Consider the following 143,060-nt stretch of genomic DNA (forward strand, 5'->3'; position numbering starts at 1 on the left):
ATTCCTGTCTTGCAGGAAATCATGCACAGAACGAGCAGTATGGCTGGTAGCATTGTCATGCTGGAAGGTCATGTCAGGATGAGCTTGCAGGAAGGGTACCACATGAGGGAGGAGGATGTCTTCCCTGTAACGCACAGCGTTGAGATTGCCTGCAATGACAACAAGCACAGTCCGATGATGCTGTGACACACCGCCCCAGACCACGACGGGCCCTCCACCTCCAAATCGATCCCGCTCCAGAGTACAGGCCTCGGTGTAACGCTCATTCCTTCAACGATAAACGCGAATCCAACCATCACTCCTGGTGAGACAAACCTGCGCCTCGTCAGTGAAGAGCACTTTTTGCCAGTCCTGTCTGGTCCAGCGACGGTGGGTTTGTGCCCATAGGTGACGTTGTTGCCGGTGATGTCTGGTGAGGACCTGGCTTACAGCAGGCCTACAAGCCCTCAGTCCAGCCTCTCTCAGCCTATTGCGGACAGTCTGAGCACTGATGGAGGGATTGTGTCTTCATGGTGTAACTCGGGCAGTTGTTGTTGCCATCCTCTACCTGTCCAGCAGGTGTGATGTTAGGATGTACTGATCCTGTGCAGGTGTTGTTACACGTGATCTGCCTCTGCGAGGACGATCAGCTGTCCGTCCTGTCTCCCTGTAGCGCTGTCTTAGGCGTCTCACAGTATGGACATTGCAATTTATTGCCCTGGCCACATCTGCAGTCCTCATGCCTCCTTGCAGCATGCCTAAGGCATGATCACGCAGATGAGCAGGGACACTGGGCATCTTTCTTTTGGTGTTTTTCAGAGTCAGTAGAAAGGCCTCTTTAGTGTCCTAAGTTCTCGTAACTGTGACCTTAATTGCCTACCTTCTGTAAGCTGTTAGTGTCTTAACGACCGTTCCACAGGTGTGTTGGGTGGTCCTTTGCATGGGGTGATGTAAGTTTCCTTCAACAATCAGTCTTCCAGATAGATGACACAGACACAGGATCCTTGGTATAAAACTCTTTAGTAATAAAATGCAATTGCAGACAGAGATTCACATACAGAATACCTCAGTAGTCTATAGTAAAGATCTGTGTGGCAAAACAAGAGACAACGCTCTTTATACTTAGTTGGTGTGGACAACCTACCGTCAATCATATCTTAATATTGTTGCATTTGATTAGATACAAAGTATCTAAAATGAGAAAAACATGTCTAGACTGTGGTTTCCTACTCTACTATTTCGACCTTGAGGCTGCGTGACTATCAGCAGGTGCAGGCAATTCTCAGCCTGAGAACTAAAGCAGTACATCTCCATTTACCCGGTACTTTTCCTTCAATTGCGCATTGCAAGCATACAAAGGTTATCATATATATACAGTAATCATGGCATTGGTGTAGCCCCCCACCTGACCCCCAGGGTAACCCCCAACAGGTGCATGTTCATTAATTGTTTATGGTTCCGTCACACCCTGATCTGTTTCACCTGTCTTGTGATTGTTTCCATCCCCTCCAGGTGTTGCTTATTTTCCCTGGTGTTTCCTGTCTCTCTGTGCCAGTTTGTGTTGTATGTTTTTCAAGTCAACCAGCATTTTTCCCGTACTCCTGCTTCTATTCTCTTTCGCTAGTCCTCCCGGTTTTTGACCCTTGCCTGTTTTCTGGACTCTGTGCCTGCCTGACCATTCTGCCTGCCCTGACCTCAAGCCTGCCTGCCACTCTGTACCTCCTGGACTCTGAACTGGTTTTGACCTTTTGCCTGTCCACGACCATTCTCTTGCCTTCCCCTTTTGGATTGTTTAATAAATATCAAGACTCAAACCATCTGCCTCCAGTGTCTGCATCTGGGACTCGCCTTGTGCCCTTATAGGTTCATTGAACAAGCATGGGAAACAGTGTTTAAACCCTTTACAATTAAGATCTGTGTAGTTATTTGGACTTTTACAAATTATCTTTGAGAGACAGGGTCCTGAAAGGGACGTTTGTTTTTTTTGCTGAGTTTAGTTATTCTGGTAAAAAAAAGAGCTCTGACTAGGAAATACGTTTTGAACAGTCATCCAAGTTGGGAACTCTGGCCTCTTTCTAGAGCTTCTACCTGAAGATCCCTGACGTCATTATGATTCCACCTTGTTTTTTCCAGAGTTCCCAGTTGACTTGAAGACACCATAAATCCAGAGAATGCCAGACTTTGATAAAAGTTTGATGACAAAATTTGCCCACAAAAGACCACAGCACCACCTTCTTGTTCAAGTGAGCACAACAAGGTGAGTCCAAAAATGTATTGTATGCTGCTACATAAAGGATGTAATATGCCAGGGAGATATGTGTACTGTAGCTAAGAAAGTAATACTAAGTGTATGTTGTGTAGTAAGCTGTTAGCATGTGCCTCACCCTAATAATTTGGTCCTTTTCCCCTCATAATTTTGCCTACTGTTCTGACTTGGTGGTGCACATGTAGCCTATAACCTGTTTTTGAGAAATGTAATCATTGAAAACTGTAAGAGCTTTCATTGTCTGCTTATATGCCCCCTTGATTTAACCTACGGTTGACTTGGTATTACAGGGAGAATACTGTAAGAATGGCCCATGTTCTGAATTCTGTCACTGTACATTTCAAAAGTGCTGAACAAATAGTTATATTGACTATGTCCGTCCTAGCTCGCTCATTAATGTCTTAATCGAAATTACGGATTGTCTCTTATCCACTTGTCGTTCCCCTTATGCCATAGTTTGTACATCTCAATTGTCAGTAGAAACCACATTTGTTTAAGCAAGTCAGCCATATCAGCTATGTTTTTTTAAAAGGCAGTAAATGAGGCTGAATGAACTATTTTGCTGCCAGACGAGGCTCCGCTGATAGCCAGGTGTAGCGGTGGTAAGGTGTTGGGACTGATGTTGAGACTCTGCTGTTGGGACAGTTTTATGTAGGCCCTAACAGTTTGTGGGCACTGTTTGTCACTGTTATTGTGCAATTACTGTGTTGTGTAGTGGCTTTACTGGCGTGCATGAAATGTATAAAAACAAATTGCCCCACCAAGATTTACATGCTAAAATCGCCAATGATCCTGTATTTTTTTCTGACAGGATAAAGTTTGAAAACCAGCTCCAGCAGCAGATAGAAGCGCATAAGCACATTTGTGAGTTTGTTTGCTTATACCTGTTTGAAATCTATAAATCCAATAGAACTGAATAGCTGTTAAAGTAAATGGCAATGACTCTACCTATCCTGCCAATAGCCTTAGAGAGCATCCACCATATTGCTTTTATTTATCCACTCTTTCCAGATCTCTGAATACTAAATGTTATGTCTCTTTGCTCCAGAGCCCAGACAGACTGTCTGCTGAAATATAGAGGATAGAAAACACCAAGTCTCAGCTGTTGAAGGCTGGTTTGAACCTCTACACATGATGACTGTAGTGTACTGTAGACTTTACATGGGGCTAGTGCACCATCAGGTGTGCAACTGTGATGTATATGTGCTTGTTATGAGTGTGTGCATGCGTGTGTTTTTATAGAACAGCTGAAGTTGTCTCAGCTCTGCTATCTAGAGGAGGAGCTGGATGAGGCCAAGAGACAGACTCAGACAGAGACAACAGACACACACACAGACTAAACCCTGGAACTACACACTATAATAGTGGCCACTGTGTATATCAAAGTTACAGATAGTCCAATGCTCAGCAAACTGGTGAACGTTTTGGGATTGTTCTTATTTATTTAAATTAAATGATTTAACTAGGCAATTGTTCTTCTGCCCTTGATATTGTGTATTGTATTCCTTTGTTTGGAATTGTGGTTCTGGATGGTTTGTACATATAATTCGATTTTTTTATTTTATTCAGGCTTTATTTAAAGGAAGCGGATATTCGACTGGCAGAAGAAAAATGCAAGATTAGGCATAGGGGTCAAAATGAAGGAAGGCTAGGTGGAGTTTCAGTGAGGTTAGAAGTAGTTTCAGTGAGGTTAGTTGTAGTTTCAGTGAGGTTAGTTGTAGTTTCAGTGAGGTTGGGTGTAGTTTTAGTGAGGTTAGGGTTAGGGAAAGGCATAAAAGCCGTTAAAATGGAGTTACCACAGGCTTCTACCGGTCAAATATACAGTATACTGTATATACACTGCCAATGGCTGGGATGAGAACAACTACGTCCCTCATAAAGAGCTCCAGGATCTTTCCTGGTTAAAAGGTTAAATAAATACCACTGTGTGTGTGTGTCCTCTGGCTTGTGAGCAACCTTTATGAGCATTATACTGTAACAATCTGTAATTATGTTAATTATAGCATCAGCACCATTCCACCTGACAAGTTGTATGTACTAATGCTGTAGAACCTGTTGATGGGTGGGAGGGAGCTGAGAGACACACACACAAAGCTGAGGCCATGGCTGCATGCTCCTCTCTGAGGTCTGCTGAACCTGAGAACTTGTTGACAGTCTCTTTCTCAAGGTTCACTTTTCATCCCTCTAGTATTCTGTCACATATTGGTGGAGTCATACCTACAGTAACTGATTTTTCTGGATCCTTCATTCTGGTGTGTGTGTCATATAATATATTATCATGAAGGTACGCACCACAACTCTACAGGGACGGTAATCTAAGGCCAACACAGAGGTACTTAACTCAGTATGTCATGTGTTAGTGAGGTGCGTATGTCATTTATGATTACAGGTACTCAAACAACCACAGACACACACAGAAAACCACACACACACTGCTGACATGACATGTTACTGCGTACCTTTACTCACCACAGAGGGATGACCTTCCAGCATTTCAGCTCCAGTTTGTGTGACCTCAGTGCGTTTTGGCTGCAGTGAGTCACCTGAAACGCAGGTGTGACATTATTTGAGGGTAGGTAGCAACACATCTGCCACGCTGATCCTCAACACTGGAGCCCCCCGGGGGTGCGTGCTCAGTCCCCTCCTGTGCTCCCTGTTCACCCACGACTGCATGGCCAGGCACGACTCCAACACCATCATTAAGTTTGCAGACGACACAAAAGTGGTAGGCCTGATCACCGACAATGACGAGACAGCCTATAGGGAGGAGGTCAGAGACCTGGCCGGGTGGTGCCAGAATAACAACCTATCCCTCAATGTAACCAAGACTAAGGAGATGATTGTGGACTACAGGAAAAGGAGGACCGAGTACGCCCCCATTCTCATCGACGGGGCTGTAGTGGAGCAGGTTGAGAGCTTCAAGTTCCTTGGTGTCCACATCACCAACAAACGAGAAGGGTCCAAAGACACCAAGACAGTCGTGAAGAGGGCACAACAAAGCCTATTCCCCCTCAGGAAACTAAAAGGATTTGGCATTGGTCCTGAGATCCTCAAAAGGTTCTACAGCTGCAACATCGAGAGCATCCTGACTGGTTGCATCACTGCCTGGTATGGCAATTGCTCAGCCTCTGACTGCAAGGCATTACAGAAGGTAGTGCATACGGCCCAGTACATCACTGGGGCTAAACTGCCTGCCATCCAGGACCTCTATACCAGGCGGTGTCAGAGGAAGGCCCAAAAAATTGTCAAAGACCCCAGCCACCCCAGTCATAGACTGTTCTCTCTACTACCACAAGGCAAGCGGTACCGGAGTGCCAAGTCTAGGACAAAAAGGCTTCTCAACAGTTTTTACCCCCAAGCCATAAGACTCCTGAACAGGTAATCAAATGGCTACCCAGACTATTTGCATTGTGTGCCACCCCCAACCCATCTTTTACACTGCTGCTACTCTCTGTTTATCATATATGCACAGTCACTTTAACTATACATTCATGTACATATGTACATACTACCTCAATAGGCCCGACCAACCAGTGCTCCCGCACATTGGCTAACCGGGCTATCTGCATTGTGTCCCACCACCCACCAACCCCTCTTTACGCTACTGCTACTCTCTGTTCATCATATATGCAAAGTCACTTTAACCATTTGTACATACTACCTCAATCAGCCTGATTAACCAGTGTCTGTATGTAGCCTCGCTACTGTATATAGCCTCGCTACTGTTTTTCAGTCTTTTTACTGTTGTTTTATTTCTTTACATACCTATTGTTCACCTAATATATTTTTTGCACTATTGGTTAGAGCCTGTAAGGAAGCATTTCACTGTAAGGTACACCTGTTGTATTCGGTGCACGTGACAAATAAACTTTGATTTGATTTACAGCATGGAAAAAGCATTCTGGGAAAGCTTACTAGACATTTTCATGCGTGTCATTTTCTCAGTGTGTGTAGGTGGATGTGAGTGTACTCTGTGTCTGTGTTCATTGGAGGAGGATCTAAACCAACACCTAACCTCCCCTTCCAAACCCCAGTGTCTCTAGAGTTGAGACTTGAGGTTGAGAGAGAAAGCAATAGGCTAATGCAGCTGCCGACAGGATTTCTCTGACTCCTGATCCATTCTCTCTGAGTCCCGGCTTACTGTCCAGTTCCAAGTGTCTTGGTCCATGCCAGGTTTTCTCTGCTGTCCAGAGTCAGGCCCAGACCTGTGGTTCTGCTCTATGGCTAGGAGGTGAGTCAGAGAGAGGGGTGAAGATGGGGGAGGGAGAGAGGAGCTGGGTGCAGTCCTGAAGCCCGTGGCACATTCCTAGAAGAGACCACACCCTCAATCGCACCTCACACACACACATACATTTCCAGCTGCTAACTTAGCTAAAAAATACTCAGGTGAGCAGCATACACACACTAAGTCTAAGACACTCACTCATACACACGTATGGTTATACACTGTATGCAAATTAACTTTCATGGAGTGTTGTTATCACAGCCAGGTCACCTGTGATACAAGTCAGTATTTGACGTCCATCCATGTCTGAGGATGTCGGGAGAATACGTGGAAACTGGCCACTAGGGGCAACAGTGAGCGCTGTTACCTTCAAGTAGGTTTTGGCATTGTGGATGGCATCTGCCTCTGATTCCAAAGGTTGCCAGTTTGAATCCAGCGATAGGACGTTGTTTTTGAGATTTTTGTTTTAAGCCTATCCCAAACCTTAACACTTACCTTAACCAATAGGAGTTAATGCCTAACCATAAGATTTCGGAGTTAATGCCTAAACTTAACGTTAAACACTTCAGAATTTGATGCTTGGAACAACTTAGAAATTTGACGTTTCAGAAACATAGATGAACGTGAGACTAGTTGTGTTATCATACACACCAGGGAGAAGTAGATTTGCTTATCTCGGTCTAGATCGTGTAACACAGGGCAGGGTGCACCAAGGTACGTGGGCAGAGATCCACAACCGTGAGACACACCCTGCGCTGACCAAGCACGTCTGTGTGTGTGTGTGTGTGTGTGTGTGTGTGTGTGTGTGTGTGCTGCAGGATATCAGGGGAGCAGGGTGGAGCTGATCTGACAGAACAAAAGACAGCCCACGTCAAGCACACACACACTCAGAGACACAGTAAGAAAACTCCGTGCCCCTTAGTGTAGATATGGGAAACATGAATTAACATTTAGTTGAGTTGTCAACTAACCTGAATTAAACCTCTAATCAACAAAAAATGTCACCATGTCATTGGATTTAGGTAAAAAGTTGGATGAAAAAAAATACGAAGTTCCCTTATGTTGATGAAGTTTTAAAAAATTCAATCAGTTTTCCACTTTGATTCAACATCATCACTTTGCTTTTCTTTGTTGAAATGATGTGGAAACAACGTTGACTCAACCAGTTTTGCCCAGTGGGATTGTACTGGGCAGGACAAACAGAACAAGTGCAACTCCAAAATGTTTGATGGATTAGAGTGACCTACTGGTAGACATGGACAACTTTGTGGCTCAGTTGGTAGAGCATGGTGTGTGCAACGCCAGGGTTGTGGGTTTGATTCCCACGGGGGGCCAGTACAACTTTTTTTAATGAAATGTATGCATTCATTACTGTAAGTCGCTCTGGATAAGAGCATCTGCTAAATGACTAAAATGCTATGTTAACACTATGAAGCTGAATCAACATGAAGGATGGTAAAGTCATGATAAACAAGAGCTCTATCTCTCAGACTTCCCTGTCCGCAGTTAAAAAGAGAGGGAGAGGAGTGGGACATAAAGAAAAGGAGAGAATGTGGGAGAGAGGAAAGACAAAAAATAAAGGGAGAAAGAGAAGAGAGAGGGGTGCACACTGGGTAGTAGCACACTCAACTGTCTGAAGCACAAACCATGCTACAGCTCACTGGTGAATGGAGAGAGAGACAGAACAAGAGAGAGCGAGAGGGGAGGTGGTAATAGCAAAGACAGTATAGTATTAAGATAGGCAGAAACTGCTTCTCCAATGGAAATTCCCAAAAACGCTTGTAGGCGATGTCATGGCGACGTTGGCTAGCTATGCTCATGTGCAGAAATACGTCATCGCGTGTCGCCTCGCCGAACTGCGCACGTGCATGCCGTCAAATCAATATAAAGTTGTTTTCAACGTGTCAGTGTCACTTTAAGAACATGTTCAACGACTTAAGACATTGGCTCGAATATAGGTTGTGCCTTTAGATTTCGAGAAAATTAAGAACTGAGGAAGACATTTTCGACTTCTAAAAACCCAAACCTGTGCCTGGTCTGCTTGGTCTGTTTAGCACGCGTTCCCGGAAGTCTCGCGATGTTGTGGCTCTGGGTTTAGAAACTCTGTGGTAACAGTTTTTGAAATATGCCACTAGTCAACTTCCAATAGTTTTCAACTGTCAGCTTTAACAACAGTGAGAATAGGAGGAGTTAGGAGGGAGGAAAGGGATTGAGTTTCTCAACTTCTTCCCTGTTTTATCTCCCCGCGGTGTGGAAGAGCGCGGGCAAAGACGTAGGTTTAGCAGACGCAGAGGCAGACAGGTCGGGCCTGAGTAGTGTGGAGCTCCTGGGCGTTTTGATCGAATAGGGTGGAGTCCCAACGGGAGAAAGGAATGTAATACACAGACGAGCCGAGGACACTAGTGGAAGTACCGCGGAAGGGATATACGGCCATACACAGCGGTTCAAGCAAAAAAGACAAGGTAGTCTACAGGTTGTTGCCCACTTGAGGGTAAGATACTGAATCATTATGTCCATAACAACTCTCTCTGAAACAGGTACATCTATCCAAGTGATAATCTATCCAGGTGATCTCTCCGTGCCTTATATAAATTAGCATATTGCAATAATCTCTATGTAACTCTGTGTATGTAGCCCATACTATAACAAGAGAATGAAATAGCACTTTGAAACTTGAAGCAGTCAAATGTTACCAGTAGTTCTTTAGCCGACAGTATGTATTACGATCACTGTTGGATTAGGCAACTCTAATAATAACTCTGCAATAACGTCTGGTTTCATTGAAAGCTGCCAACCAATAGAAACTCTGCAAGACTTGCTTGGCAGTCTTCAATTCATTTATATAAATTCACATACACACAAAGAAACTTCTGTATTACAGTAGCCCTCTATTATAGCCTATATATTGTCATGCATAAACAAGACAATATGTTGTATGTCATGTTATCTAATAATGTAGACTACATAGTTGGACTAAAGTCGATTGATAATCACAGTCCTATGTCTTGTAAATTACCATACAGAAGTTGTTTGTGTGTGTGTGCTGAGTACAGATGTTCTGCTTTGTATCTGACTGAGACTTTGGTCCATGTCAGATAATAGGCCTACTTTAGCCTTCCTGTATGTCAGCCTACAACTTTCTCTCTGTGTGTGTGTGTCTGTGTGTGTCTGTGTGTGTCTGTGTGTGTTTGTGTGCGTGTTTACTACTGCCTCAGCTTTTGCCCAAGGGGCCGACCTTTTAGGGCGCAGGTGGTAGTGTACAAGTTAACAAACAGATCACCGACCATTTCGAATCCCACCGTACCTTCTCCGCTATGCAATCTGGGTTCCGAGCTGGCCATGGGTGCACCTCAGCCATGCTCAAGGTCCTAAACGATATCATAACCGCCATCGACAATACTGTGCTGCTGTATTCATCAACATGGCCAAGGCTTTCGACTCTGTCAATCACCACATTCTTATCGGCAGACTCAACAGCCTTGGTTTCTCAAATGACTGCCTCGCCTGGTTCACCAACTACTTCTCAGACAGAGTTCAGTGTGTCAAATCAGAGGGCCTGTTGTCCGGACCTCTGGCAGTCTCTATGGGGGTGCCACAGGGTTCAATCCTCGGGCCCACTCTTTTCTCTGTATACATCAATGATGTCGCTCTTGCTGCTGGTGATTCTCTGATCCACCTCTACGCAGACAACACCATTCTGTATACTTCTGGCCCTTCTTTGGACACTGTGTTAACCAACCTCCAGACGAGCTTCAATGCCATACAACTCTCCTTCCGTGGCCTCCAACTGCTCTTAAATGCAAGTAAAACTAAATGCATGCTCTTCAACCGATCGCTGCCCACACCTGCCTGCCCGCCTGGCATCACTACTCTGGATGGTTCTGACTTAGAATATGTGGACAACTACAAATATCTAGGTGTCTGATTAGACTGTAAACTCTCCTTCCAGACTCACATTAAGCATCTCCAATCCAAAATTAAATCTAGAATCGGCTTCATATTTCGCAACAAAGCATCCTTCCATCATGCTGCCAAACACCCTCGTAAAACTGACTATCCTACCGATCCTTGAATTTGGCGATGTCATTTACAAAATAGCCTCCAACACTACTCAGCAAATTGGATGCAGTCTATCAGCTTTGTCACCAAAGCCCCACATACTACCCACCACTGTGACCTGTATGCTCTCGTTGGCTGGCCCTCACTTCATATTCATCGCCAAGCCCACTGGCTCCAGGTCATCTATAAGTCTTTGCTAGGTAAAGCCCCGCCTTATCTCAGCTCACTGGTCACCATAGCAGCACCCACCAGTAACACGCGCTCCAGCAGGTATATTTTACTGGTCACCCCCAAAGCCAATTCCTCCTTCGGCCGCCTTTCCTTTCAGTTCTCTGCTGCCAATGACTGGAACGAACTGCAAAAATCACTGAAGCTGGAGACTCATATCTCCCTCACTAGCTTTAAGCACCAGCTGTTAGAGCAGCTCACAGATCACCACCTGTACATAGCCCATCTGTAAATAGCCCATCCATCTACCTCATCCCCATACTGTTATTTATTTTGCTCCTTTGCACCCCAGTATCTCTACTTGCATACTCATCTTCTGCACATCTATCACTCTAGTGTTTAATTGCTATATTGTAATTATTTCGCCACTATGGCCTATTTATTGCCTTACCTCCTTTATCCTAACTCATTTGCACACACTGTATATAGACTTTTTCTATTGTATTATTTACTGTATGTTTGTTTATTCCACGTGTAACTCTATGTTGTTGTTTGTGTCGCACTGCTTTGCTTTATCTTGGCCAGGTCGCAGTTGTAAATGAGAACTTGTTCTCAACTAGCCTATCTGGTTAAAAAATTGTGAAATATATATATTTTTTAAAACTTGCCCCACAAGCATAGCTGGTTCAAACCTCGCTTCAGCAGACTGCTCCCCCTCAGTCGCTACAATATATGTATCTGTAACTTATGTAGTCTGCTTCGGCCTCTGAATCATAACGTCTATACCATACAACATTAACTCTAGAATATGTACAACCTACACACTTGTAAACTTAATGACCAACCTTCACAACTAAGTTTTCAGTCTTTATATTACAAAATAGTGGATTTGCAGATTAGAATAGCACATTTGTTTGTGCATGTGTGTGTTCATGTTCCTCCTGTTAGACCATTATGCTGTCAAGGCTGCACCCTTTGTTTGCATTGTCTTAAGGGTCAATGTCTATCCGTGTGTGTTCTTGTGCTTACGAGAATTCAATCTATCCCTTTGTGTACTTGTAGTATCTGACCTTGAGTCATTGTACTGTATGTGGTGCTGTTGTCTTTTCAGTCAGACAGTGATGATATCCTGATGATACAGGACAGGTAGATGTACTTCTGTCTGTGTCTGCGCCTCAAATTACACTCTAATTCCCTATGAAGGGCACTACTTTTGGACAGAGCCCTATGGGAATTACGATGGGAATAGGGTGTCATTTCAGATCTGCCCGTGTGAGTGCCAGTGATGATATACATTTACATTTACATTTAAGTCATTTAGCAGACGCTCTTATCCAGAGCGACTTACAAATTGGATATAGAGAAGAACAGGTACCCCCTCCCCCCTTCTCTCTCTCTCGCCCTGTACTATTCTCACTGACCTATTTAAACGACTAACTGTAGAATCCACCTGAATCGGTATGCAGGATCAATCTGTGTGTTTGTTTTAGTGAGGCGTGTTCAGGTGTGTGTATGGTGTGTGTGTGTGTGTGTAGTTGTACAGGTTCTGCCTCCTCACGCTGTGTTCACCCAATTCAAATATTTTTTTCTACTAAATTGTCTTTTGAACAATCACATCAGATATTTTTCATAGCGTATATATATTATTTTCTGTACCAATTGGTCTTTTAACCGATCACATCAGATATTTTCATGTCAGATCTTTTGCAGAGGTGATCTGATTCGTCATAAGAACAATTAGTGCAGAAAATATCAGAATTGGGCTGCCTGTGTAAACACAGCCTCCGATACTTATTCACGTGTTGAGACAGAGACAAATGTTCCCTCTGCCACTCTCTTTAATTCCCTCTCTATCCCTCGCTCCCTATCATGCTCTCTCCCTCTATCTCCATCAATCCTCCTCTCTCTTTTTCTTTTCTCCCTTGCCCCCTCTATCATTCCCTCTCCCTCCCCCTCTTGCTCTCTCTATTTTCCTCTGTCCCCCTCTTTCCCAACGTTCACACAGGAATGCAGAGAATGACTGGTCAGAACGTTGAATGAACAAGCATGGGTTCGGCAACTCTGAGTCAGACAGTGATGATAGATATAACTATATAGCCTGGAGTGGAGGTTTGGTTCTTAAATCCTCCTGAAGTGGTGTACGGCTTCAAACCCATTCTGTTTGCTGCCTTTAAAACAGTCCTGCCCTTTTCTGAGAAACACATAACAAACACACACGCGCATGCACACGCAGACACATACACACACAATCACAAACACTTCCTGTCATTATTCCTGTGTCACCACTTGAGGTAAAAAGTTGTTGTTGCCACAACAAACCAAACAAATAGATGTCCCGTGTGTGAATGTGTCTTGTTAGACAGGTACATCAGACACTGTCAGCACTGGATGTTGTCATTCATCTGTCTGTAAACCAATCAGTGTGCCCCTTGTTCTCTTACAGCCAGTAAAACAGCGTGTGATTGGCTTAACCCAATCTCAACCCAATGAGCACACACGTACGCACAAACACACACACACGCACAGCTTGTGGAAGATATCTCAGGTGTACAGTGTTTGTTGTGTAATTTCTACCTGCCTTCAGGTCAGGGTGAGTAACCCCACTTGTACAGTTACGCTCTCACTCCGACCTACCAACTTACCTCAGAGGATAGGTTAGTGCAGGCCTGAATCAAATATGACAAAGACATCCTGTGATTTGAGAGTAGGACTGTGTAATGCCTTGAGGTAATGTTATCCTTGGAGCACAGACTCATGCAGGCTAGGCCTGTGGGTACCGTTAGCCAACAGACAGTCACTGTGCAGGATGTAGCATGTTAGCCGTAGGCTAGCAGTCTTGACTAGCTGGCTGCAGGTGAGCCACAGTGCTGCTGCTGAGTAAACTACAGCCAGCCTTTGATCCAGTGGGCAGGGCTATAACATAACTGGTTATTATGGTTACCTATAGCTCTAGGTGTGTGTGGAAGTTTACAAAACACATGCACACTCATCAGACAGCCAATCACCACACTATAGGCTACAAAACAACCCATCCACTCACCCACCCACCTGGATGCACACCCTCGCATCTTCTTTGGAGGACAAAGGTTTTTTGTTACATAAACATTTTACACACATTTTACATACAGTGCCAGTCAAAGGTTTGGACACACCTACTCATTCAAGGGTTTTTCTCTATTTTTTACTATTTTCAACATTGTAGAATAATAGTGAAGACATCAAAACCATGAAATAACACATATGGAATCATGTAGTAACCAAAAAAGTGTTCAACAAATCCAAATATATTTTAGATGTTAGATTATTGAAATAGCTACCCTTTGCCTTGATGACAGCTTTGCACACTCTTGGCATTCTTTCAACCAGCTTCAGGAGGAATGCGTTTCCAATAGGCTTGAAGGAGTTCCCACATATGCTGAGCACTTGTTGGCTGCTTTTCCTTCACTCTGCGATCCGACTCATCTCAAAACATCTCAATTGGGTTGAGGACGGGTGATTGTGGAGGTCAGGTCATCTGATGCAGCACTCCATCACTCTCCTTCTTGGTCAAATAGCCCTTACACAGCCTGGAGGTGTGTTGGGTCATTGTCCTGTTGAAAAATAAATTATAGTCTCACAAAGTGCAAACCAAATGGGATGGCGTATCGCTGCAGAATGCTGTGGTAGTGATGCTGGTTAAGTGTGCCTTCAATTCTAAATAAGTCACAGACAGTTTCACCAGATTTGGACTCATCAGACAAAAGGACATATTTCCACCGGTCTAATGTCCATTGCTCGTGTTTCTTGGCCCAAGCAAGTCTCTTCTTATTATTGGTGTCCATTAGTAGTGGTTTCTTTGCAGGTCAGGGCGCTGTGATGGCCACTCCAATACCTTGACTTTGTTGTCCTTAAGCCATTTTGCCACAACTTTGGAAGTATGCTTGGGGTCATTGTCCATTTGGAAGACCCATTTGCGACCAAGCTTTAACTTCCTGACTGATGTCTTGAGATGTTGCTTCAATATATCCACATAATTTTTCTTCCTCATGATGCCATCTATTTTGTGAAGTGCACCAGTCCCTCCTGTAGCAAAGCACCCCCACAACATGATGCTGCCACCCCCGTGCTTCAAGGTTGGGATGGTTTTCTTCGGCTTGCAAGCTTCCCCCTTTTTCCTTCAAACATAACGATGGTCATTATGGCCAAACAGTTCTATTTCTTTTTTCATCAGACCAGAGGACATTTCTCCAAAAAGTACGATCTTTGTCCCCATGTGCAGTTGCAAACCGTAGTCTGTCTTTTTTTAATGGCGGTTTTGGAGCAGTGGCTTCTTCCTTGCTGAGAGGCCTTTCAGGTTATGTCAATATAGGACTCGTTTTACTGTGGATATAGATACTTTTGTACTTGTTTCCTCCTGTATATAATCGATCAAACAGCCATGCAATCTCCATAGACAAACATTGGCAGTAGAGTGGCCTTACTGAAGTGCTCAGTGACGTCAACGTGACACCGTCAAAGGATGCCACCTTTCCAACAAGTCAGTTCTGCCTAGCTTGAGCTGCCCCGGTCAAATGTAAGTGATGTTATTGTGAAGTGGAAACGTCTAGGAGCAACAACGGCTCAGCCACAAAGTGGTAGGCCGCACAAGCTTTTAGAACAGGACCGGCGAGTGCTGAAGAACGTAGCGTGTAAAAATCGCCTGTCCTGGGTTGTAACACTCACTACCTAGTTCCAAACTGCCTCTGGAAGGAATGTCAGCACAAGAACTGTTCGTCGGGAACGTCATGAAATGGGTTTCCATGGCCAAGCAGCTGCACACAAGCCTATGCGCAATGCCAAGTGTCGGCTGAAGTGGGATGAATTTGAACATCAACTGTGAGCCAGGCCTAATCGCACAACATCAATGCCTGACCTCACTTATGGTCTTGTGGCTGAATGGAAGCAAGTCCCTACAGGAATGTTCCAACATCTAGTGGAAAGCCGTCCCAGAAGTGTGGAGGCAGTTATACGATCAAAGGTAGGACCAACTTCATATTAATGCCCTTGATTTTGGAATGAGATATGCGATGAGGCGGTGTCCACATACTTTTGGTCATGTAGTGTATATACAATATATACACACACAACCTTTTGGGTAGTTAGTACTTGGACATCTATATAGTGTTTTCAGTAATAACTATTACCGATAATAAGCATTTTAAACCCAGCCCTCTGCTTCCCTCCGGCCATCCCACCTATCTCTGTAGACCACCCCCTTTTGATTTCCACGCACCATATATTTTTCAACTGTGCTGTCTCACATGAACTTTGAACTTCTTTAATTGCATAGTATCCACAGATTGTACGTTAAAGATAAATATTTTTCCTAAGAGTATTACGTCATTTAGCAGACGCTCTTATCCAGAGCCACTTACAAATTGGTGCATTCACCTTATGATATCCAGTGGAACAACCACTTTACAATAGTACATCTATATATTTGGGGGGGTTAGAAGGATTACTTAATCCTATCCCAGGTATTCCTTAAAGAGGTGGGGTTTCAGGTGTCTCCGGAAGGTGGTGATTGACTCCGCTGTCCTGGCATCGTGAGGGAGCTTGTTCCACCATTGGGGTGCCAGAGCAGCGAACAGTTTTGACTGGGCTGAGCGGGAACTGTGCTTCCGCAGGGGTAGGGAGGCGAGCAGGCCAGAGGTGGATAAACGCAGTGCCCTTCTTTGGGTGTAGGGACTGATCAGAGCCTGAAGGTGCGGAGGTGCCGTTCCCCTCACAGTTCCGTAGGCAAGCACCATGGTCTTGTAGCAGATCACCCAACACTGCTATTTGTAGGGTTAACACACATTCACACCCACATATTTTACACTCTTATCCAGAGCAACTTACAGTAGTGAGTGCATCATTTTTTTTGTATTGGTTCCCCATGGGAATCGAACCCACAACCCTGGCGTTGCAAGTGCCATGTTCTACCAACTGAGCAACACAGTCAGTCTGTGAAGCCTGCAGGCTAAGTCAGTCACAGGCTGCAGGTTTTCATGGTGATGTGAGCAAACAGGTAAAAACACTTCCCGTCTAGTTGACATGTTCAGACTCGTGTTCAGAGCATGCCCAGTAAATGCCGCCCTATATAGTGTGCAGTATAAGGAATATGGTGTAAGTTCAGATATGCCCAGTCTCCATATACCATGTACTGTGCCAGCATGTGGAACACTCTTAGCAGTGTTTTCAGTTGGTTGATGTGAACAAACAAACTCGTTCTGACATGCAATTGCACTGTAATATGTAACAGCACATGTATTTACCCCAGACAGGCACTGTAAAAAAAAAAACATCTAGTTGATTCAACAAATTATTATTTAGTAACTGGTTCCACAGCCTTTTTTAGTTTACTTAACTTTTCAGTCAAGTGTTACTTGAACTTTCTAGTTGGCCCAAACTTGAGAGAACTTAGGTCAGGGACACCCACAAATTCAAGTAGCGCTTTGAACATACAATGTTTTCTGCCATTACGAAAACGAGCTCAAATTAAGATCCTACATCTGTACCTACAGCCTGACACACCTATAAAACATGTTTACTCAACACAACTATGGATGAACCTGTCTACACAGATCTCTCTCTCTCTTTCCTTCTTTCTCTCTTAATCTCTCTCTCTGTATCTCTTTCTGTCTGTCTCTCTTTTTTTTAATCCCGACCTGATTTAATATTCGATGAATCATCTGTATCATAATGGCATTGGCATTGCCATGCTAAATATGAGTGTTTACGGTCATAATAACTAAATACTGTTGTTATCTGTAATTTCTGTTCAATCTTGTGCAGATGTGTTACAGTAAACAGGTGTGTGTTTGTTGATGTAAAGTATGTACTCATTACACCAGTTGTCAATGACTCAACAACAATACCTTAATTATGTAGATCGTCTTGATCTAGTCAGCATGTCTACCTGAGTGCACTGTCACTAAGAGTTCTCTCTCTCTCTCTCTCTCTCTCTCTCTCTCTCTCTCTCACTCTCTCACTCTCTTGCCCTCACTCTCTCGCCCTCACTCTATCCTATGACACATTGCTCTCTTTATAATCTCTCTTTCGCCCTCTCTCTTTTTCTCTTGCCCTTTCTCTTGCGCTCTCTCTCTCGCCCTCTCTCTCTCGCCCTCTTTCGTATTTCGTATCAGCCTAATTCTGCTCTGCATGCATTATTTGGTGTTTTACGTTATAAACAGAGGATATTTTAGCAGAAATCTGCATGCAGAGACTCAATTTGGTGTTTGTCCAATTTTGTGAATTCTTGGTTGGTGAGCGGACCCCAGACCTCACAACCATCAAGGGCAACGGGGTCTATAACTGATTCAAGTATTTTTAGCCAGATCCTAATTGGTATGTCAAATTTTATGTTCCTTTTAATGGCATAGAAGGCCCTTCTTGCCTTGTCTCTCAGCTCGTTCACAGCTTGGTGGCACTGATATTTAGGCCGAGCTATGTATAGTTTTTGTGTGTGCTCTAAGGCAACGATATCTAGATGGAATTTGTATTTGTGGTCCTGGCGACTGGACTTTTTTTGGAACACCATTATTTTTGTGTTACTGAGATTTACTGTCAGGGCCCAGGTCTGACAGAATCTGCACAGAAGATCTAAGTGCTGCTGTACGCCCTCCTTGGTTGGTGACAGAAGCACCAGATCATCAGTCAACAGTAGACATTTGACTTCAGATTCTAGTAGGGTGTGGCCGGGTGCTGCAGATTGTTCTAGTGCCCTCGCAAATTCATTGATATATACAGTTGAAGTCGGAAGTTTACATACACCTTAGCCAAATACATTTAAACTCAGTTTTTCACAATTCCTGACATTTAATCCTAGTAAAAATTCCCTGTTTTAGATCAGTTAAGAATGTGAAATGTCAGAATAATAGTAGAGATAATGATTTATTTTAGCTTTTATTCCTTTCATCACATTCCCAGTTGGTCAGAAGTTAACATACACACAATTAGTGTTTGGTAGCATTGCCTTTAAATTGTTTAACTTGGGTCAAAAGTTTGGGGTAACCTTCCACAAGCTCCCCAGAATACGTTGGGTGAATTTTGGCCCATTCCTCCTGACAGAGCTGATGTAACTGAGTCAGGTTTGTAGGCCTCCTTGCTCGCACACGCTTTTTCAGTTCTGCCCACAAATTTTCTATAGGTTTTAGGTCAGGGCTTTGTGATGGCCACTCCAATACCTTGACTTTGTTGTCCTCAAGCCATTTTGCCACAACTTTGGAAGAATGCTTGGGGTCATTGTCCATTTGGAAGACCCATTTGCGACCAAGCTTTAGCTTCCTGACTGATATCTTGAGATGTTGCTTCAATATATCCACATCATTTTCTTTCCTCATGATGCTATCTATTTTGTGTAGTGCACCAGTCCCTCCTGCAGCAAAGCACCCCCACAACATGATGCTGCCACCCCCGTGCTTCACGGTCAGGATGGTGTTCTTCAGCTTGCAAGCTTCCCCCATTTTTCCTTCAAACATAACGATGGTCATTATGGCCAAACAGTTCTATTTCTTTTTTCATCAGACCAGAGGACATTTCTCCAAAAAGTACGATCTTTGTCCCCATGTGCAGTTGCAAACCATAGTCTGTCTTTTTAATGGCGGTTTTGGAGCAGTGGGTTCTTCCTTGCTGAGAGGCCTTTCAGGTTATGTCGATATAGGACTCGTTTTACTGTGGATATAGATACTTTTGTACCTGTTTCCTCCAGCATCTTCACAAGGTCCTTTGCTGTTGTTCTGGGATTGATTTGCACTTTTCGCACAAAGTACGTTCATCTCTAGGAGACAGAACGCGTCTCCTTCCTGAGCGGTAAGACAGCTGCGTGGTCCCATGGTGTTTATACTTGCGTACTATTGTTGGTACAGATGACCATGGTACCTTCAAGCATTTGGAAATTGCTCCCAAAGATGAACCAGACTTGTGGAGGTCTACAATTTTTTGTTGTTGAGGTCTTGGCTGATTTCTTTTGATTTTTCCATGATGTCAAGCAACAAGGCACTGAGTTTGAAGGTAGGCCTTGAAATACATCCACAGGTAAACCTCCAATTGACTCAAATGATGTCAATTAGCCAATCAGAAGCTTCTAAAGCCTGACATAATTTTCTGGAATTTTCCATGCTGTTTAAAGGCACAGTCAACTTAATGTATGTAAACTTCTGACCCAAAGGAATTGTGATAGAGTGAGTTATAAGTGAAATAATCTATCTGTAAACAATTGTTGGACAAATTACTTGTGTCATGCACAAAGACAGATGTCCTAACCTACTTGCCAAAACAATAGTTTTTTAACAAGAAATTTGTGGAGTGGTTGAAAAATGTGTTTTAATGACTCCAACCTAAGTGTATGTAAACTTCTGACTTCAACTGTATGTATATATTTAATGTACATACGCTATATATACAAAAGTATGAGGACCCTTTTAAATTTGTGGATTCGGCTATTTCAGCCACACCCGTTGCTGACAGGTGTATATAATCGATCAAACAGCCATGCAATCTCCATAGACAAACATTGGCAGTAGAGTGGCCTTACTGAAGTGCTCAGTGACGTCAACGTGACACCGTCATAGGATGCCACCTTTCCAACAAGTCAGTTCTGCCTAGCTTGAGCTGCCCCGGTCAAATGTAAGTGATGTTATTGTGAAGTGGAAACGTCTAGGAGCAACAATGGCTCAGCCACAAAGTGGTAGGCCGCACAAGCTTTTAGAACGGGACCGGCGAGTGCTGAAGAACGTAGCGTGTAAAAATCGCCTGTCCTGGGTTGTAACACTCACTACCTAGTTCCAAACTGCCTCTGGAAGGAATGTCAGCACAAGAACTGTTCGTCGGGAACGTCATGAAATGGGTTTCCATGGCCAAGCAGCCGCACACAAGCCTAAGATCACCATGCGCAATGCCAAGTGTCGGCTGAAGTGGTGTAAAGCTTGCCACCATTGGACTCTAGAGCAGTGGAAAGGCATTAGGTGGAGTGATGAATCACGCTTCATCATCTGGCAGTCCGAAGGACGAATCTGGGTTTGGCAGATGCCAGGAGAACGCTACCTGCCAACTGTAAAGTTTTGTGGAGGGGGAATAATGGTCTGGGGCTGTTTTTCATGGTTTGGGCTTGGCCCCTTAGTTCTAGTGAAGGGGAATCTTAACACTACAGCATAAAATGCCATTCTAGATGATTCTGTGCATCCAACTTTGTGGCAACAGTTTGGGTAAGGCCCTTGCTATTTCAACATGACAATGCCCTTGTGCACAAAGCGAGGTCCATACAGAAATGTTTTTTGAAGAACTTGACTGGCCTGCACACAGCCCTGACCTCAACCCCATCAATCCCTTTTGGGATGTATTTGAATATCGACTACGAGCCAGGCCTAATCGCCCAACATCAGTGCCCGACCTCACTAATGGTCTTGTGGCTGAATGGAAGCAAGTCCCTGCAGCAATGTTCCAACATCTAGTGGAAAGCCTTCCCAGAAGAGTGGAGGGTGTTATAGCAGCAAAGGTAGGACCAACTTCATATTAATGCCCTTGGTTTTGGAATGAGATGTGCGACAAGCAGGTGTCCACATACTGTTGGTCATGTAGTGTATATACACACACAACCTTTTGGATAGTTAGTACTTGGACATCTATATAGTGTTTTCAGTAATAACTATTACCGATAATAAGCATTTTAAACCCAGCTCTCTGCTTCCCTCCGGCCATCCCACCTATCTCTGTAGACCACCCCCTTTTGATTTCCACGCACCATATATTTTTCAAATGTGCTGTCTCACATGAACTTTGAACTTCTCTAATTGCATAGTATCCACAGATTGTATGTTAAAGATACATCTTTTTCCTAAGAGTATTATTATAATGTTGATTGATTGACTATTGCTTTCCAAATCACCCAACACTGCTATTTGTAGGGTTAACACACATTCACACCCACATATTTTACACTCTTATCCAGAGCAACTTACAGTATTGAGTTCACATTTTTTGTATTGGTTCCCTGTGGGAATCGAACCCACAACCCTGGCGTTGCAAGTGCCATGTTCTACCAACTGAGCAACACAGTCAGTCTGTGAAGCCTGCAGGCTAAGTCAGTCACAGGCTGCAGGTTTTCATGGTGATGTGAGCAAACAGGTAAAAACACTTCCCGTCTAGTTGACATGTTCAGACTCGTGTTCAGAGCATGCCCAGTAAATGCCGCCCTATATAGTGTGCAGTATAAGGAATATGGTGTAAGTTCAGATATGCCCAGTCTCCATATACCATGTACTGTGCCAGCATGTGGAACACTCTTAGCAGTGTTTTCAGTTGGTTGATGTGAACAAACAAACTCGTTCTGACATGCAATTGCACTGTAATATGTAACAGCACATGTATTTACCCCAGACAGGCACTGTAAAAAAAAAACATCTAGTTGATTCAACAAATTATTATTTAGTAACTGGTTCCACAGCCTTTTTTAGTTTACTTAACTTTTCAGTCAAGTGTTACTTGAACTTTCTAGTTGGCCCAAACTTGAGAGAACTTAGGTCAGGGACACCCACAAATTCAAGTAGCGCTTTGAACATACAATGTTTTCTGCCATTACAAAAACAGGCTCAAATTAAGATCCTACATCTGTACCTACAGCCTGACACACCTATAAAACATGTTTACTCAACACAACTATGGATGAACCTGTCTACACAGATCTCTCTCTCTCTTTCCTTCTTTCTCTCTTAATCTCTCTCTCTGTATCTCTTTCTGTCTGTCTCTCTTTTTTAATCCCGACCTGATTTAATATTCGATGAATCATCTGTATCATATTGGCATTGCCATGCTAAATATGAGTAGTTACTGTCATATTAATAACTAAGTCCTGTTGTTGTCTGTAATTTCTGTTCAATCTTGTGCAGATGTGTTACAGTAAACAGGTGTGTGTTTGTTGATGTAAAGTATGTACTCGTTACACCAGTTGTCAATGACTCAACAACAATACCTTAATTATGTAGATCGTCTTGATCTAGTCAGCATGTCTACCTGAGTGCACTGTCACTAAGAGTTCTCTCTCTCTCTCTCTCTCTCTCTTACCCTCACTCTATCCTATGACGCATTTCTTTCTTTATAATTTCTCTCTCACCCTCTCTCTCTTTTGCCCTCTCTCTTTTTCTCTTGCCCTCTCTCTCTCTGTCTCATGCTCTCGCTCGCTCTCTCTCTCTCGCCCTCTTTCGTATTTCATATCAGCCTAATTCTGCTCTGCATGCATTATTTGGTGTTTTACGTTGTACCCAGAGGATATTTTTGCAGAAATCTGCATGCAGAGTCTCAATTTGGTGTTTGTCCAATTTTGTGAATTCTTGGTTGGTGAGTGGACCCCAGACCTCACAACCATCAAGGGCAACGGGGTCTATAACTGATTCAAGTATTTTTAGCCAGATCCTAATTGGTATGTCAAATTTGATGTTCCTTTTGATGGCATAGAAGGCCCTTCTTGCCTTGTCTCTCAGCTCGTTCACAGCTTTGTGGAAGTTACCTGTGGCACTGATATTTAGGCCGAGCTATGTATAGTTTTTGTGTGTGCTCTAAGGCAACGATATCTAGATGGAATTTGTATTTGTGGTCCTGGCGACTGGACTTTTTTTGGAACACCATTATTTTTGTCTTACTGAGATTTACTGTCAGGGCCCAGGTCTGACAGAATCTGCACAGAAGATCTAAGTGCTGCTGTAGGCCTTCCTTGGTTGGTGACAGAAGGACCAGATCATCAGTCAACAGTAGACATTTAACTTCAGATTCTAGTAGGATGTGGCCGGGTGCTGCAGATTGTTCTAGTGCCCTCGCAAATTCATTGATATATATACAGTTGAAGTCGGAAGTTTACATACACCTTAGCCAAATACATTTAAACTCAGTTTTTCACAATTCCTGACATTTAATCCTATTAAAAATTTCCTTTTTTAGGTCAGTTAGGATCACCACTTATAAGAATGTGTAATGTCAGAATAATAGTGGAGAGAATGATTTATTTCAGCTTTTATTTCTTTCATCACATTCCCAGTGGGTCAGAAGTTTACGTATACTCAATTAGTATTTGGTAGCATTGCCTTTAAATTGTTTAACTTAGGTCAAACGTTTTGGGTAGCCTTCCACAAGCTTCCCACAATAAGTTGGGGAATTTTGGCCCATTCCTCCTGACAGAGCTGATGTAGCTTAGTCAGGTTTGTAGGCCTCCTTGCTCACACATGCTTTTTCAGTTCTGCCCACAAATTTTCTATAGGATTGAGGTCAGGGCTTTGTGATGGCCACTCCAATACCTTGACTTTGTTGTCCTTAAGCCATTTTGCCACAACTTTGGAAGTATGCTTGGGGTCATTGTCCATTTGGAAGACCCATTTACAACCAAGCTTTAACTTCCTGACTGATGTCTTGAGATGTTGCTTCAATATATCCACATCATTTTCTTTCCTCATGATGCCATCTATTTTGTGAAGTGCACCAGTCCCTCCTGCAGCAAAGTAACCCCACAACATGATGCTGCCACTCCTGTGCTTCACAGTCGGGATGGTGTTCTTTGGCTTGCAAGCCTCCCCCTTTTTCCTTCAAACATAACGATGGTCATTATGGCCAAACAGTTCTATTTGTTTTTCATCAGACCAGAGGACATGTGCCGTGGCAAACCGTAGTCTGTCTTTTTAATGGCGGTTTTGGAGCAGTGGTTTCTTCCTTGCTGAGAGGCCTTTCGGGTTATGTCGATATAGGACTCATTTTACTGTGGATATAGATACTTTTGTACCCGTTTCCTCCAGCATCTTCACAAGGTCCTTTGCTGTTGTTCTGGGATTGATTTGCACTTTTCGCACAAAGTACGTTCATCTCTAGGAGACAGAACGCGTCTCCTTCCTGAGTGGTATGACGGCTGCGTGGTCCTATGGTGTTTATACTTGCACACTATTGTTTGTACAGATGAACGTGGTACCTTCAGGCATTTGGAAATTGCTCCCAAGGATGAACCAGACATGTGGAGGTCTACAAAGCATTTCCTGGGCTCTTGGCTGATTTTTTGTTGTTGTTGATTTTCCCATGATGTCAAGCAAAGAGGCACAGATTTTGAAGTTAGGCCTTGAAATACATCCACAGGTACACCTCTGACTCATATGATGTCAATTAGCCTATCAGAAGCTTCTAAAGCCATGACATCATTTTCTGGAATTTCCCATGCTGTTTAAAGGCACAGTTAACTTAGCGTATGTAAACCTTTGACCCACTGGAATTGTGATACATTGAATTATACGTGAAATAATCTCTCTGTCAACAATTGTTGGAAAAATTACTCATGCACAAAGTAGATGTCCTAACCAACTTGCCAAAACTATAGTTTGCATTTTACATTTACATTTTAGTCATTTAGCAGACGCTCTTATCCAGAGAGACTTACAGTAGTGAATGCATACATTTCATACATTTAATTTAATTTCATGCATTTTTTTTGTACTGTTTGTTAACAAGAATTTTGTGGAGTGGTTGAGAAACTAGTTTTAATGACTCCAACCTAAGTGTATGTAAATCTCCGAATTCAACTGTATGTTGAAAAGGGTGGGGCTCAAGCTGCATCCCTGTCTCACCCCACGGCCCTTTGGAAAGAAATTTGTGTTTTTTGCCAATTTGAACCACACACTTGTTGTTTGTGTACCTTTATTTTATAATGTTGTATGTTTTTTCCCCAACACCACTTTCCATCAATTTGTATAGCAGACCCTCATGCCAAATTGAGTCAAAGGCTATTTTGAAATCAACAAAGCATGAGAAGACTTTGCCTTTGTTTTGGTTTGTTTGTTTGTCAATTAGGGTGTGCAGGGTGAATACTTGGTCTGTCGTACGGTCATTTGGTAAAAAGCCAATTTAACATTTGCTCAGTACATTGTTTTCACTGAGGAAATGTACGAGTCTGCTGTTAATGATAATGCAGAGGATTTCCCCAATGTTGCTGTTGACGCGTAGTTATTGGGGTCAAATTTGTCTCCACTTTTGTAGATTGGGGTGATCAGTTCTTGGTTCCAAATATTGGGGTTAGATGCCAGAGCTAAGGATGATGTTAAAGAGTTTAAGTATAGCCAATTGGAGTTTGATGTCTGTATATTTTATCATTTCATTGAGGATACCATCAATCAACACCACAGGTCTTTTTGGGTTGGAGGGTTTGTATTTTGTCCTGTTGTTCATTCAATGTAATTGGAGAATCCAGTGGGTTCTGGTAGTCTTTAATAGTTGATTCTAAGATTTGTATTTGATCATGTATATGTTTTTTCTGTTTGTTCTTTGTTATAGGGCCAAAACGATTGGAGAAGTGGTTTATCCATACATCTCCATTTTGGATAGATAACTATTCGTGTTGTTGTTTGCTTAGTGTTTTCCAATTTTCCCAGAAGTGGTTAGAGTCTATGGATTCTTCAATTACATTGAGCTGATTTCTGATGTGCTGTTCCTACTTTTTCCGTAGGGTATTTCTGTATTGCTTTAGTGATTCACCATAGTGAAGGCGTAGACTCAGGTTTTCTGGGTCTCTATGTTTTTGGTTGGATAGGTTTCTGAAATTCTTTCTTAGGTTTTTGCATTCTTCATCAAACCATTTGTCATTGTTGTTAATTTTCTTCTTTGTTCTGTTTGAAATGTTTAGATTTGATAGGGAAGCTGAGAGGTCAAATATACTGTTTAGGTTTTCTACTGCCACATTTTATCCAGGAAGTTGTCTAAAAGGGATTGAATTTGTTGTTTCCTCAGTTTTTTGGTAGGTTTCCACACTACATTCCTTCCATCTATAGCATTTTTTAAATATTACTCAGTTCCTTTGGCTTTGATGCCTCATGATTGAGTATTGCTCTGTTCAAGTAGAATGTGATTTTGCTGAGATCTGATAGAGGTGTCAGTGGGTTGACTGTGAACGCTCTGAGAGACTCTGGGTTGAGGTCAGTGATAAAGTAGTCTACAGTACTCCTGCCAAATGATGAGCTATAGGTATAGCTACCATAGGAGTCCCCTCGAAGCCTACCAATGACTATGTACATACCCAGTGTGCGACAGAGCTACAGGAGTTGTGACACGTTTTTGTTGGTTATGTTGTTGTAGTTGTGCCTAGGGGGGCATATGGGGGAGGGAATGCTCTCGCCCTCTCTCTCCATCTCGCCCTGTGTCTCTCTCGCCCTATCTCTATCCTACGACCCATTGCTCTCTTTATAATCTATGTCTCTCTAACTGCCCCTCTCTGGGTACAGCATGGGTTTTGTGTGCTGCTTTTTGACAGAGAGTGTTATCACAGAGTTTTTCCCAGAGGCGCAACCATTGACACTTCCAGGAACTTGTCGCGAAGCAGACTCGACAGATCAGACCGGAGTTTGGCAGGTCAATGGGAGAAGTGAAAAATGTGTCCGTAGTTGTTAATTTTGTCGAATTCTAATGGCAGTATATTGGAGCCAATGTCTTAAGTAGCTGAACCAGTCATTACTACAACATCGTGAAAGTGACAAACTGGCATGTACATTTTCTTTCTCCAAAACAACAGAGTGGCTTTCATTTGACAGTCTGCACATGCGCAGTTCAGCGCAGCATGACCATTAGACCTAATGATGTGTTCCTGCACATGCTAGCCAATGTCACCATGACATCGCCTACAAGTGTGATCAGGGATTTCTATTGGAGAAGCAGTTTTTGCATATCTTCATACTGTACTATCTTTGGTGTTATGTTGGTATACACTAGGCAACATATTGTTTTAGTAAGGGTGTTTGCTCTGTCACATGAATACACAACATCTTTGTTTAGGGTACTCTATCACTATAAGAGGAACCTTACTAAATCAAGTAACAAATTATGGAAGCTACAATCTATCTACAATATAAATAAATAAATAAATAATGTATACATTTTTCTCCTAAAGGTTTGAGTCCCTTCCCCCTAACCCCGACCCCATCATGGCCCACCGGTCCCAGAGTTCGGACATCGGGGACAACCCCCTGGACCCTAACTTCCTGCCCCCCCACTACAGAGAAGAATACCGTCTCGCCATTGATGCTCTGGTGGAGACAGACCTACAGGTACAGAAGGAGTGTGTGTGTGTGTGTGTGTGTGTGTGTGTGTGTGATAACTCAGTGTGTGTACTCTCTCTCCAGGGCTACTATGAATTTCTTCAGACAGCAGATGTGGTCGACTTTCTCTGTCAACCGGAAATCAAACACATCAAGACCACGATCCAGACACCCAACCAGGCCCCGACCTCCAACGTACCGGAGCTGTCCTATCATGAGGTAGCGTTAATAATGATAATGATATTATTGAAGTGAGAAGATAAGTATTTATGACAGTCTGAGCTACATGAAGGCATCATAGTAAAAATGTGTGTTTTCAGGTGACAGGAGTCTGCAAATGATTGATTGATTGATTGATTAATTAATTGATGCCACTAAAATAGAGGTGGAGACATTGTATACTATTGTATATATACACTACCAGTCAAAAGTTTTAGAACACTTACTCATCCAAGGGTTTTTCTTTATTTTTACTATTTTCTACATAATAGTGAAGACATCAAAACTATGAAATAACACATATGGAATCATCTAGTAACCAAAAACGTATTAAACAAATCAAAATAAATGTTATATTTGAGATTCTTCAAATAGCCACTGTTTGCCTAGGTGACAGCTTTGCACACTCTTGGCATTCTCTCAACCAGCTTCATAAGGTAGTAGGGTTGCAAAGGGTCGGAAACTTTCAGGTAAATTTCCAGAATTATTACAGAAATTTTCCAATGCAAGTTAAGCCCTGGAATTTGGGGAATTTTGCTTAAATTCGTCAAAAAAGTTAGCTTATAAGAGTGAACCTTTTTTGTGGGATACACATAAGGCAATTGTAGGTCTTGTGGCATATTTTGGTTAAACTATCCCCAATTCAATGGAATTTCAACCCTCTGCATGCACAGTGCATTCTTCCATTACATGTGCAGCTGATTCTCAAGATCTTGCACACTAATGAGATGCTATTGAGCCCACACTACTACACTGTCTGAGCCAAGGACTACATGAGTTCTGGTAAGTTTTGATTACAATACTGATTAGGGTGAATATATTTTATATGACATGCATGATTTTTTGTTAACTAGTAAATAGTAGCCTACAGCAAAGTGTGTTTAAATCATTTCTAACTTGTTCTGCTAGTTAGTTTTTGCTACCATGTGGGTTTTAGCTTGCTTGAGCCTGCTAACTGAGGAGGGTTAGTTCACCTGTTTCCATACATGTTTAATTTTAAAACATGTATCTTACAAAGGAGTTGTTTAATCTAACTGCTTAACTATTTATCTGTACATGGAATTGTATTTGTTGTTTTTTTACTCATTTTTTTCTAATCTTTACAGGAAAATGCCATGGGCACTATCTGATGTGTGGAGACATTTCACTGCAGCTAATGTTGAAGGAAAAGCTGTGTACATTTGCAAATACTGTGCCAAATCATATGTGAAGAATGCAACGAAGATGCAGAATCATCTGGCCAAGTGCATAAAGTTCCCACAGTGCTCACAACAAGCAACCTCTGACAAAAGTCCCTCTACTTCTATTCGAGGTGATTTGACTCAATGGAGGAACATAGTCAGAGAAATGCTGATGAATGTCTTGCTCGAGCTGTGTATGCAACTGGTTCACCTCTGATGCTCAAAGGCAATGTGTATTAGAAGAGATTTCTGAATGTTCTTCGCCCAGCATACACCCCTCCAACCAGACATGCCTTATCTACTCATTTGCTGGATGCAGAGTTTAACAGAGTTCAAGTGAAGGTCAAGCAAATCATAGAGAAAGCAGACTGTATTGCAATCATCTCTGATGGGGGGTCGAATGTTCGTGGGCAAGGAATAATTAACTATATCATCTCTACTCCTCAATCAGTATTCTACAAGAGCACAGACACAAGGGACAACAGACACACCGGTCTCTACATTGCAGATGAGCTGAAGGCAGTCATCAATGACCTTGGACCACAGAAGGTATTTGCACTGGTGACAGACAATGCTGCGAACATGAAGGCTGCTTGGTCTAAAGTGGAGGAGTCCTACCCTCACATCACACCCATTGGCTGTGCTGCTCATGCATTGAATTTGCTCCTCAAGGACAATAAAGGCACTGAAAACAATGGATACACTCTACAAGAGAGCCAAGGAAATGGTTAGGTATGTGAAGGGTCATCAAGTTATAGCAGCAATCTACCTAAGAGCACCACATTGAAGCTGCCCAGCAACACCTGTTGGGGTGGTGTTGTCATCATGTTTGATAGTCTCCTGGAGGGGAAGGAGTCTCTCCAAGAAATGCCCATATCACAGTCTGCCGATATGGACAGCCCCATCAAGAGGATCCTCCTGGATTATGTATTTTGGGAGAGAGTGGTAAGCAGCCTGAAACTCCTAAAACCTATAGCAGTAGCTATTGCATGGATTGAGGGAGACAATGCCATCCTGTCTGATGTTCAGACTCTTCTTGCAGATGTAAGAGAAGAAATCCGTACTGCCCTGCCCACTTCACTGTTGCTCCAATCAGAGCAAACTGCAGTTCTGAAATACATCAAAAAGCGTGAAGACTTCTGCCTGAAGCCCATACATGCCGCAGCGTACATGTTAGACCCCAAGTATGCTGGCAAGAGCATCCTGTCTGGTGCAGAGATCAACAAGGCCTATGGTGTCATCACTACTGTGTCTCGCCATTTTGGCCTGGATGAGGGCAAGGTTCTTGGCAGTCTGGCGAAGTGCACTTCCAAGCAAAGGGCTTTGGGATGGAGATGCAATATGGCGTCGTGCTAACATGTTACCTCCATGTTACCTCCATCATCCTCCAAATCCCAACAACATCAGCCGCCTCAGAGCGCAACTGGTCCTTGTTTGGGAACACACACACCAAAGCACGCAACAGGCTGACCAATACAAGGGTTGAAAAATGGGTGGCCATCCGGGTAAATTTTAGGCTTTTTGAGCCTGACAATGAGCCATCCTCAACAAGGTTGGTAAGTGACAGTGAAGATGAGGCCTCAGAGTCTGATGTTGAAGAGGTGGACATTGAGGAGGTCCAGGGAGAAGACATGGAAGCCTGAGAAGAAGACAACCAAAGCTTTAGTTTCTAGATGATAGTTGAAAATGTTTTTGGGAGATGTGATGGATCATTGGGGATCATTCAATATTCCCTTTCTTTTGTTGTTCAGTGAAATCATCCCATGTGAAGAATCAACCCATTTAATTAAACTCAATTGTTTTGTTTTTTTCTATTGGAAGGATTTAATCATTTGCAATTATGTCTACTTATGTTAAGGTAAAAGGTTTATGTTTCTGTCTCCATATGATATGGTAAATATATCCAATTCAAAAAACATAAAATCAAATCAAATGTTATTTGTCACGTGCGCCGAATACAGCAAGTGTAGACCTTACCGTGAAATGCTTACCTACAAGCCCTTAACCAACAGTGCCGTTCAAGAAGATTTAAGAAAATATTTACCAAATAAACTAAAGTAAAAAATATAAAAAGTAACACAATAACATAACAATAACGAGGCTATATACAGGGTGTACCGGTACCGAGTCAGTGTGAGGGGGTACAGGTTAGAGGTAATTTGTACATGTTGGTAGGGGTGATGTGACTATGCATAGATAATAAACAGCAAGTAGCAGCAGTGTACAAAACAAATGGGGGTTCAATGTAATAGTCCGGTGGCCGTTCGATTAATTGTTCAGCAGTCTTATGGCTTGGGGGTAGAAGCTGGTAAGGAGCCTTTTGGTCCTAGACTTGGCGCTCCGGTACTGCTTGCCTTGCGGTAGCAGAGAAAACAGTTTATAACTTGGGTGACTGGAGTCTTTGACAGTTTTATGGGCTTTCCTCTGACACTGCCTATTATATAGGTCCTGGATTGCAGGAAGCTTGGCCCCAGTGATGTACTGGGCCGTACGCACTACCCTCTGTAGCGCCTTACGGTCAGATGCTGAGCAGTTGCCATACCAGGCGGTGATGCAACTGGTCAGGATGCTCTCGATGGTGCAGCTGTAGAACTTTTTGAGGATCTGAGGACCCATGCCAAATATTTTCAGTCTCCTGAGGGAGAAAGGTTTTGTCGTGCCCTCTTCACGACTGTCTTGGTGTGTTTGGACCATGATAAATTGTTGGTGATGCGGACACCAAGGAACTTGAAACTCTCGACCCACTCCACTACAGCCCCATTGATGTTAATGGGGGCCTGTTCGGCCCGCCTTTTCCTGTAGACCACGATAAGCTCCTTTGTCTTGCTCATATTGAGGGAGAGGTTGTTGTCCTGGCACCACACTGCCAGTTCTCTGACCTCCTCCCTATAGGCTGTCTCACCGTTGTCGTCCGTAGCCATGAAGTGCTTTGAAAGGCTGGTAATGGCTCACATTAACACCATTATCCCAGAAACCCTAGACCCACTCCAATTTGCATACCGCTCAAACAGATCTACAGATGATGCAATCTCTATTGCACTCCACACTGCCCTTTCCCACCTGGACAAAAGGAACACCTATGTGAGAATGCTATTCATTGACTAGAGCTCAGCGTTCAACACCACAGTGACCTCAAAGCTCATCACTAAGCTAAGGATCCTGGGACTAAAGACATCCCTCTGCAACTGGATCCTGACGGGCCGCCCCCAGGTGGTGAGGGTAGGTAGCAACACATCTGCTACGCTGATCCTCAACACTGGAGCCCCTCAGGGGTGTGTGCTCAGTCCCCTCCTGTACTCCATGTTCACCCACGACTGCATGGCCAGGCACGACTCCAACACCATCATTAAGTTTGCAGACGACACATAGGGAGGAGGTCAGAGACCTGGCCGGGTGGTGCCAGAATAACAACCTATCCCTTAAGACAAAGGAGATGATTGTGGACTACATGAAAAGGAGGACCGAGCACGCCCCCATTCTCATCGACAGGGCTGTAGTGGAACAGGTTCAGAGCTTCAAATTCCTTGGTTTCCACATCACCAACAAACTAGAACAGTCCAAAAACACCAAGACAGTCATGAAGAGGGCACGACAAAACCTATTCCCCCTCAGGAGACTGAAAAGATTTGGCATGGATCCTCAGATCCTCAAAAAGTTCTACAGCTGCAACATTGAGAGCAGAGGAAGGCCCTAAAAATTGTCCAAGACCCCAGCCACCCCAGTCATAGACTGTTCTCTCTGCTACCACATGGCAAGCGGTACCGGAGCGCCAAGTCTAGGACCAAAAGGCTTCTCAACAGCTTTTATCCCCAAGCCATAAGGCATTTCACTGTAAGGTCTACACCTGTTGTATTCGGAGCACGTGACAAATAAACTTTGATTCGATATGTACGTACGGTCACTGTGGGGACGACGTCGTCGATGCACTCATTGATGAAGCCGATGACTGAGGTGGTATACTCCTCAATGCCATTGGATGAATCCTGGAAGATATTCCAGTCTGTGCTAGCAAAACAGTCCTGTAGTGTAGCATCCGCACCATCTGACCACTTCCCTATTGAGCGAGTCACTGGTACTTCCTGCTTTAGTTTTTGCTTGTAAGCAGGAATCCGGATGATAGAATTATGGGTCGGATTTGCCAAATGGAGGGTGGGGGAGAGCTTTGTACGCATCTCTGTCTGTGGAGTAAAGGTGGTCTAGAGTTTTTTTTCCTTTGGTTGCACATGTGACATACTGGTAAAAATGTGGTAAAACTGATATAAGTTTGCCTGCATTATAGTCCCCGGCCACTAGGAGCTTCTGGGTGAGAATTTTTGTTTTCTTATGGCCTTATAGAGTTGGTTGAGTGCGCTCTTAGTGCCAGCATTGGTCTGTGGTGGTAAATAGACAGCTACGAATAATATAGATGAGAACTCTTGGTAGATCGTGTGGGCTACAGCTTATCATAAGGTACTCTACCTCAGGCAATACCTTGAGACTTCTTTAATATTATACATTGCGCACCAGCTGTTATTGACAAAAAGACACACATCCCCACCACTCATCTTACCAGACGTAGATTCTCTGTTCTGCCGGTGCATTGAAAATCCCTCCAGCTCTATATTATCCGTGTCGTCGTTCAGCCACGACTCGGTGTAACATATGATATTACAGTTCTTAATGTCCCATTGGTAGGGTAACCGTAGGCCATCCATTTTATTTCCAATGTTGCATGTTAGCAAGTAGAATTGATGGCAATGGAAGTTTACTCGCTCGCCTACGGATTCTCAAAAGGCAGCCTGATCTGCATCCTCTTTTCCTCTGTCTTTTCTTCACGCAAATGTTGTGGATCTGGGCCTGTTCCCGGGAGAGCAGTCTCTCTTTCTCGTCAGACTCGTTAAAGAAAAAGCTTCTTCCAGTTCGTGGTGAGTAATCCCAGTTCCGATGTCCAGAAGTTATTTTCGGTCATATGAGACAGTAGCAGCAACATTATGCACAAAATAGGTTAAAAATAAGTTACAAACATTGCAAAAAATGAACAAAATAGCACAATTGATTACGGGTATGTAAAACATCAGCCATCCTCTTCGGCGCCACCTTTAAATGGTATTAATAATCATTTGCATATATTTCCTTTAATTCCCATTAATTCCCATATATTCCCGTTAATTTCCACGGAAAGTTTCCACCTCTGACTATTCCCCAGAATGTGCAACCCTATGAGGTAGTCACCTCGAATGCATTTCAATTCATTTGAGCTCCCGAATGGCACAGAGGTCTAAGGCACTGCATCTCAGTGCTAGAGGCGTCACTACAGACCCTAGTTTGATCCCGGGCTGTATCACAACCGGCTGTGATCGGGAGTCCCATAGGGTGACGCACAGGTTAGGGGAGGGTTTGGCCGGGCTAGGCCGTCATTGTAAATAAGAATTTGATCTTAACTGACTTGCCTAGTTAAATAAAGGTTAAAAATTTAAAAAATAAACAGGTGTGCTTTCTTTAAAGTTAATTTGTGTAATATATTTCCTTCTTAATGCGTTTGAGCCAATCAGTTGTGTTGTGACAAGGTAGGGGGGTATACAGAAGCCAGCCCTATTTGGTAAAAGACCAAGTCCATATTATGTCAAGAACACCTCAAATAAGCAAAGAGAAAATGACAGTCCATCATTACATTAAGACATGAAGGTCAGCCAATACGGAACATTTCAAGAGGTTTGAAAGTTTCTTCAAGTGCAGTCGTAAACACCATCAAGCGCTATGATGAAACTGGTTCTCATGAGGACCGCCACAGGAATGGAAGACCCAGAGGTGCCTCTACTGCAGAGGATAAGTTCATTAGTTACCAGCCTCAGAAATCGCAGAGTTCCGTATGTGTTATTTCATAGTTTTGATGTCTTCACTATTGTACAATGTAGAAAATAGTAAAAATAAAGAAAAACCCTTGGATGAGTAAGTGTTCTAAAACTTTTGACCGGTAGTGTATATTCATATTTTTCTGTTGTCATAGTGTAAATATAGTTAACTAACAGCCTGCTCGGTTTCCCCCAGGCAGACGCCGATGGCTCGTCTGACACCTACTGGCCGACGCACTCTGACACAGCGGCACCGGGGTTGGACCTGGGCTGGCCCCTCCAGGCGCACAGCTTTATCGGCCCCACCGAGGTCACGACCCTGGTCAACCCCAGCGAGCCCGACATGCCAAGCATCAAGGAGCAGGCCAGACGACTCATCAAGAACGCACAGCACGTAAGTGGAGGGGCGGGGAGAAGGGATGTACATTCACACAGACTCACACACAGCACTTACAGAGGCACATACACACACCTGTTCAGGTCTAAGTGGTGTAAAGGGGAAGTGTACGTATGTCAAATCACATTGTATTGGTCACATGCGCCGAATACAACAGATGTAGACATTGCTGTGAAAGGCGAGCCTATTCCAAACAATTCAGAGTTAAAAAGTACGAAAAATATTTGCTGAATAAAAAAAGAAATAGTAACACAAAAACAATAACGATGCTATATACAAGGAGCGTAGCGTAGTGGTTAGAGCGTTGGACTAGCAACCGAAAGGTTGCAAGATTGAATCCCCGAGCTGACAAGGTACAAATCTGTCGCTCTGCCCCTGAACAAGGCAGTTAACCCACTGTTCCTAGACCGTTGTAAATAAGAATTTGTTCTTAACTGACTTGCCCAGTTAAATAAAGGTTACATTTTATTATTATTTTTTTTAAGGAGTACCAAGTCAATGTGCAGGGGTATGAGGTAGTTGCGGTTAAACATTATGTACATGTGGGTACAAGTTACTATCAGGATTGATAATTAACAGAGTAGCAGGAGCATATGTGAAGAGTGTGAAAATGTGTCTGGGAGTGTGTGCCGTCAATATGTGTGAGCATGAGAGTGTAGTGTGTGTGTGTGCAAGAGAGTAAGTGCAAAACAATTCAGATAAGACAAATAAATAATAAAGGGGGTCAATATAAATAGTCTGCGTAGCCATTTTGATGAACTGTTCATCAGTCTTATGGCTTGGGGGTAGAAGCTGTTCAGGGGCCTTTTGGTCCCAGATTTGGCGCTCTGGTAGCAGAGAGAAGAGTCTATGACTTGGGTTGCTGGAGTCTGGTATAGAGGTCCTGGATGGCAGGGAGTTTGGCCACGGTGATATACTGGGCAGTACACACTCCCCTCTGTCGGATGCCAAGCAGTTGCCATACCAAGTGGTGATGCAGCTAGTCAAGCTGCTCTCAATGAGGATTTGAGGGCCCATGCCAAATCTTTTCAACCTCCTGAGGGGAAAGAGACGTTGTCGTGCCCTCTTCACGACTGTGTTGGGGTGTTTGGACCATGATGATAGGTCCTTAGTGATGTCGACACCGAGGAACTTAAAGCTCTCGACTCGCTCCACTACAGCCCCGTCGATGTTAATGTGGGCGTGCTCGGCCCTCTGTTTCTTTTAGTCCATGATAAGCTCCTTTTGTCTTGCCCACATACACTACCGGTCAAAAGTTTTAGAACACCTACTCATTAGCCGTAGGCTAGCAGTCTTGACTAGCAGGCTGCAGGTGAGTCACAGTGCTGCTGCTGAGTAAACTACAGCCAGCCTTTGATCCAGTGGGCAGGGCTATAACGTAACTGGTTACTATGGTTACCTATAGCTCTAGGTGTGTGTGGAAGTTTACAAAACACATGCACACTCATCAGACAGCCAATCACCACACTATAGGCTACAAAACAACCCATCCACTCACCCACCCACCTGGATGCACACCCACATTTTAGTAGACGCTCTTATCCAGAGCGACTTACACCCACCTACTCGCATCTTCTTTGGAGGACAAAGGTTTTACAAACAGTACCAGTCAAAAGTTTGGACACACCTACTCATTCAAGGGTTTTTCTCTATTTTTACTATTTTCTACATTGTAGAATAATAGTGAAGACATCAAAACCATGAAATAACACATATGGAATCATGTAGTAACCAAAAAAGTGTTCAACAAATCCAAATATATTTTAGATGTTAGATTATTGAAATAGCCACCCTTTGCCTTGATGACAGCTTTGCACACTCATGGCATTCTTTCAACCAGCTTCATGAGGAATGCTTTTCCAATAGGCTTGAAGGAGTTCCCACATATGCTGAGCACTTGTTGGCTGCTTTTCCTTCACTCTGCGGTCCAACTCATCCCAAACCATCTCAATTGGGTTGAGGTCGGGTGATTGTGGAGGCCAGGTCATCTGATGCAGCACTCCATCACTCTCCTTCTTGGTCAAATAGCCCTTACACAGCCTGGAGGTGTGTTGGGTCATTGTCCTGTTGAAAAACAAATGATAGTCCCATTAAGCTCCAACCAGATGGGATGGCGTATCGCTGCAGAATGCTGTGGTAGCCATGCTGGTTAAGAATGCCTTGAATTCTAAATAAATCATAGACAGTGTCACCAGCAAAGCACTCCCACACCATAACACCTCCTCCTCCATGCTTTAACGGTGGGAACCACACATGTGGAGTTTACCCACACGGCGTCTCACAAAGACACGGCGGTCGGAACCAAAAATCTCAAATTTGGACTGCAGACCAAAGGAAAAATTTTCACCAGTCTAATGTCCATTGCTTGTGTTTCTTGGCCCAAGCAAGTCTCTTCTTCTTATTGGTGTCCTTTAGTAGTGGTGTCTTTGCAGCAATTCGACCACGAAGGCCTGATTCACACAGTCTCCTCTGAACAGTTGATGTTGAGATGTGTCTGTTACTTGTGTTTGAACTCTGTGAAGCATTTATTTGGGCTGCAATTTCTGAGGCTGGTAACTCTAATGAACTTATCCTCTGGGCCTTCTGGGCCTTCTCCCCCCAGTCCACCCAACAACACACCAATAACGCGATAGCATTCCCTTCCTGTTGAATATCTATTATGATATTTTTTACTCAGTCACTATCCCTCAGACAGGGATCCAGTGTTGCAGATAGAGTCATGTTAATGATTATTTGTCAGTTATGGATTCTGTTGTCTTAAACTCTGCCAGTCAGTCTGCCCCCGCTCTGCTCTGCCCTGCTTATCCACCACACCCTGTCTCTGAAGATGAATAACTTGCACTCAGCTCAACATCCTAATGAATACAATTACTTTTCTGTGTGTGTGTGTGTGTGTGTGTATGTGTGTGTATGTGTGTGTATGTGTGTGTGTGTGTGTGTCTAAATGTCAACAGGGTTGACAAACCTGTTAATCTGACTGGCCATGTCTCTGTTACTGTCCTCCCTCTCATTCTGTGTGTGTGTGTTTCATGTCCAACTAAACGAAATAATCCTAAACCTGAAGTGATATTTTCTAGTTTCTAATTGGCTAATGTGATATTTCCCCGTCTCTCATTGGGTGTTGCTAGGTCATCGCTGTGGTGATGGACATGTTTACAGACGTGGATCTGTTTTCTGACTTGCTGGATGCTGCAGCGCGTCAAGTCCCGGTCTACATTCTATTGGACGAACAGAATGCCCATCACTTCGTCTCCATGGTGATCAACTGTAAGGTCAACTTGGACCTTGTCCACGTGAGTCTCTATGTTTTTGGCCTAGATTGAACTATTTTAGGCGGGGTGACTCTCCACACCTTAACTCGGTTTTCCCCATAACTCAGGTTAATCCTGTTCCTGAAAACCTACTGGGTGTGCAGGCGTTTGATCCATCCCAGCACTAGCACAAACAGCACAGGGCTAAGAAATAACAGTAGTTATTAATAGTTTGAAAAACACATGGTTTGAGCCGACAGTCTTACAGATAGTATTCCAGTGTTTCTGTGTTGACTGGCAGGAGGCCACTGTCTCATAGCAGTAAGGTCATTTATTTACATACTGTACTATTACATGATGTCTAACTGACTAGACCTGAGCTTGGTTACATAAATCTCAACAGAGCGGACAAACTGGTTTGATTTACCCTTAGAACTCACTAAAGAATAACATCATTTATTAACCCCTTGTGACTCTGAATAACTATTTTGTGTGTGCGTGTGTGTTGCAGATGATGCGTGTGCGGACGGTGGCGGGAGTGACCTATTTCTGTCGGACAGGGAAGTCATTTAAAGGACAGGTGAAAAACCGCTTTCTATTGGCTGACTGCAGGGCTGTGCTCAGCGGAAACTACAGGTGAACATAGAAATATAACAGATTTCAACACTCAACTATAGTTGAGCATAGAAACACAGCAGATATAACAGATATCAGATACTTCTTTAGTCGCAGAAGTTAACATGTCATATCCTGTTTCCTGTAGTTTCATGTGGTCCTATGAGAAGCTGCATCGCTGCATCGCGCACCTCTTCCTGGGAGAACTGGTCACCACCTTTGACGAGGAGTTCCGCATCCTGTTTGCTCAATCACAGCCCCTCACTGTTGACCACGCCCTAGTGCCTTTCTCCTCTGACAGCAGCAGCAGTTACTATGGTAACCAGTTTGGCTTGAAGCGGACCCAGTCCCTGCGAAACCCTCTGGGTTTCCAACGACACACCCCCGAACTTCCGGCCTACCCTTTCGGAGGAGATTCCGAGCGCTCTGCGTTCCGAAGAGATGAAATGTTCCGACACACCATGGAACCAGGAGGACTGAATCTTGGGAAGTTTGCAGTGTCACAGCAGTTCAGGATGCAGCAGGGCCGCTCCATGGTCTCCAGGTGGGATGGTGCACGTATATTTATGTAAAACTAGATTTTATGTAGAACCCTATAATTCACTACACTCTTAGAAAAAAGGGTTCCAAAGGGGTTCTTTGGCTGTTCCCATAGGAGAACCCTTTTTTGGTTCCAGGTAGAACCTTTTTTGGTTCCAGGTAGAACCCTTTTTGGTTCCATGTAGCAATCACTGTGGAAAGGGTTATTCAAAGGGTTCTCCTATGGGGACAGCCGAAGAACCCTTTTTTTCCCTAAGAGTGTATACTTGGAATAGAATACCAAAGTCAATCATGAGTATTCAACTGATTTTTGGGGAACTTTACCCATAAACAGTTAACTTAGTGTATTACATTTTTGATGTGTCCTCTGTTACCATATTAAAGGGTTTTGTTTCCTGTGTTCCCAGGCAGATGGAGATAAGCGCCAGTGACTATAAGAGGCACAGCTACGCAGAGGGAACCCAGGAGAGCTACTCCTCTTCCAGACAGTACATGAAGCACAGAGTCATGAACAACCTGGATGAGACAGAGCAGCACTACCACAGGTACTAGTTAGTTAGTTCATTTGTTAGTTAGTTAGTTTATGTTGTCTTTGTCAGCTTGACTTAATATTGTGATCAGGTCAGGCAAAACTCTTGGCCCTAGTTATAATCTTTAAAAAAATGATCTGTTATATGTAAAGCATGTTGAATTTTTATGATCATTATTCTGATGATGTTGATGAGGATGATGATTTATCAACATGTTTGTATTCCAGGGAGCAGAGCCAGTCCAGCCACTACTACCAGGGTGGTGAGGGATCTGGGTTGGGGCTAGAAGAACCTGGCTCAGGCCATGGACACTACGACAGGCTGAGGAACAGACCAGCACTGGACCAGTACTCTGACTCAGGCTACCCCCATGAGGAACCTCCTGGTCCAGAGGGCTACGGCAGAGACTACTTCTCCTCTGAGGACCTGAAACATGACTCGGGACAACCACCAGCAGGGGGAAGGTACGTGGTATGGAGAGTCCACTGGACTGGAGAATATTCAGTAATGTCTGTTCACTGTTGACTGCTCCCACTAGAGTTCTTAAATTAAACTTTTAGTGATACGCACACAATGTTTCAGTAAAACAATGTGTAAGTATCAACCACGACACTCAAAATGTGTCTATACTAATGTAACACCTTCTCCTTTGTCTAGGTACGGAGGTGGCAGTGGCCACAAGAGGCCGACGGTGGGCCAGCCCTATGCCTGCCTGTCGTCCCCCACCCATCCGCACCCCCCAGAGAAGCAGGTGTTCCCCGTCCCTGCGGAGGCAGACCACGACCCCAACGTCAGACAGGGCCTCCGCAGCTGGAGGATCAACTCCTACCTCAGTGCCTATGGGGACACAGGAGAGGAGGGGCTGCCCCAACCTCTGGGCCCTGATGCTTTCCAAGACCCTGAGTCTGATGGGAAATCGTACGCCCATGAGGCGAGAGAGCCTCCGAATGTCCCCTCCAAGCCTAGACCGGATATCCGACCGCTGCACTACAGCAAGCCCTTCATGCCTGAGAGCATGGGGAAGGACAGGGCTGACCGATGGACCACAGAGTGGGAGAGAGAGAGAGAGAAAGAGCGGGTGGTGGGGGCAGACGTGGAGATGCCGTCGTCGAGGGAGGCTCCGGGGGAGGTCTCAATCTCCAAACACGAGACGGTCCGGATGCGGGTCAACCCGATGCTCCAGAGGAGTTCCCGGCTGCGCTCCTCCCTCATCTTCTCCTCCTCCAAGACGGAGACCCACATGGGAGGCCTGGGCATGAAGGTCTTTATTACCTTTCATATCATCTCACATTGTTTTTACATTGTATTGCAACCTTGCTTTGAAATGTGCCATACGAATAAAGTTTAATTTGATTTGATGCAGGTGGCCAACGAGGAGGACGAGAATTCCGACTCGCTCCGCACCACCTCCATCGTCCAACAGATCCTGGAGAAGAGACGCTCCTTGACCCGGGAACCCTTTGAGTGGAGGAAGAAGGCAGAGGAGAACGAGAGAGAGAAGGAGAAAGAAGAGAAGGACAAAGAAAAGAAAGAGGAGGCTGAGCCAAAGAAAGAGCCCCCCAAAGTAACCCTAGCCAGCAGAGAGGTGCCTAAGAACCCCCTGGCCGAGGTGGAGACCACGAAAGTCGCCCCAGCATCTGCAGATCCCCCCAAACCCCAGGCATTGAACATGAACAACCCTTCCTATAGACTACAGTATTTCATGGAGCTGGCTGCTAAGAGGAACGCATCTAAAGAGGCTGTGATAAAAGAACCTCCTCAGAAGAAACCAGACCTTCCAGACACTCCTTCTTCCAGCACGACCACCACCACCTCGGTCCCCAAAGTCCCCTCATTTTTCGTGACTGCTCCAGAGCCTGCCCCAAAGAAACCACAAGTCGCAGCCACACCAGAGCTAAAAGGTAAACTGTCCATCACCTCAAGTTTCAAAATCTCAGAGCCTGCCGCTTCTACTACCACAGCCCAGAGAAAAGACAGCAGCTCGGAGTCACAGAAGAAAGAGAAAGAGCCCGGTAAGATTCTAAAGCCATTCCCTTCTCCGAAGATCTTCAAGAGGGACACTCTGAAGCCGTTCAAGAGCTCCAACCCACGCCACGTCTCCTGCGATGAGGAAATTCTAACAACGGACGCAACAGACGCGGAGAAATGCGAGCTGAAGAAGTCTCGCTCCAAAAGCTCGTCCAGTATGTCACAGACCGAGTCTAAGGAGGGGATCCACAAGTACCTGGGCTCCAACACCTCCCTCAACACCCTGGGAGGGGAGGGAAAGGCCGACACCAAGCCTCTAGACTTCCTCAAGAAGCAGACCCAAAGACTCAAAGGTATATTGTACTGTCTGTGTGTCTGTCACAGATTGTTAAATCCATGCTTACTGGGTTTTAATTTTAAAAATGTAATTGCTGTACTCATGATGTATACAGCAAATTCCCTTCGGAGCAATAAAGGTTTTAATTTATTAATTTGTTCAATTATTCATTAAATCATTCATTCATTCAAAGGTTTCCTGGGACCCAAGGACAAGAAGAGCTCTGGTGGTGCGACATCGGCATCCAACGGAGACGAAAAGACCATGAGAACTGTGCCGGAAAGCTCAGAGGAGCCTGTGATCGCCGCTAAACACCTGAGCTCCACCGCCGACGCTAAAGCCACAGACTATGCCACCTCCTCAGCCAATCACAAAGCTGCGTCCAAAACGACAGGTCTGTCTCGGTACCAGAGCTCCAGTGGCTCAGTTCTGTTCAGTAGCAACCTGAGAGACGACACCAAGGTCATCCTGGAACAGATCTCTGCCAACAGCCAGAAGAACCGTCTGGAGCGAGGAGGAGGAGAGGAGGCCGGAGGGGAGAAGGGCGTAGACGTAGCGGGGGAGAAAGGAGGGCTGGAGAGGGAGCCGACACTCATAAAGAACCGCTTCCAGAGGCCCCAGGTCAACCCTCAGGAGAGAGATAGCCTCCTGAAGAGGATCGAGAGCATGAGGAAGGACAAGAAGGTCTACAGCCGCTTTGAGGTACTCTACCATAGCAGACAGGAGGTCTGCAGGGAGGAGGAGGGCTACAGGAGAGGGGAAAGAGAGGGGGAGTTAGAGAGAGAGGAGGAGGATAGGGGGAGTGTAGAGAGTAGTAAATAAACACCTTTGCTGGTTATGTCCAGGAGATAAAATAATATATTAACAATAATAATATATGAAATTTAGCAGACCCTTGACTAAATAGAAGAGACATTTACATTTGATGAATTATAGCCCTTAATGTGAAATATATATTTGATGCTGCTATTTAAAGATGTGACACAACATTTTATTTATTTTGTTTCCCGATACTTTGATAAGGATTTGCAACAAAACATGTTTGGGATATTTTTACATAGTGCACTGACTCAGTGAGTTTTAATTTTGTGGATATGATGTCATAGGGACATTAGTTTGGCTCTTAATTAAGTTACCACTGAAGTTACCATTAAAACCATGTGAACAATGAAGCACGTTAGTACCTAAAGAGATCTTCCACACTGAAAGCTGATACCAAGGGGGAGGAGGGGGTGATGAGTGGAGAGGAGAGGTAGGGATGACAGGGGAGAAGGGAGGATGAAGGAGAGGGGAGCATGAGGGAGGGGAAGGGATGTACGAGAGAGTATGAGAGAGAATCAGATCGTATTCCACTCACTGTCATTCCTGATGTTCTGTTAACAGATGGGGAATAACCTGGGATAACTAAAGATGGCTGAGGAACCTATTGACTGGAAGCTGAGTGTGTGTGTGTGGAGGACGTGCAAACACACACCAACATGCACACACACATGGTTCACATTCAGCAACATATGTGCCAAACACATCATCAGAAGACCAGAGAGAGAGGGAGAACACACTGAACACAAGAACAGCAGATACCTCCTGTGACTTCAGACTGCAGTCTTCGTGGATAATCAGACAATACTGTACTAAACCTTTAAAAGACTGACTATGAAACGTGAGATGAAACTGTACCCATATAAGGCAAGCATTGCCTGGTTGGTTTTTGCCTTATATGGACTTCATGGGACAACTTTTCACCGATTCACCACAACCCTTCATCCACGCCTAGAGTGAGAGAGCGTGTATGTGTGAGAGAAAGTGTGTGTTGTGTGTGCATGTTTTACTGCAAGAAAGCAATTGTACACATGCCCAGCCATCAAACATGCCTGTACAGAACAGCCCACTCCCAGTGCCAGTCGTGTGTGTGTGTGTGTGTGTGTGTGTGTGTGTGTGTGTGTGTGTGTGTGTGTGTGTGTGTGTGTGTGTGTGTGTGTGTGTGTGTGTGTGTGTGTGTTTGTGTGGAAACTGGTAATGCTGAAAGTATGTCTGGGTTTACACTGTGCCAACGGAGCGCCACGTCTCGTCAAACCCAGAGAACTATTATTAACCAGTCTCCAAACTAAAGACAGCAGAGAGGGAGAGAGATGAGAAAATGATAGAGGGTGAGAGAAAAAAATATAGATTAACCCAGCTAGCACATTTGGTTCCTTGGAAGTTTGTCCGTTTTTTGTTTTCCATTGGTTCTCGGAACAAAGCCATACGTTTCCTGACTGGTAAAACTGAACGTCTTTTAAACATTCTGAGAACGGAAGTGAACATTTTGCCTGTTCTGAGAAGATTTTTAAGTTGCAGGGAGGTTCTGAGAACATTTTACTGTGGTTCCTTGAAGGTTTTTAAGTTGCAGGGAGGTTCTGAGAACATTTTACTGTGCTTCCCTGAAGGTTTTTAAGTTGCAGGGAGGTTCTGAGAACGTTTTACTGTGGTTCCCTGAAGGTTTTCTTGGGAGGTTTTATTAATGTTCTGAGAATGGAAATGATTAATTATTTGAAGGTAATTAAATAACGTTCTGAGAACATATTTCAATCATGCAAACACATGTATTTTTTATTGTGGTATGGCGTCAATGAGATTCAAACCTATGATCTTATGTTCTCTAGCATTTACATTTACATTTAAGTCATTTAGCAGACGCTCTTATCCAGAGCGACTTACAAATTGGTGCATTCACCTTATGGCCATGAGGATTAAAATACTTTTGTTGATGCTGAATGTATACGTTTTTAAATAACATTCTTGGAATGATCTTTGAAAGCTATTAATGTTTTCTTGTGGTTTTTATGGAAAGTTTTCTTAATGTTCTTAGAACATGACTTTAAATATAACAATGAAGGAACCTGCAGAAAACTTTATGCTGAGGTACTGAAATTCCCACAGAAGATTAACGTTTCTCTGAACGTTCTGAAAACATTACTTTAAATAGAACTATGAGGAAACCTGCAGAAAACGTTACGCTTAAGCACTGAAATTCCACCTAAGAAACGTATTGTTCTCAGAACCTTATGTGCTAGCTGGGTATCCTGCACCATTCCCAGAACTTTGTTTGAAGGTTGAATGCAAAATAACCATAGGACAACCGCACTCTCACCAAGCTCTAAGAAACATATTGTTCTCAGAATGTTATGTGCTAGCTGGGAAAGGAGATGGACCAACAGGGTAAGATAATTAGATACTGTGCATATGGCTTGCAGGTTTTTACAATTTTGTATTTATTCATTAAATCACCAGTACCTTAGAAGACAAGTTGAGATTGAGACTGCTTTGTTGCAGCCCTGTGTGGATGCAGGTACCTTGAAAACGTAGTGAGTTGGATAGGGTCTGAGTGATATTTCCACCACAAAACCTTCACCTATCCAGTCAAGTCAGGTCAGACATCTTCGATGAAGAAACATAGAGAACTTGGAAGGAAAGAAGGATGCATTTCTAAAATGTTGTATTTTATACAAGAGCATAAAAACTTCCACGCCTTGAGTCTGTCAGTTTGTCTCTGCCCCTACACCAGAAGTGGAAAGAATATTTCCAAGTACATGAACACACTCTGTAAAAATACTTAGTGAGGGAATAGAGTTATGAATAATTAATTAATGCCAGTGTTGTGTTCGAGACCACCTAAAGCGTGACCGATTCAAGATTAAGACCGTAGCAAATCGAGTCCATCTCAAGACCGAGACATTTATTTAACCAGGCAAGTCAGTTAAGAAAAAATTCATATTTACAATGACGGCCTACCTCGACCAAACCCGGACGACGCTGGGCCACTTGTGCACCACACTATGGGACTCCCAATCACGACCGGATGTGATACAGCCTTGATTCATACCAGGGACTGTAGTCACACCTCTTGCACTGAGATGCAGTGCCTTAGACCGCTGCGCCACTCGGAGCCAAGACCGAGACCAGGAGGGAGACAAGAGGTTCCGAGACCAAGTCAAGACCATGATTGTAATTTTGTCAAATCATCTCTAGCTGTGTATAGTCACAGAAAAAACAATATGAGGGGAAAAAGTCTGTCACTCACCCACTCCATGACATCCTCCTAGCAGCTAGCTAACGTTAGGCTCCGTATTTTTAGCTTGCTACATAAATAGATACGCTAGCCTATAGCCACGTTATGACTGACTAGTTAGATTCTATTGACATTCTCAGTCTTAGTTACATTCGTCCGTTTTAGTCCAGAATATTGAGTCATTGAAACTGAAACGGTGCATCCTGAATGGAGGCAGCAAACAATGTACCAGACCAGCTGTGATTTACAACCTGATAGCAATATTTGTTGGACTACCAAGAAATGTATTGGTGAATTACATTAATCATGCATTGAACTGCATCCATCTATTCTGCCAACAATGCCTTCGTGTACGTCATGGAACGTTGAGTCAAATTGAACCTAATTTAAAAACCTCTTTTAAAGTTGGTTTTGTAGCATCAAGTGGGAATTTGATATTTTTTACTGATATTATGATTGTCTGTTTGTAGTTAAAACTAGTGATGCACGGTATGACATTTTTTGGCCGATACCCGATATTTTTCTTGCCAAAGAATCTGATACCGATAACTGATATTAAAAATTTTAGCCGCCTTTTAAACATTCTAGTACAGTTAAATAGTTAACACACACACACACATGGACGCAGCGGTCTAAGACCCTGCATCTCAGTGCAAGAGGCGTCACTACACTCCTTGGTTCGATTCCAGGCTGTATCACATCCGGCCGTGATTGTGAGTCCCATAGGGCGGCGCACAATTGGCCCAGCGTTGTCCGGGCCATCATTGTAAAAAATGATTTGTTCTTAACTGACTTCCCTAGTTAAATAAAGGTTACAGACGCACACACACCACACTGACCAAAAAGTTATTTTGTTGGCATTTACATATGTCCCCATTACCAGTAAAACATCATCAAAAACGATTTATTTAACTTACTTGCTGTGCTGTTTCATTGCTCATTTGTTCAGTCATTTCATTCTCAACCAGGATTTCTATGGAACGCCGTTTGGGTCTTTGCATGTCAAAAAAGATACACGTCAAATAACACTATTTGACGTGTCAAATAAGCTTGTTGACCAATCGGGACCTGAATGTGACTGCACGTCACATAATAATTTAACGAGTTCATAATGTTCTTAGGTAGTTATTACACATTGATTACACTATCACTCGTATTTCATATGTCACAAAGATTCATCGATACGTATGCTATGATGCTGGTAAAGTTGTCTCGCGCACCAACAGTGCTGGTCATAAAAAAATCTAGCTAGCTCACGGATGCAAACAATGTTCTTCCCCAAAAACATAGCAAAACGACAATCTATTTGAGTAGCTATAATTAGCTAGCTAACTATATAGCTAGGTGTCATCTAAAATAACCCTAATTTATAAGACAGTTCTTATAGCTAAAGCTAGCTACCCCAGAAGGTCGAACAAATTAACGTTATGCTTTATTACCAACGCGATATTGTAGACACATCGTTCATGGCCGGTGTACTTTTTTGTACAGCTTTGACAGTGCTACTGTATCTTTTTTGACATGCAAAGACCCAAACGGTGTTCCATAGTATGTAGGTCGTGAAGCTAATAGCAGTGACGCTATTACTGTGTAACTCCGGTAGGGCAACATCGGAAAAATAGCGCACTTGGTAGTGTGTACAGGTGCTCGACCAGTCGGCAAATTGTCAAGGGCAATGAATTCCATTATCTTGGCTTTAATGGATTTCACCTTTGAGTTATCTCGCTGAAATGTTCTTACTCTTTCAAATGACTGCTCGGCATGTTGACTGCTCGATTCACACAGCAGACATTGTGGGCTAGGTTAGGAATGCAGTGTTGCACATGTAGCGCAAAATTTTACGTAGCGTCATTATGTCATGTTCCTACGTTATATACGTATGCACTGCACGGTAGCTTTGACACCCGTTTTTAACGTCACCATTAAACTAGACATTGGGCAATACCGATGTTGGCATTTTTTTCTAATATCGTTCGATTCCGATATGTTCACCGATATATCGTGCATCCCTAGTTAAAACGCTGTCAGTTCCACTTTAAACTTTAGGTCACCGGTTACATTGAGTGCTAAACGTGAAATTTTTTTGCAATGGGAAGTAATAGTTGTACATTTTGATTGTGAAATGCCTTATGGTTGTGTTTTTGTGTTCTTATGATTGGGACCTACTGGCTTATTATGTCTGAGTTTATGGACTGCTTATCCTTTAACATCATGCTGTGTGTGACTGCTGTCTTTCCATGCAGTGGTGCCTGGAGAAGTGGGTACACTCTAATTTTGGCCAAAAGTTCCCAAACGGCCCACCCAGCAAAGGAAAGGCACCCTGTGTGAAAGTACTATATTTTCCTATACATTTTTCAGATGTTCACTCTCAAAATCATACCTTTTTTATAGAAAAAAGACAAATGTGACGGTCTAAGGCCACAACAATGCTTAAACCACATCAATCTGATTAGGTGGGCCTGACAGGGCCTGGCTCCACAGTGGGTGGGCCTCTGTCCACCCAGGCCCATCCATGTCTACGCTCCGGATGCAAACAGCACATGATGACAAATAGCCTTCTAACCAACACTAAGGACTTAACTTTTTCAATACCTGGTTTGCATACCAATTGTTGCCTTAGTTATCATTTACTGCTAGATATCATAAGTTAAAACGTCTCCTACCCTGCCGGCTACGGATGTCAAAACCAGTTGAGAGCTGCACGCTCTTGCTGCCTGCAGATGATATTCCGCTGAAACTAGGCTATGTGTGTGGAGCGCATGTGACTGTATTTCACGTGCTTGGCGATTGTGTAGGCTACATTGTGCATGATTTCTCTATTGTGCTACATAATTGATAAGTCGTATACCTCCACTAAACTACTTTGATATGCATCAGTAGGGATTAAGAAGTATAAACTGGGTGGTTCGAGCCCTGAAAGTTGATTGGCTGACAGCCGTGGTATATCAGACCATATACCACGGGTATGACAAAACGTTCATTTTTACTGCTCTAATTACGTTGGTTACCAGTTTATAATAGCAATAAGGCACCTCAGGGGTTTGTGGTATATGGCCAATATAACACGGCTTAGGGTTGTATCTAGGCACTCTGTGTGGCGTCGTGCATAAGAACAGCCCTTAGCCGTGGTATATTGGCCATATACCACACCCCCTCGTGCCTTATTGCTTAAGTATAAGCAATGCCCACAGAAACAAAAGTGGGTATACGGCTTATACCTGCGTATACCCTCCACTAGAGCACTGGCTCTTTGTGTTTTACAAAAAGTGCACTCTCATACATTAGTGCGCTGGTATTACGGTCCTTTCAGAATCACGAACCTGTCCCACATTGAAGGCCTATAGGTTCACCACTGTACTAACCTGTCACACACTGAAGGCCTATAGGTTCACCACTGTACTAACCTGTCACACACTGAAGACCTATAGGCTCACCACTGTACTAACCTGTCACACCTATAGGTTCACCACTGTACTAACCTGTCACACTGAAGACCTATAGGTTCACCACTGTACTAACCTGTCACACACTGAAGGCCTATAGGTTCACCACTGTACTAACCTGTCACACACTGAAGGTCTATAGGTTCACCACTGTACTAACCTGTCACACACTGAAGACCTATAGGTTCACCACTGTACTAACCTGTCACACACTGAAGACCTATAGGTTCACCACTGTACTAACCTGTCACACACTGAAGACCTACAGGTTTGCCACTGCGCAACATGTCTATAATAGATCTAAAGGCTGTTAAGATACACTCCTTTCTTGAAACATTAATACAGTATGTATATATTTGACCTGGCTAAATGGTTTTATGCCCTGACTAAGTGGAAGCTGATAATTATTCATTTTTTTACTCTGCTGGTCTCAGGAAGACATTTTGATACCTCACTGTCTGAGACCGAGTCAAGACTGAGTACAAGACAAGACCGAGACACTCAATATGTGATCTCGAGAATGGACTCAAGGAACATTCACTGTCTTCTTGGTAAGTAACTCCAGTGTAGATTTGACCTTCGGTTTTAGGTTATTGTCCTGCTGAAAGGTGAATTAATCTCGCAGTGTCTGGTGGAAAGCAGACACTGCGAGATGGTCTAGAGTATTACAACACCGATAAGGGATATATTAGTGTAAATATTGGTATAGATAAAAAGGGTTTGTTGTTGATACTGTAACAAGTGACAAATGATAGTCTTACTACAGCTATTAATCATGTTAATAAAGAATGACAGAAGTTATTTAAAAGCCTGGTGATAGACTATCAGAATTAAAGGGATTTTGCACAGTAGGGAAATAATGTTTTCTTTTACAACTGTATTGTATTTTATGATGTCATGTTTAACAAAATAACATATTGTAATAAAGTCTTAATGTGACTAAAGCTGACACTGACTGGTGTGTCTGTGTGAGCGTGCACACACGTGTGTGTGTCTTTGGGAGAGCTGACTTAGATTCACTGACTGTATGGTATAGTGTATTAGGGTGTAAAACACACCAGCCACAGCAGCCAAGCTGTCCTGGGCCCCAGAGAATAAAGGCTAACAAACTCAACAAAGTCAAACAATGATACTGTATACACACAAAACAATTCAGAGCAACATCCAGCTAGCATTAAATATGAAGAATACTGCCATCTACTGGTAGTAGTGTGTTAATACTTCATACCTTTCAGACTGTCAGTACAGTTGAAAGTATGGATTATATCCCTCGCACTCCACGCAGGTTAATAATAATAACTAAATCACGCAGGTGACGTGACAGCGTAGGACGTGCCCTCACGTCAGACCACGCACGGTCTCTAATATTCTTCTCGCAGAGTTAGTTTAGCTGTGTCGCGCATGTTGACTGCTGCGCTGCTCCCGTAAACTAAACTGTGTGAGTTGTGTGTACTGTCAGTCTGTCACCAACATTTGAGGGCGAAATTCGCCCTCCAAGGCTGTGTGACAGCTCTCCCCTACCTATCCCTTCCTTGTCTTGTACTCATTTAGCCCACCAGCTAGTGTGTGTGTTGGCCACCGTATTCCGATGTTAACCTTGTCAATATATCCCTGCTGTGGTTGTTATCAAGGCCACCGGGCACTGCTTGTTCTTCAACTATTTAAAACTTAAACGGGTCTCTTCCCTAGATAAACACATCTAGGAAGGTTGTTAGCCTAACCAGCTGTAAAACGTGAGATTCGGATTGCCTCCCCTAGGCATTCATCTCCCCTGGTATCACTAGCATGCTACACTAGCTAGCTAGCTAGCTAGTTTATCAACTCAATTTAGCTGCCACTGTGTGTTGTCAGCTTGGCTTACCAAACGACGGCCCATTCGTGCATGTTTCGCATAAATAAGCCTAGGTTTAAACATGATATCTTTCCTGCTCCAGCCCTGTGGTCATAGCTAGGCTCACCCGAAATGATGTTGCGAAATTATTGTAGCTCTACCCTGTACTGGGGTAGCTGTTGTATCCACTCTCTGGTTACTATTATTTTAGTTCATTTGATGAATTAGTATATTGCATAAGAAATAATTTATATTTATAATTAATCATGTATATTCTTAACATTCTGAACTTGGAGAACAAATCAAATCAAACTTTATTTGTCACATGAGCCGAATACAACAAGTATAGAGACCTTACCGTGAAATGCTTACTTACAAGCCCTTAACCAACAGTGCAGTTCAAGAAATACTTAAGAAAATATTTACCAAATAAACTAAAGTAAAAAATAATAAAAAGTAACAATAAAATAACTATAACGAGGTTATATACAGGGGGTACCGAGTCAGTGTGCGGGGATACAGGTTAGTTGAGGTAATTTGTAAATGCAGGTAGGGGTAAGGTGACTATGCATAGATAATAAACAGTGAGTAGCAGCAGTGTAAAAAACAAATGGAGGGGGGATGTCAATGTAAATAATCCGGTGGCCATTTGATTAACTGTTCAGCAGTCTTATGGCTTGGGGGTAGAAACTGTTCTAGGAGCCTTTTGGTCTGAGACTTGGCGCTCCGGTACTGCTTGCCGTGCGGTAGCAGAGAAAACAGTCTATGACTTGGGTGACTGGAGTCTTTGACAGTTTTATGGGCTTTCCTCTGACACTGCCTATTATATAGGTCCTGGATTGCAGGAAGCTTGGCCCCAGTGATGTACTGGGCCGTACGCACTACCCTCTGTAGCGCCTTACGGTCAGATGCCATAAAAGGCGGTGATGTAACCGGTCAGGATGCTCTCGATGGAACAGTTGTAGAACTTTTTGAAGATCTGGGGATGCATGCCAAATCTTTTCAGTCTCCTGAAGGGGAATAGGTGTTGTCGTGCCCTCTTCACGACTGTCTTGGTGTGTTTGGACCATGATAGTTTATTGGTGATGTGGACACAAAGGAACTTAACTCTCGACCTGCTCCACTACAGCCCCATGCCTTTTCCTGTAGTCCACGATCAGCTCCTTGTCTTGCTCACATTGAGGGAGAGGTTGTTGTACTGGCATCGCACTGCCAGTTCTCTGACCTCCTTCCTATAGGCTGTCTCATCGTTGTCGATGATCAGGCCTATCACTGTTGTGTCGTCAGCAAACTTAATGATGGTGTTGGAGTCGTGTTTGGCCACGCAGTCATGGGTGAACAGGGAGTACACGAGAGGACTAAGCAGGCACCCATGAGGGGCCCGCGTGTTGAGGTTCAGCGTGGCAGATGTGTTGTTCCCTACCCTTACCACCTGGGGGCGGCCCGTCAGGAAGTCCAGGATCCTGTTGCAGAGGTACAGTTGAAGTCGGAAATTTACATACACCTTAGCCAAATACATTTAAACTCAGTTTTTCACAATTCCTGACATTTAATCCTAGTAAAATTCCCTGTCTTAGGTCAGCTGGGATCACCACTTTATTTTATGAATGTGAAATGTCAGAATAATAGTAGAGAGAATGATTTATTTCAGCTTTTATTTCTTTCATCACATTCCCAGTCGGTCAGAAGTTTACATACACTCAATTAGTATTTGGTAGCATTGCCTTTAAATTGTTTAACTTGAGTCAAATGTTTTTGGGTAGCCTTCCACAAGCTTCCCACAATAACTTGGGTGAATTTTGTCCCATTCCTCCTGACAGAGCTGGTGTAACTGAGTCAGGTTTGTAGGCCTCCTTGCTCGCACATGCTTTTTAAGTTTTGCCCACAAATTTTCTATAGGATTGAGGTCAGGGCTTTGTGATGGCCACTCCAATACGTTGACTTTGTTGTCCTTAAGCCATTTTGCTACAACTTTGGAAGTATCCTTGGGGTCATTGTCCATTTGGAAGACCCATTTGCGACCAAGCTTTAACTTCCTGACAGATGTCTTGAGATGTTGCCTCCATATATCCACATAACTTTCCTTCCTCATGATTCCATTTATTTTGTGAAGTGCACCTGTCCCTTCTGCAGCAAAGCACCCCCACAACATGATGCTGCCACCCCCGTGCTTCACGGTTGGGATGGTGTTCTTCGGCTTACAAGCCTCCCACGTTTCCCTCCAAACATAATGATGATCATTATTGCCAAACAGTTCTATTTTTGTTTCATCAGACCAGAGGACATTTCTCCAAAAAGTAAGATCTTTGTCCCCATGTGTAGTTGCAAACCGTAGTCTGTCTTTTTAATGGTGGTTTTGGAGCAGTGGCTTCTTCCTTACTGAGCCACCTTTCAGGTTATGTCGATATAGGACTCGTTTTACTGTGGATATAGATACTTTTGTACCTGTTTCCCCCAGCATCTTCACCAGGTCTTATGCTGTTGTTCTGGGATTGATTTGCACTTTTCACACAAATAAATTCCTCTATAGGAGACAGAACGCGTCTCCTTCCTGAGCGGTATGACAGCTGCGTGGTCCCATGGTGTTTATACTTGCGTATTATTGTTTGTACAGATGAACATGGTACCTTCAGGCGTTTGGAAATTGCTCCCAAGGATGAACCAGACTTGTGGAGATCTACAATTTTTTTTCTGAGGTCTTGGCTGATTTCTTTTGATTTTCCCATGATGTCAAGCAAAGAGGCACTGAGTTTGAAGGTAGGCCTTGAAATACATCCACAGGTACACCTTCAATTGACTCAAATGATGTCAATCATGCCTGTCAGAAGCTTCTAAAGCAATGACATCATTTTATGGAATTATCCAAGCTGTTTAAAGGCACAGTCAACTTAGTGTATGTAAACTTATGACCCAAAGGAATTGTGATACAGTGAATTATAAGTCTGTAAACAATTGTTGAAAAAATGTCTTGTGTCATGCACAAAGTAGATGTCCTAATCAACTTGCCAAAACTATAGTTTGTTAACAAGACATTTGTGGAGTGGTTGAAAAACAAGTTTTAATGACTCCAACCTAAGTGTATGTAAACTTCTGACTTCTGACTTCAACTGTAGGTGTTTATTCCCAGGGTCCTTAGCTCAGTGATGAGGTTGGAGGGCACTATAGTGTTGAACGCTGAGCTGTAGTCAATGAACAGCATTCTCACATAGGTGTTCCTTTTGTCCAAGTGGGAAAGGGCAGTGTGGAGTGCAATAGAGACTGCATCATCTGTGGATCTGTTGGTGCGGTATGCAAATTGGAGTGGGTCTCGGGTTTCTGGGATAATGGTGTTGATGTGAGTCATGACCAGCCTTTCAAAGCATTTCATGGCTACAGACGTGAGTGCTACAGGTTGGTAGTCATTTAGTCAGGTTACCTTAGTGTTCTTGGGCACAGCGACTATGGTGGTCTGCTTGAAACATGTTGGTAATACAGACTCAGACATGGAGAGGTTGAAAATGTCAGTGAAGACACTTGCCAGTTGGTCAGCGCATGCTCGGAGTATACATCCTGGTAATGCGTCTCAACCAGCGGCCTTGTTAATGTTGACCTGTTTAAAGGTCTTACTCACATCGGCTGCGGAGAGCGTGATCACACAATCGTCTGGAACAACTGGTGCTCTCATGCATGTTTCAGTGTTACTTGCCTCGAAGCGAGCATATAAGTTATTTAGCTCATCTGGTAGGCTCGTGTCACTGCGCAGCTCTCGGCTGTGCTTTCCTTTGTAGTCTGTAATAGTTTGCAAGCCCTGCCACATCCAACGACCGTCGGAGCCTGTGTAGTACGATTCGATCTTAGTCCTGTATTGACATTTTGCCTGTTTGATGGTTCGTCGGAGGGGATAGCGGGATTTTTTATAAGCTTCCGTTCCTTGAAAGTGGCATATCTACCCTTTAGCTCAGTGCGAATGTTGCCTGTAATCCATGGCTTCTGGTTGGGGAATGTACATTCAGTCACTGTGGGGACGATGTCCTCAATGCACTCATTGATAAAGCCAGTGACTGATGTGGTGTACTCCTCAATGCCATCGGAAGAATCCCGGAACATATTCCACTCTGTGCTATTAAAACAGTCCTGTAGTTTAGTATCTGCTTCATCTGACTACTTTTTTATAGATCGAGTCACTGGTGCTTCCTGCTTTATTTTTGCCTTGTAAACAGGAATGAGGAGGATAGAGTTATGGTCAGATTTGCCGAATGGAGGGTGAGGGAGAGCTTTGTACGCGTCTCTATGTGGAGTAAAGGTGGTCGAATTTTTTTCCCCTCTGGTTGCACATTTAACATGCTGATAGAAATTACGTAAAACTGATTTAAGTTTCCCTGTATTAAAGTCCCCGGCCACTTGGAGCGCCACCTCTGGATGAGCGTTTTCCTGTTATACAGCTCATTGAGTGCGGTTTTATTGCCAGCCTCGGTCTGTGGTGGTATGTAGACAGCTACGAAAAATACAGGTGAAAACTCTCTAGGTAGATCGTGTGATCTACAGCTTACCATGAGATACTCTACCTCAGGCGAGCAAACCCTGAGACTTCCTTAGATATCGTACACTAGCTATTGTTTACAAATATGTATAGTCCCCCGCCACGTGTCTTACCAGAGGCTGCTGTTCTGTCCTGCCGATAGAGTGTTTATGTTTAACCTGCCAGCTGTATGTTCTTAATGTCGTCGTTCAGCCACGACTCGGTGAAACATACGATATTACAGTTTTTAATGTCCCGTTGGTTTGATATATGTGCTTTCAGTTTGTTCCATTTATTTTCCAGCGATTGAACGTTACCTAGCAGTACGGAAGGCAAGGGCAGATTAGCCACTCGTCGCCTGATCCTCACAAGGCATCCTGATCTCATTCCGCGAAACCTACTTACTTACTTACTGACTTTATTGTCCCCATGGGGACATTTTGTTGCAGTGTCATGTACATGTTTAATGTGGCATTTAAATACAAAACAAAATTGACTATACAACTTTCATAACAGTTACATACAAATAAAAAAAGACTAGCCTGCTGGCCTTACTGAGTCGATAGGAATATTAGCCCGAGCTATTTGGAGGGATATCCCAGTTCTGGTGTCCAGAAGCTCTTTTCGGTCATAAAAGACAGTAGCAGCAACATTATGTACAAAACAAGTTACAAACAACGCAAAAAACAAACAAAATAGCATGGTTGGTTAACAGCCGATAAGACGGCAGCCCTACCCTCAGACGCCCACAGTCAACCTTCTCTTCAAGCGTTTGCGTTCATGACCAGAGAGCTAGGCAGACTGAGTCAGGCTACACCACTGTGGAACCCACAGCCGTGAAACCAGGCATCACAGAGTCGTGGCAGAGGAACCTCACTGCTCTTACTCGGCCCAGCCCTACACACGCCCTTGGTCCTACAACCAGCCTAACACAGGTGCTCACCAACCCCAGATGGCGTTGCAGCCACACCCCCAACCCCCAAGAGGCCGTGGCCGTGGTCGTGGTCAGCGGCCCCCCAATCCCACAAACAGGCGTGTGGGCAGAAACTGAATGGCGGGGGATGGCTGTCGACCGATTTACCCAGCAGAACCTGACCTACTGGCCATCCCACTCCTCAGACCCGTGGGTGGTGATGACCCTCTCACAAGGGTACAGGCTGCAGTTTCGACGCCAGCCCCCACCATTCTCAGGGATCAGAATGACTTGTCACAGAACCCCTGAAAGCTTACACCCTCAACCTGGAGAAGGGCGCGATCACAAGAGTAAAAGCATCAGAACAGCAAGATGGCTTTTACTCAACCTATTTCCTGGTTCTGAAGAAAGATGGAGGCTTCCATCCAGTTCTGGATTTAAAATGGTTCAATGTTTTCCTAAAAGTTCTTCTCTTTCACATGTTGCGGACAGTCAATGTTCTCCAGACCGTAGCCGCAGGGGAATGGTTCACGTCCCTGGACTTAAAGGATGCTTCCTTTCACGTTCCTCTGTTGCCAGAACGCATGAGTTTCCAGTGCCAGGCATACCAGTTTGAGGTATTACCCATCGGTCTCTCCCTGGCTCCTCGTGTCTTCACAAGATGAGTGAGGGCAGCCCTGAGCTCCCTCAACCTACAGAGGATCAAGATCCTTCCTTACCTCGATGACTGGCTCATCTGTGCCACCTCATCTGCGCCAACAACGAAAAGAGCAACTTCCTGCCAAGCCAAAAGGTCACCTTTATTGGCATGTCTCTGAACTCCCGCACTATGAGGGCATGTACAGTATAACACCTCAGCACGTGTACAGCATTCTTCTTCTTCTGCAACAATTCCAGTTGAATGCATTGGTGAAGGTACGAACCTTCCAACAACTGATGGGCATGTTTGCGGCAGCCTCCGCAGTGACACCGTTAGGCCTGCTGTCTTTAAGGCTACTACAGGTGCGGTTCAATGACCTCCGCTTAGACCCCAAGCAGGACAGAAACACCAAAATACGGGTGACAAGGGCGTGCTACTCTGCTCCGCTGCCGTGGAGGAAGAGAGACTACCTGACTACAGGTGTCCCTCTCGGATCAATTCCGGCATGACGGGAAGTAGTGACGACCGACACTTCATTAACAGGCTTGGGAAGAAAGAGCACATCAACGTGCTAGAACTTCAGACAGTTTAACTAGCCCTGAATCACTTTCTGCCGTTTCTCCAACACAAACATGTCCTGATTCAATCAGACAATACTGTACATTGACAGTGTTCCACATCAGCCATCAAGGGGGAACAAGGTTTGTACAGTCCCTACAGGTGGCCCAACAACTCTTGATATGGGCCCTACCACAACTGGTCTCCCTATGAGCCATTCATCTCCCAGGCAAGGTGTCCGAGGTGGCAGACTTCTTGTCGTGACAGAAACTGTCCCCGGGGGAATGGAGACTTCACCCACAAGTGGTGAAGATGATATGGCAGCGATTCAGAGGGCCTACTGTATGCTTTCCCTCCGACACCCCCCCCCCCCCTGATCTTAGCAATGTTGCACAGGGTCTCTAAGGCTCGGCACAGGCTGCTGCTTGTAGCCCCCAGATGGCCAGCGAGACCCTGGTTTCCAACCCTTAGTCTTCTGCAGGGAGAGCCATGGCAACTCTCTCACAGACAGGACCTGCTCTCACAGTTAGACGGCAAGATATGGCATCCCAGCCCAGACCAACTACAGCTATGGGCATGGCCTCCGAAGAGCCCGACCCTCTACTGATCGGTTGCGATCCTGCTATTATCGAGACGTTGCAGTGAGAGCCTCAGCCATATCGGCTAACCATTTACGCATTGATGGAAAATCGGCAGGGATGGCTAACCATTTACACATTGATGGAAAATCGGCAGGGATGGCTAAGCATTTACACATTGATGGAAAATCGGCAGGGATGGCTAACCATTTACACATTGATGGAAAATCGGCAGGGATGGCTAACCATTTACGCATTGATGGAAAATCGGCAGGGATGGCTAACCATTTACACATTGATGGAAAATCGGCAGGGGCCCACTAACTCATATGCCAATTCTTACAAGGTGTCCGCCGTCTGCATCCCCCACAGGGAGCCATCCACGTGGCATCCTGGGATCTGCCACTAATATTGAAGGCTTTGACAAAAACCTCCTTTCAAGCATACGGAGGAGTCGGACATAAAAGGGTCATCTCTGAAAATGTCTTTCCTCTTAGCTATTTCATCAGCGAAACGTGTGAGTGAGCTCCACGTTCTCTATATGAGCCCTGTCTGCCTACGATGGAAGGCAGATGACCTAGGCATGACCTTATGGCCCAATCCAACTTTTTTGCCTAAGGTTTTATCACCCCTTCACATCAATCAAGCCATCGAGCTGGCAGCCTACTGCCCCCCTCCTTTCCAGAATGCTGCGGAGGAGCGAGCAAATCTCCTGTGTCGGGTCCTTTCCCTCAAACGCTATATGCAAGCCTCGGAGCACTACACAAAGTCAGATCAGCTGTTTCTGTGCTTCGGTGGGAAGTCAAAAGGCCTTTCATTGTCCAAGCAGAGGCTTTCACAGTCAGGCTTTCACAGTCTGGCTTTCACTCAAGGGTGTAGGGCTCCCTGTCCCAGAACGTGTGATATGTCACTCGACCAGAAGTGTCGCCACATCTGAACACATATGAACCGCGGGGGCACACTGAGAGGCGTCCCACTAATGAGATATGCACAGCTGCCCTGCACGTTCTTAAGATTTTACAAGGTCAACGTCGCATCCTGCCACACCATGGGCTCTGCCATTCTTCCAGTGGTAGTGGTGCATTAATCAGATGTTAGTAGTGCTATTCCGCATGACCCTGTTGGTATGAGTCATCCATACTTTCAACTGTACTGACGGTCTGAAAGGTATGAAGTAAAACGGAAGTTAGGAATGTAAATATGGTTCTACGTATACCTGTAAGACCGTCAGTACTTTTCTGTCACTCTGAATCTTATGGGCGAGAAGATTCTCTACAACAGTGCGTGGTCTGACGTACGGTTTTATATGAACCGTGGGGGCACGTCCTCCCACGCTGTCACGTCACCTGCATGATTTAGTTGTTATTATTGCTCGACCTGCACGGAGTGCGAGGGATATAATCCATACTTTCAGCTATACTGACAGTCTGAAAGGTATGAAGTAGAACCATAGTTACATTCGTGACTTCCGTTTTTATTTCATGTTTAATCCCCTCCAAACTCTTCTCTACTAGTTCTCGCCTCGACAGTACAGCAGAGGTTAGACGATGAGGTGGCTGAGGTCATGTAATGTGTTACTAAAAGGCTGAAAGTTTAGGTAAAGACTTTACTGTAATTTCCTGTCTGTGGTTGTGGTCCTGTACAGAAGAGAAGGCAATGTAATACCTGTGTTCATTCTGCATCATTTGATTGACAGCACAAAGTTCCCAACCACTGATCTCTCCTCCGCCTACGGAAATAAGTCTAATTTATGCAACAGAACACACCAGAAGACTAGGACTACCTATCATATTCTGCAGTATGTTTGTATTTTGAGGCTTATCGATCTATCTTAACTATTTACATAGGTAGACCCTAGTAGACAGTTTGGGCTTGGGGTTCAGAGGTTTATTTTAAAATGAAAAAATTGTGGTCAATATTGCCATTGGCAGTTCCTACGGTCTGTCTTTCTCTAAAATACATTCGCTCCTTCCTCCTTAGGAGTTTAAAATGAATGCACTGGTGTAAGACATATCGTGTAAACTCACTTTAGGAGATGTTTACAGATTCCAATATTTTTGAAGGGCAAAATTTGAACAATTATAAGCAGGCTTCACATATAAAGAAGCCTTGAAGCCACAGGCTAGAATATTGTTGTGTGTTGTCTATCGTTTCTCAGGATTCTCTATCGCAACTGATTTATGTGGTGGCTAACTATGTTAGTAACTTATGCTTTGTGTAACGGCCGTCAAAGGGAGTAGACCAAGGCGCAGCGGGTTGAGTGCTCGTTTTAACGTTTATTTTAATAAACATGAACACGTAACAAAAACAAGAAAGCGAATGACAGCTAAACAGTTTTGCAGGCTAACCCTAGCAGTACAAAAACAACTTCCCACAAATGACAGGTGAAAATCGGGCTACCTAAGTATGACTCCCAATCAGCAACAACGATGTACAGCTGTTCCTGATTGAGAGCCATACCAGGCCAACACAAAGAAATACACAACATAGACAGAGCATAGAAATACAAAACAAAGAACATAACCAAAAACCCTGGAATACTCTAAACAAACACCCCTCTACATAAACACAAATCCCAACAAACCCCGAACCACATAAAACAAACAACCCCCTGCCACGTCCTGACCAAACTACAATAACAAATAACATTTACATTTACATTTAAGTCATTTAGCAGACGCTCTTATCCAGAGCGACTTACAAATTCGTGCATTCACCTTATGATATCCAGTGGAACAACCACTTTACAATAGTGCATCTAAATCTTTTAAGGGGGGGGGGGTTAGAAGGATTACTTTATCCTATCCCAGGTATTCCTTAAAGAGGTGGGGTTTCAGGTGTCTCCGGAAGGTGGTGATTGACTCCGCTGTCCTGGCGTCGTGAGGGAGCTTGTTCCACCATTGGGGTGCCAGAGCAGCGAACAGTTTTGACTGGGCTGAGCGGGAACTGTGCTTCCTCAGAGGTAGGGAGGCGAGCAGGCCAGAGGTGGATGAACGCAGTGCCCTTGTTTGGGTGTAGGGCCTGATCAGAGCCTGAAGGTACGGAGGTGCCGTTCCCCTCACAGCTCCGTAGGCAAGCACCATGGTCTTGTAGCGGATGCGAGCTTCAACTGGAAGCCAGTGGAGAGAGCGGAGGAGCGGGGTGACGTGAGAGAACTTGGGAAGGTTGAACACCAGACGGGCTGCGGCGTTCTGGATGAGTTGTAGGGGTTTAATGGCACAGGCAGGGAGCCCAGCCAACAGCGAGTTGCAGTAGTCCAGACGGGAGATGACAAGTGCCTGGATTAGGACCTGCGTCGCTTCCTGTGTGAGGCAGGGTTGTACTCTGCGAATGTTGTAGAGCATGAACCTACAGGATCGGGTCACCGCCTTGATGTTAGTGGAGAACGACAGGGTGTTGTCCAGGATCACGCCAAGGTTCTTAGCACTCTGGGAGGAGGACACAAGGGAGTTGTCAACCGTGATGGCGAGATCATGGAACGGGCAGTCCTTCCCCGGGAGGAAGAGCAGCTCCGTCTTGCCGAGGTTCAGCTTGAGGTGGTGATCCGTCATCCACACTGATATGTCTGCCAGACATGCAGAGATGCGATTCGCCGCCTGGTTATCAGAAGGCAAATAACCCCTTTACTGGTCAGGACGTGACACTTTGTCTGTGGTTGTGGCCCTAAAACTAATGCAACATAAACATCTCCAAGACAATAATCAGCAGTAGGCCTCAAAGCCTCGTAGTTTCCTGGTGCTGCCAACAGGAGAACGGTACTCGTCTACGGACATGTCACAGAGTGAAAGAGGAAGATGTCATTGCATAACTGCCGGCAGAAGGATACGTACATGTCTAAATGTTTTATGATATATTGAAATATCTTGTAGCTTTTGTGTCAACTCTCGTTACAGGAGATGGAGATGAAGATAACCATCCTGGTACTAATCTTGGGAGTCTCTCTCATGGGTAAGTCTCTGTGTGTTTGTCAGATTAGTGCTTTTCCGTTGTGGGGGCAAGGTTTGCAGCGCCACTATTTGGATAGTCACCTATATACAGTATGGTCTCTAGATGCTCAAACTATCAACTTCAACTCTGTTGACATGACTAGCCTCTCTGTTTGTTTTGCTGTCACCTGTAGCTGCAGCCATCGAATGGAAAGCCACGGTTGGTCAGGAGGGCAGGTTGAGATGGGAACATGGTGTGGAGAATGCTAACAGCATCAGGTGGGAACGCGATAAAAGACAGATTGCCTACTGGGCTGACGGTACCTTCAAGCTGGAACCTGGTTACAATCTGACTAGTGGGGAAAGCTGGACCACCCTGGTAATCAACAATGTCACCAAGGATGATGCTGGGAACTACACCTGTCAGGCAAACATAATATTCGGCCCTCCTGAGGCGACCGGGAGGGTGGCGGGACACCTGCAGGTAGAAGGTGAGGCTGCATGGGCTTTTCCTGCTCTTGACTCATCACTACTCCAGCCCTTTTGATCTTAGTGCACACTTGTTCATTTCTCTTCATGCATTTAAGGGACAGATCGAAATTTACTGGGGGGTTGGGGACACTGGTCCAACTCAAGGTGTCATTATCAAAAATGCACCCCCCTCCCCAATGTTAAAAATATTTTTACAAGACCCTCCAATTGTACTGTAAAATAAATGTAACACCCTCCTCTTAATATAATTAACTCAAAATAATGTTAATGACCACAAATAACAAGAACTGTAGTGACCCTGTCTTTATAAACATTGATATCAGCTTTGCCACTTCAGCATGCTTTTGTGGCACAGTCGATGCCACGCAGGGCTACGGGCCAGAAGGTTGAGGGTTCGACCGACCACCACAGAGGAGCTCACTCTCCCTGCCTGTTTCATTACTTCACAATCAGAGCCGGTTGTAGACAATGATCAGCAAGGAGGGAATCAGATTTTTAACATTTTGATCCAATATTTATAATTATAGAAAATATATGCAACAAATTGTCCACCTACAGGTTTCTGTGCCAATGCACCATACAACCAATAAACAAAACGTACCGACTTCGGGAACTTCCATATCATGGTTTGCGTTTTCAACATCACAATAAATAGACTACGTCAATCTCGACAAACAGAAAACACATCACTGCCTCCAGAGTGGCGCAGCAGTTTAAGGCACTGCATCGCAGTGCTTGAGGTGTCACTACAGACCCGGATTTGATCCCAGGCTGTCACAACCGGCTGTGACTGGGAGTCCCATAAGGCGGCGCACAATTGGCACAGCGTCATCCGGGTTGGAGGAGCGTTTGGCTGAGGGGCTTTACTTAGCTCATCACACTCTAGTGACTCCTTTTGGCGGGACGGGCGCTTGCAGGCTGACTTCAGTCGTCAGTTGAACGGTGTTTCCTCGAACACATTGGTGCATCTGGCTTCCGAGTTAAGCGGACGGGTATTAAGGAGCACAGTTTGGCGAGTCATGTTTCGAAGGACGCATGACTCGACCATCGCCTCTCATGAGCCTGTTGAGGAGTTGTAGCGATGAGACAAGATCGTAATTGGATCGCAATTGGATATCACGAAATTGAAGAAAAATGGGTGAAAAATACACAAAAAAATATATAATAAATAAATAAAAAGAAAACATCACTCCCTACCTTGTAGGCTTACCCAGTGTTGAAGACTTGCCTTAACAATCTCCGAATGTCATTAAACTTTTTGGTGTTTTGTAACAGATGTCTCTTTCCATTCATCAAATTGCTGCTGCACAGTTTGGATTTATTGATTGATTGATTGAATTTTTTTGTCAGTAAGAAAAATACATGTATACACAAATAATGTTCAAAGTGACTGGGATTGCACAATAAAGTTGAGGACTGCCCACAGGAGAACGGTACTCGTCTACGGACATGTCACAGAGTGAAAGAGGAAGATGTCATTGCATAACTGCCGGCAGAAGGATACTTGCATGTCTAAATGTTTTATGATATATTGAAATATCTTGTAGCTTTTGTGTCGACTCTTGTCACAGGAGATGGAGATGAAGATAACCATCCTGGTACTAATCTCGGGAGTCTCTCTCACGGGTAAGTCTGTGTGTTTGTCAGATTAGTGCTTTTCCGTTGTGGGGGCAAGGTTTGCAGCTCCACTATTTGGATAGTCACCTATATACAGTATGGTCTCTAGATGCTCAAACTATCAACTTCAACTCTGTTGATATGCAGTAACTTGCCTCTCTGCTTGCTGTCATGGTGAAGCACCTGTAGCTGCAGCCATCTAATGGAAAGCCATGTCATTGCATATCTGCCGTTCATTCAGCTTCATTTGATTGACAGAACACAGTTGCCAACCACTGATCTCTCCTCTTACGGAAATACATTGAATTTATGCGACAGAACCGACCAGAAGACTAGGACTACCTATCATACTTTACAGGTTGTATTTTGAGGCTTATCTGTCTATTTTAACTATTTACATAGGTAGACCCTAGTAGACAGTTTGGGCTTGGGGTTCAGAGGTTTATTTTAAAATGAAAATATTGGGGTTAATATTGCCGTTGACAGTTCCTACGGTCTGTCTTTCTCTAAAATACACTCGCTCCTTCCTCCTTATGAGTTTAAAATGAATGCACTGGTGTAAGACAAATCATGTAAACTCACTTTAGGAGATATTTACAGATTCCAATATTTTTAAAGGGTGAAAGTTGAACGATTATAAGCAGGCTTCACATGCTGTATATAGAAGCCTTGAAGCCACAGGCTAGAATATTGTTGTTTGTTGTCTGTATGGTGGTTATCTCTTCTCAGGATTCTCTACCGCAACTGATTTATGTGGTGGCTAACTACGTTAGTAACTTATGCTTTGTCTGTGGTTGTGGCCCTAAAACTAATCTCCAAGACAATAATCAGCAGTAGGCCTCAAAGCCTCGTAGTTTCCTGGTGCTTCCAACAGGAGAACGGTACACGTCTACGGACATGTCACAGAGTGAAAGAGGAAGATGTCATTGCATAACTGCCGGCAGTAGGATACCTACAGTGAGGGAAAAAGTATTTGATCCCCTGCTGATTTTGTACGTTTAGCCACTGACAAAGAAAGGATCAGTCTATAATTTTAATGGTAGGTTTATTTGAACAGTGAGAGACAGAATAACAACAAAAAAATCCAGAAAAACGCATGTCAAAAATGTTAGAAATTGATTTGCATTTTAATGAGGGAAATACGTATTTGACCCCCTCTCAATCAGAAAGATTTCTGACTCCCAGGTGTCTTTTATACAGGTAACGAGCTGAGATTAGGAGCACACTCTTAAAGGGAGTGCTCCTAATCTCAGTTTGTTACCTGAATAAAAGACACCTGTCCACAGAAGCAATCAATTAATCAGATTCCAAACTCTCCACCATGGCCAAGACCAAAGAGCTCTCCAAGGATGTCAGGGACAAGATTGTAGACCTACACAAGGCTGGAATGTGCTACAAGACCATCGCCAAGCAGCTTGGTGAGAAGGTGACAACAGTTGGTGCGATTATTCGCAAATGGAAGAAACACAAAAGAACTGTCAGTCTCCCTCGGCCTGGGGCTCCATGCAATATCTCACCTCGTGGAGTTGCAATGATCATGAGAACGGTGAGGAATCAGCCCGGAACTATACGGCAGGATCTTGTCAATGATCTCAAGGCAGCTGGGACCATAGTCACCAAGAAAACAATTGGTAACACACTACGCCGTCAAGGACTGAAATCCTGCAGCGCCCGCAAGGTCCCCCTGCTCAAGAAAGCACATATACATGCCCGTCTGAAGTTTGCCAATGAACATCTGAATGATTCAGAGGACAACTGGGTGAAAGTGTTGTGGTCAGATGAGACCAAAATGGAGCTCTTTGGCATCAACTCAACTCGCCGTGTTTGGAGGAGGAGGAATGCTGCCTATGACCCCAAGAACACCATCCCCACCGTCAAACATGGAGGTGGAAACATTATGCTTTGGGGGTGTTTTTCTGCTAAGGGGACAGGACAACTTCACCGCATCAAAGGGACGATGGATGGGGCCATGTACCGTCAATCTTGGGTGAAAACCTCCTTCCCTCAGCCAGGGCATTGAAAATTGGTCGTAGATGGGTATTCCAGCATGACAATGACCCAAAACACATGGCCAAGGCAACAAAGGAGTGGCTCAAGAAGAAGCACATTAAGGTCCTGGAGTGGCCTAGCCAGTCTCCAGACCTTAATCCCATAGAAAATCTGTGGAGGGAGCTGAAGGTTCGAGTTGCCAAACGTCAGCCTCGAAACCTTAATGACTTGGAGAAGATCTGCAAAGAGGAGTGGGACAAAATCCCTCCTGAGATGTGTGCAAACCTGGTGGCCAACATCAAGAAACGTCTGACCTCTGTGATTGCCAACAAGGGTTTTGCCACCAAGTACTAAGCCATGTTTTGCAGAGGGGTCAAATACTTATTTCCCTCATTAAAATGCAAATCAATTTATAACATTTTTGACATGCGTTTTTCAGGTGTTTTTTTGTTGTTATTCTGTCTCTCACTGTTCAAATAAACCTACCATTAAAATTATAGACTGATAATTTCTTTGTCAGTGGTAAAACGTACAAAATCAGCAGGGGATCAAATACTTTTTTCCCTCACTGTACGTCTATATGTTTTATGATATATTGAAATATCTTGTAGCTTTTGTGTTGACTCTCGTCACAGGAGATGGAGATGAAGATAACCATCCTGGTACTAATCTTGGGAGTCTCTCTCATGGGTAAGTCTCTGTGTGTTTGTCAGATTAGTGGTTTTCCGTTGTGGGGCAAGGTTTGCAGCGCCACTATTTGGATAGTCACCTATATACAGTATGGTCTCTAGATGCTCAAACTATCAACTTCAACTCTGTTGACATGACTAGCCTCTCTGTTTGTTTTGCTGTCACCTGTAGCTGCAGCCATCGAATGGAAAGCCACGGTTGGTCAGGAGGGCAGGTTGAGATGGGAACATGGTGTGGAGAATGCTAACAGCATCAGGTGGGAACGCGATAAAAGACAGATTGCCTACTGGGCTGACGGTACCTTCAAGCTGGAACCTGGTTACAATCTGACTAGTGGGGAAAGCTGGACCACCCTGGTAATCAACAATGTCACCAAGGATGATGCTGGGAACTACACCTGTCAGGCAAACATAATATTCGGCCCTCCTGAGGCGACCGGGAGGGTGGCGGGACACCTGCAGGTAGAAGGTGAGGCTGCATGGGCTTTTCCTGCTCTTGACTCATCACTACTCCAGCCCTTTTGATCTTAGTGCACACTTGTTCATTTCTCTTCATGCATTTAAGGGACAGATCGAAATTTACTGGGTTAAGTTGGGGACACTGGTCCAACTCAAGGTGTCATTATAAAAAATGCACCCCCCTCCCCAATGTTAAAAATATTTTTACAAGACCCTCCAATTGTACTGTAAAATAAATGTAACACCCTCCTCTTAATAGAATTAACTCAAAATAATGTTAATGACCACAAATAACAAGAACTGTAGTGACCCTGTCTTTATAAACATTGATATCAGCTTTGCCACTTCAGCATGCTTTTGTGGCACAGTCGATGCCACGCAGGGCTACGGGCCAGAAGGTTGAGGGTTCGACCGACCACCACAGAGGAGCTCACTCTCCCTGCCTGTTTCATTACTTCACAATCAGAGCCGGTTGTAGACAATGATCAGCAAGGAGGGAATCAGATTTTCAACATATTGATGTCATATTTATAATTATATAAAATACATGCAACTAATTCTCCACCAAAAGGTTTCTGTGCCGATGCACCCCACAACCAATAAACAAAACGTACCAACTTCGGGCACTTCCATATCATGTTTTGCGTTTTCAACATCACAATAAATAGACCATGTCAATCTTGACAAACAGAAAACACATCACTCCCTACCTTGTAGTCTTACCCAGTATCGAAGTTTAACAATCTCCTTAAACATTTTGGTGTTTTGTAACAGATGTCTCTTTCCATTCATCAAATTGCTGCTGCACAGTTTGGATTTATTGATTGTTTGATATTATTTGTCAGTAAAACAAAATAGATCATTTTAAAGTGACTGGAATTCCACAATAAAGTCAGGGACTTACTTCCATTGTGGTCCCTACATTTGCTGCAGCGTATGCTACAGTAATATAAGGACTACGCATCTTCATCTGGCTTTCAGGGGTCATCTTTCTTTACCGTAAAGATCATTTTTTACAATTTCAGCTTCAGTTTTAAAACAGCGTGTCACTTGATATTGTTGCTTTAAATCAGTGCGAACGTCAGCATTCTGTTAGTCTTTCTCTCTCCATCAATCCCATTCAAATTGCATCCAAAATAGATCAATTTGTTCAAAATTGATATACAGTACCAGTCAAAAGTTTGGACACAACTACTCATTCAAGGGTTTTTCTTTCTTTTTACTATTTTCTATCTTTTTGAATAATAGTGATGACATCAAAACTATAAAATAACACATATGGAATCATGTAGTAACCAAAACGTGTGAAACAAATTAAAATATATTTTTTGGAGCTTTACACACTTGGCATTCTCTCAACCAGCTTCACCTGTCTTGAAGGAGTTCCCACATATGCTGAGCACTTGTTAGCTGCTTTTCCTTCATTCTGCTGTCCAACTCATCCCAAACCATTTCAATTGGGTTGAGGTCTGGTGATTTTGGAGGCCAGGTCATCTGATGCAGCACTCCATCACTCTCCTTCTTGTTAAAATAGTACTTACACAGCCTGGAGGTGTGTTGGGTCATTGTCCTGTTGAAAAACAAATGATAGTCCCACTAAGCGCAAACCAGATGGGATGGCGTATTGCTGCAGAATGCTATGGTAACCATGCTGGTTAATTGTGCCTTGAATTCTAAATAAATCACAGACATTGTCACCAGCAAAGCACCATCACACCACCTCCTCCATGCATCACGGTGGGAACCACACATGCGGAGATCTTCCGTTCACCTACTCTGCGTCTAGCAAAGAGACGGCGGTTGGCACTAAAAATCTCAAATTTGGACTCATCTTACCAAAGGACAGATTTCCAGCGGTCTAATGTCCATTGCTCGTGTTTCTTGGCCCAAGCAAGTCTCTTTTCCTTATTGATGTCCTTTAGTAGTGGTTTCCTTGAAGCAATTCAACCATGAAGGCCTGATTCACACAGTGTCCTTTGAACAGATGATGTTGAGATGTGTCTGTTACTTGAACTTTGTGTAGCATTTGTTTGGGCTGCAATCTGAGGCTGGTAACTCTAATGAACGTATCCTCTGCAGCAGAGGTAACTCTGGGTCTTCTCTTCCTGTGACGGTCCTCATGAGAGCCAGTTTCATCATAGCGCCTGATGGTTTTTGCGAATGCACTTGAAGAAACGTTCAAAGTTCTTGAAATGTTCCATATTAACTGACATTCATGTCTGAAAGTAATGATGGACTGTTGTTTCTCTTTGCTTATTTGAGCTGTTCTTGCCATAATATGGACTTGGTCTTTTACCAAATAGGGCTATCTTCTGTATACCAACCCTACCTTGTCACAACACAACTGGCTCAAATGCATTAGAAGGAAAGAAATTCGACAAATTAACTTTTAAGAAGGCACACCTGTTTATTGAAATGCATTCCAGGTGACTACCTCATGAAGCTGGTTCAGAGAATGCCAAGAGTATGCAAAGCTGTCATCAAGGCAAAGTGTGACCACTTTGAAGAATCTGAAATACACTGTTTTGGTTACGATATGAATACACATGTGTTATTTCAAAGTTTTGTCTTAACTATTATTCTACAATGTAAAAAATAGTAAAAATAAAGAAAAACCTTTGAATGAGTAGGTGTCCAAACTTTTGACTGGTACTGTATACAGTTGAAGTCGGAAGTTTACATACACCTTAGCCTGTAACGGGTGTCGTAATGATTGGACCAAGGTGCAGCGGGAACGTGTATACTCATCTTCTTTAATTGGTAAAAAGAAGGAAAGGAAAAACACGTATACAAACACAACGACCGCCATTAACAGTCCTGTCATGTGCTGTGCTCAGACACTAAACAAGGGGACAACTACCCACAAATCCCATGACAAAAACACCCCTCTTAAATAAGACCTTCAATTAGAAGCAATGAAGAGCAGCTGCTTCCAATTGAAGGTCAACCCCATCAACTAAACAGAAATAGAAAGACTAAACTAGAACATAGAAATATACTAACATAGAACATAAACCAAAACCCCGGAACACTCTAAACAAACACCCCTCTACATAAACACAGCCCAACAAACCCCGAACCACTTAAAACAAACACCCCCTGCCACGTCCTGACCAAACTACAATAACAAATAACCCCTTTACTTGTCAGAACGTGACATAGCCAAATACATTTAAACACAATTCCTGACATTTAATCCAAGTACAAATTCCCTGTCTTAGGTCAGTTAGGATCACCACTTTATTTTAAGAATGTGTTATGTCAGAATAATAGTAGAGAGAATGCTTTATTTCAGCTTTTATTTCTTTCATCACATTCCCAGTGGGTCAGAAGTTTGCATACACTCAATTAGTATTTGGTAGCATTGCCTTTAAATTGTTTAACTTGAATCAACCGTTTCAGGTAACCTTCCAAAAGCTTCCCACAATAAGTTGGGTGAATTTTGGCCCATTCCTCCTGACAGAGCTGGTGTAACTGAGTCAGGTTTGTAGGCCTCCTTACTTGCACACGCTTTTTCAGTTCTGCCCACAAATGTTCTATAGCATTGAGGTCAGGGCTGTGATGGCCACTCCAATACCTTGACTTTGTTGTCCTCAAGCCATTTTGCCACAACTTTGGAAGAATGCTTGGGGTCATTGTCCATTTGGAAGACCCATTTGCAACCAAGCTTTAACTTCCTGACAGATGTCTTGAGATGTTGCTTCAATATATCCACATCCTTTTCTTTCCTCATGATGCCATCTATTTTGTGAAGTGCACCAGCCCCTCCTGCAGCAAAGCACCCCCACAACATGATGCTGCCACCCCCGTGCTTCATGGTTGGGATGGTGTTCTTCAGCTTGCAAGCCTCCCCCTTTTTCCTCCAAACATAACAATGGTCATTATGGCCAAACATCAGACCAGAGGACATTTCTCCAAAAAGTAAGATCTTTGTCCCCATGTGTAGTTGCAAACCGTAATCTGTCTTTTTTTATGGCGGTTTTGAAGCAGTGGTTTCTTCCTTGCTGAGCGACCTTTCAGGTTATGTCGATATAGGACTCGTTTTACTGTGGATATAGATACTTTTGTATCTGTTTCCTCCAGCATCTTCACAAGGTCCTTTGCTCTTGTTCTGGGATTGATTTGCACTTTTCGCACCAAAGTACGTTCATCTCTAGGAGACAGAACGCGTCTCCTTCCTGAGTGGTATGACGGCTGCGTGGTCCCATGGTGTTTATACTTGCGTACTATTGTTTGTACAGATGAACGTGGTACCTTCAGGCGTTTGGAAATTGCTCCCAAGGATGAACCAGACTTGTGGAGGTCTACAATTTGTTTTCTGAGGTCTTGGCTGATTTTTTTTTTCCCCCCATGATGTCAAGCAAACATGAACTGAGTTTGAAGGTAGGCCTTGAAATACATCCACAGGTACACCTCCAATTGACTCAAATGATGTCAATTAGCCTATCAGAAGCTTCTAAAGCCATGACATCATTTTCTGGAATTGTCCAAGCTGTTTAAAGGCACAGTCAACTTAGTGTATGTAAACTTCTGACCCACTGGAATTGTGATACAGTGAGTTATAAGAGAAATAATCTGTCTGTAAACAATTGTTGAAAAAATTACTTGTGTCATGTACACAGTAGATGTCTTAACTGACTTGCTAAAAATACAGTTTGTTAACAAGAAATGTGTGGAGTGGTTGAAAAATTAGTTTTAATGACTCAGACCTAAGTGTATGTAATATTCCGACTTCAACTGTATATATGTACTAGCCTACCTCTTTCATGTAATAATTCCAGGAATAAATTCAATGCAGTTATTAGCCTTATATTTACACTACCAAAAGTTTACACAAGAACAAAAGTTTGTGGACAACTGCTTGTCGAACATCTAATTCCAAAATAATGGGTGATTCATATGGAGTTGGTCCCCCCTTTGCTGCTTTAACAGCCTCCACTCTTCTGGGAAGGCTTTCCACTAGATGTTGGAACATTGCTGCGGGGACTTGCTTCCATTCAGCCACAAGAGCATTAGTGAGGCCAGGCACTGATGTTGAGCGATCAGGCCTGGGTCGCAGTCGGCATTCCAATTCATCCCAAAGGTGTTCGATGGGGTTGAGGTCAGGGCTCTGTGCAGGCCAGTCAAGTTCTTCCAAACCATTTCTGTATGGACTTCGCTTTGTGCACGGGGTAATTGTCATGCTGAAGCAGAAAGGGCCTTCCCCAAATGGTTACCACAAAGTTGGAAGCACAGAATTATCTAGAATGTAATTGTATGCTGTAGCGTTAAGATTTTCCTTCACTGGAACTAAGTGGCCTAGCACGAACCATGAAAAACAGCCCCAGACCATTATTCCTCCTCCACCAAACTTTATAGTTGGCAATATGCATTGGGACAGGTAGCATTCTCCTGGCATCCGCCAAACCCAGATTGGTCTGTCGGACTGCCAGATGGTGAAGTGTGATTCATCACTCCAGAGAACGCGTTTCCACTGCTCCAGAGTCCAATGGTTGGCGAGCTTTACACCACTCCAGCCGATGGAAACCCATTTCATGAAGCTCCCGACAAACAGTTATTGTGCTGACTTTGCTTAAAAAACGCTCCTTAGCTATCTCAGGAAAAACTAGACTAGAATAGCTTGCTGGAATTTTTTTTTTGGCATTTCTTATACTAATTGACTATTGGAAGAGGGATGCTAACTCTTGTTTGCTGAATGTTACATACAGAAGCCAATAGAACTCACAGCCACGGGCCGGGGAGTTTGAAAGAATAGAGAACGTGGGATGGCGGTAGGCTGTAGCAATTATTTGTTCAGACCTGTAATCATTCAATCTTAGTAAAGAGAAAATATTTCCGTCTGCATCTTATTCTAGTCCTTTTTATTCAAGTATGTCATTACAATGATGAAGATAAGGAAAACAAAACGTATTCCATGTAACTGTTGAAAGCGAGTAAGGAATGAAGAAACAATAGAGAAAGAGGAGGCAGGTTTTATGTTTTTCTTTCGTACGTAATGTGCGGTAGCCTATATCATAGTCTGCTATGTATTGGATAAGGGCACAATCATTTGGTCTTTTGGGGGCTTGAATTTTTATGCTGGTCAAGGCTCTAATCAAATCCAGACATTTTTATTCTTTATATACTTTAGAATGACACTTCCGGTTTGGCAGGAAATACCAGTGATTATTCTCGAGATGGAACATTTGTAAAATACCAGGAAAATATTCAACTGTAGTCTGTAGCTTATTCTTTAGATGTTTGGCTGGTGAACCGTTATGTGTATTCAGATCCGACCCGGCCTCAGCCAGTGCCATCAATAAACGAGGGATATTGACAAAATGAGCCACATTTACTTGTCCTTAAAAATAGCTTAACAAATTACAAAACGCTATTCTTTGTGTTTCGATGTGTAGCATATGCAAACACTTTATAGCCTATCTTTTTATTGGTTTTTAGGCTACTTTCCTAAAACAATAATTGTCCACCTCATGGTTCAACTGTCGTAGATTTGAGCACTAAATGCATCAGGGGGCATTGCATGCATAGGCCTATAGGCTTAGGTGTCCACTGTATGATAATAATATTTAAAAAAAATATTTATATATATATATACTGCTCAAAAAAATAAAGGGAACACTTAACCAACACATCCTAGATCTGAATGAAATAAATAATCTTATTAAATACTTTCTTCTTTACATAGTTGAATGTGCTGACAACAAAATCACACAAAAATAATCAATGGAAATCCAATTTATCAACCCATGGAGGTCTGGATTTGGAGTCACACTCAAAATTAAAGTGGAAAACCACACTACAGGCTGATCCAACTTTGATGTAATGTCCTTAAAACAAGTCAAAATGAGGCTCAGTAGTGTGTGTGGCCTCCACGTGCCTGTATGACCTCCCTACAACGCCTGAGCATGCTCCTGATGAGGTGGCGGATGGTCTCCTGAGGGATCTCCTCCCAGACCTGGACTAAAGCATCTGCCAACTCCTGGACAGTCTGTGGTGCAACGTGGCGTTGGTGGATGGAGCGAGACATGATGTCCCAGATGTGCTCAATTGGATTCAGGTCTGGGGAACGGGCGGGCCAGTCCATAGCATCAATGCCTTCGTCTTGCAGGAACTGCTGACACACTCCAGCCACATGAGGTCTAGCATTGTCTTGCATTAGGAGGAACCCAGGGCCAACCGCACCAGCATATGGTCTCACAAGGGGTCTGAGGATCTCATCTCGGTACCTAATGGCAGTCAGGCTACCTCTGGCGAGCACATGGAGGGCTGTGCGGCCCCCCAAAGAAATGCCACCCCACACCATGACTGACCCACCGCCAAACCGGTCATGCTGGAGGATGTTGCAGGCAGCAGAACGTTCTCCACGGCGTCTCCAGACTCTGTCACGTCTATTACGTGCTCAGTGTGAACCTGCTTTTATCTTTGAAGAGCACAGGGCGCCAGTGGCGAATTTGCCAATCTTGGTGTTCTCTGGCAAATGCCAAACGTCCTGCACGATGTTGGGCTGTAAGCACAACCCCCACCTGTGGACGTCGGGCCCTCATACCACCCTCATGGAGTCCGTTTGAGCAGACACATGCACATTTGTGGCCTGCTGGAGGTCATTTTGCAGGGCTCTGGCAGTGCTTCTCCTGCTCCTCCTTGCACAAAGGCGGAGGTAGCGGTCCTGCTGCTGGGTTGTTGCCCTCCTACGGCCTCCTCCACGTCTCCTGATGTACTGGCCTGTCTCCTGGTAGCGCCTCCATGCTCTGGACACTACGCTGACAGACACAGCAAACCTTCTTGCCACAGCTCGCATTGATGTGCCATCCTGGATGAGCTGCACTACCTGAGCCACTTGTGTGGGTTGTAGACTCCGTCTCATGCTACCACTAGAGTGAAAGCACCGGCAGCATTCAAAAGTGACCAAAACATCAGCCAGGAAGCATAAGAACTGAGAAGTGGTCTGTGGCCCCCACCTGCAGAACCACTCCTTTATTGGGGGTGTCTTGCTAATTGCCTATAATTTCCACCTGTTGTCTATTCCATTTGCACAACAGCATGTGAAATTTATTGTCAATCAGTGTTGCTTCCTAAGTGGACAGTTTGATTTCACAGAAGTGTGATTGACTTGGAGTTACATTGTGTTGTTTAAGTGTTCCCTTTATTTTTTTGAGCAGTGTATATAATCTATATAAAAGAAGAGAAGCTTAGACCTAGCCCCAGAGAGATAAAGAGAGATGAAGATATGCTGGCGGAATGCAATGATACCTACATGCATTTCTTTATGTCAGATGGCTACTGTGTATGCTATACAGATATAGACTTACAGAAGGAGGCTAATTCGTACATTTTCGATGATCATATTTGTTATAAAGATAAGCATTAAATTGTTAGATTATAGGAGTACCTCTGGTAGGCCTGAAACATTCCTCACCTCAAGTTCAACTGTCTGAGTCAGTTGGAGTACCGGTGCGCACTGCCTTCATATCATAGGCTTGCAGTAGCTAAAGCTTAATAACAGCTACACCAAACCTTCACAAAAGTTTCAAAACTTTATTAGGGTAATACCAAAAGTAAGTCAAGCCATTGCTTATAGGAAAATGATGAGCAGGCTATTATATTCCGGCAAACACAGCATTTCAGAAACAGAATGAAACAAAACACATGCGAACTGGTTTAAACCTTCACAAAAACTTTGAACAGGCTACAACGGCAATTACCAACAAAGGAGAGTGCCTACCATACCCAACAAATAACATAAAAAATGTATTTATTTTACAACAGACCTACTTATCTTAAACTAAATATGGAGCACACAATTAAAAAGTCAGATCTGATTTAATTTAGCCATGTCTCGACAGAATTAAACAAAATAGGTGTTGCATATTTAAAGAACTGGTTTCGATTCATAAATAAGCTTACAATAATAACAATTATATACAATAATGATAAAACAAATTATTATAAATACATTTAAGTTTCAAAATTGCATCCTACCTGAATAGGAAGTTGCACAGGAGCCTGCACTTGGCCGGCCAACTGTCACTGTGAATGGTGGATAGAGGGCAGGATAGACCATTAGACTGGTAGACTACAACACAACCCACCCCAAAGCAAAAAAATACATTTGACAACCCTCCCCTATTTTGGACCACCCCTCCCCCCAGTATACTGCAATCTGTCCCTAAAAAGAAAGGACTTTTTGTAATTCATTGGGAGGAATGTCCAAGTGCAGTCTGGGAAAAATTGTGAGAATTATCAAATATTTAGCTAATTAAATAATCTGGTAGATTACAAAAATTGGTACACTGAAATAAGATGTTATATTAACTACTGGTAAGTCATTACCTAACTAAACTGAGTGTACAAAACATTAAGAACACCTTCCTACCCTTTTGCCCTCAGAACAGCCTCAATTTGTTGGGCATGGATTCTACAAGGTTTCGAAAGCGTTCCATAGGGATGCTGGCTCTTGTTGATTCCAATACTTCCCACAGTTGTGTCAAGTTGTCTGGATGTCCTTTGGGTGGTGGACCATTCTTGATACACACAGGAAACTGTTGCGCGTGAAATACCCAGCAGTATTGCAGTTCTTGACACAAACCGGTGCGCCTGACACCTACTTCTAAACCTCGATCAAAGGCAATTAAATGTTTTGTCTAGCCCATTCACCTTCTGAATTGCACACATACACAATCTATGTCAATTGTGTCATGGGTTAAAAATCCTTCTTTAACCTGGCTCCTCCCCTTCATCTACACCGATTTAACAAATTACATACAATAAGGGAGCATAGATTTCACCTTGTCAGTCTATGTCATGGAAAGAGCAGGTGTTCTTAATGTTTTGTAGTATAATTGAATTGACATGATCTTAGAATTACATATTTCTAATGCCATACTGATTTAAATGTTATACACATGTTTTAGATATTTCCAATCATTTTTGTTTTAGATGCACGACTACCTGACTCAGGCAGCACAGTTCATGGTTCTCTCTTCACTGGTAAGAATCACTCTCTATTATCTTTCTCTTGTATTATCATTATGACTCAGATTATGTTGTTTATATACAGCTAAACTACATATACTGTAGGTTGCGAGATGATGCCACAGAAAACTATATTCTAAAGATTATGATAATATATGCAGTACTATATTTTTTACTATTTTCTACATTGTAGAATAATAGTGAAGACATCAAAACTATGAAATAACACATATGGAATCATGTAGCAACCAAAAAGATGTTAAACAAATCTAAATATATTTTATTTTTGAGATTCTTCAAAGTAGGGACCTTTTGCCTTGGGCTCCCGAGTGGCGCAGCGGTCTAAGGCACTGCATCTCAGTGCTAGAGGCATCATTACAGACCGTGGTTCGATTCCAGGCTTTATCACAACCTGCTGTGATCGGGAGTCCCATAGAGCGGCGCGCAATTGGCCCAGTGCTGTCTGTGTTAGGGTTTGTCCGGGGTAGGCCGTCATTGTAAATACGAATTTGTTCTTAACTGACTTGCCTAGTTAAATAAAAAATGCCAGCTTTGCACGCTCTTGGCATTCTCTCAACCAGCTTAATGAGGTAGTCACCTGGAATACATTTCAATTAACAGGTGTGCCTTGTTAAAAGTTCATTTGTGGAATTTCTTTCCTTCTTAATGCGTTTGAGCCAATCAGTTGCGTTGTGACAAGGTAGGAGTGGTATACAGAAAATAGCTCTATTTGGTAAAAGACCAAGTCCATATTATAGCAAGAACAGCTCAAATAAGCAAAGAGAAACGATAGTCCATAATTACTTTAAGACGTGAAGATTAGTTAATTTCGGAAAATTTCAGGAACTTTGAAAGTTTCATCAAGTTCAGTCGCAAAACCATCAAGAGCTATGAAGAAACTGGTTCTCATGAGGACCGCCACAGGAAGAGAAGACCCAAACTCTGCTGCAGAGGATAAGTTCATTAGAGTTAACTGCCTCAGAAATTGCAGCCCAAATAAATGCTTCACAGAGTTCAAGTAACAGACACATCTCAGCATCAAAAGGAGACTGCATGAATCAAGTCTTCATTGTCAAATTACTGCAAAAAAAACACTACTCAAGGACACCAATAAGAAGAAGAGACTTACTTAGGCCAAGAAACACAAGCAATGGACAATAGACTGGTGTAAATTTGTCCTTTGGTCTGATGAGTCCAAATTTTAGATTTTTTGTTCCAACTGCCGTGTCTTTGTGATCTCTGCATGTGTGGTTATCACCGTGAAGAATGTAGGAGGAGGTGTGATTGTGAGGGGGTGCTTTGCTGTTGACACTGTCTGTGATTTATTTAGAATTCAAGGCACACTTAACCAGTATGGCTACCACAGCATTCTGCAGCGATACGCCATCCCATTTGGTTTGCGCTTAGTGGGACTATAATTTATTTTTCAACAGGACAATGACCCAACACACCTCCAGGTTGTGTAAGGGCTATTTGACCAAGAAGGAGAGTGATGGAGTGGTACATCAGATGACCTGGCCTCCACAATCACCCAACCTCAAACCAATTGAGATGGTTTGGGATGAGTTGGACCGCAGAGTGAAGGAAAAGCAGCCAACAAATGCTCAGCATATGTGGGAACTCCTTCAAGACAGGTGAAGCTGAAAGAATGCAATGAGATAATGCCAAGCTTGTGCAACGCTATCATCAAGGCAAAGGGTCGCTACTTTGAAGAATCTAAAATCTAAAATATATTTTGTTTTCTTAAACACTCTTTTGGTTACTACATAATTCACTATTATTTTACAATGTAAAAAATAGTACAAATAAAGAAAATCCCTTGAATGAGTAGGTGTGTCCAAACTTTTGACTGGTACTGTAGCTAAAACAAAATAATTGTAAAATGAACAAAAATATAACTGCAACATGCAACAATTTCAAATATTTGACTGAGTTACAATTTATATAAGGAAGTCAGTCAATTTAAATTAATTAATTAGTCCCTAATCTATGGATTTCACATGACTGGGAATACAGATATGCATCTGTTAGTCACAGATACCTTAAAAAAAGTAGGGACGTGGATCAGAAAACCAGTCAGTATATGCATGAGACCACCATTTGCCTCATGCAGTGCGACACATCTCCTTTGCATAGAGTTAATCAGGCTGTTGGTTGTGGCCCGTGGAATGTTGTCCCACTCCTCTTCAGTGGCTGTGTGAAGTTGCTGGATACTTGCAGGAACTGGAGCACGCTGTCACCTGGGCTGGCGTGGTTATATGTGGTCTGTGAGGCCAGTTGGAAGTACTGCCAAATGATCTAAAACGATGTTGGAGGCCGCTTATGGTAGAGAAATTAACATTAAATTCTGGCAACAGCTCTGGTGGACATTCCTGCAGTCAGCATGCCAATTGCACGCTCCCTCAACTTGAGACATCTGTGGCATTGTGCTGTGTGACAAAACTGCAGATTTTAGAGTGGCCTTTTATTGTCCCCAGCACAAGGTGCACCTGTGTAATGATCATGCTGTTTAATCAGCTTCTTGATATGCCATACCTGTCAGGTGGATGGATTATCTTGGCAAATGAGAAGTGCTCACTAACAGGGATGTAAACAAATTTGTGCACAAAATTTGAGAGAAATAAGCTTGTATGAAACATTTATGGATTGTTTAATTTCAGCTGATGAAACATGTGGCCAACACTTTGCATGTTGCATAGCGTTTATATTTTTGTTCAGTGTATTTATCACTCTGTTTCTCCTTTTACTCACAGGTCTTTTGATGGGAGGCGGAGCCCTGCTATTGGTCACTCTGCTGCAGCCATGAAAGAATGGTCTAATCAAATCAAATTGTATTTGTCACATGTACAACAGGTGTAGGCCTTACAGTGAGGTGCTTGCTTACAAGCCCTTAACCAACAATGCAGTTTTAAGAAAAATAAGTGTTGAGAAAAAATTGATAAGTAAAAAATAAGAAATAAAAGTAACAAATAATTAAAGAGCAGCAGTAAAATAACAAGAAAGAACAGTCTATGACTCGGGTGGCTGGAGTCTTTGACAATTTTAGGGCCTTCCTCTGACACCGCCTGGTATAGAGGTCCTGGATGGCAGGAAGCTTGGCTCCAGTGATGTACTGGGCCGTACGCATGACACTCTGTAGTGCCTTGCGGTTGGAGGCCGAGCAGTTGCCATACCAGGCAGTGATGCAACCAGTTAGGATGCTTCCGATGGTGCAGCTGTAGAACTTTTTGAGGATCTGAGGACCCATGCCAAATCTTTCAGTCTGCTGAGGGGGAATAGGTTTTGTCGTGCCCTTTTCACGACTGTCTTGGTGTGTTTGGACCATGATAGATTGTTGGTGATGTGGACATCAAGGAACTTGAAGCTCTCAACCTGCTCCACTACAGCTCCGTCGATGAGAATGGGGGTGTGCTCGGTTCTTCTTTTCCTGGTGACCACTATCATGTTCTTTGTCTTGATCATGTTAAAGGAGAGGTTGTTGTCCTGGCACCAGGGCTCCCGAGTGACGCAGTGGTTTAAGGCACTGTATCTCAGTGCTATAGCTGTCACTACAGACACCCTGGTTCAATTCCAGACTGTATCACAACCAGCCGTGATTGGGAGTCCCAAAGGGCGGTGCACAATTGGCCCAGCGTCGTCCGGGTTTGGCCGGTGTAGGCCATTATTGTAAATAATAATTTTTTCTTAACTGACTTGCCTAGTTAAATAAAATGTTACACACCACACGGCCAGGTCTCTGACCTCCTCCCTATAGGCTGTATGTTATGTCTGCTGTGCTTAAACATTCCAGAGGAATACTTTTTTTCTTGTCTTTTATATAATATTAATTTATCAATAAATTACTTCTCCTTTTTCCAGTTGGCTTGGTTTATGTTTGTTTTTGCGTAATTTGTGGGTTAAATGTTCCAGTGTTGAATGACATTTTACATTTACATTTTAGTCATTTAGCAGAAGCTCTTTCAGCTTTGGCGCTATTTTACTCAAGTTAGGGTGTTAACCATGTCCAATCATCATCTCCATGTACATGTTTCAAAAGCCAATCATGTATAGCTTCTCATTCTTTGGAAGAAGGACACAGCCAATAGCGTCACACCCCTCCATCTTTCGAAAAATGTATTTTTCATGTTGTCTTTCATGCCTTGTTAGAGCAGCCAAATACTCCACAGAGTATGACCATGGTGATGAATAAACTAGTTTTAGTCATCACTGTTATCATGCAGTTTGGGGTAGCCACTCTGCTGTTGTTGTCGAAAGGAAGAATTCATGTTGTGGTCTTCCAACATGGCCGCCAGGAGGCGTTGTACGTCAACTGCAAGCCCAGTTGACACAGCCAACCGCCGTAGAGAATCGAAAGATGGCGGAAGCGGATGATGAAGTGGATTCTGAATACAATGGCTGTAGAATCAAGGAGAATTTGAGTATTGTCCAAAAGAAGGGAAAATTGAGCAAAGTAGTAAACAATGATGAGAATGACCCTTCGTATCTAGTAGGAGTAAGGTTTGTTAATGAGGAGCAGCTGAGAAGAGTACCAATCTTGAAACCATTTAGTGGAGAGAGTGCTGAGTAAATTGAAGGCTGTGAGGATGACGAGAGGCGGGCTTGTTTAGATTTTTTGTGCTTCTGCGGATCAGAAGGAACGTGAGTTGTGTCTTAACCGATTTGCTAAGTTTGAAGTGTCGTGTGTGTCGATTCGGAACAGGGCACCCCTCAAGGGGGTTATATCTGGCTTCTCGTGGGAAGTTGATTTTGAAGAGATTAAAAATATTTCTGGAGTGATTGAAGCACATCGGATGAATCGTGTGGTGAAAAAGTGAAGAGTCTATCTGTTCTTTTGTTTTTTGATATGGAGTTTCCCTACTCAAGTGCAGTTAGGGTATATTAACTACAGAGTCAGAGCATTTAACCCAAACCAATGCAGTGTGATCATTATAAAGCTTTTGGTCATGCATCAAGTGTTTGCAGAAGGGAGAAGTCGAGATGTCCAAGTTGTGGAAAATATCATATTATGTTTTATAAATGTGATTAATATGTGACATGTTCCAATTGCGGTGGGAACCATGAAGCCACATCTTTCGAATGCCCCACAAGGGTGAAAGAGAATGAGGTGGCCAAAGTCAGGGTTGTACAGAGCCTTTCATATGCAGCAGCTGTGAAAAGGGTTGAGGGTTTGAATGGTGCACCAGAAGAGTCCATGGTGGTGTATAGGCCTACACTGCAGGTTGCATGGGTTGCCTTTCACCAGCAGGATCCTGACATTTTAAAGGTTAAGAAGGTGGACTTTGGCCTTTATAGCTATGGTAATTAATGGCACTGCCAAGGTGGAGAGAAGGTCCAGGAAGATAGAAATCATAGTGGATGCGGCGGCGCGGTGCCTGGGGCTGAAAGATTTCTCAGCGAAGGAGTTACATGGAATATTGGGACAAGCCGTACCACCATCTCAGGTCCTAGAGCCTGAGAAGGTAGATATGGAGAATTAAAAGATGGAAGAAGTGGGAGTTTTGTTTGTTTTGGCAATGTACTATCTTTATTACAGTGGATTAAGTTTGTTTCCCTAATACGTACAGATATCTTTTGAACATTTTGGGGATGTTTCAACCCATCCAATTGGTCAGCCATAAAACCGACAGAAGAAGAAGAAGACACAGGGACGTGAAAGGGTATCAAGCACGTGAAGCGTGGTTGGAAGAGCGAGCTTGTTTGAAATGGAAAAGTGTTGCGGTAGCTTTTTATAAAGAAGAACATCAAGACGAAGCAGCTGCTTTACAAGTGGGATGCACTGTTGAGCGCTACATCCCGAGGGGTTCGTGCTGATTGTACAGAGATTGTGACAGCCGGTCAAGTGGCATCTCTTGACAAGCAGAGAACAAGATGTACAATACCAGTCAAAAGTGTTAAACAAATATATTTGAGATTCTTCAAAGTAGCCACCCTTTGCCTTGACAGCTTTGCACACTCTTGGCATTCTCTCAACCAGCTTTATGAGGTAGTCACCTGGAATGCATTTCAATAAACAGGTGTGCCTTGTTAAAAGTTCATTTGTGAAATGTATTTCCTTCTTAATGCGTTTGAGCCAATCAGTTGTGTTGTGACAAGGTAGGCGTGGTATACAGAAGAGAGCCCTATTTGGTAAAATACCAAGTCCATATTATGGCAAGAACAGCTCAAATAAGCAAAGAGAAACAATAGTCCATCATTACTTTAAGACATGAAGATCAGTCAATCAGAAAATGTCAAGAACTTTGAAAGCTTTTTCAAATCGCAAAAACCATCAAGCGCTATGATGAAACTGGCTCTCATGAGGACCAAGAGTTACCTCTGCTACAGAGGTAACTATTCAGAGGAGACTGTATGAATCAGGCCGCCATAATCGAATTGCTGCAAAGAAACCATTACTAAAGGACACCTATAAGAAGAAGAGACTTGCTTGGGCCAAGAAACACAAGCAATGGACATTAGACCGATGAAATCAGATTGTTTTGGTTCCAACTGCTGTGTCTTTGTGAGACGCAGAGTAGGTGAACGGATGATCTCCGCATGTGTGGTTCCCACCGTGAATTATTTAGGAGGAGGTGTGATGGTGTGGGGGTGCTTTGCTGGTGACAATGTCTGTGATTTATTTAGAATTCAAGGCAGACTTAACCAGCATGGCTACCACAGCATTCTGCAGCGATACGCCATCACATCTGGTTTACGCTTAGTGGGACTATAATTTTTTTTTCAACAGGACAATGACCCAACACACCTCCAGGTTGTGTAAGGGCTATTTGACCAAGAAGGAGAGTGATGGAGTGCTGCATCAGATGACCTGGCCTCCACAATCACCTGACCTCAACCCAATTGAGATGGTTTGGAACGAGTTGGACCGAAGAGCAGCCAACAGGTGCTCAGCATATGTGGGAACTCCTTCAAGACTGTTGGAAAAGCATTCCAGGTGAAGCTGGTTGAGAGAATACCAAGAGTGTGCAAAGCTGTCATCAAGGCAAAGGGTGACTACTTTGAATTATCTCAAATATATAATATATTTTGATTTGTTTAACACTTTTTTGGTTACTACATGATTCCATATGTATTATTTCATAGTTTTGATGTCTTCACTATTATTCTACATTGTAGAAAATAGTAAAAATAAAGAAAAACCCTTGAATAAGTACATGTGTCCAAATTTTTGACTGGTACTGTATGTCGGGTGAAGTGCAGTATTATCATAAGGAATACGGAGGAGGAATGGAAGGAAAAAGAGAGGCAGAGGAGGTCTAAGATGGTAGGGTATATTTTTTGAAGAAAAGTATAAGGGAGTTGTACCCCGGTCTAGTAGCAAGCGGTAATGCAACAGTTATTGGATGCCAAACGCCGTTAAACCTCATCTAAGAAGAAGCAGACGACGACCAACCAACCACTTGGGAAACAAGTCCAGACACGATTTAGAACTGTACATACCTAGCCAAAAGTTTTGAGAATGACACAAATATTAATTTCCACAAAGTTTGCTGCCTCGGTGTCTTTAGATATTTTTGTCAGATGTTACTGTGGAATACTGAAGTATAATTACAAGCATTTCATAAGTGTCAAAGGCTTTTATTGACAATTACATGAAGTTGATGCAAAGAGTCTATATTTGCAGTGTTGACCCTTCTTTTTCAAGACCTCTGCAATCCGCCCTGGCATGCTGTCAATTAAATTCTGGGCCACAGCCTGACTGATGGCAGCCCATTCTTGCATAATCAATGCTTGGAGTTTGTCAGAATTTGTGGAGTTTTGTTTGTCCACACACCTCTTGAGGATTGACCACAAGTTCTCAATGGGATTAAGGTCTGGGGAGTTTCCTGGCCATGGACCCAAAATATCGATGTTTTGTTCCCCGAGCCACTTAGTTATCACTTTTGCCTTATGGCAAGGTGCTCCATCATGCTGTGGAAAAGGCATTGTTTGTCACCAAACTGTTCCTGGATGGTTGGGAGAAGTTGCTCTCGAAGGATGTGTTGGTACCATTCTTTATTCATGGCTGTGTTCTTAGGCAAAATTGTGAGTGAGCCCACTCCCTTGGCTGAGAAGCAACCCCACACATGAATGGTCTCAGGATGCTTTACTGTTGGCATGACACAGGACTGATGGTAGCGCTCACCTTGTCTTCTCCGGACAAGCTTTTTTCCAGATGCCCCAAACAATCGGAAAGGGGATTCATCATAGACAATGACTTTACCCCAGTCCTCAGCAGTCCAATCCCTGTTCCTTTTGCAGAATATCAGTCTGTCCCTGATGTTTTTCCTGGAGAGAAGTGGCTTCTTTGGCCCTTCTTGACACCAGGCCATCCTCCAAAAGTTTTCGCCTCACTGTGCGTGCAGATGCACTCACACCTGCCTGCTGCCATTCCTGAGCAAGCTCTGTACTGCTGGTGCCCCAATACCGCAGCTGAATCAACTTTAGGAGACGATCCTGGCACTTGCTGGACTTTCTTGGGCGCCCTGAAGCCTTCTTCACCACAATTGAACCGCTCTCCTTGAAGTTCTTGATGATCCGATAAATTGTTGATTTATGTGCAGTCTTACTGGCAGCAATATCCTTGCCTGTGAAGCCCTTTTTGTGCAAAGCAATGATGACGGCACGTTTTTCCTTGCAGTTTACCATGGTTGACAGAGGAAGAACAATTATTCCAAGCACCACCCCCCTTTTGAAGTTTCCAGTCTGTTATTCAAACTCAATCAGCATGACAGAGTGATCTCCAGCCTTGTCCTCGTCAACACTCACACCTGTGTTAACGAGAGAATCACTGACATGATGTCAGCTGGTCCTATTGTAGCAGGGCTGAAATGCAGTGGAAATGTTTTTTGGGGATTCAGTTCATTTGCATGGCAAAGAGGGACTTTGCAATTAATTGCAATTCATCTGATCACTCTTCATAACATTCTGGAGTATATGCAAATTGCCATCATACAAACTGAGGCAGCAGACTTTGTGAAAATTAATATTTGTGTCAAAACTTTTGGCCACGACTGTACAGCTCTAGCTACTAGCATTCGTTTTCATAGGTAAGATAAGTGTCAAAGTTGGTGAAGTCTAAAATATTATGCAATCTGCTTATGTTACCAAGGTTAAGTTATTGCCCATTTTAGTAAATGCCATTCAGCTAGCTACATTCGTTAGCTATCTAGCTAACGTTTGCTAATGTATCTAGCTATGTAAACAGCTGCCCGCAGTGGGAGATCGCCGCCCGCAGTGGGAGATCGAGGTGGCGAGAGCTGAGAGGCGCTGGTATGAGGAGAGGGAGCGCAACGGACACGGGAGGCAGCCCCACAATTTTTTTGGGGGGGGGCACACGGGGAGATTGGCGGAGTCAGGTGGTAGACCTAAGCTAACTCCTCGTGCTTACCGGAAGCAGCGTGGCTCTGGTAAGACACGTGTTATGCTGTGGAGCGCACGGTGTCCCGAGTGCGCGTTCAAAGCCCGCTGCGCTACATACCAGCCCCCCGCAAGTGCTATGCGAGTGCAGGCATCGAGCCAGGGCGGATGGTGCCAGCTCAGCGCGTCTGGTCTCCGGTGCGCCTCCTCGGTCCAGGTTATCCTGCGCCGGCGTTGCGCACTGTGTCTCCAGAGCGCTGGGAGGGTCCAGTTCGCCCAATGCCTGCTCTCCGCCCGTGCCGGGCCAAAGTGGGCATTCAGCCTGGAGTGTGGGTAAGGAGTGTCCGTACCAGAACTCCAGTGCTCCCCCACAGCCCGGTTTATCCTGTGCCTCCTCCTCGGACCAGGCCTCCAGTGGGTCTTCCCATCCTGGTCCGTCCTGTGCCACCTCCCAGGACTAGGCCTCCGGTGGGTCTCGCCAGTCAACAGTCGTCGGAGCTGCCCGCCAGTCAACAGTCGTCGGAGCTGCCCGCCAGTCAACAGTCGTCGGAGCTGCCCGCCAGTCAACAGTCGTCGGAGCTGCCCGTCAGTCAACAGTCGTCGGAGCTGCCCGTCAGTCAACAGTCGTCGGAGCTGCCCGCCAGTCAACAGTCGTCGGAGCTGCCCGCCAGTCATCAGTCGCCGGAGTGGTCAGACTGCGCTGAACTGCCGGAGTGGTCAGACTGCGCTGAACTGCCGGAGTGGCCAGACTGTGCTGAACTGCCGGAGTGGCCAGACTGCCCTGAACTGCCGGAGTGGCCAGACTGCCCTGAACTGCCGGAGTGGCCAGACTGCCCTGAACTGCCGGAGTGGCCAGACTGCCCTGAACTGCCGGAGTGGTCAGACTGCGCTGAACTGCCAGACTGCCCAGACTGTCCCGAGCTGCCAGACTGCCCTCCGGCCCAGCCCGTTCCTGCTCCCCGCACCAGGTTAGTGGTGCGTGTCCACAGTCCTGTCTGGCCCATCCCTGCTCCCCGCCCTAAGCTAGTGGTGCGTGTCCCCAGTCCTGTCCGGCCCATTCCTGCTCCCCGCACCAAGCCAGTGGTGCGTGTCCACAGTCCTGTCCGGCCCGTCCCTGCTCCCCGCACCAAGTCAGTGGTGCGTGTCCCCAGTCCTGTCCGGCCCATACCTGTTCCCCGCACCAAGCCCACGGTGCGTGTCCACAGTCCTGTCCGGCCCGTCCCTGTTCCCCGCACCAAGCCCACGGTGCGTGTCCACAGTCCTGTCCGGCCCGTTCCTGTTCCCCGCACCAAGCCCACGGTGCGTGTCCACAGTCCGGCACGGCCCGTGTCCGGTCCACCGGTGCCCAATCCTGTTCCGGTCGACGGCTCCGCTCCGGAGCCTGAGCATGCCGCTCCACAGTGGTCCAGTCCGGGCCAGAGGGGTAGGGTTAAGGTGAAGGCGGGGGAGAGAACACGCCCGGGGCCAGAGCCTCCACCAAGGGTGAGGCGCCCACCCGGGTCCCCCCCTAATAGACTTAAGTTTGGTGCGCCGGGAGTACGCACCGCTGGAGGGGGGGGTTCTGTCACGCCCTGACCAGGTGAACTCGGGGATATTGGGTCAGGGTGTGTCATGTTAGGTATTTTTCCTTGGTTTGTGTTTTGTTTACGTTTTAGCCTTGTGTAGGCTCTAGGTGGGATGTTCTAGGTTGGGTTCTGTCGATTCCCAATCAGAGACAGCTGTCGCTAATTGTCTCTGATTGGGATCACATTTAAGTGCTGTTTTCCCCACGCTGTTTGTGGGGTGTTGTCTCGTTATTTGAGCACGTAACGTATTGGCAGTTTTTCCTTGATTTTTGTGTACATGTTTAATTCTAGTGTGTTGAATAAACATGTATTCGCTCCCAGCTGCGTTTTGGTCCGCTTCCTCGTCACCAGACGCCGAACGTTACAACTACCCACCACTGCGACCTGTACGCTCTCGTTGGCTGGCCCTCGCTTCATACTCGTCGCCAAACCCACTGGCTCCAGGTCATCTACAAGTCTTTGCTAGGTAAAGCCCCGCCTTATCTCAGCTCACTGGTCACCATAGCAGCACCCACCCGTAGCACGCACTCCAGCAGGTATATTTCACTGGTCACCCCCAAAGCCAATTCCTCCTTCGGCCGCCTTTCCTTCAAGGTCTCTGCTGCCAATGACTGGAACGAATTGCAAAAATCACTGAAGCTGGAGACTCATATCTCCCTCTCTAACTTTAAGCACCAGCTGTCAGAGCAGCTCACAGATCACTGCACCTGTACATAGCCCATCTGTAAATAGCCCATCCAACTACCTCATCCCCATACTGTATTTATTTATTTATTTATCTTGCTCCTTTGCACCCCAGTATCTCTACTTGCACATTCATCTTCTGCACATCTACCATTCCAGTGTTTAATTGCTATATTGTAATTACTTTGCCACCATGGCCTATTTATTGCCTTTCCTCCCTTATTTTACCTAATTTGCACACAATGTATATAGACTTTTTTTCTACTGAATTATTGACTGTATGGTTGTTTATTCCATGTGTAACTCTGTGTTGTTGTATGTGCCGAACTTCTTTGCTTTATCTTGGCTAGGTCGCAGTTGTAAATGAGAACTTGTTCTCAACTAGCCTACCTGGTTAAATAAAGGTGAAATAAAAAATTAAATAGTGTCTGTATTTTTCCCCCTATATTTTAAGCAGGTCTCTACCGGTGTACCTGCCGGGCCAGCACCTACAGCTCCGCCTGCGTCTGTTTCTGCTGTTCAGACTCCTCCATTGAGGACTACATTGAACTTTTTGTCAATGGTAAATGTAAAAACAAAAATCACAATTTTTCCTCAACTACTATGGCTGCCGTGATAGAATACTGATTCAGATTACATTTACATTTAAGTCATTTAGCAGATGCTCTTATCCAGAGCGACTTACAAATTGGTGCATTCACCTTATGATATCCAGTGGAACAACCACTTTACAATAGTGCATCTAAATCTTTAAGGGGGGGGGTTACAAGAATTACTTTATCCTATCCAAGCCAGATAACCAAGTCACCTGTCAAAAGGATTTTCTCCTCAATTCATTGTGACTATTAGGCTTTTCTCTCTCTTTTGCAGTTCAATAAGCAAAAGTTTTGGGTGCTCTCATGTGTCTGCAGCAAGACCAAACCTTAACTTGGCGAGGAAGCCTGCTCAGGTAAATAAAATACAGGCTAACCTGTAAAAAGCTTGGTTTGTATTGATCTGTTTTTATAACAGTATAACCTTCAATAATCTTTGTGTTGTCTTAAGGGTCAAAAATGACCCACCACTATGTTTGACCCCAGGGTCCACAAGACATGCAGTTGCACCTGCCCAGGACATCGCCTCAACATTCTACATGTTTATCACACCAGCCATCGAAAAAATCATCCTGGAGATGGAATATTTGGAGGGTTTCCGATAATATGGAGACAACTGGAAAAGGATGGATGAGATTGACCTGCGTGCCTACATAGGGCTGCTAATCTTAGCGGGTGTGTATAGGTCCTGAGGCGAGGCTACATGTAGTCTCTGGGATACAGAGAGTGGAAGGGCGATTTTCCGTGCCACCATGCCATTTGATAACCGTGAGTCAAGACGTGTGAGAGACAAACTGGCGGCCATAAGAGAGGTCTGGGAGAAGTGGGTGGAGCGTCTGCCATACCTCTACAACCCTGGGCCTGAATTAACAATGGATGAGCAACTGGTTCCATTCAGATGTACATTTTTATTTTTATATCTGTAATGTAAGTTACTTTCACTGTTAATTTTATTATGTATTGCTGTAATATCATTGATTTATGTTCTTCACGTTTTTATATTGTATCTATTTTATTCTTATTTATTGTTGTTGTTTATACACCTTGTGGGTGTGGGCAATGGTTAAAAAAATGGGAGAAGACTAGTATTTTGTAGTTGAAATCCTCATTGTACAGTATATAAGAATATATCACTATGTTGCCAAAAAAGTTCATGACTGTTATTGTTTCCCTTCAGTAAAATGCATTCAAAACTACTTTCTGCACATTTCTGCTACTTTCTAAGTGCTATCACTTGCTATTTTTTTTTACACATATGCAGTACCTGTCACACTCTGACCTAGGAGAGCTGTGTTTTCCCTGTTTAGTTAGGTCAGGGTGTGATAGGTGGGTGGGCATTCTATGTTTTGTGTTCTATGTTTTGGCCGGGTATGGTTTCCAATCAGAGGCAGCTGTCTATCATTGTCTCTGATTGGAAGCCATACTTAGGCAGCCTGTTTTTCCCTTTGTTTCGTGGGATCTTGTTTTTGTGCAGCTGTGTGTGAGCAGCCCCAGAACGTCACGTTTGTTTCAGTTTTCACCTGTTTTCTTGTTTTGTTCGAGTTCACCAATAAAATATGTGGAACTACCTGCACGCTGCACCTTGGCTAATTTATGACAGGGAATACAAAGATAGCACACGTGACAGTACCTTTAGCAATAATAATAATAAACCTCTACTTTAGTAAAGAAAATAATTATGACATGGTAATGACATGGTGTGTTGTAATAAAAATGAGTGGTGTCCACTGATTAAATGCAGTCTTTCTGCATTGGGAAGAGGGAAAACACAAATATTCACAAAGTTTGTGATGAATGACAGGTTGTTTCTTCATGCAAAATAGATTTGGGGTTTAAAATTCAATTTAGCTGCTTTATTTTAGGGGTTTAGTGAAGGTGGGTCATTTTTTACCCTTAGGACAATGGGAGTATACAGAATGTTAAGACTACACAAGGGTTAATGCAACTACATGTATTTTTTTACTTAGTCCGGCCAAGTTGTCTACAGCCTCTGTCAGTGCCCCCACCCTTGCACCGACCTCTGTGTGTGCCTCAACCCTTCCTCTGGTGTCTGTGAGTGCCCCTACCCGTCTTCTGTGAGTGCCCCAATCCCTGCACCTCTGTCTGTAAGTGGCATTTGACCTACTACATCATGCACTGTTGTCATTTTAGAACTAATACAGAGAACTTACATCAATCAAAACATGATGGAGAAAAACAATTGTGTGTCATGTTTTAAATATCACATGACTGTATTGTCGGTATTCATATACATTTTTGTTCTTTATTTCCTTTATCATTTCAGCATGATGTGCCTAGGAGGCCTGTTCGTGTAACCTGCCAAGATCTTTAATACTGTTTACTCTCAAATCATTTTCATATCAGGTTATATAATAATCTTCCATCATTTCCCCTTTTTCTCTGCCCCTGTTCAGCTCTTGATCAGCCTCTGTGAAGACCACCACTGCCTCTGCTGTCTCTCAGGGCACCGCCAGCTCTGCTACAGCCGCTGTGAAGTCCAGCACTGCCTCTGCTGTCTCTCAGGGCACCGCCAGCTCTGCTACAGCCTCTGTGAAGTCCAGCACTGCCTCTGCTGTCTCTCAGGGCACCGCCAGCTCTGCTACAGCCTCTGTGAAGTCCAGCACTGCCTCTGCTGTCTCTCAGGGCACCGCCAGCTCTGCTATAGCCTCTGTGAAGACCAGCACTGCTGTCTCTCAGGGCACCGCCAGTTCTGCTACAGCCCCTGTGAAGGCCACCACTGCCTCTGCTGTCTCTCAGGGCAGCTCTAGCTATGCTAGAGCCTCTGTAAGTGCTCCCCTCCTTCTACAGCCTTTATGAGGAACCTCAGTACATAACACACTGTTGTTTCTTAATTAACTAATGTTATTACATCCATTAAAACATGGCAGAAACAAAATTGTGTCAGTGTTTTGATTTGATTAAGATATTGTGAGTAATCATATTCATTTATTTTTGTCTTGTTTTGCATTCTGTTCTGTTTTTCATTTTCAGGAGAGCTGATTGGTGTGTGGACTACCTGCTCAGGCCGACTGGGAAGACCATGCAGGAGGAAATGGACCCAGACTAGGAGGAGACTGATTTTGAGCACTATGCAATGGACCCCACAGTTGGTAGTCTTCTGGATGACTTTACCACCACCTCCAGTGCCAAATCTGCTGCCACCAGTACCTGGCCTGCTTCACCCACAGCCCAGTCTGCTGCCAGCCAACTCCACCCATGCATAAAACTTGATTTGTATGATAAGTGGCAACGTGTCACTAGTTTCCATATAGACTCTCCTGCACTCCAGACCTTTTATATCTTCTTTCTAAAATCAGATCGAGCATAAGCCCGCAGTTGCGCTTGTGTGTCACAAATCACTCCCTTCCCACCGCGCACACACTGGTTGAATCAACCAGCGATAGAATGTGTATGCTATTGGATCATTTTCTGTTTCATTTGGATGGGGGGGATTTAAAGCATATCAGTTGGGCCTATAATAGAACATCACACATTCATGTGTTTGATCTTGTAACACGGCTGTAGGAACTTCTAACGCGGCTGCATGGGATTTGTCGGATGTAAAGTCAGGTGGTTTCGTTGCATCCAATGGCAGTGTAGGCGATAAGGTTACACCAGAGTCGCTTGTAGATTTGACAACTATAATGCAGTTCCACCTCCGAAACCGCCAAAACAACCGCTATGCGGGTGTCAACCAACGCTAATCTGATTGAATCCAGCCCTAGAACATGTTTGCATGAATGTTGTCATATGTTTGGATCCTGTTGTGTTATTTACTCAGAATCAGTCAGTTGCCATACCCACTCATTACCTTGGGTTCCTATGGGCTGTGTGTGTGTGTGTGTGTGTGTGTGTGTGTGTGTGTGTGTGTGTGTGTGTGTGTGTGTGTGTGTGTGTGTGTGTGTGTGTGTGTGTGTGTGTGTGTGTGTGTGTGTGTGTGTGGGGGGTTTCACATTTGTCATTAATAAACATTTCTATATTTCAACCAATTCTTTGAATGACTTTCGATTGTAGGTCAATCATTCTTCACTTTTTAATTACTCAAATATGTGGCTCTGATTGTCATATGTCCCACTAGACACACACTGGTTGAATCAATGTTGTTTCCACGTCATTTCAATAAAATGACTTGGAACCAACGTGGAATAGACGTTGAATTAATGTCTGTGCTCAGTGGGATGTGATGTATTTATAATTATATCAGGTAATATGCAGTCCACAAGAAACTGCAACAGTTAACTGATCATTTAAGATCGTAATTGCATAAACAAGGTAACGGGAGTATAGTACAGTAATAAACCAACCTCATTAGAACAACATATGTTATGATTATGCTATCATAATCGTTCCATAAACTCAGGTGATCTTAAATTCACCAATGTGAAAAATTGTTCTTAAGACTTTTGGAGACTATAGTGGTTGTTTGGAAATTGTATTTCTGGCGTTGTGTGGGCGAGTGGGAATTTGAACTGGTGAACTTGTGGTCCAGTCTTCCCCTTCCTCAAACAGGAAAAAACTACATTTTCATTGTTTTTCAGCTTACCATAATAAATAATGAACACTTATATTATGAAGAAGAACCCTCAATTGTTCCCCTCCTTTACATACTATTGTTCCACAGCTTTGGTGCAGAGCAACTTACAGTAGTGAGTGCATACATTTTTGTATTTTTTCATACTGGTTCCCCGTGGGTATTGAACCCACAACCCTGCCATTGCAAGTGCTCTACCTACTGAGCCACATGGATAAACATGTATGACAATGCCATTTTGACTCACTGAATCCTTTTGCTTATTACTGCAGTGGTTTTCAACATGGGGTTGGTGTTCCCACATACCATATCAGTGTTCCCCTGTGGGTACTTGGCCCAGGCCTATCCACCTGGGATAGGCCTAAGACTCATAGGAACATAGGCCAACTGGTAAACTGGACATGAGGAGGTACTTCAGGAAGTATACTATGAGGCAGAGCAAAATGTTATTAGGGGTACAGAAAAATTTAAAAGGTTAAGAACCACTATAACAGAACAAAATCTTAACTGTCATTCCTATCTTACCTCAGAAATCAAAGAAAAGGGCAACTACTACTGCGCCTGCTATTACTATCTGCCTGCTTATTGTTTTGGTCCTTGTTTTCCTAAATAAAATGAGCATAAATACAATGTTGTGTAGTAGTCCAATCTACACTGAACAAAAATATTAATGCATCATGTAAAGTGTTTTCATGAGCTGAAATAAAAGATCCCAGAAATTGTCCAAACGCACAAAAAGCTTAATTCTCTCAAATTTGGTGCACAAATTTTTGACATCTTTGTTAGTGAGCATTTCTTCATTGCCAAGATAATCCATCCACCTAACAGGTGTGGCACATCAAGAAGCTGATTAAACACAGGTGCACATTGTGCTGGGGACAATAATAGGCCACCGTAAAATGTGCAGTTTTGTCACACAAAACTATACCACAGATGCAATTGGTATGCTGACTGCAGGAATTTCCACCAGAGCTGTTGCCAGAGAATTTCATGTTAATTTCTCTACCATAAGCCGCCTCCAAAGCCGTTTTAGAGAATTTGGCAGTACGTCCAACCGGCCTCACAACTGCTACATGTATGGCGTTGTGTGGGCAAGCGGTTTGTTCATGTCAACACTGGGAACAGAGTGCCCCATGGTGGCGGTGGGGTTATGATATGGGCAGGCATAAGCTACGAACAACGAACACAATTGTATTTTATCAATGGCAATTGGAATGCACAGAGTGTCACGTTTGTGTGTAGGAACGGACCAAGGCGCAGCGTGAATATCGTTCCACATATTTTATTATAATGTTAAACTATGCAAGACATACAATAACCCATAAACAAAACAACAAACCGTGACAAAGAGGTGCTACATGCACTAACTCAAAATAATCTCCCACAAAACAAAGGTGGGAAAAACAACTACTTAAATATGATCCCCAATTAGAGACAACGATGACCAGCTGCCTCTAATTGGGGATCATCCAAAAAAAACAACATAGAAAAACAGAAACTAGACCCAAACAACATAGAAAAATTAAACTAGAATAAACCCCCCAGTCACACCCTGACCTACCCTACCATAGAAAATAAAATAAGAGCACACAATGGTCAGGACGTGACACAGAGATACTTTGACGAGATCCTTAGGCCCACTGTTGTGCCATTCATCCGCCACCATCACCTTATGTTTCAGCATGATAATGCACAGCCCCATGTCACAAGGGTCTGTACACAATTCTTGGAAGCTGAAAATATCCCAGTTCTTCCATGGCCTGCATACTCACCAGACATGTCACCCATTGAGCATGTTTGGGATGCTCTGGATCGACGTGTACAACAACTTGCTCCAGTTCCCGCCAAGTCTGGTGATCAGACCAGATACTGACTGGTTTTCTGAATCCACCCCCCCCCCCCTTTTTAAGGTATCTATGACCAACAAATGCATATCTGTATTCCCAGTCATGTGAAATCCATAGAACAGGCCATAATTAATTTAATTGGCTGATTTCCTTATATGAACTGTAACTCAGTAGTCAAAATTGTTGCATGTTGCATTTCTTTGTTAGTTCAGTATATATAAAAACACCATGGTTCACAGAAAAGTTTTAGTTGTTTCTTGACCATTGTAACTGAAACATTATAGTAACTTTATTCTTACCCAGAAATGATTTGAGTAACACACTAAACCAACAGTTAAGTCAACTTAGAGATTACTTTATCATCTAGGAACCTTGTTTTATTATAATCCTTTTATGTTGGGCCTACAATTATCTGTATCCAGCAAATGTTCAACTGATAAAAAATGGCAGTGGTCAGGATCATGCTTGTCTTTATGGCCTAACTGTCAGTGAACATGACAGAATGGGACAGAGCCTTTGCATGTATTTGTATTTATTATGGATCCCCATTAGTTGCTGCCAAGGCAGCAGCTACTCTTCCTGGGGTCCAGCAAAATTAAGGCAGTTTATACCATTTTAAAAACATTACAATACATTCACAGATTTCACAACACACTGTGTGCCCTCAGGCCCCTACACCACCACTACCACATATCTACAGTACTAAATCCATGTGTATATGTGTGCATAGTGCGTATGTTATCGTGTGTATGCATGTGTCTGCGCCTATGTTTGTGTTGCTTCACACTCCCTGCTGTTCCATAAGGTGTTTTTTTTCATCTGTTTTTTAAAATCTAAATGTACTGCTTGCATCAGTTACTTGTTGTGGAATAGACTTCCATATAATAGTGCTGGTCTTCAGTTGCGCTCAGTGACAATGGGAGACAGGGTACAGTGGGCAGCATGCCAAGAACTTGGCCAGCAAAACGTGAAAGTAGACGGTGAGTTTCGGTTTCCAAATCGCAACGTCAGGGCAATAGTACCCTAGACCGCATACACATCCTCAGCGAAAGTAGACGTTCAATTTCAGTTTCCAAATCCCAACGTCAAGGCCACAGCACCCGGGACCATATAAATATTCCCAGCTCATACCGAGCAATATAACAACACCAACAGGAAATTTGTTCTTCAACAGCATTTTGTTAATTTATTCTTCAACATTCTTTAGCATTTGTTCTTCAACATTGAGGGCCATGAATACAGGTACTGTAGGCAATAAATACTTTTAAGTTATTTTGTTTATTTTATCCTGTATAGTTTTGTATTATTTTTGATTGTTTATTTACATAATGGCAGTAGGCCTAGGCATATTTATGTGCATTCATCTGGAAAGTTATTTAATAAGCCCCATCTGCACTTTCTGACCAATCCTGATCTGTGTGTGTGTGTGTGTGTGTGTGTGTGTGTGTGTGTGTGCGCGCGCGCGTGTGTTTGTGTGTGTTGCGCAGACTGGATGCCCACCCTGTGGTCAGAGTGTTTTGAGGAGATGTTGGATGAGGAGCTGGGCAGCAGTGACCAGTGGGCCTTCCACTTCAACTACAGCCTGACAGAAACACTCACCAAGGAGGAGAGGAGGAGAAGATGGCGAGTGTACAGCCACTGTGCCTACGGACAGTACGTTTTTCCCTTACTATAATTATATTTATGCTTTTTACGTATAGGCCTGTGATTTGCCCATAGAGAATGATAGAGGCCTCTAGTGGCCAAAAGACCCTATTAGCATGGGCAGCGCCATTGAGGGCTTCCCTAATTTTAATCTAGTCAACTGGGTGGGACTTCCAACTTCATTGGCTGATCCCTCCTTGTGACCCTGTTGTAGAGTCCTGCACGTGCATGAATTTTAAGCCTGATCCCTACCCATGCCTGTGACATTCAGGCCCTGCCCTACCCAGTCCCGATTGCTTTTGCCAAATTTAAAGCCCGGCCCTGCCCGAAACCCGAAATACAGAGATAACTTCCTCCATTAGTAAATCCATTAGCTGCTCCTCTATGTCTGTCACTCGCTCCCTCCTCGCAGGCAGCTCACTCTGCATGCACTCTGCTCATGGCGGCTCTGGTGCGTTTGTAAATTCACTCTGAATTTATCTACTCCGATTTCAGAGCACTCTGGTCTGTATGTACCAGAGCGCAGAATAATTAATGAATTTAGGAAGCGCAACAGCTGAATATGACCGTGTCATTAAACATCGGCAAAAAAACATAATTAAATTGTTGCCAGCAGCACAGTTACAGTCACTAATGCTCTAGATAACATGAAAGCTTAACCAGCTCTGCTAGGGCGAGTAAAATGGCCAGTGTTAGTGTTCTCTCATTTGTGTCTGGAAGTAGCTAGCAAGATAGCCACATTTTGCTAGTTAGCTTGGGGGTTTGACTGTGGTTATGAGGTCAGAACGCTCGGATCAACCCTACTCCTCGTCCAGAGCGTCCAGTGTGTGCACTGAACGCTCTGAGAGCGAAAAGTTCAGAATTGACTAACAGACAATCAGACAACTCTAGCACAGGTACAAAGATGAGCCATCTATCAATCTCTATGGATTTGCCCCAACTTGGCTCCACAAAGAGCTCAGCAGCTCACAGATTTAGAAGATTGGCACTGCATCACCACAATGTGGAAACAAACCACTTGTCTTCAACTCCTTCTGTTGACTTGGACATGATGGAAGTCCATGCCAATAGATATGCTCTCATTGTAATGCTCCCCCCTTCTCTCTCTCTCCCCCTCTAACTCTCTCCCTCAGGTTCCAGTGTAGTGAGTGTTCTAAGACATGGCCTTCGGCACGGGTGGTGGTAGTGTTCCGTTATCGGCTGTGGGATGAGACAGGCCGGGGGACCGTCCTGATGCGGCCTTTCGGTCAGGCATGCAGACGCTGCCGGGAAGAGTTTGAACTTCCAGGCTTTTCAAAGAATGAGGTGGAAGAGGCACTGCTCCGGCTGTTTGCAAAGATTAGGAAGAACTGCTACGGAGAGGAGGAGGAAGAGGAGGAAGAGGAGGAGGAAGGGTCAGAAGGATCAGAGAAGGTGTGGAAGAGGCCGCATGAGAAAGCCCTGTGTGAAGCCTGCAGACTGGGCATGTGCTGTCAAGAAAAGTAGAGGGGGGGGGGGGGGGGGCACATAGCCTAATGTTGTCTAGAATTCGTTGTAAAAATATTAAAAACAGCACTATCTATAATGTTGTGCTATGGACTTTAGAGTTGTGTAATAAACATGTATTATGTGTAATAAACAAAATCGGAAGACTTTCATGTGCTTTGAGTGTTTTTTACTTCTACAGTTTGCAAATTTGAATGATTTGGACAGGTTTGAGGCATTCTTTTAAACAACTTTTCTAACCATCTCTGATAAAGGGAGACAAGGAGACAGAGACATTTATTGAACAATCAGGTGTAAATGGCCAGTGACAGCTTGTGCTGCTCATGCGTATGATGCCTTTTCCTGCCAGCAACAACAGAAACAGCAGCATCTCGCATCATCACTGAGAAGAACTGAGATTGGAGAGAGAGAGAAAGAAGGAGATGATGATGGGGAGTCGAGAAGGAAAATTATGAAATAACGGTATTATGAATGTTTGTATGTCCAACTGATGACCAAGTGAATCGATGTTCTAAGTAGCTTGATAGCTAAGTAGCTAATGATGGGTGTTAGATATCAGCTAGATGCTGCCACTGCTGTCATTAGCTAGCTAGCTGTTAGCGAGTTGTAGCTAAGTAGCTAGAATTCTAATGATTTGACAAGGCTGAATTGAGGCCCACCAAGACAGACACTAGCTGTTAAAATAAACCACAGACCTAGCATCAGCTTGAACCAGCATAGCTTGGCATCGCGTTTAACTACACTACAGACATTCACGTCAGACAGATGTAGCTAGCTAGCAGAACGGTGGCAGCTAGCCATGTAGCTATGACTAGCTATTATTGTTAGCTAGTCATGAATGGCTAGGTCGTAGCTAGCGAACAAGTGAGCAAGTCTGTCCATACTGACCAGGTGAAAGAGCCAGACAGCACCAAGTAAAGCAACCAGCCAAAGTTAATGGTATAGCCGTAGGCTACATGGCAGGTGGCCGCATGGACAGACGACGATATAGCTAGCTACAGTACGTTATAGAAGGCAGGGTGACAGACTGTGCACTAGCCAGCTAACTTCTCTTTGTCTTGAGTCTGACACTTTTTTTTTTTTTTGTTCTTGGTACTTCTCCCTGGTGTGAAAATGTAAGTAGCTGGCTGGCAACTTATTGTGTACAGCCAACTTCATTATAATACGCTTATAAACACTTTGTGTGTGATACATGTTGTATTATGAAGCTATGTGTTAGAAACACAAGCTGTTTGTTATAAACACAACATGCCACCAAAAGCCAGTGGTTGTTAATTAAGGTTGATATTTTTTGTCAATGGAAAACTGGTTATTGGTTTGAGGATGCTGTAATGATGTGAGGGGAGAGAGGGAGGTGAAGTGTGCTGGAAGCAACTGAAGCTGTGTGGAGTTGAGAGTAGAACAGACAGCGTGACCTATAAACTATCAGTAGTCCCCCACCTACACACACACACACACACACACCCTCCCTGTCTACAGCAGACTTACTGGAGCAGAAAATGGTGGAACACAGAGACTGTTTATAAATGATGGGGTCTGTGGATCCAGATACTGTAGCTTATATAGTAGACATGGCAATTAATATTAGCCCTATTCAGTTAATCAGTAACTTAGTCATGTTGGACGGTTCATAGATGGATAGATTAGTTGATTGATTAATTGACACCCCCCCCACCCTCTCTTTCTCTCGCTCCCCCTCTCTCTGCAGGGTGAGGGTGTGGGCCATGTCTGAGCTGTGAGTGGAGGAGAGGAAGAGGAGGAGTAGGAGAGGAAGAGGAGGTGAGGACTGAATAGCAGAGGTAAGTGTTTATCATTATCAAAGATTCAAATTAATGATGAATTATTACATGAATGTATTATATTATTACATATACAGTACAAGTCAAAAGTTTGGACACACCTACTCATTCCAGGGTTTTTCTTTATTTTTACAATTTTCTTGTAGAATAATAGTGACAACATCATAAATATGAAATAACACATGGAATCATGTAGTAACCAAAAAGGTGTTAAACAAATCAAAATATATATTATATTTGAGATTCTTCAAAGTAGCCACCCTTTGCCTTGATGACAGCTTTGCACACTCTTGGCATTCTCTCAACCAGCTTCATGAGTTAGTCACCTGGAATGCATTTCAATTAACAGGTGTGCCTTGTTAAAAGTTAATTTGTAGAATTGTTTTCCTTAATGAGTTTGAGCCAATCAGTTGTGTTGTGACAAGGTAGGGTTGGTATACAGAAGATAGCCATATTTGGTAAAATAGCAAGTCCATATTATGGCATGGACAGCTCAAATAAGCAAAGATAAACGACAGTCCATCATTACTTTAAGACATGAAGGTCAGTCAATCCGTAACATTTCAATAACCTTGAAAGTTTCTCCATCAAGCGCTATGATGAAACTGGCTCTCATGAGGAATGGAAGACCCAGAGTTACCTCTACTGCAGAGGATATGTTCATTAGAGTTACCAGCCTCAGAAATTGCAGCCCAAATAAATGCTTCACAGAGTTCAAGTAACAGACACATTTCAACAGCAACTGTTCAGAGGAGACTGCGTGAATCAGGCCTTCATGGTCGAATTGCTGCAAAGACACCACTACTAAAGGACACCAATAAGAAGAAGAGACTTGCTTGGGCCAAGAAACACGAGCAATGGACATTAGACCAGTGGAAATCTGTCCTTTGGTCTGATGAGTCCAAATTTTAGATTTTTGGTTCCAACCGCCATGTCTTTGTAAGACGCATAGTAGGTAAACGGATGATCTCCGCATGTGTGGTTCCCACCGTGAAGCATGGAGTAGGAGGTATGATGGTGTGGAGGTGCTTTGCTGGTGATACTGTCTGTGATTTATTTAGAGTTCAAGGCACACTTAACCAGCATGGCTACCACAGCATTCTGCAGCAATACGCCATTCCATCTGGTTTGCGCTTAGTGGGACTATCATTTGTTTTTTAACAGGACAATGACCCAACACACCTCCAGGCTGTGTAAGGGCTATTTGTATCAAGAAGGAGATTGAAGGAGTGCTGCCTCAGATGACCTGGCCTCCACAATCACCCGACCTCAACCCAAATGAGATGGTTTGGGATGAGTTGGATTGCAGAGTGAAGGAAAAGCAGTTAACAAGTGCTCAGCATATGTGGGAACTCCTTTAAGACTGTTGGAAAAGCATTCCAGGTGAAGCTGGTTGAGAGAATGCCAGGAGTGTGCAAAGCTGTCATCAAGGCAAAGGGTGGCTACTTATATATATACAAATTCTGAATGATAAAGATGATTAATTGTGCTGAATGATTCCAGTGCGACGCCCCTTGTAGGGCAGTGATGGGGAACACAGCCACTAAGTTCCGGAAGGCTCTAGTCAGCGGGGACGAGGCATTGGCATGGCAACTGTACGAGGGCAACAGCCAGTTCAGAGAGGGGTTGGACCCCAACGCGTCCTACGGAGAGACCTACCAACACAACACACCCCTTCACTACACCTGCAGGCACGCCATGACACGCCTGCTCAGGTAACACCCCTTAGATATGTTCCAGGGAAACAGGGAGCGATGGAGTGAGAAAGGTAGAGAGAAGAAGAGAGAGTTCCAGTGTGTTAGCAGTCTGACCCCTGGGAGGAGATGACAGGCTGTCAATGAGCCAATTTTTTTTATCTTCCTTTCACTCATCCTCCCCTCCTTCTTTTCTCTCTCTGGGTGATTACAGCGGTCAGAGGAAGCGGGTTGAAAAGGCCAGCTAATGTGTGTGTGTGTGTGTGTGTGTGTGTGTGTGTGTGTGTGTGTGTTCAAGGCCAGTTAGCTAACTGCAGGTCTATTTCGGTACCTTCCTGCCTACCAAATTACTCTTCCATTCAGCCATCTGTTTGAGTGCACTTGACCGAAGTGTGCGCTTATCTGATGTGTACTTAGCAGAATGTATTTCAGTCTGTCTTTCTGCCTGTGTGTCAGATTATGCGATTATTGCTACAGTGGTTATTGCTCTGTGATAAATGCTGTTTCTCACAGATTCAGCACAGGGGAGGGAGAGTAGAGAGCCATGAGGTGGAGGAAGAGGAGAGGGGGATGGGGAGAGGAGAGAGGGAGTAGATGATGAAGGGGAGGTAATCAGTAAATGGATCTGTAGACAGACAGAGATGTAGAATATAAACTACCTGAGGACTGCAGCCCCAGCATAATGTTGACTTGGAACTGGAATGTCTGTCATCTGTCCACTCTACTTTTAAAATATGCTATGAAAGGACGGTTCCTCTTCTGTAAGGATGGTAAACCTGTCTCTCTCTCTCACCCACCCCCTCCAGGTCGTTCCTTTTCAGTAAAGAAGGGAACCCTAACAAGCGTAACGTGCAGAATGAGACATGTCTGCATGCGTTGTGTCAGGGAGCGCACATCCTGCTGCTGCCAGAGGGGGCACTGTCTCCCAGACTGGCCAGACCACAGAGAGACGAACAACGCAGGGCAGACTGCCTACAGGTATAGACACACAGACACACACAAATAACACACACACACAAAGAACACACACACAAATACATTAGAGTGCTAACAATATTGTGTGTGTGTGTGTGTCCAGATGATCCTGAGCTGGACCGGGGCAAGGCTGGACAGAGGACAGTATGAAAGGGTTAACATTAACGCTACAGACAACAGGAACAGCACCTGTCTACACTACGCTGCTGCTGCTGGCATGAAGAGCTGTGTAGAGGTAAGAGAGAGAGAGAGAGAGAGACTGTGTAGAGGTAAGAGAGAGAGAGAGAGAGAGACTGTGTAGAGGTAAGAGAGAGAGAGAGAGACTGTGTAGAGGTAAGAGAGAGAGAGAGAGAGAGAGACTGTAGAGGTAAGAGAGAGAGAGAGAGAGACTGTGTAGAGGTAAGAGAGAGAGAGAGAGAGACTGTGTAGAGGTAAGAGAGAGAGACTGTGTAGAGGTAAGAGAGAGAGAGAGAGAGAGACTGTGTAGAGGTAAGAGAGAGAGAGAGAGAGACTGTGTAGAGGTAAGAGAGAGAGACTGTGTAGAGGTAAGAGAGAGAGAGAGAGAGAGACTGTGTAGAGGTAAGAGAGAGAGACTGTGTAGAGGTAAGAGAGAGAGAGAGAGACTGTGTAGAGGTAAGAGAGAGAGAGAGAGACTGTGTAGAGGTAAGAGAGAGAGAGAGAGACTGTGTAGAGGTAAGAGAGTGTCTTCTCTCTCATCTTTTAACTCTTTCTCTCTCCCTCTGTCTTTCCCTTTGCCTCCAACTTCTCCTGTGTGTGTGTGGGTGTGCATGCGTGCGTGCGTGCGTGTGTGTTAGCTCCTGGTCCAGGCTGGGTCAGACCTGTTTGTGGAGGACGAGGAGAAGTTAACCCCGTGTGACCACGCAGAGAGACAGCAGCACACACACCTGGCCCTGCGCCTCGAAGCCATGATGGTGTTCTCACAACACACACCCACCGAGACACAAACACCCAGCAGCACGCTGCGCCACAAAGAGGTGAGTTACCCACCCACCCACCCAGAGCAGCCGCTGCCGTGAAACTGCACTACGTCACTGAATGCAGAACGCTGCACCACACACACAAAATAATCCAAAACGCGGTTATGGAACCGCCTTATCGACATGCCAGAGGGCAGGATAAGAAAAAGGTTTTGAACTGGGATAAAATACACAATTACCCATGGACAAAGGAACTCAATTACGTTTTTAAGGAAGCGGATCTACAACACATATTTAGAAATAAGTTACGATGCAATGTCAACATGATCAAACACACGTGAAAGCTGAGCTACAAAGAAAAATGGGCAACTAATATATGACTTAAACCACAACTCAGAACAACCAAATCAAAAACAACTATGATCTGGAACCCCATGTCACATCTCACCTAACAACAAACCAAAGGTCACTTTGTGCCCAGGTGAGAACCAGGATACTTCCTCTGACAATTAACATAGGTTTAATGTAATAATGGAAGAAGAGCAGCTATGTACTGTTTGCGATTCAGGGGAGATTGAGAATCAACTTTTATTGTACTGTACTTTATATGATGTTTTGAGAGTAACCTTGTTTGATAAAATGCAACAACTGAAACCAGAACTATTTTTGGTTAGAGACTAAGAGAAGCTGGAATGGTTATTTAGAAAATAAGTGTTTCTGGGTGCAACTTTCTTTTGCAAGGCATGGACTATATGTCAAGATAAGCTTTATCATTCAAATAGCAGGTTTTTGTTTTGTTTATCAATGGTCAATTTTTTCGTATGAACGTACAGTGCATTCGGTGCATTCAGACCCCTTGAATTTTTCCAATTGTTGTTACGTTACAGCCTTATTGTTAAATTTATTTAAAAAAATAAATAAATCATTTTACATTTTAGTCATTTAGCAGACGCTCTTATCCAGAGCGACTTACAGTAGTGAATACATACATTTCATGCATTTGTTTTTTGCACTGGCCCCCCGTGGGAATGGAACCCACAACCCTGGTGTTGCGCACACCATGCTCTACCAACTGAGCCACAGGGAAGGCCGGTTTCAGTAGTATTCAGATCCTTTACTCACTACTTTGTTGAAGCACCTTTGGCAGCAATTACTGCCTCGAGTCTTCTTGGGTTTTGTACTGGCGGCAGAGAAGTCAGGCGCAGGAGAGCAAAACTGTGTTTACAACGGCGCAGTTTAATAAATAAAAACCACCGGAAACAGAACAATCAAACAATGGGTACAAAACCCGTCGCCCACCAGAAATAACGTGCACAAGCACTTACACTTACAATTCCGGACAAGGACATGGGGGGAACAGAGGGTTAAATACAATGATGGAATTGAAACCAGGTGTGTGGGAAGACATGACTAAACAAATGGAAAATTAAAAGTGGATCGATGATGGCTAGAAGACCGGCGACGCCGAACGCCGCCCGAACAAGGAGAGGAACCAACTTCGGCAGAAGTCGTGACAGGTATGACGCTACAAGCTTGGCACACCTGTACTTGCAGAGTTTTTCTCATTCTTCTCTGCAGATCCTCTCAAGCTCTGTCAGGTTGGATGGCAAGTGTTGCTGTACAGCTATTTTCAAGTCTCTCCAAAGATGTTTGATCGGGTTCAAGTCCGGGCTCTGGCAGGGCCACTCTCCGTCTGGCCACTCTACCATAAAGGCCTGATTGGTGGAGTGCTGCAGAGATGGTTGTCCTTCTGGAAGGTTCTCCCATCTCCACAGAGGGACTTGGAGCTCTATCAGAGTGACCATCGGGTTCTTGGTCACCTCCCTGAACAAGGCCCTTCTCTCCCGATTGCTCAGTTTGGCTGGGCGTCCAGCTCTATTAAGATTCTTGGTGATTCCAAACTCCTTCCATTTAAGAATGATGGAGGCCACTGTGTTCTTGGGGACCTTCAATGCTGCAGAACTTTTTTGGTACCCTTTCCCAGATCTGTGCCTCAAACACAATCCTGTCTCGGAGCTCTACGGACAATTCATTCGACCTCGTGGCTTTGTTTTTGCTCCGACATGCAATGTCAACTGTGGGACCTTAATATAGACAGGTGTGTGCCTTTCCAAATCATGTCCTATCAATTGAATTTACCACAGGTGGACTCCAATCAAGTTGTAGAAACATCTCAAGGATCAATGGAAACAGGATGCACCTGAGCTAAATTTCGAGTCTCATAGCAAAAGGTCTGAATACTTAGGTAAATAAGGTATTTCTGTTTTTAATTTTTAATACATTTGCAAAAATGTCTAAAAACTTGTTTTCGCTTTGTCGTTAAGGGGTATGACTCTGTGAAATGGTGCTGCCACAATAAACAATATACAGAACAAGAAAATATGGACGAGATATATAGATATCAGAATTTACACAATCGACATACAGTTTGTGTGCATATTCAGTGCCTTCAGAAAGTATTCATACCCCTTCACTTATTCCACATTTTGTTGTGTTACAGCCTGAATTCAAAATTGATTAAGTATGTTTTTTCTCACCCATGTACACACAATTCTCACCCATGTACACACAAGTGAAACCATGTTTTTCTAAATGTTGGCACAATATTTAATTTGCATAAGTATTCACACCCCAGAGTCAATACATTAGAATCACCTTTGGCAGCGATTACAGCTGTGAGTCTTTCTGGGTAAGTCTCTAAGAGCTTTGCACACCTGGATTGTATAATATTCTTCAATCTCTGCAAAGTTGATTGTTAATCATTGCTAGACAGCCATTTTCAAGTCTTGCAATAGATTTTCAAGCCGATTTAAGTCAAAACTGTAACTAGGCCACTCAGGAACATTCAATATCATCTTGGTAATCAACTCCAGTGTATATTTGGCCTTGTGTTTTAGGTTATTGTCCTGCTGAAAGGTGAATTTGGCTCCCAGTGCCTACTGAACCAGGTTTTCATCTAGGATTTGCCAGTGCTTAGCTCTATTCCGTTTCTTTTCATCATAAAAAACTCCCTCGTCCTTGCTGATGACAATCATACCCATAACATGATGCAGCCACCACCATGCTTCAAAATATGAAGAGTGGTACTCAGTGATGTGTTGTGTTGGATTCACCCCAAACATAACGCTTTGTATTCAGGGCATAAAGTACATTTCTTTGCCACATTTTTTTGTTTTACTTTAGTGCCTTATTGAAAACAGGATACATGTTTTTGAATATTTGTATTCTGTACAGGCTTCCTTCTTTTCACTCTGCCATTTAGGTTAGTATTGTAGAGTAACTACAATGTTGTTGATCCATCCTCAGTTTTCACATGTTACAGCCATTAAACTCTGTAACTGTTTTAAAGTCACCATTGGCCTCATGGTGAAATCCCTGAGTGGTTTCCTTCCAAAGTGTAATTCATAACTTCACCATGCTCAAAGAGATATTCAATATCTACCAATAGGTTCCCTTCTTTGCAAGGCATTGGAAAACCTCCCTGGTCTTTGTGGTTGAAATTCAGTGCTCGACTGAGGGACCTACAGATATCTGTATGTGTGGGGTACAGTGATGAGGTAGTCATTCAGAAATCATGTTAAACACTATTATTGAGTCCATGCAACTTATTATGTGACTTGTTAAGCATATTTCTACTCATGAACTTATTTAGGAGTGTCATAACAAAGGGGTTGAATACTTTCTGACTCAAGACATTTCAGCTTTTCATTTTTAATTCATTTGTAAAGATTTCTAAAAACATATTTCATATCAAAATGAAATGAAATCAAACTTTATTTGTCACCTGAGCCGAATACAACATGTGTAGACCTTACCGTGAAATGCTTACTTACAAGCCCTTAACCAACAGTGCAGTTCAAGAAGAGTTAAGAAAATATTTACCGAATAAAGTAAAGTAAAAAATAATAAAAAGTAACACAATAAAATAACAACGAGACTATATACAGGGGTACCGGTATCGAGTCAATGTGCGGGGGTACAGGTTAGTCGAGGTAATTTGTAAATGCAGGTAGGGGTGAAGTGACTATGTATAGATAATAAACAGTGAGTAGCAGCAGTGTAAAAAACAAATGGAGGGGGGGATGTCAATGTAAATAATCCGATGGCCATTTTATGAATTGTTCAGCAGTCTTATGGCTTGGGGGTAGAAACTGTTAAGGAGCCTTTTGGTCCTAGACTTGGTGCACCGGTACCGCTTGCCATGCTGTAGCAGAGAAAACAGTCTATGACTTGGGTGACTGGAGTCTTTGAGAATTTTTTGGGCTTTCCTCTGACACCGCCTAGTATATAGGTCCTGGATGACAGGAAACTTGGCCCCAGTGATGTACTGGGCCGTTCGCACTACCCTCTGTAGTGCCTTACAGTCAGATGCCGAGCAGTTACCATACCAGGCGATGATGCAACCGGTCAGGATGCTCTCGATGGTGCAGCTGTATAACTTTTTCAGGATCTGGGGACGCATGCCAAATCTTTTCAGTCTCCTGAGGGGGAAAAGGTTTTGTCGTGCCCTCTTCATGACTGTCTTGGTGTGTGTGGACCATGATAGTTTGTTGGTGATGTGGACACAAAGGAACTTGAAACTCTCGACCTGCTCCAATACAGTCCCGTCGATGTTAATGTAGGCGTGCTCGGCCTGCCTTTTCCTGTAGTCCACTATTCGCTCCTTTGTCTTGCTCACATTGAGGGAGAGGTTGGTGTCCTAGCACCACACTGCCAGGTCTCTGACCTCCGTATAGGCTGTCTCATCGTTGTAGGGGATCAGGCAGGTCTACCACTATTGTGTCTTTAGCAAACTTAATGATGGTGTTGGAGTTGTGTTTGGCCATGCAGTTGTGGGTGAACAGGGAGTACAGGAGGGGACTAAGCACACACCCCTGTGTTGAGGATCAGCGTAGCAGACGTGTTGTTGCCTACCTTTAACACCTGGGGGCAGCCCGTCAGGAAGTCCAGGATCCAGTTGCAGAGGGAGGTGTTTAGTCCCAGGGTCCTTATCTTAGTGATGAGCTTCGTGGGCACTATGGTGTTGAATGTTGAGCTGTAGTCAATGAACAGCATTCTCACATAGGTGTTACTTTTGTCCAGGTGGGAAAGGGCAGTGGTGAGTGCGATTGAGATTGCGTCATCTTTGACATTATAGGGTATTGTGTGGAGGGCAGTGACACAAAATCTCAATTTAATCCATTTTTAATTAACACAACAAAATGTGGAAAAAGTATTTGCTACTGCAGATACAGTGTCTTATAAGCCAACATGGGCTGGTCATCTTGAAGATGCAAGACACTATAATAATGAAATAAATCAAATCAATCACACACACACACACACACTTTAAATCAGAGATGTATTTGCTGTGAAAAGTAGCCACAGAGGGACAAGCAGCTGCAGAATACTGTTATGGTTTTTGATACATTTTTTCCTAGCTTTTTCAATTCTTAATCTCTCTTTATCTCTCCCCTCTCTCCCTCCTCTCATCCCCAGCCCTATGAGGGTTTGAAGCTGCAGGACTTGAGGAGACTGAAGGACATGTTGATAGTGGAGACAGCGGACATGCTACAGGCTCCTCTCTTCACCGCTGAGGCACTGCTCAGAGCACACGGTGTGTGTGTGCGTTTTGTGTGTGTGTGTGTGTGTGTGTGTAAACTGTCTCTGTGTATCTAATTGGGACACGTAGGAGCTGTTGAAGGTGTGTGTGTCTCGCTCTAACCTCTGTCTCTGTGTGTAACAGACTGGGACAGGGAGAAGCTTTTGGAAGCCTGGATGAGTGATTCTGAGGAGTGCTGCCAGCGGTCTGGGGTCTTGATGCCCACCCCCCCGCCCAGCGGGTGCAACGCCTGGGACACCCTGCCTTCCCCCCGAACCCCTCGCTCCCCCCTCACCCTAACCCTCACCTCCCTCACTGACAGCTGCCTAACCCCAGGGGAGGAGGGAGGGACTACGGTGAGTCACATGACATTTTGGTCCAGGACAGGTTGCACATTTTTGTTCTACCCCAGCACGAGCACACCTGATTCTACTAACCAACCAATCATCAAGTCCTGGCTGCCTGTGTGAGTGTGTAACAGAGTTAAGAACGTACTGTAAGCTCACTCCACAGCTAGCTTGAAATGTTGAGAATGGAGCCATACAATTGGTACCTTTTGGGTGTCTCCAACCATTGGAACATTGTTAAGGAGGGCGGTCACGTGTGTTAGCAAAGTAGAGGTCTAGACTTCCAGCCAGGCATAAGCCGAATCGAGGTTGGGAGTGGTACTTGCTAAGCAAGCAACGTGACATCCGTAACACATAAAGTGGGGGGAAAAAGTATTTGATCCCCTGCTGATTTTGTACGTTTGCCCACTGATAAAGAAAGGATCAGTCTATAATTTTAATGGTAGGTTTATTTGAACAGTGACAGACAGAATAACAACAAAAATATCCAGAAAAACGCATGTCAAAAATGATATAAATTGATTTGCATTTTAATGAGGGAAATAAGTATTTGACAACCTCTCAATCAGAAAGATTTCTGGCTCCCAGGTGTCTTTTATACAGGTAACGAGCTGAGATTAGGAGCACACTCTTAAAGGGAGTGCTCCTAACCGCAGCTTGTTACCTGTAAAAAAGACACCTGTCCACAGAAGCAATCAATCAATCAGATTCCAAACTCTCCACCATGGCCAAGACCAAAGAGCTCTCCAAGGATGTCAAGGACAAGATTGTAGACCTACACAAGGCTGGAATGGGCTACAAGACCATCGCCAAGCAGCTTGGTGAGAAGGTGACAACATTTGGTGCAATTATTTGCAAATGGAAGAAACACAAAAGAACTGTCAATATCCCTCGGCCTGGGGCTCCCATGCAAGATCTCACCTCGTGGAGTTGCAATGATCATGAGAACGGTGAGGAATCAGCCCAGAACTACACGGGAGGATCTTGTCAATGATCTCAAGGCAGCTGGGACCATAGTCACCAAGAAAACAATTGGTAACATACTACGCCGTGAAGGACTGAAATCCTGCAGCGCCGCAAGGTCCCCCTGCTCAAGAATACATATACATGTCCGTCTGAAGTTTGACAATGAACATCTGAATGATTCAGAGGACAACTGGTGAAAGTGTTGTGGTCAGATGAGACCAAAATTGAGCTCTTTGGCATCAACTCAACTCGCCGTGTTTGGAGGAGGAGGAATGCTGCCTATGACCCCAAGAACACCATCTCCACCGTCAAACATGGAGGTGGAAACATTATGCTTTGGGGGTGTTTTTCTGCTAAGGGGACAGGACAACTTCACTGCATCAAAGGGATGATAAACGGGGCCATGTACCGTCTAATCTTGGGTGAGAACATCCTTCCCTCAGCCAGGGCATTGAAAATGGGTCGTGGATGGGTATTCCAGCATGACAATGACCCAAAACACACGGCCAAGGCAACAAAGGAGTGGCTCATGAAGAAGCACATTAAGGTCCTGGAGTGGCCTAGCCAGTCTCCAGACCTTAATCCCATAGAAAATATGTGGAGGGAGCTGAAGGTTCGAGTTGCCAAACGTCAGCCTCGAAACCTTAATGTCTTGGAGAAGATCTGCAAAGAGGAGTGGGACAAAATCCCTCCTGAGATGTGTGCAAACCTGGTGGCCAACTACAAGAAACATCTGACCTCTGTGATTGCCAACAAGGGTTTTGCCACCAAGTACTAAGCCATGTTTTGCAGAGGGGTCAAATACTTATTTCCCTCATTAAAATGCAAATCATTTTATAACATTTTTGACATGCAGTTTTCTGGATTTTTTTGTTGTTATTCTGTCTCTCACTGTTCAAATAAACCTACCATTAAAATTATAGACTGATCATTTCTTTGTAAGTGGGCAAACGTACAAAATCAGCAGGGGATCAAATACCTTTTTCTCCCACTGTATGTGTGTGTTTGTGTGTGATGTAGTGTATACCTCTGACTGTGTGGGGTGTCTCTTTCCCTCCAGTGTGGGATCTGCCTGTGTTCCATCTCAGTGTTTGAAGACCCAATAGACATGTCCTGTGGTCATGAGTTCTGCCGAGCCTGCTGGGAAGGGTACATCACTTACACTGTTTGAGTTGAATTAAACATGATGGATCCTCATGGGAAATTCTATTGTCACATACGACACATATTACAATACAAACGTATAAACTGAATAAAAAAATACACACAATCTGGAAGGCAGAAATGCACAGTATAAACAGCAAGAGCAAGCCAAATCAATTTAAATCTTGACTGTGGATCCATTAATTATTGAATTGAATGTAATTTGTTTCAGGTTTCTGAATGTGAAGATCCAGGAGGGTGAGGCTCATAACATCTTCTGTCCTGCCTGTGACTGTTACCAGCTGGTGCCTGTTCAGGTTATAGAGAGTGTTGTCTCCAGAGAGATGGACAAACGATACCTGCAGTTCGACATCAAGGCACGCACGCACACACACACACACGCACAGACACACGCACGCACGCACGCACACTCACACACACACACAATGTCGCTCTCAAGCATCTTATCTCTGATATCTCTCCTCCCTGTGTGTGTGTGTGTGTGTGTGTGTGTGTGTGTGTGCGTGCGTGCGTGCGTGCGTGCCTGCGAGTGTGTGTATCTTCTCTCTCTAGGCGTTCGTGGAGAACAACCCATCTATCCGGTGGTGCCCGGCAGTGCGGTGTGAGAGAGCGGTCAGACTGACCAGACCTGGTCCGGGGGTCAACCACCTGGGGTTCCCCCTGCTGCCCTCCCCTGCAGTCGACTGTGGCAAGGGTCACCTCTTCTGCTGGTACACGCACACACACACATCAGACCGTCTCATGGGGAAAAGTCTCGAACGTAGAGAATGATTCAGTGCATTCAGAAAGTATTCAGACCCGTTCAATTTTTCCACATTTTGTTACGTTACAGCCTTATTCTAAAATTGATTAAATTCATGTTTTTCCTCATCAATCTACACACAACACCCCATAATGACAAAGCAAAAACAGGTTTTTAGAAGTAAAAAACAGAAATATTACATTTACATAAGTATTCAGACCCTTTGCTATGAGACTTGAAATTGAGCTCAGGTGCATCCTGTTTCCATTGATCATCCTTGAGATGTTTCTACAACTTGATTGGAGTCCACCTGTGGTAAATTGAATTGATTGGACATGATTTGGAAAGGCACACACCTATCTATATTAAGGTCAAGGAGGTGACCAAGAACCTGATGGTTACTCTGACATAGCTCCAGAGTTCCTCTGTGGAGATGGGAGAACCTTCCAGAAGGACAACCATCACTCCACGAATCAGGCCTTTATGGTAGAGTGGCCAGACAGAAGACACTCCTCAGTAAAAGGCACATGACAGTCCGCATGGAGTTTACCAAAAGGCACCTAAAGGACTCAGACCATGAGAAACAAGATTCTCTGATCTGATGAATCCAAGATTGAACTCTTTGGCCTGAATGCCAAGCGTCACGTCTGGAGGAAACCTGGCACCATCCCTACGGTGAAGCATGGTGGTGGCAGCATCATGTTGTGGGGTTGTTTTTCAGGGGCAGGGACTGGGAGACTAGTCAGGATCGAGGGAAAGATGAACGGAGCAAAGTACAGAGAGATCGTTGATGAAAACCTGCTCCAGAGCGCTTAGGACCTCAGACTGGGGCGAAGGTTCACCTTCCAACAGGACAACGACCCTAAGAACACAGCCAAGGCAATGTAGGAGTGGCTTCGGGACAAGTCTCTGAATGTCCTTGAGTGGCCCAGCCAGAGCTCGGACTTGAACCCAATCGAACATCTCTGGAGAGACCTGAAAATAGCTGTGCAGCGACGCTCCCCATCCAACCTGACAGATCCTAAGAGGATCTGCAGAGAAGAATGGAGAAACTCCCCAAGTACAGGTGTGCCAAGAAGACTCGAGGGTGTAATCGCTGCCAAAGGTGCTTTAACAAAGTGCTGAGTAAAGGGTCTGAATACTTATGTAAATGTGATGTTTCCGAGGTTTTTTAAAATAAATTTGCAAACATTTCTAGAAATCTGTTTTTGCTTTGTCATATTGGGGTATTGTGTAGATTGATGAGGATAAAACAATTTAATCAATTTTAGAATAAGGCTGTAACATAACAAAATGTGGAAAAAGTGAAGGGGTATGAATACTTTCCGAATGCACTGTACATTTATATTCTTCCCCCTCTCTTACTCTCTCTTCCTCCATCTGTCTCTCCCTCTCTCCCTCTCTCGCTCTTCTTCCATTTTTCTCTCTCCTCTCTCCCCTCTGTCTTCCATCTATCTCTCTCTCCCTCTATTCCTCTCTCTCTTCCTACATCTGTCTCTCTCCTCTCTCTCTCCCCCTCTTATTCTCTCTCTCTTCCTCTGTCTCTCTCCTCTTCTTCTCTCTCTTCCTCTAACTGTCTCTCTCCCCTCCTCTCTCCCTTTTCTTCTCTCTCTATCTGTCTCTCTCTCCAGGGAGTGTCTAGGTGAGGCCCATGAGCCATGCGACTGTCAGACATGGAGGATGTGGCTGCAGAAAGTCTCAGAGATGAAGCCAGAAGAGTGTGAGCACACACACACACACACACACACACACACACACACACACACAGATATACAGTATGTTATGATAAACGCATGATTGTATATGCTGATCTTGGTATGTGTGTGTGTGCATGTTTGTGATGTTTGTATACATGTGCAAATGTGTTTGTATGTGTGTGTGTGTGTGTGTGTGTATCCAGTGGCAGGTGTATCGGAGTCGTATGAGGATGCAGCTAACTGTTTGTGGTTGTTAACCAACTCTAAACCCTGTGCCAACTGCAAGTCTCCCATACAGAAGAATGAGGGCTGCAACCACATGCAGTGTGCCAAGGTACATACACACACACCTCTCACACACACACACACCAGCTTTGCTGCATTTTAATGGCATTGAGGAAGATATTGAAACAGTCCCAACATAGAGCCTTGTGGGACACCATATTAAAGCAATAAGACAGGATTATTACCATGTATGTACAACACCTGTTTCTCTGTCTGCAGTGTAAATATGACTTCTGCTGGATCTGTCTGGAAGAGTGGAAGAAACACAGCTCTTCAACTGGAGGATACTACCGCTGTACACGCTATGAAGTTATCACACAGCTAGAGGAGCAGTCCAAAGAGATGACTGGAGAGGTACACACACACACACACACACACACACACACGCAAACACACACACACACACACACACACACACACACACACACACACACACACCCCCCCACACACACACACACCCACACACACACACACCCACACACACCCACACACACCCATACACACACACCCACACACACACACCCACACACACACCCACACACACACACCCACACACACACACCCACACACACACCCACACACACACACCCACACACACACACCCACACACACACACCCACACACACACCCACACACACACACACCCACACACACGCACACACACACACACACATACTTGTTTTTCTATCCTCGTTGTGACCTAAAATAGATTTCCATTAAAAATCCTATTTTCCCTAACGCCTAACCCTAATTCTAACCCTAAACCTAACCCTAAGCTTAAAATGGGGACATTTGTGGATTTCAGGTCCCCACGAGGATAGAAGAACAAGACCATACCACACACACTAGCACTGCACACACTCTGACATTTTACGTTAAATATTTGACAGGAGTGTGTGTGTGTTTTTCAGGCGGAAAAGAAGCACAAGAGTTTTCAGGAGTTGGACCGCTTCATGCACTACTACAGCCGCTATAAGAACCATGAACACAGCTATAAGGTAACACACACAGCATGATATTGTATTTATGATATCTACCAATGTTGTTTTCTAAAATGTTATGTCTCTCCCTATCCCTCTCGCTATCCCTCTCTACCCCCCTGTATCTTCTCTCTTTCTCTACCCCCCTGTATCTTCTCTCTTTCTCTACCCCCCTGTATCTTCTCTCTTTCTCTACCCCCCTGTATCTTCTCTCTTTCTCTACCCCCCTGTATCTTCTCTCTTTCTCTACCCCCCTGTATCTTCTCTCTTTCTCTACCCCCCTGTATCTTCTCTCTTTCTCTACCCCCCTGTATCTTCTCTCTTTCTCTACCCCCCTGTATCTTCTCTCTTTCTCTACCCCCCTGTATCTTCTCTCTTTCTCTACCCCCCTGTATCTTCTCTCTTTCTCTACCCCCCTGTATCTTCTCTCTTTCTCTACCCCCCTGTATCTTCTCTCTTTCTCTCGCTCTAGTTAGAACAGAGACTATTGAAAACAGCCAAAGAGAAGATGGAACAGCTGAGTAGAGCCTTCATTGGATGTGAGTCTCTGACCTACCTGACTCTACTTTCTACCTCAGAGGCTGTCCCTGCCTCTCCTCTTGTATAACGATGGAGGGAGAGGACGGTGTGTCCTGCGTATGGTGTGTGTGTCTGTGTATGTGTCTAACAGCAGTGTGTGTATATTTGTGTGTGTGTGTGTCTCTCCTCTAGGTGAAGGCTCCCCCCCAGACACCAGGTTTATAGAGGACGGTGTGTGTGAGTTGTTGAAGACGCGTCGTGTGTTGAAGTGTTCCTACCCCTACGGATTCTTCCTCCAGCCTCACAGCACACAGAAGGAGATATTTGAACTCATGCAGGTGTGTGCGTGTGCGTGTGTGTGCGCGTGTGTGTGTGTGTGTGTGTGTGAGATGAATTCCTCACCCTCCACTCTCTCTCTCTCCCTATTTCTCTACCCTTGTACTCATCCCTCTGTTCCCCAGACTGATCTGGAGATGGCGGTGGAGGACTTGGCTCAGAAGGTGAACCGTCCCTACCTGCGTACGCCGTGTCATAAGATAGTCAGCGCTGCCTGTCTGGTACAGCAGAAGAGAGAGGAGTTCCTGGCCTCAGTGGCTAGAGGGGTGGCCCCTAACGACTCACCTGAAGTACCTAGGAGGAGGTGAGGGAGGGAGGGGGACCGACAGAGAGGGAGAGAGAGAGAGATCTTTTTCCCAACAGGCAGTAGACAGAACAGGGTTGGCTATTACTTCAAATTTCTATTACCGTAAATTCCGGACTATAAGCCACAACTTTTTTCCCAGGCTTTGAACCTCGCGGCTTAAACAATGACGCGGCTAATATATGGATTTTTCCCGCTTTCAATTTTTTTTCTTCCAAAAAAAACACATTCTGGGACGTGCTTCGTTTTTTGGCAGCATGAAGCTTTCATTAGACCAATGAAATTGCCGAACGGGTTAAGGTCAAACAGTGACGAGAGCGACAATGAAAACGATCCAATATTGGATGAAGCAATTCTGAGGCTATTCAACTCCGACACCGAAGGAGATGACTTCAGTGGTTTCAGTGCACAGGAGGAAGATAGTGACCAATTACTTTCTTGGTAGGCTACTGTTTACTGCTAATTTCTTATTTTTTGTTACAAGCCGTGTTTCGTTAAAGCCTATTTATTTTTGTTACAAGCCGTGTTTCGTTAAAGCCTATTTATTTTTGTTACAAGCCGTGTTTCGTTAAAGCCTATTTATTTTTGTTACAAGCCGTGTTTCGTTAAAGCCTATTTATTTTTGTTACAAGCCGTGTTTCGTTAAAGCCTATTTATTTTTGTTACAAGCCGTGTTTCGTTAAAGCCTTTGTAAAGTTCATTTGTTTCAATGTACCGGTAGGTACCTGCGGCTTATAGACATGTGCGGCTTATTTATGTTCAAAATATATATTTTTTTTTAATTCAGTGGGTGCGGCTTATATTCAGGTGCGCTTAATAGTCCGGAAATTACGGTAATCCTTTCTTTACAAAGCTCTATATTGAATGTGTTTCAGTTTCCCTGCTGGATCATGGGACTGGGAGTACCTGGGATTCACCTCTCCTGAGGTAACTACACATAACACCATTGTCAAGCTTTTACACTGTTTCTCTATGAGAATTTGAGCAACAGGTCCATATTTGTAGCCACATCCTCCATCTTAGCACAAACATCCATGTTACCACGCGGCAGGTAGCCTAGTGGTTAGAGCCTAGTGGTTAGAGCCTAGTGGTTAGAGCCTAGTGGTTAGAGCCTAGTGGTTAGAGCCTAGTGGTTAGAGCCTAGTGGTTAGAGTGTTGGACTAGTAACCGGAAGGTTGCAAGATTGAATCCCCGAGCTGACAAGGTAAAAATCTGTCGTTCTGCCCCTGAACAAGGCATTTAACCCACTGATCGTAGGCCGTCATTGAAAATAAGAATTTGTTCTTAACTGACTTGCCTAGTTAAATAAAGGTCAAATAAAAAATAACTGACCTGTATAATATACTACCTGTAGGAGTATGCAGATTTCCAGTATCGGCGGAGACACCGGCCGCGTCGTAGAGGAGACATGCCGAGTTTACACAGTCTGAGGAGCAACAGCAGCACTCCTGAACCAAACCAGAACACTGAGAATACAGGTACAAACACACACACACACACAGTAATTTATCAGTAGGGCCTGTGTTTCTTTGACGTTTCGTTGTGTTGTTATTGTTACGTGTGACAGAGGTCCTCCAGGAGAGAGTTGAGGGGCGGAGACAGCCTCTGAGGTCACTGGATGAAGATGACCCCAACATTCTACTGGCCATCCAACTGTCACTACAGGACTCACGGAGGGAGAGAGAAATGGAGAGAGGGATGGGAGGAGGACTGGAGAGAGGCTCTGGTGTGATTGAGGGCCCAGGGCTTGGGTCTGGACAGGGTCTGGATATAGGGCCAGTAATGGGTCCAGGGGTGGGGGGCCTCAGTGAGACTCAGGACCCCTCCAGTGTGGGTGGTTTTCTGGGGGCCAGTGGCTCCTCTAATCTCCCTAGACCAGACCCTAACCAGTCGCTAAATGCTGAGCTGTTAGAGCTAGGAGAAAGTCTGATGAGACTGGGACAAATAACTACTCCATATACCCTAGACAACACTAATATCCCTACGCCATATAGCTTAGACCACACCTACGACCACTACAACCCTTCCCCCAGGTACAGTCAGAGTCAGGACCTTAGCTACACATCTTATACAGCTGACCACAACTATGCTGTACTGGATCCTGACCACAGCACACCTTATACACGCGGCTACGGTCACACCTGTGATCATAACCAGGACCACACCACTATCAACATTCCCTTCACTCCAGAACACGACCATAATTGTGGTCAAAACCAAAATCGTGGCCATCCCACTATCAATGCCTTCTACAGTTCTGTTCACTGCCAACCCAGCCTCTACACTAAAACATCTCCTCCTCAGACAGACCTTACAGCATCTTCTAGCCCTAAACACACAAGCCTTTACCCCTCAGACCCAGAGCCATATGCTATGTTCAGCCTTCCCCATAACCCTGAACCAGACCAAACCATCTCTTGCACCCAGGACACACATCCGGACCAGAACCACCACCATTGCTGCCACTCCAGTCACTACACCCCTAACCCAGACCCTTACACCCCTAACCCAGACCATTACACCCCTAACCCAGACCCTTACAACCCTAACCCAGACCCTTACACCCCTAACCCAGACCATTACACCCCTAACCCAGACCCTTACACCCCTAACCCAGACCCTTACAACCCTAACCCAGACCCTTACAACCCTAACCCAGACCCTTATAACCCTAACCCAGACCCTTACAACCTTAACCCAGACCCTTACAACCCTAACCCAGACCCTTACAACCTTAACCCAGACCCTTACAACCCTAACCCAGACCCTTACAACCCTAACCCAGACCATTACAACCCTAACCCAGACCCTTACAACCCTAACCCGGACCCTTACAACCCTAACCTGGACCCTTACACCACTAACCCAGACTACACCTCGAATCCTGACCCATACCGCACTTCCTCCTACACCTCAGACCCCCACGGCCTAGACCCTAATCACCCTACCTCAGACCCCCACGGCCTAGACCCCAATCACCCTACCTCAGACCCCCACGGCCTTCTACTCCCCTCCCCAGACCCAGAACTCCTCCTCTCCCCAGTGGTCCCTCCAGGAGGTCCCTTCACCCCCAGTGACCCTGGCTGCCTGGAGCGCCTGGACCCCTCAGCTGAAGCCCTGCTCCTGGACAACATCATGGCCTGGATCCAACACACACACCCCCAGGACAGCCCCCAGAACATCGACCTCATCCCCTCAGCTAGCTCCGAGACTGGCTCACCCCTGGAGAAATACTCACCTCCGGACACAGAGACAGACTCACCCACTGTTTCACCCCAAGACGGTGGGGACCCAAAGAGTGATTCCCCTCCTGACGCCCAGGCCAGTTTCAGCGGGGAGGCCCTAGCCGAGCAACGGCAGGCCCAGGAGGGAGAGGCGGGTAGGGGACAGGCTGGCTCCCCCGGCCTTGTAGACAGCCTGGAGGTTAAAAGACCCAGCACTCTGGATCTGGAGTGTTGTGAGGGTGAGGAGTGTGTGGAGTGTGTGGTCACAGGGTTTGTGCCGGACCTGTCGCAGGACGCAATGGACACACACATACACTCACACACACACTGTGGAGATAACCTCACTTCTACCAAGACAGACTCAAGCCCCACCCCCTGGGTAGTGGAGGACCAATCACGCGCGGAGTGGGAAGAGCAAGTTCACCTGGTGTGACAACAGACAGACAGATGACAGAGAGCAGGAGGAAGAGAGGAGGAGAGTGGGAGCGAGATAATGATAAGCAGCAGTGACAGAGATGAGGGAGAGAAAAGCTGAGAGAGAAAAGAGAGGAAGAGAGAGTGAATAATAGCATTATCAGAGAAAGAGCTTAGGAAAGATTTGGGGATGAAAAGCACTTAGAGGAAAGAACAGGATAAAAGTCTGACATTAAACATGGGGTGTCCACTTGATTTAGCTAGCTGGGCACAGAAAGCTAATTAGTATATTTGACCCTGGTCTGGTCAGGTCATGTGACCCAGGTCTGATCAGGTCATGTGACCCAGGTCTGATCAGATCATGCAGTGACCAGAGTTGATCAGAGCAGATGAGATGTGTTTAAATACAATCAAATATGAGTGACTTTAGTGATTTTATCGTCCATAACCATTCCACTACTGATGGATTGACTGTATGCGGTCGCCTCAGCCTAAGACCAGGGCAAGTTGTTTTACTGTTTATTCAACCTTTATTTATCCAGATCAAAACTCCATGAGGGAGAGAGAGAGGGACCGTGACATGGCTATTCTTTAGAAACAGTCCACGGCTGAGTTGATCAGTGTGCCTCATTTTTATTGAGAATCCCCTTTTTTTCATATGGAACCTCAAGCAACGTGCAAAGAATAGTATGACTATTATTACTACTATAGGGTTGTGTTGTTTTTGACATGGTTTCCTTTCCTCTTGAGATAAGATGTGTTTTTGGAAGCAGCTGTGGTCTGTGGCCATATGTGTCAAGCGTCTCAGAGTAGTGGTGCTGATCTAGGACCAGGTCCCCCCTGTCTATTTAATCTTATTCATTATGATCTAAAAGGCTCAATTGATCCTAGATCAGCACTCCTACTCTCCCAGGTCTTTGACTAGGTACAGGACAGGAGGCTGTTATTTTTCTTGTGTTGGTGTTATAGAGATGGTTAGCACTGGTAGGATGATTATAATATAGTCAACTTTATAGAGATGAATCTGCAGTCTACAAGAGTTTATAATATAATTTCTAAAATCATATTTATCTTATTTAATTGTAATAAGCTGCTTAAATAAAGTAGTCATTGGATATAGAATAACATTTAGAAACGCAACTTAACTGTTGGGTGTAGTGTGCAACCATCTGGAGTAGTGCACTAGTTTATAGTAGGGTGCGATGTGACGTGCGCTGATCATACAAAACATGAAATGGAACACTGAAGTCTGGATTTGGAGTGTATTTTTTTGTACAACACCACTGTTTTAAGTTAAGATAATTGTTTATTTAGTCAAATTTTATTCACACTAAGGTTTTTCTTAGATTTTTTTTTTTCTTTGTATTTTCTTGGTACTTAATTGAAAGTTTCAAGGCCAGTGGCTGTGTCATAGTTTGTAACCCAGGCATCTGATTTTTATATTACTGTACCCTGGCAACCATAAACCTTGTTGTTATTTGCACTTTCATAGGTGATACTTGATACATTCCCAGTCCATATGAAAGACAGTGACGTTCGATGTGTGGCCAAGGAGTGAAAGTATTAGTAAAACGTTTACTCTCAATAAAAAAAAAGATTTAAAAAAACACATTTCTTTCAGTTTACTTTTATTTAAATGATATTGACTACATATTTTGTCACTATAGAATTATTGCATAATGATACAGTAAAAATGTTTTCAACAAGGGAGTTGGACAACCTCATTAAACAACATTATCGATAAAGGAAGGTGCACCAACACAATTGCTCATTAACAATGGAATGCTAGTACTTCTGTCAAAGGGTCTCGCCATACATCGACTGAATCTTTACTGTCACGCATTTCTGTGATTTTCTATCAAACACTAGATGTTCCAAAGATTTGTATAACTTGTTTTATCTGTGGTTGTTTGATGAATGAATCGAGGAATCCGGGAGAAAGAGATTGAGCTTGTTTGAAATGGAAAAGTGTTGCGGTAGCTTTTGATAAAGAAGAACATCAAGACGAAGCAGCTGCTTCACAAGTGGGATGCACTGTTGAGCGCTACATCCCGAGGGGTTCGTGCTGATTGTACAGAGATTTTGACAGCCGGTTAAATGGCGTCCCTTGAGAGGGCAAGAACCAGATGTATGTCAGGCGAAGTGTAGTATTATCATAAGGAGACGTGTGGAGGGAAAAAGAGAGGCAGAGGAGGACTAAGAGAGGGGGGAAGAGGGTGAGTTTGAGTTGGTTAAAAATGGCGGGGAAAAGGTAGATGGTTTGATAAAGAAGAATGGTAGAAAGTGTAAGCAGAGTAAGTTGAAGACAGGAGGAAAAGTGAATGAGAAGTGAATGAGAGCGACGTATCGTGGGTGGTAGGTGAAGTGACGTATCGTGGGTGGTAGGTGAAGTGACGTATCGTGGGTGGTAGGTGAAGTTCTTGAAGCCAGGGGCTTGCACCGAGGGTCCGGATAAAGATGAGTCTGTGATAGTAGGAGTGGAAAAAGTGAACCCTTGCCTTTTGGCTGATCCATTTGTGGTTTCAGGGTGGGTGAAAACACCGTTGGGTGCTGTGGAATCGGTGAGGGTAACCAGAAGTGGTTTTGTGATAATTGTTTGTGTTTCTGCTGGTCAGAGACAGCAGGCGTTCCGTGTTAAACGAATGGGGGCAAGAGATGTGAATTGTTTTGCTCTCAAGAAAAGGGCGCCATTGAAAGGAGTGATTACTGGGGTAGTGGTAAATGAGAAAGTTGACCAACTAAAGAGAAATAAGTGCACTCAGGCTATCCAGAAGGCCAAGCAAGGTTAGTTACTTTAAAGAGATGTTCTCTCTCTGTGGGTTTAACCCCAAGGAGTTCTGGAAAACGGTTAAAGACCTGGAGAATAAACCCTTCTCACAGCTGCCCATGTCCCTTAATGTTGATGATGTGGTTTTTACTGACAAGGAGCACATGGCTGAGCTCTTTAATCACCACTTCATTAAGTCAGGATTCCTATTTGACTCAGCCATGCCTCGATACTCCTCCCTCTTTTTCCCCTGCCCCGCTACAAAGTTTCTCCCTGCAGGCGGTCACTGAGTCCAAGGTGCTAAAGGAGCTCCTTAAACTTGACCCCAAATAACCTTCTGGGTCAGATGGTTTAGACCTTTCTGCCCCTATCATCACCAAGCCTATCTCTGACATTTTTTACATGTCTCTCCTCTCTGGGGAGGTTCTCATTACTTGAAAGGCAGCCATGGTGCATACTTTATTTAAAGGGGGAGATCAAGCTGATCCTAACTGTTATAGGCCAATTTCTATTTTGCCCTGTTTATCAAAAGTGTTGGAAAAACTTGTCAATAATCAACTAACTGGCTTTCTTGACATCTATAGTATTCTCTCTGGTATGCAATCTGGTTTCCGCTCAGGTTATGGATGTGTCACGGCAACCTTAAAGGTCCTAAATTATGTCACCATTCCCCTTGATTCTAAGCAATGTTGTGCTGCTATTTCTATTGACTTGGCCAAAGCTTTTGATATGGTAGACCATTCCATTCTTGTGGGCCGGCTAAGGACTATTGGTGTCTCTGAGGGGTCTTTGGCCTGGTCTGCTAACTACCTCTCTCAAAGAGTGCAGTGTATTAAGTCAGAACATCTGCTGTTTCAGACACTGCCTGTCACCAAGGGAGTACCCCAAGGCTCGATCCTAGGCCCCACACTCTTCTCAATTTACATCAACAACATAGCTCAGGCAGTAGGAAGCTCTCTCATCCATTTATATGCAGATGATACAGTCTTACACTCAGCTGGCCCCTCCCGGGATTGTGTGTTAAACGCTCTACAACAAAGCTTTCTTAGTGTCAAACAAGCTTTCTCTGCCTTTAATCTTGTTCTGAACACCTCCAAAACAAAGGTCATGTGGTTAAGTAAGAAGAATGTCCCTCTCCCCACAGGTGTGATTATTGCCTCTGAGGGATTAGAGCTTGAGGTAGTCACCTCATATAAGTACTTAGGAGTATGGCTAGACGGTACACTCTCTTAGCACATATCAAAGCTGCAGGCTAAGGTTAAATCTAGTCTTGGTTCACTCTATTGTAATCGCTCCTCTTTCACCCGAGCTGCCAAACTAACCCTGATTCAGATGACCATCCTACCCATGCTAGATTATGGAGACTTAATTTATAGATCAGCAGGTAAGGGTGCTCTCGAGTTGCTAGATGTTCTTTACCATTTGGCCATCAGATTTGCCACCGGTGCTCCTTATAGGACACATCACAGCACTCTATACTCCTCATCTCTGTATACCCGTCGCAAAACCCACTGGTTGATACTTATTTATAAAAAAAAACCTCTTAGGACTCACTCCCCCCTATCTGAGATATCTACTGCAGCCCTCACTCATCCTCCACATTCAACACTTGCTCTGGCAGTCAAATTCTGTTAAAGGTCCCCAAAGCACACACATCCCTGGGTCGCTCCTCTTTTCAGTTCGCTGCAGCTAGCGACTGGAACGAGCTGCAAAAAACACTCTAACTGGACAGTTTTATCTATTCAGTCAAAGACTCAATCATGGCCACTTACTGGCAGTTGTGGCTGCTTTGCTTAATGTATTGTTGTCTTTACCTTCTTGCCCTTTGTGCTGTTGTCTGTGCCCAATAATGTTTGTACCATGTTTTTTCTGCTACCATGTTGTGCTGCTGCCATGTTGTGTTGCTACCATGTTGTGTTGTCATATGTTGCTGCCATGTTATGTTGTTGACTTAGGTCTCTCCTTATGTATTGTTGTGGTGTCTCTCTTGTCGTAATGTGGGGTTCGTCATATACTTTTATTTTTAATCCCAGCCCCTATCCTCGCAGAAGGCATTTTACCTTTTGGTAGGCCATCATTGTAAATAATACTTTTTTCTTAACTGACTTGCCTAGTGAAATAAAAGTAAAAAATTAAATTAAAATAATTTCAAAAATAAAAATATATATTAGCTAAATTCTGAGGCGGGAAGCAGCTAACTGATATGAATGAATGAATGAATGAGCGACGTGCAGAAGCGACTAGATAGATAAATGATTATTTCCTTTCTATAACGTTAATGATATATATATATATATATATACAACAGTGGGAGATTCCCAGTGTTTGTGCTGCTCATTGTTTGGTGCGATGCAGACAGGGTGAAAGTGGTGAAACAGAAGAGTCATTGTCTGTTCTTTTGAGTTTTGATGTTGAGTCTTGCCCAAAAAAGTGATGTTAGGATATATAAGTTATCCTGTATGAACTTTTGTGCCAAATACATTATGTTGTTATAGGTGTCAAGCTTATGGGCATGTGGCATCAGTGTGTAGGAGGGAGGTTCCTAGGTGTGCAGAAGGGCAGAAGGACAAAGGAATGTGTGGTATTGGGGAAAGTAGTGGTATGTGTTAATTGTAGGGGTGCCCATGGGGCTGGGAATCAGAAATGTCCAGTGCGAGAGAGGCAGGTTGAGGTTTCCAGGGTTAGAGTAGAGCAGAAGTTGTCATATGCTGAGGCAGTGAAGAAAGTAGAGGTATTTAAGGGGAGGGGGATTTATAGCAATGGTTATCAACTGTACTGCACTGATGGAAGTCACGGAAAATAGAGGTTGTGGTGGCAGCTGCAGGGAGGTATATGGTTGTGCAAGAATTGATGTCAGAATAGTTACAGGGTGTAGGACTAAATAGATTTAAATAATGGAGTATGGTATTTAGTTATTATTATTTATTATTTTTGAGTTTAGTGTTAGATGGTAGGGTATTTTTTTTTTTCAAGCAACCTATAAGGGAGTTATACTCCAGTGTAGTACGTGGCGGTAATGCAACATTTATTGGATACCAACCGCCGTTAAACGTCATTAAAGAAGAAGCTGTTTTCTTTTTGCGTTTCCTGGTTCTGTAGCGTTTTTATGACGTCGGTGTTGCTGCGACGAAACGTATTTTATACACAGCGGCCTGTGTGCTCAGTTATACGCTGTAATTTTTTGTCTTTGGTGGAGATTTTGTCTCTGCAATCCATCAACAACATGAAACTCGTACGGTAAGAATATTCAACAAAATCATCTTTAGTCTTATGCTTAGATGAAAGGTAAAAAATACGGGTTTTGTGTCGCTGGATGGATTTAGATTTGGAGTGCGAGCTGTTGCTAAATTCTGAGGCGGGAAGCAGCTAACTGATATGAATGAATGAGCGACGCGCAGAAGCGACTAGATAGCTAAGTTATTCTTTCCTTTCTATAACGGTAATGAATGGACCATAAACATCGATTATTTACGTATCTGCCGCTGAGAGCTAGTTACTTTGTTTGCTAGCCACTGATATGCTAACTTGCGTTTAGTTAATAAACCACTGCAGTGTGCAGGCAGGGCCCTGACAGATTACCCACAACAACCAAAGACAAGAACACAGGTTAAAAAACAAAGTTCAGCTTCCATGACAAGTCATCCGGTTTGTGTTTGTCATTTTAGTTTGTTTTGGACATTGTAGTCAGCAAACTATGTAGTTCTTACTAGTTACCGCCCCATTGTCTAATGAAGTTGTCTGTGTCGATATTGTTTATAGGGCCTTGAAGACTAGCAAGCTAGTATGTATTCACAGACTTGATAAACTGCATTAATTATAACATTGCCTCTAATACCCATGACTTTTCTCCTCCTGTAGCTTTTTGATGAAACTCAGCCACGAGACTGTGACCATTGAGCTGAAGAATGGAACCCAGGTCCATGGAACTATCACAGGTATAGACCCCGCCCCCTCTTGTCTGGCTGAGTAGGATTATTGAGATGCCTCCAAATATAAACCAAGACAAAGACTAGTATAGGGTGTTGTAGCAGGTACAGTCTAAACCTGGGATCTTCAACCTTTTCTAGCATGTTACAGCTACTCAATTTTTTCCCTAGCCATTCAATTGACACATTCTTCTCTTCCCTAGTTCCTTTATTAAATATGTTTTTGAATTTAACTAGGCAAGTCGGTTAAGAACAAATTCTTAATTACAATGATTGCCTACCCCGGCCAATAGTGAGCCGCTCTATGGGACTCCCGATCGTGGCCAGTTGTGATACAGCCTGGGATTGAAACCTGGGTTTGGAGTGATGCCTCTAGCACTGAGATGCAGTGCCTTAGACCGCTGCGCCACTCAGGATCCCCAGTGTGAAATAGAAAGTAGTGCACTGTTTTCTGCCAATATACCTGGTAAAATTATGGTTAATAAACAACTCTAAGGGGGCCCTATAAAATCTGATTTCCCCCCAAATTATGTTTTCTGTTTTATTTTTCCTGGTTTTAATTAGTTTTTCACTCATAATTACAATTGTTTGTAGAGAAACAATTCAATTGGATGTTTTGAGTTATGTCAATACTTAAATCACATGAGAAGACCTTTATTTATTTTTGGTCTGGAAGAAAACTAAGACATTTAGATTTTGTGTAATTCCCCTTTTAATTGTGCATCTGGCCCCTTTTTTTAATTGCACATCTAGCAAGTGAGGAATGTACCATCTAGTGATGTTTCTGCTGCTGCTCATTTCATGGCAAAGTTTGCAAATAATAAATACAAATGATATACTTACTCGTGATATACTTCTGCCAGGTAAGCCTAATTTGCAGTTAACATTTAATTGAGACGGTTTTGAGGAAAATATTTCTGTCAACCCACAAGACTGGTATCACACCACACAGATGAGCAATACTGCTGGAAATTAATTGGCTGATTTCGTTAGGTTTGACTTTTTAAGCCAATAATGGCTAACCAGGGGTGGGATAATGTCAATGTTGCATTGATTATTAACAATGGTCATTAACTGTGTGTCCCAGGTGTGGATGTGAGTATGAACACTCACCTGAAGGCGGTAAAGATGACTCTGAAGAACCGTGAGCCCACCCAGCTGGAGAGCCTCAGTATCCGTGGGAACAACATCAGATACTTCATCCTGCCGGACAGCCTGCCGCTGGACACTCTCCTGGTCGACATAGAACCCAAGGTCAAGAGCAAGAAGAGAGAGGCTGGTGAGTACACAGGGATGGGGGGGTGAGATCAATTTGATGTACATAGAGAGATGGTGGGGAGGGAGCTGGACATAGAACCCAAGGTCAAGTCCAAGAATAGAGTAGCTGGTGAGATAATACAAATTAAAAACAGAAAAATCTGGCAGAAAAAAAGCAATCACCCATCCCCAAGATGCAGTCGACACTAGGAAGCCCACACTAGGAAGATGGGAGAGGGTGGTGGCTTGTTGCCAAATCAGTAGAATATCAGAGGTTCTTCTCCAATCCTCTCCTCTTCCCTTTGACGTTTTGAGGAGGCAATGGGAGAGGATGCCAGCAATACTTTTGAGATTCAACCTAAGTCTGCCTAGATCAGTGTTCACTTCTGATCCTGGAGAGCTACAGGGTGTGTAGGCTTTTGTGCCAGCCCAGAAACAACACAGTAGAATTGGCTAGCCAAAGCCTTTTTGATGAATTCAGTGAGGTGTTCTATTGCTTGGCTGGAACTTAAACACACTACAGCTGTTCAGGACCATGAGCAAAGACCAGCAGTCTGTTGAACTATTAGTTTTGTTACGTTGTGACTAGGTTGAGAGTAATTGTGTAGAGGTCGACCGATTCTGATTTTTCAACGCCGATACCAATTATTGGAGGACCAATAAAAGCCGATACCGATTAATCGGCCGATTTTATTAATTTATTTATTTTATAAAAAAATGTTTTTATTTGTAATAATGACAATTACAACAATACTGAATTAACTTATTTTAACTTAATATAAAACATAAATACTATCAATTTAGCCTCAAATAAATAATGAAACATGTTCAATTTGGTTTAAATAATGCAAAAACAAAGTGTTGGAGAAGAAAGTAAAAGTGCAATATGTGCCATGTAAAAAAGCTGGTGGTTCCTTTTAACATGAGTCTTCAATATTCCCAGGTAAGAAGTTTTAGGTTGTAGGAATTATAGGACTATTTCTCTCTATACGATTTGTATTTCATATACCTTTGACTATTGGATGTTCTTATAGGCACTTTAGTATTGCCAGTGTAACAATATAGCTTCCGTCCCTCTCTTCGCTCAAACCAGGAACACATCGACAACAGCCACCCTCGAAGCAGCGTTACCCATGCAGAGCAAGGGGAACAACTACTCCAAGTCTCAGAGCGAGTGACGTTTGAAACGCTATTAGCGCGCACCCGGCTAACTAGCTAGCCATTTCACATCAGTTACACCAGCCTAATCTCGGGGGTTGATAGGCTTGAAGTCATAAACAGCGCAATGCATGAAGAATTGCGAAGAGCTGCTGGCAAAATGCACAAAAGTGCTGTTTGAATGCATGCTTACGAGCCTGCTGGTGCCTACCACCGCTCAGTCAGACTGCTCTATCAAATCATAGACTTAATTATAATATAATAAACACACAGAAATACGAGCCTTAGGTCATTAATATGGTTGAATCCGGAAACTATCATCTCGAAAACAAAACGTTTATTTTTTTCAGTGAAATACGGAACCGTTCCGTATTTTATCTAACGGGGGGCATCCCTAAGTCTAAATATTCCTGTTACATTGCACAACCTTCAATGTTATGTCATAATTATGTAAAATTCTGGCAAATTAGTTCGCGAAGAGCCAGGCGGCCCAAACTGTTGCATATACCCTGACTCTGCGTGCAATGAACGCAAGAGAACTGACACAATTTTACCTGGTTAATATTACCTGCTAACCTGGATTTCTTTTAGCTAAATGTGCAGGTTTAAAAATATATACTTCTGTGTATTGATTTTAAGAAAGGCATTGATGTTTATGGTTAGGTACAGTCGTGCAACGATTGTGCTTTTTTCGCAAATGCGCTTTTGTTAAATCATCCCCCGTTTGGCGAAGTTGGCTGTCTTTGTTAGGAAGAAATAGTATTCACACAGTTCGCAACGAGCCAGGCGGCCCAAACTGCTGCATATACCCTGACTCTGTTGCAGAGGTGACACATTTTCCCTAGTTAAAAGAAATTCATGTTAGCAGGCAATATTAACCTCTCTCGGGTATGTGGGACGAAATCGTCCCACCTAGTCAACAGCCAGTGGAATCAAGTGGCGCGAAATACAAAACCTTAAAAATGCTATAACTTCAATTTCTCAAACATATGACTATTTTACACCATTTTAAAGACAAGACTCTCGTTAATCTAACCACATTGTCCGATTTCAAAAAGGCTTTACAGCGAAAGCAAAACATTAGATTATGTAAGGAGAGTACCCAGCCAGAAATAATCACACAGCCATTTTTCAAGCTAGCATATATCTCACAAACCAAAACCACAGCTAAATGCAGCACTAACCTTTGATCTTCATCAGATGACACTAAGAAACGACTCCCAACAATGAGCTTGACAAACAAGACCTAAGGACAAGAATGGGAGAGTCAAAGTATTTGTAGTGCATAACTAATCTCTAATCATCTCCTCTTCCTTAATCTCCCTCCATTTCTCTCTCCAGTGGCTGGGCGTGGAAGGGGCAGAGGAAGAGGGCGTGGCAGGGGGAGGGGCCGAGGCAGGGGAGGGCCCAGGAGATGATCACCATGACTATGCGGCTGTCAGTCATGTCCTATTGTTTGTACAGCAATGTTTTTGTTTTGTCATTTTTCTGAGGAAACTTTTGTGAATCCCAAGCCCGACTTGTTTCTTATTTTGTATATTAAAGATATTCCACATGAACAGAAGTGTTTTGAGTACTTTATTATCATACTTGTCTTGGTTGATGTGCATGTTGTGTAGTTGGTCCAGTTGTTAGCAGTGATGGGTCGTTTGCAATCTAACTGCTCTCTTTTTGAACGGATGTCTTTGTTGAACATATGAAAGAGCGGTTCATTTGACTCCCTGATTTGCATACTGTTACTACTGCTTTTTGATCTCCAGATAACGATTATCTGTAGATAAGTACTAACATTCTCTGAAGATGTTAATTCCTCACTGCAGGAACAGTCGATGGTGAGGAGAGAGCCTCATTCTGGTCCACATTCATTTTTGCAGTGGGATATTTTTTTTTTAATACGCCATCTAATTAAGGTTAGTGTTTGAACACCTATAACGATCTGGCAGAAAACTTTAGGCTTTACATGAGATTAGCTATATATTTTTTGTGGATTTAGGCACTACTGAATGAAGAGCTGGTTCAGAGCCAAATGAACAGTTTTTTTTGCTGAATGGAGCCACATGATCCAGCTTACTGAACTCTGAATGCCCATCGCTACGTAACTAGCTAACTGAACAAATCAAATTGGATTTGTGCCAAATACAACAGTGACATGCTTACTTATAAGCCCTTAACCAACAATGCAGTTTTAAGAAAATACCTTTCAAAATAGAAAGTAAGAAATGACAAAGAGCAGCAGTAAAATAACAATAGCGGGGCTATATATGGAGTACCGGTGTCAAGGTAATATGTAGGTAGAGTTATTAAAGTGACTATGCATAGATTACATTGTGGTGGGGGGCAATGCAAATAGTCGGTAGCCATTTGATTAGATGTTCAGGAGTCTTATGGCTTGGGGGTAGAAGCTGTTTAGAAGCCTCTTGGGCCTAGACTTGCTCCGGTACCTAATGCCCCAGCATGGTAAAATGTCAAACCAATTAAAGAATTATGATGGACAATAATATGCATAATGAACAATGCGATTTGGAAGACAAGATGTATTAGGACTATAAAGCAACTTTTTATACCCTCAAACACTTTTAAAATAAAAATTGAACTATAAAAACTGCACTCTTAAAAAAAAAAAAACAGTAGGCCTACAAAAACTTCAATAGAAACTTAAATCTGTAAACCATGTTATTAAAATGAACCCATGTATTGACGTAAAAGCTGAATTGTTTTATATGAACTAGCCTAATATGATTGTAAAATGTGAAAATTATTTTAAACAAAAAAAAAAAAAAGCTGTAAAATGGGATTGAATTCAACACAGGCTGAGTTTTCGGGAATGACACTACAGTGGTAACATGATTATCTTTGTCGCATGATGATCGACTGTATGTGGAAACGTACTGTTCGGAAAAAATACAGGGATATTTAGTGTAATAAAGGTGTAAAATGAACGGTGTCTTGAGGCTTAGAAAGGGATGTCATATGACATGACTAGCTAAGTGATCATTAAAAAGATATGCATTAAAACTGGTTTGTTCAGTTTGACGGTCTTTTTCAGCACTGCTCAAAACCAACCGTTTTAGACTCAGCTATTTAAGTACGCAATATTTAAGAATGTCTTGATAGCTCACATGAACGCTCAAAAATCATGCACTGTGTCTTTAACGGGTTGAGCCCCTTCCAGCCAATGAGATGAGCCGGACACACTCTACCCGGAAGAAAGCCGACTGCATGAGTAATAATGGGCTGTAGCTAATATTTAAATTATTAAGTATATCGCTATTTATTTCACTTTTATTTTAACCGGTGATCTTTTAATATAATTTAAAGGCTGACATTCTCGTATGATTGGTAACCTGGCTCATATCGCAAGGTTTTGCTTAGGAAACATGGCAGCAACAGCAGATCACTTCATGTATTTTGCCTTTGGAAGCAACTTGTTGAAGGAGAGACTTCAGCTGGCGAACCCCTCAGCTATATTTCATTGCACCGGCCGACTGAAGGTAATCAGGTCCGCAGCGCCCCCAGTAGGCAAGCTACTTTTAGTTTGGATATTTCGGACTCTTCTGGTGTAGCTAGTAGGAGATAAGCAACATGGCGTTCCTTCATGGCGTTCAATAGCCCAACCGGCCGCAAGATGACGCTATAATTCTACGCCCTAGGGCTGTCGTCCCGAGTAGTTCAGTTACATGGAGTATATTAATTCCCCCCAGTCTATATAAAGAATAGAATGACCTCGAATAGAAACTGAATACCATTGTCTTCACTCACAAAGTGAAAAGGTGTTACAGAGCAGGCTATGTGACACGTCCAAAAATGCATTGTCATAGTATTCTAACAGGGTTTCTCTCATCTCTCCTCCCCCTCCCCCTCTCCTACCCTAAACCTCCCCAGCAGGACTACACATTGTACTTTGGTCTGTGGGGGGAGCACATTGACAACCGTTGGCATGGCGGAGTAGCAACCATCGAGCAGAAAGAGGGGGGAGAGGTGTGGGGGGTGGTCTGGAGGATGAGCAACGACCACCTAGCCAGCCTGGACCAGTGAGTCGCACACACACACACACACACCAGTGAGTCTCATCTGATGGCAACATACATTCTATGGTCTTCATCCCATACTTCATCTCATCTCTCCATGTTGTGTGTGTGTGTAGGCAGGAGGGGGTGGACATGGGTATGTACTTCCCCTTAGAGGTGACAGTGGAGACAGACAACGGGGCGCTGCTCTGTAGAACGTACCAGATGAACCGCTTCCACGCCTGTCCCCCTTCGCCACAATACAAACAGGTAAACACACATTGGACGCACACACGCCTGTTTTCCCTCACCACAGTGCAAACAGGTACACACACAAACCTGCCCCCCTCCCCGCAGTACAAGCAAGTGAAAGGAAATAACGTGTGTGGGTGTGTGTAGGTGGTGTGTTTAGGAGCCCAGCAGAATGGTCTACCAGTGCAGTACATGAGGAGACTAGAGGAGGTTCAGACCAACAACTACAGTGGCCCTTCTATCCTGGACAAGATCTCACAGGTCATTAAGTAATTCTGATATTTTTTTCCACTAATTGGTCTTTTGATTTGGTGTTTTGACCAATCGGATCTGCTCTGAAAATATCTTTGGTGTGAAAAGATCTGATGTGATTGGTCAAAAGACTAACTAGTGGAAAAAATATCAGAATTGGGCTGCCTGTGTAAACATAGCCAGAATCCATCTGAAATGACAACCTATTGGGCTCTGGTCAAAAGTAGTGCACTATATAGGGTGCCATTTTGGACAAACAGACAGACACCGTAAATTGTTAATCTTTGTTTCTTAAGAAACGTCTGAAGGATCTCTGCTCCCTAAACTGTATCTGGTACAATTGTCTTTTCAACAAAACATAATTTTGTAGTCATTAATGACGTTGAACATTCAACTATGTATATAGAGAATTATCACCATAGTGTCCCAGTACAAATTCTGGAGTTGATTTGTGCTTTAGTTTTTACTTAATTCAATGAATACAAACTTGTGCAATATATATATATATATATCAAAGATGCTTGAGTAAATAAAAGGTGTGTTTTCAATCAAATGTTAACATTTCTGCTGAATTTGCTGTATGCTACCTAGATTTTACATAACCACAGAAATAAAGCAATGAACCAACACAAGAAGGGATTTCATAATTGACATAAATGTGTGTAATTGAGACTCAAAATTAGCAGCATGTTTCAGTCACAGCACTTACAATTCTCTAAATTCCCTCACTCCGCAGCAGTACAGCTGATGATCAACAAACTCATTATTACATTGTCATACAGTAATATGAAATCAATGAACGTATGCCCCCCCCATCCCAAATTCAACCCTACTCACTAAACTAGTGTAAATCTGAGAGGATTAGATCGCAGGAGGTCATGGTCGCGCTACCCTGCTCAGACGTTGCATGCTTCAACCAATGGTTGCGTGCCACGTCATCGACTGTGCAGTCGGGCACCAGAACTCTGCTCTTTTAGCAGTCCACCAACACTCTCAGAAGACCCATAATTGGGTCCTGGCCCGTTCTCCACACTTGAAGTCTATGGTCTGTAAATGTGCGTTTAAGTGTATACTAAGTGTATATTCAGGTTATCCCGTTTAGTCTTTTAGCAAGTGAGTGAGGCAAACCAGTAGTGATTTGGGGAAAATGTATACAGTTACATATCGTGATATTTTGGACATATTATCAATATGTGACTCCAAGCTTTGATTTGTTAAAATAAAAGATTTACAAATAATAATGATTGCTAGTACTAGTCAGCTGTACCTGCGCCAGAACTCAGTTATTTTTCATCCTATAGCTTGTTCTCCATCTTCTTTTTAAATACTGAGCCAACATGTTTTCAGCTCTTATTTCACTGAATGATCAAAACTCGTTTTCATGCTCTCTCCTGTCTCTCTGCAGCAGACATATGGTGAGAAATATGTTTGGAACATCAAATCGCAATTAAAATCACAATACATATAGAATCGCAATACATATCGTATTGGCACCTACATAGGTTATGAACCAACACTTGCACTCGACTCCCTCCCCCACCCCCCTTCTAGCTCTGACTTTGGGAAAAATGTACTTATCAGTGGAGGCTGGTGGGAGGAGCTATAGGAGGACGGGCTCATTGTCATGGCTGGAATGGAATTAATGGAAATGAGTCAAACACATGGTTTCCATATTTTTGATGTGTTTGATACCGTTCCATTTATTCCATTCCAGCCATTACAATGAGCCCGTCCTCCTATAGCTCCTCCCACCAGCCTCCACGGGTACTGACTATGCCTGTGATATGTGATTGTTCCACCAAGCGATTTTAAGATGAATGCAGTAACTAAGTTAATCTGGATAAGACTGTCTGCTAAATCAGGGTTTCCCAAACCTTTTCACTCGTGGCCCCACTTCCAGCAGTGGGGAACATCCCGAGGCTCCCCTGCGCGCACACACACCACGTCTATTTCTATGGGCACAATCACTGTTGGTGGTTCACACCCCTCTTGTTGGAGAGAATTTTGCAGGTTTAAAGCTTATTTCATGCAATTCTACACATTTTGTCATGGTGCAAATACAATTCTGCAGTTTTAAAGCAAATTTTCTTGCAATTATATACATTTTGCCATGTCTAATGTGTATTCACGTGAGTGACAAAAACATTACAACAATATCTGTGGGCTAAAAAATGTTAGCTGACATGGACTAGTTGATCTGGACATTTCTGACAAGTTATAAATAGCTCTCTGAGGTCTGAAATGACTAACGTGACAAGAGGAACTGATGATACACTGCCCAAATTCTAAATTGCACCTTGTGCATTCTACTATTACAACTTTCAAGAGCAAGTTTAAAGCTGGACTGAGACCCCCGCGCCCACCCTGGGAACCACTGTGCTAAATGACTCAACTTTAAAAAAGAAATGTAAGTATCGTGATAATATCGTATCGTGAGGTTCCTGGCAATTCCCAGCTCTGCTAAACTTCACAGGCTCGTGTCACTGGTCAGACGTTGATAGGTAAAGTAGATTAACAGACCAGCAGGTCAGACATAGATCTATATGAAGTAGATTCATAGGCCAGCATGTCATGACGATGTGGATGAAGTAGATAGATGGTAGACATTCTGTGGGAATCTGAGCCCTGAGTCCAAGGGGTGCTCTGGACACGAACGATTCACCTCAAACCACTCGTCTATACACCTAAGAGAAAGAGAAAGAAAGAAAGAGAGAGACGTTATGAAGAGGGGAGAGAGAGAGAGACTACGAGTAAAGTATCAGCATCTTACTGTAGTCAGGTAGGTGTGTGTGTGTGTGTGTGTGTGTGTGTGTGTGTGTGTGTGTGTGTGTGTGTGTGTGTGTGTGTGTGTAGTTACCCTTTGTGGTATATACAGAGACAGGGGAGTCTAGAGATGGTGTGTCCCTGCTCCATCTCGTCTAGACAGATGGCACACTCCCCACTATCTTTCACCAGAACATCCTCTGGGACACAACACACACATCAATCATCATCCTGACATACCATGCTAGCCAATCAGAAGGCATCCTGAACCAGCAGGCCAAACAGGCAGACTAACAAGATTATTGGGCGTACACAGAGAGATATACAATCACACACTCACCGTTGTAGCGGAGTCGTGATTTGGTGAGACACACGATCAGATGGATCTCCATCACATCTGACGCCACAAACTTACTGCACACAGGACAGAGAAAGCCTGGGAAAAATAGAGCAGGACATGTCAGCTCACACACACTCCATCCAACCAGACCTTTTTCTCGGTCTCGCCACAAACTTTGAGAGTGAGTGAGTGAGTGAGTGAGTAAATAGGTCAACCGTGTGGTCATGTCTGCATAATGACCAAAGGTCAATTTATGATCACGATGACATTCATGGTTCCTTAAGAAAAGTTGAATAAGTTACCGACTGACAGACACTCACTCTCCAGTACAAAACCTATATTTGTGTGTGTGTGTGAGACATGTGCCATGGAGGAAGTACGTGCTTATCTGTGGCCTGATGTGCTCCTCTCGCCCCACAACAGAAGAGGGTGTATGTGTATTTCACAGGGAGAAAGCACATTTGTTGTCTATCCTCTTCTTATCTGCCCAGTCGAGGCTTTAGAACAACACATTGTTTTCTTGTTGTGGAATAAGATATCATGTAGACCAGGGTTCCCCCCTGGGTGCACGTTTTGGTGTTTCCCATAGCACTACACAGCTGATTCAAATAACCAACTCATCATCAAGCTTTGATTATTTGAATCAGCTGTGTAGTGCTGGGGTAAAAAACTAACCGTGCACCCAGAGGGGAACCTTGAAGTAGACAGTCAGGACCGGAAAAACACGCACACACTTTAGCCTACCTCCCAGTCGGTGAGGGGACAGGTGAAGTGGTAGAGAGCCAATCATCATCTGGTGTTCTCCTCCTCTCTCCTCCTGGTCCAGACTGCTGCTCCGGCCACCATGGGGTATACTCATCCCTGTCTGGTGGACACACACACTGAACGTCAAGATACTGGACATGGACGTGAATGAATCACACAGGTATAACTGCCCGGGGTTTGAACCTGTGTGCCACAACACTGTGTTAGCATCCTAAACTGAAGCCTTGGGATTAGCTTGGGGAGCTAACACAAATCTTCAGGTCTCAGGCAGTTACTCATCATGGAAGTATGGTTCCAAACCACTATCATTACACACCTGGTGGTAGGAGCTGGGTTGGGTCCCTCCGGTGTTGCGAATTATGGGTCCGCCAGGACTGGCTGTGTATCTGAACCCTGGGGTAGTGCTGCTTCCAGAGGGTTCCACAGGGCTAGAATACGCCCGGGTTCGACTCTCAGCCACGGGGCTACTCTGCCTGACACCCATGGTGGATCCTGTCCTATTCTAACTTCCCCAAGATATGAAGTCCTATAAGGTCTATAAAACAGAACAGTCCTAGAAAGTCCTCTTCACTCTCATGAAGCCCATCAGGAACAGGTGTTGAAAATGGTCCTACACAATGTGCAAAGCTTCAGATAGATGTTTAATCGATATATCAGTGTTTATATCATGTCACTATTCAAATAAACCATAAATAGCCTAGAAAAAACGCTGAAACTCGATGTCACAAGAGAGACATGGCGCGCATGACACTGTCCAGTCCAGTAGTTGTGTTAACAGCAAAAACAGCCAAAGTAATAAAAGTGGCTTGAAAAGTCAAAAGTAAAATCAAATACGATAACAGACTGATTCTCGTCGGACAAAATTGACTACCAAATCGCTTCATTCTCCATATCAAAGTGTATTGGTGCGTCGCGGTATCATTCCAATATTCCATGCGCTAGGATCATGGCGGTTTGCCGCACAACAACTCCTACACCGCGACAGTAGGTCCGACCACTTTAGTCACTATGTATGCACTTTCTCGACATTTCCCGATTACTGACTGTCGAAACGAAAGCGGCGTCACTATGATCTCTATCTGCTCTGCTGTAGTTTCGTCTGCTGACTGTGATTGTTGACAGGAGCTAAGCAATAGTCGAGTTCGTTTTGAATGGCCCGGTCTCCTGGATGAGTGGAGATTTAGCTTAAAGACCAATGGAATGGTCTAATATGCACAAACTCCGCCCAACCAGGACACCGGGCCATGCAAAAGGTTTGCCCTAATGCCTTCCTCCTTGTGTGTGTGTGTGTGTGTGTGTGGGGGGTCAAGTGACATCAAACCCATGAACAACAGCAAAAGTTGCATGGACACAGATTAGGCTATAGACATAGCAGACGTTTATAAAAAAAAGCCAGGCAGATATATAATTGTCATACTTAATATAGATATGTAATATGTACATTATATTTGCATATCAAAAACCCAGTCAGACTCACTGCTCCCTCCACACATTTGTTTTATTGAATACATTCACACACACTGGAGGACAGAACATAAAAACACACATTAGCATGACAAACACTCAGTTAAATAATGTAACTAAAAATACTGTTCATAAGCCAAAGTAAAGACTTAAAAGCATTCGGAGAGAGACTTACATCTATCGTAGTTGCCATGTTCAGAAAGAGTAACAAGTGTAGGCCTAGTTTAGTAAGGTGGAAGAAGGCCGCTGCAGGTAGACGTTGCCTGTAGACACAGATCTAGGAACAGTTTACTTTCCCCAATCCCAATAACGGGGAAAAATGACCTCGGATCAGTGTCTAAACACAACTTCCTCCTACTCCTTCAGGTCCGTGGGGATAGTAAAAGCGTAGCAGTGCACTGATGGTGGTGACGCACACACGCACACACTCACACAAAACACGCACAAATACACACACACACACACACACACGCAATATGAAATGAACACACAGATACAGCAGCTTTTGGCCAACTTCACAGCAGTACATAAGGGACAGTTTCTAACATAGGATTACATTTCTGCTCTATTCCTCCCTCTATTTTCACCGCTAACGTTGTTACAAGGTCACAACAATGTGCTGGTTATTTGAGTGAGTCTGGCTAGCATTGTGTGGTCCAGTGGATGGTTCCAGTCAGGTGTTACATGGCTGACAGTGACAGTGCTCTGCTATGTCTGGGCGGCCAGGCTGGGGAGGGAGTATGTTGTTGCTGCTAGACTAGTTGATTGTTTGTCTTTAGGTGGATATGCTGAGCAAGGTTGGAGAGTGTCATGTTTATCAGGCTAGAACCAGCATGGTGGTGGTTAGTAATAGAAACTATAGTAATGTTGTAGCCTGCTGTATAAATGACATGAATAATAATGTTGTATGGCACAGCTGTGTGTGTGTGTGTGTGTGTGTGTGTGTGTGTGTGTGTGTGTGTGTGTGTGTGAGACATGAGATGGAGTGCAATATCTGGAGAGCAAAGCTTTTGATAAGTTAAAGAACGCAATGGTACATTTCAGCAGGCTGGCTGTCCGGCTGTCCTGTGTGTGTGTGTGTGTATATGTGTACATTATGAATCTGAGTATACATTATGACTTTGTATAGTCGCTACAGGGTCATTGGGCCTGTGTATTGATGCAGGGGATGAGACCAGGGGTGTGGGTAATTATTGTGGCCCGGTCGGACACCTCTTCTGTAGGCATCACTGCTGGCTGACTCCCATCTGCTGGTGGTCCGGCTCTGGTTCCTCCTCCACGCCTGCATGGTACTGCTCAAACGTCTCATCATCTATGTCTGGTAGACCCAGCAACTAGAGAGAGAGAGGGAGAGTGAGAGATGAAGAAAGAGAGAGAGGGAGAGAAAGAGAGAGAGAGAGAGAGAGAGAGAGATGAAGAAAGATGGGGAGAAAAGGGGAGAGAGAGAGAAGGAGAAGAAGACCGAGATGAGGGAGAGGATGACATTTAACAGTTGATATGTTATATTCTTTAGGAGTAGTCTAGTTGTTTTATTGCATAGCGTCAGGCTACTTACAGGTCTAAAGGAAGTAAAGACTTTGTCCAGGACCTCTAGCAGTGTTTTCTTCCCGCAGGAGGAGATGTAGTCCTGGGCTAGCTGTAGGAACGGCAGGCAGTCCTCACTCTCACTCCATACATGCTGTAGACGTACACACACACACACACACACACACACACACACACACACACACACACACACACACACACACACACACACACATACAGGTTATTAACCTAACCCATGTAGCCACATTGTCACATTATTACCGTAATACTGTGCTAATGTGAAAGGTATATATATACACATGGTAGATGTTGGGTAGATACACTGAGTTTTATATGAGGTCAGAGTACAGCTAGTAGAAGTAGAAACCAGAGATCAGAGAGCGAGATAACACAGACATTCAAGGACCGGAGATCAAGTAGGAGTGTTACTGGAACAACTACTGCTGTAGTGAAGCACGTACACGCACGCACGCACACGCACACGCACACACACACACACACACTGGACATGGACGTGAGTGAATCACACAGGTGTAACTGACCGGGGTTTGAATCCGTGTGCCACAACACTGTGTTAGCCTCCTGAACTTAAAGCCTTGGCACTCCCATGAGCTCTCCAGGGATTGGCCAACCCTAAACGGTGTCCC

The 143,060-nt window shown here is 43.9% G+C and overlaps 8 protein-coding genes and 1 long non-coding RNA gene across 11 annotated transcripts in view; 7 read left to right on the forward strand and 2 right to left on the reverse strand.

Annotated features, from left to right (window-relative positions):
- Nucleotides 1-8,621: 8,621 nt before the first annotated feature.
- Nucleotides 8,622-46,127, forward strand: LOC115173875 (protein FAM83H). Its single transcript, XM_029732357.1, has 13 exons — nt 8,622-8,961; nt 27,598-27,754; nt 27,830-27,964; nt 35,173-35,370; nt 38,502-38,666; nt 39,136-39,260; nt 39,388-39,783; nt 40,187-40,324; nt 40,537-40,773; nt 40,967-41,570; nt 41,673-42,630; nt 42,808-43,316; nt 43,998-46,127. Exons 2-13 carry the CDS (start codon nt 27,632-27,634, stop codon nt 44,016-44,018), a joined length of 3,609 nt encoding a protein of 1,202 aa, XP_029588217.1. The 5' UTR covers nt 8,622-8,961; nt 27,598-27,631; the 3' UTR covers nt 44,019-46,127.
- A 5,313-nt stretch (nt 46,128-51,440) lies between these two features.
- On the forward strand, nt 51,441-81,180 carry LOC115173876 (uncharacterized). The gene is made up of 9 exons (XM_029732358.1): nt 51,441-51,543; nt 63,017-63,071; nt 63,244-63,540; nt 65,113-65,167; nt 65,417-65,516; nt 67,783-67,837; nt 68,009-68,305; nt 78,232-78,282; nt 81,021-81,180. Exons 2-9 carry the CDS (start codon nt 63,020-63,022, stop codon nt 81,071-81,073), a joined length of 960 nt encoding a protein of 319 aa, XP_029588218.1. The 5' UTR covers nt 51,441-51,543; nt 63,017-63,019; the 3' UTR covers nt 81,074-81,180.
- A 9,136-nt stretch (nt 81,181-90,316) lies between these two features.
- LOC115173215 (uncharacterized) lies at nt 90,317-91,226 on the forward strand. Its single transcript, XR_003871572.1, has 3 exons — nt 90,317-90,414; nt 90,723-90,801; nt 90,932-91,226. It is a non-coding gene; the product is annotated as an uncharacterized LOC115173215 (long non-coding RNA).
- A 6,633-nt stretch (nt 91,227-97,859) lies between these two features.
- On the forward strand, nt 97,860-100,102 carry LOC115173216 (receptor-transporting protein 3). The gene is made up of 3 exons (XM_029731133.1): nt 97,860-98,065; nt 98,311-98,476; nt 99,601-100,102. Exons 1-3 carry the CDS (start codon nt 98,056-98,058, stop codon nt 99,950-99,952), a joined length of 528 nt encoding a protein of 175 aa, XP_029586993.1. The 5' UTR covers nt 97,860-98,055; the 3' UTR covers nt 99,953-100,102.
- A 147-nt stretch (nt 100,103-100,249) lies between these two features.
- LOC115173877 (ankyrin repeat and IBR domain-containing protein 1) lies at nt 100,250-123,526 on the forward strand. 2 transcript variants are annotated; one of them, XM_029732360.1, is made up of 21 exons: nt 100,250-100,414; nt 101,661-101,751; nt 103,255-103,466; nt 104,252-104,423; nt 104,524-104,655; nt 105,236-105,415; nt 110,837-110,954; nt 111,084-111,295; nt 113,313-113,401; nt 113,628-113,772; nt 113,969-114,126; nt 115,790-115,878; nt 116,059-116,189; nt 116,360-116,494; nt 117,052-117,138; nt 117,593-117,659; nt 117,832-117,977; nt 118,101-118,279; nt 119,155-119,206; nt 119,634-119,757; nt 119,847-123,526. In XM_029732360.1, the coding sequence occupies exons 3-21, from the start codon at nt 103,279-103,281 to the stop codon at nt 121,934-121,936; spliced, it is 4,494 nt and encodes a 1,497-aa protein (XP_029588220.1). In that variant the 5' UTR covers nt 100,250-100,414; nt 101,661-101,751; nt 103,255-103,278; the 3' UTR covers nt 121,937-123,526. The 2 variants fall into 2 exon arrangements, with proteins under 2 accessions (XP_029588220.1, XP_029588221.1); XM_029732361.1 differs by lacking the exon at nt 100,250-100,414 and adding an exon at nt 100,456-101,067.
- A 4,248-nt stretch (nt 123,527-127,774) lies between these two features.
- On the forward strand, nt 127,775-132,584 carry LOC115173878 (small nuclear ribonucleoprotein Sm D1). Its single transcript, XM_029732362.1, has 4 exons — nt 127,775-127,921; nt 128,543-128,619; nt 129,698-129,889; nt 132,367-132,584. The coding sequence occupies exons 1-4, from the start codon at nt 127,791-127,793 to the stop codon at nt 132,441-132,443; spliced, it is 477 nt and encodes a 158-aa protein (XP_029588222.1). The 5' UTR covers nt 127,775-127,790; the 3' UTR covers nt 132,444-132,584.
- Nucleotides 132,585-134,201: 1,617 nt separating this feature from the next.
- On the forward strand, nt 134,202-136,168 carry ggcta (gamma-glutamylcyclotransferase a). 2 transcript variants are annotated; one of them, XM_029732364.1, is made up of 4 exons: nt 134,202-134,516; nt 134,908-135,056; nt 135,170-135,302; nt 135,432-136,168. In XM_029732364.1, exons 1-4 carry the CDS (start codon nt 134,358-134,360, stop codon nt 135,555-135,557), a joined length of 567 nt encoding a protein of 188 aa, XP_029588224.1. In that variant the 5' UTR covers nt 134,202-134,357; the 3' UTR covers nt 135,558-136,168. The 2 variants fall into 2 exon arrangements, with proteins under 2 accessions (XP_029588224.1, XP_029588225.1); XM_029732365.1 differs by having other exon boundaries at nt 134,911-135,056.
- Nucleotides 136,169-137,635: 1,467 nt separating this feature from the next.
- Nucleotides 137,636-140,551, reverse strand: LOC115173879 (E3 ubiquitin-protein ligase znrf2). Its single transcript, XM_029732363.1, has 5 exons — nt 139,721-140,551; nt 139,384-139,504; nt 138,640-138,735; nt 138,394-138,499; nt 137,636-138,220 (listed from the first exon to the last, which is right to left on the reverse strand). Exons 1-5 carry the CDS (start codon nt 139,886-139,888, stop codon nt 138,106-138,108), a joined length of 606 nt encoding a protein of 201 aa, XP_029588223.1. The 5' UTR covers nt 139,889-140,551; the 3' UTR covers nt 137,636-138,105.
- A 333-nt stretch (nt 140,552-140,884) lies between these two features.
- mturn (maturin, neural progenitor differentiation regulator homolog (Xenopus)) overlaps nt 140,885-143,060 on the reverse strand; it is a 3,879-nt gene continuing 1,703 nt past the window's right edge. The window contains exons 2-3 of the mRNA XM_029732366.1: nt 142,424-142,546; nt 140,885-142,202 (exon numbers count right to left, since the gene is read on the reverse strand). Coding sequence (XP_029588226.1) covers nt 142,095-142,202; nt 142,424-142,546 — 231 coding nt within the window. The 3' untranslated portion in view covers nt 140,885-142,094. The remainder of the gene's footprint in view (nt 142,203-142,423; nt 142,547-143,060) is intronic.

This window comes from Salmo trutta, chromosome 34 (assembly GCF_901001165.1).
Source record: "Salmo trutta chromosome 34, fSalTru1.1, whole genome shotgun sequence".
NCBI lineage: Eukaryota > Metazoa > Chordata > Actinopteri > Salmoniformes > Salmonidae > Salmo > Salmo trutta.

Coding starts and splice junctions, on each gene's coding strand:
- LOC115173875 (XM_029732357.1), top strand. CDS start 27,632: ATGGCCCACCGGTCCCAGAGTTCGGACATCGGGGACAACCCCCTGGAC. Junction 27,965..35,172: donor CGGAGCTGTCCTATCATGAG/GTAGCGTTAATA, acceptor GGTTTCCCCCAG/GCAGACGCCGATGGCTCGTC. Junction 35,371..38,501: donor TCATCAAGAACGCACAGCAC/GTAAGTGGAGGG, acceptor GGGTGTTGCTAG/GTCATCGCTGTGGTGATGGA.
- LOC115173876 (XM_029732358.1), top strand. CDS start 63,020: ATGGAGATGAAGATAACCATCCTGGTACTAATCTTGGGAGTCTCTCTC. Junction 67,838..68,008: donor CTTGGGAGTCTCTCTCATGG/GTAAGTCTCTGT, acceptor TGTCACCTGTAG/CTGCAGCCATCGAATGGAAA. Junction 78,283..81,020: donor TCATGGTTCTCTCTTCACTG/GTAAGAATCACT, acceptor TTTTACTCACAG/GTCTTTTGATGGGAGGCGGA.
- ggcta (XM_029732364.1), top strand. CDS start 134,358: ATGATTGGTAACCTGGCTCATATCGCAAGGTTTTGCTTAGGAAACATG. Junction 134,517..134,907: donor ATTGCACCGGCCGACTGAAG/GTAATCAGGTCC, acceptor AAACCTCCCCAG/CAGGACTACACATTGTACTT. Junction 135,303..135,431: donor CTTCGCCACAATACAAACAG/GTAAACACACAT, acceptor GGGTGTGTGTAG/GTGGTGTGTTTAGGAGCCCA.
- LOC115173878 (XM_029732362.1), top strand. CDS start 127,791: ATGACGTCGGTGTTGCTGCGACGAAACGTATTTTATACACAGCGGCCT. Junction 127,922..128,542: donor AACAACATGAAACTCGTACG/GTAAGAATATTC, acceptor CTCCTCCTGTAG/CTTTTTGATGAAACTCAGCC. Junction 128,620..129,697: donor GGTCCATGGAACTATCACAG/GTATAGACCCCG, acceptor TGTGTGTCCCAG/GTGTGGATGTGAGTATGAAC.
- LOC115173877 (XM_029732360.1), top strand. CDS start 103,279: ATGGGGAACACAGCCACTAAGTTCCGGAAGGCTCTAGTCAGCGGGGAC. Junction 110,955..111,083: donor GGCACTGCTCAGAGCACACG/GTGTGTGTGTGC, acceptor TGTGTGTAACAG/ACTGGGACAGGGAGAAGCTT. Junction 115,879..116,058: donor AGAGATGAAGCCAGAAGAGT/GTGAGCACACAC, acceptor GTGTGTATCCAG/TGGCAGGTGTATCGGAGTCG.
- LOC115173879 (XM_029732363.1), bottom strand. CDS start 139,888: ATGGGTGTCAGGCAGAGTAGCCCCGTGGCTGAGAGTCGAACCCGGGCG. Junction 138,736..139,383: donor GTCCCCTCACCGACTGGGAG/GTAGGCTAAAGT, acceptor TATTTTTCCCAG/GCTTTCTCTGTCCTGTGTGC. Junction 138,500..138,639: donor ATCACGACTCCGCTACAACG/GTGAGTGTGTGA, acceptor GTTGTGTCCCAG/AGGATGTTCTGGTGAAAGAT.
- LOC115173216 (XM_029731133.1), top strand. Junction 98,477..99,600: donor AGCCACTGTGCCTACGGACA/GTACGTTTTTCC, acceptor TCTCTCCCTCAG/GTTCCAGTGTAGTGAGTGTT.